General features: G+C 45.3%; 1 protein-coding gene and 1 long non-coding RNA gene across 2 annotated transcripts; both read right to left on the bottom strand.

Annotated features, from left to right (window-relative positions):
* Window positions 1-18,929: 18,929 nt before the first annotated feature.
* On the bottom strand, window positions 18,930-124,350 carry NTN4 (netrin 4). The gene is made up of 10 exons (XM_029601579.1): window positions 123,996-124,350; window positions 115,455-115,984; window positions 78,221-78,499; window positions 57,695-57,821; window positions 54,255-54,443; window positions 40,538-40,751; window positions 34,408-34,517; window positions 31,609-31,677; window positions 24,815-24,985; window positions 18,930-19,825 (listed from the first exon to the last, which is right to left on the bottom strand). Exons 1-10 carry the CDS (start codon window positions 124,042-124,044, stop codon window positions 19,689-19,691), a joined length of 1,875 nt encoding a protein of 624 aa, XP_029457439.1. The 5' UTR covers window positions 124,045-124,350; the 3' UTR covers window positions 18,930-19,688.
* Window positions 102,062-103,362, bottom strand: LOC115091336. Its single transcript, XR_003856676.1, has 2 exons — window positions 103,081-103,362; window positions 102,062-102,931 (listed from the first exon to the last, which is right to left on the bottom strand). It is a non-coding gene; the product is annotated as an uncharacterized LOC115091336 (long non-coding RNA).
* Window positions 124,351-134,243: the final 9,893 nt, after the last annotated feature.

Genomic DNA, 134,243 nt, shown 5'->3' with positions numbered 1-134,243 from the left:
AAAAAACAGTCAGTCGTATTAACAGCCGATATGGAACGCATTTCCCACAATTACATCAGCGTGAAAAAAACCAGCCTGTTTGACCTTTATGTCCTCAACAGGCTGTTTGTTTTGCATGAAAATACTCTACATTAAATAGAAGTCATTAGTGCTAGTGACCTGCAGGCTAATATAGGCAGGATGAATTCTTTTCATTGTTTTGTATTGTTGTATTTCATCAGTTGGGACATTCTGTAGCAAGGGAACTGCATAGTTTCTGCAGCAGACTGCTAATTGCATACCTTCCATCAGTGGCTTCTCGTTAGGCTGTTGAGCAGACATGAGGAAAACAAACCAGCAGGCGCTAAAAAGGTCAAGGGTACAACCTCTGTGCAAGCTTCCAGACAGAAGTGGAATTTTTATGAATTCTTTAAATGCAAATGTCAGAACAATTGTCTGCACCTGTCATACCCCTTGCGGAGTGTGCCAGGTAGAAGAGGATTTTTTTTGTGTGTGTGCCCAGCAGTTTCCTTCTACTTCTTTGGGTTTCCAGTTCAATCAGAACCAGACTCGTTTGGGCTACGGTGCCCATGAGCCACAGAGCGGTGGTTACTATCATAAGAAACTTGCTGGGCAGGCTGGATAGACCATCTGGTCTTTTCCTGCCATCATTGCTCTGTTCCTGTGTTTCACAGCCATCTGGGGATTTTCACCCTCTTTTTATATCCTCCTCCCCCACTCACTCTAGACATTGCAGCGATAGTCCTCGGCTGGGCGGGAGGTGGTGGGGCCACAAACCACAGCTCCCTCCAGAAACTGGCTAATATATATATATATATATATATATATATATTTTGCTGATATGCAGATGGGTAAATGTCTATTACAGATTTGCCAACCTATCTCCATGTCGTCATGGCTTATTAATCCGGTCCTTATTTTCAAATTTAGAATTTAGACTGGACTGTATTGGGATGTCAGACAGAAAGCCAGGACTGGGCACATATTATTATAAGACATGGAGTTAAGCTACCAACAAGACTATTATTTGGTTTTATATAGTGCCTTTCCTCCTGAAAATCACCAACTTATGCCACAGAATGATCGTCAAGGGATAACCACTTTTGATCCCTGCAAACCTGGATCCTCTTTCCGTGCTCTTCTTGATTTAGCTGATATTGTTGCGATCCCCCCTGCTGCTGCGCTACAGGAGGTCTCTTACCTTCCTCCAGAGGCCGCTCTGAAGCCAGGGCCTCGCCTGCGCATCATCCAGGACTTGCTCCAGGGCCTGAGAGGCCTAGCTGCTCCTGAGGCATGCCTGTGGCTTGCAAGCCTCAGCGTTTGGACTTCCTGCTTCCAGCCTCGCCCGTTTCTCTAGGGGCTGGCCCGCAGCTCTCTACCCTAGTTATAGGACCAGCGGTGGGCGGTCCTGGCAAGCTCCTCCCAGGGAGTTGCCTTCTACCTCCAGTATTTAAGGACTGTCTGTTCATTTGCACTGGGCCTTTGGATTGTGCATTACAGTTGTCTGTAACCTTGCCGGTCCAGGTCCTCCATGTTTCCTGATGTCTGCCTAGACGTGTTTCCGGATGTCTGCCTTGACGTGTGCCTAGTTGTTTGTTCCTGTGCCTGCCAGCCGTAAGGACTTCGGATGTGAGTATCCCAGCATCGGAGTTCCTGTTCGCCTGGGTCTTCCCCGCACCCTCCTTCTCAGCGTGGTCCGCGACCAGCCTTCCTGGGTTGTGTAGGGCGCGTCTGGGACAGGGTGGTCCGCGACTCAGTCCCACGGGTGGGCTGAGTAGGGCGCCCTGATGGACAGTGCAATGTTTCCGTCCAGCCTTGTCTACAGTGTCTGCTTCAGTCCTTGCCCGGATGTTTTCCTGTTTCTGCCTTGACCTACATCCTCGTCTGGTTCCTGAGCCTTCTGTCCTGTTGGGCCCTGGAGTGGCCAACAGGAGGGATTCGTCCCACGGGCTCTTGAGCTTCTGCCAGCCGAGGGGGCTTCGGATGTGAGTATCCCAGCATCGGAGTTCCTGCTCGCCTGGACCTTTCCTGTGTCTCGCTTCAGCCCTTGTCCTGATGTCTCCGTCTTGCTTCAGCCTGCTTCTGCCCCGTCTGATGTCTTCTGTTTAAGGACTCTGTCTGCCCTCGCCTCTGTCCGGCCTGCTGCCCATTGCCGTTCCCTGCGGCAGGTCCGAAAGGGCCGGGAACAGTCGGAGGACCGTTCATTAGTCAACTTCCCCGTGTTGGCTACCATGGGCATGCAGGTCCGGCTGAGGGCCGGACTCCCTGTTTCTGTTCGTGCCTGCCTGGCTCACCATGCCTGCTCAGCTCACCTCCCACGGTGTGGCCTTGGGCTCCTCCTGGGGTCCTGCCGTGGCCCAAGGGCTCACCACCCGCCCGAGACGACCGCGCCCGCGCGCGCTCGTAACAGATATGTCCTACTAACATATAAAGCTTTACTAAACCAACTTCTTGACCTGATCTCTAATATCCCTGTCCCCCATACACATATACACACGCACATTCTTTGTCAAATGAAAGTTTACATCAACCTTAATATTTGAGAAATCAAAGTGGAAGGGGGAAATGAAAGACATTTGAGAACATTATGCTTGAAGTTAAAATGTGCATAGCACTGTTTTGAAGCTGCATATGCAGTGGAGTTAGTATAAGAGAAGGAGCTAAGAGGAATCTTTGGCTTAACTGGAATGTATTGGCAATTCCCCAAGATTTGAAAGTAAAGCTGTGACTGAAGGGATTTGAAGTCTGTTGTTAAACAGGGTTGCAACTTGAGGTGTGAATGTGTGTGTGGGGGGTGCTAAGGGCAAACGTGGGTCAGGGTCATGCTGCCGCTAGACTGTTGTGGGTACCCAAGCTAGTAAGTCAATAGAAGCCCCAGAGGCTGAGGTGCCTGGGCAGAAGAGGTTAACCAGGCTCTGTTGCCTCCACCTGAGAGGGAGCTAACTGTTATGCTTCTGCTCCTGAAGAGGGAGGAGTTAGCAATCTGTTACGCTATGGCTCCTACGGAGGGGAGGAGTTAGCCATCTGATATGCTCAGCTCCTGTAGAGGGAGTAGTAAACAATTTGTTAAGGTATAGGCTGCGGAGGTAGCAATCTGATATAAATCTGTAGCTGAAGACTCCTGATGGGAAAGGTGTAGCAATCTGTTATCAGCGGAGTGCTTGGAGAGGACACTCACCTGTGGAGGAATGTAGATAGGTGGATCCTTGGGCCAATGGCAGATGACTGCGCCCCCAGGAGGATATCCTGAGAGGGACCACCGGCTAGGCTTGGATATGGAGACAGCACAGATAGTTCTTTTATTAGACAGGTTAGTAGAACCACCAGAGGAGGCAGTAGTGAGCTGATATGCCCGGCAGGGCTGAAGTCCCTCAGGTACTGGAACAGCGATCCCAGGGTTGCTGAGCTGTAGAGAAACTATAGATAGTGAGTAGACAGGGTATGCGGTGTATATAGCCAGAACTGGATGACAAAACTCACATAAGGTCTTAATGAAGTTCAGTAGCTGGAAAGGGTTAGGCCCTCAAGGAGCGAGTACCTGGATCCAGGGAAAGCTCTGAGAGAGCGAAAGTAACTCACAAATGTCTGTATCTGTGATAGCTTCCAGGCAGTAGAGAATCTTCAGAGTGTTCAGGAATATGGGCCCTCGAGGAGCGAGTACCGGTTCCTATCGGCAATCTGAAATAAAGAAAAGAGAGCGAGGCCCCCGAGGAGCGAGTACCCCTGGTAAGTCCAAGGAGGCAGAGTAGCTTGGACGAATCCTTGCTAACTTGATATGTTAGCGAATACTGAGACCTTTTATATTGGAAGCGGATGACGTCATCCCGGGGACGCCCCCGAGGTTTGCGCCCTTGCTGGTACATCAATCGGAGCGTGCGCACACACGCCCTATATCATCAGGCAACATGGCAGATCCGCAGCGTCGTGCCGGTCCGGGGACGCCGGAGGGAGATGGCAAGAAGACGCCGCGGCAGCTAACCGTCCATCAGACCCAGAGGGAGTCGCCACAGAGGTAAAGAGGGCAGAGTGAGGGCGTCGAGTGGCGACGGACGCAACACTAACCCCCCTAATGGCCACTTTCTTCTTTCCACTAGATGGAGGAGGAAGGTCAAGGTTGGTGGAGGCCAGCCAGCAGATAGGGGCTTAAAAAGGGGCAAGCCAGCTGCTTCATCCCTCTTTCCCCTTTCCCTACTGGCCATGGAGTAACGTAAGTTATGCTTCAGTGCAAGAGACTTGTCCAGTGTGGTGGCCCTCGTAGCCCAGTCCACTTGTTCATCCTTAAGAACATAAGAACATAAGAAAATGCCATACTGGGTCAGACCAAGGGTCCATCAAGCCCAGCATCCCGTTTCCAACAGTGGCCAATCCAGGCCACAAGAACCTGGCAAGTACCCAAAAACTAAGTCTATTCCATGTAACCATTGCTAATGGTAGTGGCTATTCGCTAAGTGAACTTAATAGCAGGTAATGGACTTCTCCTCCAAGAACTTATCCAATCCTTTTTTAAACACAGCTATACTAACTGCACGAACCACATTCTCTGGCAACAAATTCCAGAGTTTAATTGTGCGTTGAGTAAAAAAGAACTTTCTCCGATTAGTTTTAAATGTGCCCCATGCTAACTTCATGGAGTGTCCCCTAGTCTTTCTACTATCCGAAAGAGTAAATAACCGATTCACATCTACCCGTTCTAGACCTCTCATGATTTTAAACACCTCTATCATATCCCCCCTCAGTCGTCTCTTCTCCAAGCTGAAAAGTCCTAACCTCTTTAGTCTTTCCTCATAGGGGAGTTGTTCCATTCCCCTTATCATTTTGGTAGCCCTTCTCTGTACCTTCTCCATCGCAATTATATCTTTTTTGAGATGCGGTGACCAGAATTGTACACAGTATTCAAGGTGCGGTCTCACCATGGAGCGATACAGAGGCATTATGACATTTTCCGTTTTATTCATCATTCCTTTTCTAATAATTCCCAACATTCTGTTTGCTTTTTTGACTGCCGCAGCACACTGAACCGACGATTTCAATGTGTTATCCACTATGACACCTAGATCTCTTTCTTGGGTTGTAGCACCTAATATGGAACCCAACATCGTGTAATTATAGCATGGGTTATTTTTCCCTATATGCATCACCTTGCACTTATCCACATTAAATTTCATCTGCCATTTGGATGCCCAATTTTCCAGTCTCACAAGGTCTTCCTGCAATTTATCACAATCTGCTTGTGATTTAACTACTCTGAACAATTTTGTGTCATCTGCAAATTTGATTATCTCACTCGTCGTATTTCTTTCCAGATCATTTATAAATATATTGAACAGTAAGGGTCCCAATACAGATCCCTGAGGCACTCCACTGTTCACTCCCTTCCACTGAGAAAATTGCCCATTTAATCCTACTCTCTGTTTCCTGTCTTTTAGCCAGTTTGCAATCCATGAAAGGACATCGCCACCTATCCCATGACTTTTTACTTTTCCTAGAAGCCTCTCATGAGGAACTTTGTCAAACGCCTTCTGAAAATCCAAGTATACTATATCTACCGGTTCACCTTTATCCACATGTTTATTAACTCCTTCAAAAAAGTAAAGCAGATTTGTGAAGCAAGACTTGCCCTGGGTAAAGCCATGCTGACTTTGTTCCAATAAACCATGTCTTTCTATATGTTCTGTGATTTTGATGTTTAGAACACTTTCCACTATTTTTCCTGGCACTGAAGTCAGGCTAACCGGTCTGTAGTTTCCCGGATCGCCCCTGGAGCCCTTTTTAAATATTGGAGTTACATTTGCTATCCTCCAGTCTTCAGGTACAATGGATGATTTTAATGATAAGTTACAAATTTTTACTAATAGGTCTGAAATTTCATTTTTTAGTTCCTTCAGAACTCTGGGGTGTATACCATCCGGTCCAGGTGATTTACTACTCTTCAGTTTGTCAATCAGGCCTACCACATCTTCTAGGTTCACCGTGATTTGATTCAGTCCATCTGAATCATTACCCATGAAAACCTTCTCCATTACGGGTACCTCCCCAACATCCTCTTCAGTAAACACCGAAGCAAAGAAATCATTTAATCTTTCTGCGATGGCCTTATCTTCTCTAAGTGCCCCTTTAACCCCTCGATCATCTAACGGTCCAACTGACTCCCTCACAGGCTTTCTGCTTCGGATATATTTAAAAAAGTTTTTACTGTGAGTTTTTGCCTCTACAGCCAACTTCTTTTCAAATTCTCTCTTAGCCTGTCTTATCAATGTCTTACATTTAACTTGCCAATGTTTATGCTTTATCCTATTTTCTTCTGTTGGATCATTCTTCCAATTTTTGAATGAAGATCTTTTGGCTAAAATAGCTTCTTTCACCTCCCCTTTTAACCATGCCGGTAATCGTTTTGCCTTCTTTCCACCTTTCTTAATGTGTGGAATACATCTGGACTGTGCTTCTAGAATGGTATTTTTTAACAATGACCACGCCTCTTGGACATTTTTTACTTTTGTAGCTGCTCCTTTCAGTTTTTTTCTAACAATTTTTCTCATTTTATCAAAGTTTCCCTTTTGAAAGTTTAGCACGAGAGCCTTGGATTTGCAGACTGTTCCTTTTCCAGTCATTAAATCAAATTTGATCATATTATGATCACTATTGCCAAGCGGCCCCACCACTGTTACCTCTCTCACCAAGTCCTGTGCTCCACTGAGAATTAGATCTAAAATTGCTCCCTCTCTCGTCGGTTCCTGAACCAATTGCTCCATAAAGCTATCATTTATTCCATCCAGGAACGTTATCTCTCTAGCGTGACCCGATGATACATTTACCCAGTCTATATTGGGGTAATTGAAGTCTCCCATTATTACTGCACTACCAATTTGGTTAGCTTCCCTAATTTCTCTTAGCATTTCACTGTCCATCTCACCATCTTGACCAGGTGGACGGTAGTATACCCCTATCACTGTAGTCTTCCCTGACACACAAGGGATTTCTACCCATAAAGATTCAATTTTGTATTTAGTCTCATGCAGGATGTTTATCCTGTTGGACTCTATGCCATCCCGGACATAAAGCGCCACACCTCCTCCCGACTGCTCCTCTCTGTCATTGCGATATAATTTGTACCCCGGTATAGCACTGTCCCATTGGTTATCCTCCTTCCACCATGTCTCTGAGATGCCAATTAAGTCTATGTCATTTACTGCTATACATTCTAATTCTCCCATCTTACTTCTTAGACTTCTGGCATTAGCATACAAACATTTCAAAGTTTGTTTTTTGTTTGTATTTTTATTCTGCTTTTTAATTGCTAGGGATAAGTTAGAAATTTTTAGCTCAGGTGAGTTTTTAGTTACAGGCACTTGGACTACTTTTCTAATTATTGGAACCTCACTGTCGGGATGCCCTAATTCTAATGCATCATTAGTATCCTTTAAAGATACATCTCTCCGAACCATGCGCTGCTGAGCGACTGTCGGCTTTCCCCTTTGTTCTAGTTTAAAAGCTGCTCTATCTCATTTTTAAAGGTTAGTGCCAGCAGTCTGGTTCCACCCTGGTTAAGGTGGAGCCCATCCCTTCAGAAGAGACTCCCCCTTCCCCAAAAGGTTCCCCAGTTCCTAACAAAACTGAAACCCTCTTCCTTGCACCATCGTCTCATCCACGCAGTGAGACTCCGGAGCTCTGCCTGCCTCTGGGGACCTGCGCGTGGAACAGGGAGCATTTCAGAGAATGCTACCCTGGAGGTTCTGGATTTAATCTTTCTACCTAAGAGCCTAAATTTGGCTTCCAGAACCTCCCTCCCACATTTTCCTATGTCGTTGGTGCCCACGTGTACCACGACAGCCGGCTCCTCCCCAGCACCGTCTAAAATCCCCTATTTTCACCCTGAAACCTGTGCAGGACCAGGCTAGATGCTTGATCCACCTTAATTTCCCTTGAAAGAGAGAGCTCTGTGGGTAGGGCCCAGTAGGGGAGAAATAAAAACTGGGATCCAGGTGGTGATAGTCAGACCAAGCCCAGGTCTCCAGGAGGAAGACAGCTCCTGTAGAATAATACTGTCCAAATACTGAGCTGTAACAAAGCTCTGAGTACTGAGGGAAGCAGTACAAAACTGTGAGTAATGAGAGTACACTGTTCTGAAGATAAGACCAAATAAAGATAGAAGTGCTTTTAACAGGTTGGATTCAGACTAAGTTTGTGCCTCCAGACCTGAGGGATCGCTGCTCAGCTGCCACATATGGTGGTAGCAGTGGAATTTTTTTTCTAAAGCACAGCACAGAGGAAAAATCCAAAGTCTCCAGAGGGAAGGAAGAAACGTTTTGTGTGTATGTGTGTAGCCTGCTAAAAGTTTGGAGGCTAAGCAGTCTGCAGAAGAGAAACTGTGGTTCTACAACACAGTACAGAACACAGGAGGCCCTTGGCTCTAAAACTAGGTACAGAGCGCAGGAGTGCACAAACATGGTGGGCTCTGAAAGGGTGTGGTTCAGAGAGTGGCACTGAAGAGAAAAAACCCCACAGTTTAAAGGCTTCAGATAGAGAGGAAACTGAGTCACGGGTCTAGTTGCAGGGACAACGAGAAAGTGGTAAGGTTTAAACCGGCTAAAAAGAGAAGCTCTGGTGGAGATAGGGAATAAAAAGTAAGCAAATTAATGCAGGCTTTTTTTTTTTTACTTTTTTCCTTTGGAAAAGAAAAGAGAGTTAAATAGTGGTACAGCAAGGCTATGCTGAGCAGGGTGTGGTCCTAGAAAAGTTGCCAGAGTGGGCTGTGAGTGCTGTGAATGGGAACAGGGCAGGGCCCTCTTCCAGCAAGCAAGCTACTCTGCTGATCAAGGAGTGCAGCCACAAGAAAACCTGGAGTGGAGCAGACAAGGTACTGCAGCAACAGAAGACTTGCCAGGCACTTCTGTGTAGTGGGAGTTCCCCAGTATCAAGAGCCGGGCTGAGATGGAGACTCTGAGGCTGAAGGTATGGTAAATGGAAAAGCCAGCCAGCTCAACGAGCCCAGCAAAGCCACACCCAGAGGCCATAGATGTTCAGAGAAAGAAAGGCAGAATTACATGGCAGCAGCTGGTTGCTCTACTACATGATATTTCTAGAGAGATGGCCCAGCAGGAAACAGATCTTGAGCGGGTCACCCAAGGGAATGCTACATTAGTGAGTAAGTTGAGAGAAGGGCTGCTGGAAGCAGAAGAAGCATATTAGCCATTTGTAATGGAAAGCAGCAATGGGACTACAGCCCAGATGGCCTTCACATTGACTGTCTTACCTGAGATTGGCGCTACAGGAGGTCCTGACAAAGACCCTGCAGGGTGCCCAAACCCTACCGAGAGTACAGAAACTGCTCCCATGAGAAGCCCAAAGATGGTGGCTGTGAAGAGCCCTGAGAGAGGGGTCACAGAGAGCCGTGGGGAGGGCAACATAGACTGCCCAGAAGGAGGCAGTATTGAGAAATCTGAATTTGGCAATAAAAGAGGCCCTGAGGAAGGCCCTATAGGGTGCCTAAATTCTGAAGAGGAATCAGTGGAGTACCTAGAGAGGGGGAGCTCAGAGGAGCCAATGCATATTGCTACAGAGATCCCAGCAAGTAGGGCTGTGGAGGAGTCAGCAAATGGCACAGGCGAGTGGCCAGAGAGTGCTGAGAAGATACCAGAGAAACAACCAATGGAGGCACCACAGCCAATCCAAAAAGATCCACTGAGTGGAATCTGAAGTCGGAGCCAGCAAGAGACTTTTTTTTAAAGGACTGGGGGTGCACACTGCACAGTGAGTGATGACCATAGTGCTGTCTAGGGTAACCCTGGCAGGTGGGAGTGAGCATAATCTTAGAACCCTGACCCCAAATCTAACTGGCAGGAGGCCAGATAAGAGGGGGTGGGGATATGAAGCACTTCCTTGGATGGGATCCAGGGGGAGTGAAAATGCTGGGACCAACAGGTCCAGCTGAGAGGGGGGGGGGGGGGGGAGTATGTGATGGAGTGCCCCAATTTTCCCGCTTAAACCTGTGCAGTACCAGGCTAGATGCCTGGTCCACCTTAATTCCCCTTGAGAGAGAGCTCTGTGGGCGAGGCCCAGCAGGGAAGAAATAAAAGTGGGATCTAGATGGGGATAGTCAGATCAGGCCCAGGTCTCCAGGAAGAAGGCAGCTCCTGTAAAATAATGCTGTCCAAACAGTGAGCTGTAACGAAGTTGTGAGAACTGAGAGAAGCAGTACTAAACTGTGAGTAATGAGAATACACTGTTCTGAAGATAAGACAGTCTACTAATGTTTGTTTGCTGTAATTACCAAATAAAGATAGAAGTGCTTTTAATAGGCTAGAGTCAGACTAAGTTTGTGCCTCTAGGCTTGTGGGATCGCTGCTCGGCTCCCACAAGCCCCCCTCTGTCCTCTGGTTTCCTCTCTTTCCCTGACTCTTTTCTCTGGCCCCTGCCTGGCTTCATTTCATTGAGTGCTCCACTAGTTCCCTGAACTGCTTTGGCTGCTTCATGAGTTGTCACCCCAACACCTTTAGCAGCTTTACCTGTGGTTAGCATGGCAGCTCCACTGCGCTGTGCATGTTCGGTATCACATTCTGGGCTGCGGCCTCAGAACCTTCAGATGAGCAGAGCGGTAATAGGACACATGCAACTGAAAGCAGGTTCTCTCCTGTCCTGATCCGCACATCAGTGCTGGTTCCTCTGCTGGCAATCTTGTCCTTGGCCCCTCCTGTGGGCCCCACTATGAGGAGAATGGCAGCAGCACTCGCTACATTTACAGCTTCTCCTGCTGGCCCAGTCCCAGGGGAGACGACTGCCCCTCTGGTGTCACCATTGCTAGCAGTCTTGGCTCCATTGGCTCCATTGACCTCTTCCCCGGCCCCTCCAGTTTGCTCCACTTTGAGGCTGGGGGATTCTATTGCAGCTGCCAGACAGCAGTAGCAGGCTCCTTCCTGGGTCATCCCAATGTGTTATTGTTTGTAAGGATTTGGGTGGACCCCTGGACTCTGTGGCTGCTGACCACACCCACGGGGGGAAGTCCAGTGAGGGGCCACAGGTCAGGCTCAGCTTTAGGACACACACACACAGTATTGAGGAGCCACCAGAGGTGGCGATAGTGAGCAGGAATGTAGCCTGGCTGGGCTTGTAGTCCCTCAGGCTCTGGAACAGCGATCCCACAATGGCTGTGCTGTAGTGGAGAGAAACTGAGATCGTGAATACAAGCAATATATGCAGGGTTCAGGAATAGAGCCTCGTTGGTAATGTACTCACACAGTGGTCTCTCGGTATGGAGCACAGGAGCTGAAGTAAAGGCAGGCCCTTGAGAAGCGAGTACCTGGTTCCAGGGAACAGCTCTGAGAGAAGTAGATGGTAACTCACTGATGGTATAGGCAGTGGTGTCTTCCAGGCAGAAGAGAAGTCCAGGTAGCAAGTCCAGGAGCATGGGCCCTCGAGGAGCGAGTACCGGTTCCAGACAGCAACCTGAAAGAGAAGAGAGAGAGGTCCCCGAGGAGCGGGTACCCCAAATAGAGTAGTCCAATAGTGGAGGCAGAGTAGCTAGGTACGGAGAGCGAATCCCATCCATTAGGAAACCTTTGCTAACTCGATGGCTAGCAATCGCGTAGGCTATTTGTATCCAGGATGCGTGATGTCATCACAGGGGGACGCCCCTGAGGTTCGCGCCAAAGAAGGTACTTGAAGCAGGGCCGCGCGGTGCGCGCGCCCTAAGGCAACTGGACAGCATGGTGGGAGGCTGCTGCGGCAGCCAAACGTCCGTCAACTGCAGGAGGAGTCGCCAGAGAGGTAAGGAGGGCGGAGTGGAGACGTTGGGCAGCAACAGTCGTAACACAATGTGGATCATGTTGTAAGAGGTTGTGCTGCTAGTGACGGGAAAAAACTGTGGTAGTGTAAATTTGTGGCTATGTTCTCACTAGGAAAAGGGTTTTGTAAAAAGGCAGCAGGTGAAGCATGGCAAGAAGGTGTCATGGGTGCGCAGCAGGAGAGTTGCCCAGAACATAGATAATTGGATCCTGGCCTTTGTAGTGTTTGCCCACACTGTCTGAAGGACCCCCACACTCATATCAGACCTGCTTAACTACGCAGGCATGATCATCAGAGGCTGCCAGGACTGTGGCAGGAGGGGCTGGTTCAACTATGATGACAAGTTCAGGAAGAGAATGGAAGGGAACAAGGCTTTGTCCTGAGGAAAGAAGGACATTGATTTATATGTAAAGGAGATGGAGAGGAAGGGAAAGGGCCATGAGGGAGCACAGTTGTGGTTCTTTCGAGGCCACAACACAAGTGTAGGAGCCTCCATGCAGGGGCAGTCGGCAGTGAGCCCGAAGGACATCTGTTACATGAGTTAACAGTGTGACATGCTCTTACCTGAACCTGATGCTGTCGCCACTAGAGGATTCCAAGAAGTTGCTGGGCAAGTTCAGGCTCATACATAACTTTTCTTACTGAGATGGAGAGTCATTTAATCATTTTGTGCCACCTGAGCTGTGCTTGGTCAAGTATGCCACCTTCAATTGCACAGACAGCCTGGTTAGGAACTGCAGGCTGGGGGGGTGCTGATGGCAAAGGCTGACATTGAGTAGGTCTTTCAGTTGCTACCTGTCATCCAGTTTCCATTTCCTGGGCTTTCAATTCCAGAATCTGTACTATGTGGACAAATGAATTCCCTTGGGTTGCTCCATCTCATGTGCATACTTCAAAAACTTTCAGTCCTTTTGTCCATTAAGTGGTGGAAAATGACAATATCGTGAATTACCTGGATGGCTGGTTGGAACATAAAGGTATGCAAAGTTAATGCAGGCTGTTATAGAGGATTTCAGTATCCTTTTGGCGCAGGATAAAACAGAAGGCGTAGTCACAGCACTGACATTATTGGGGATGGAGATGGAGATGGTGTTGTGCTTGTGCAGTACTAAACTAAAAGAGATGCAGGTCTTGGTGCAGGCAACAGGGACAACCATGAAGGTGACCCTGGGCCAGATGCAGTTCTTGGATATTTTAGCTTTGCATGCAGAATGATCTCTAGGGGTGCAGTGTTTCTGTGCAGGATGATAGCTGCCACAGTGGGAGTATGCCACCACAATTACATACAGGTCACTCAGTACATACAGGAGGATCTGCCTATATGGAGGTTCTTTATAAGGGAATATAACAGCATTTCCATATGGCAGTCTGCACTGGTTTCCAGCAGGGACCTGGAGCTATACTTAGAGGCATCAAGGGGAAGTGGTTTTGGTATTTATTGTCAGGGGGCATAGTGTGTGGCACTATGTCCATCCAGATGGGTGGATGTGTGGGTGACCAGGAACATTCATAGAGTTTGTGATTGTCTTGGCTCTCACAATTTGAGGCCTAAGATTGGAGAGCAGGGAAGTGGTTTTCTGGTGCAACAGTATGGGGCGGATTTTAAGAGCCCTGCGCGCCGGTAAGCCTATTTTACATAGGCCTACCGGCGCGCGCAGACCCCGGGACTCGCGTACGTCCCGGGATTTTCGGAGGGGGGCGTGTCGGGGGGCGGGCCCGGTCGTCGCGGCGTTTCGGGGGCGTGTCGGGAGCGTTTTGGGGGCGGGTACGGGGGCGTGGCTACGGCCCGGGGCGGTCCGGGGGCGTGGTGAGGGGTGAGGGGAGGGCAAAGGAAAGTTCCCTCCGAGGCCGCTCCGATTTCGGAGCGGCCTTGGAGGGAACGGGTTAGGCAGCGCGGCTCGGTGCGCGCCGGCTATACAAAATCAATAGCCTTGCGCGCGCCGATCCAGGGATTTTAGTGGATACGCGCGGCTCCGCGCGTATCTACTAAAATCCAGCGTACTTTTGCTTGAGTCTGATGCGCAAGCAAAAGTAGGCTGATCGCGCTTCTTTTAAAATCTACCCCTATGTGAGGAAGTGATTAATAGGCCGTCAGCTAAGTGTAGATTGGTCATTGCCCTACTCAGGGAATTTGTGTTGCATTGTTTGATCCTCAACATAACTGTTTGGACACACCATGTGCCGGAAGAAAAGCATGGTATTACTGACTCTCTTCTCTTTTCAATTTGATGTCTTTTCAGGCAATTGACTCTGGGAATGGACCAGGAAGGATCACCAGTTCCGGAGGACCTCTGGTGATTTGGGATGATGTATCTTGGAACCTACTAAGCAGAGCAGTATCCCCAGTAACATGGAGGGCATAAAGACAGACCTTTAACCCGTTATGCAGTTTTCTAAGGGGATGGGATAGGAGTAGGGCCCGAAGCTAGAAACCACTTTGGTTGCCTATATTATGCAGGCTAGGAGCCACAGCTTGGCCATGCAGGTCATGACCTAGATTCTTTGCAAAAGTACTGGGTCATGGAAGTTTTGTGGTCAGAAAACTGTTCAAGAGATGAGCGAGGAAGGAGACCTAGGGCAGGATAGCATTTGCCCTGTCATGCATGACATGCGGTGCAAGCTGTGGCAAGCAGTACCCCAAGTATGTAGGTCTGCATTTGAAGCCCTCTGAGATGGCTAACCCTCCCATAGTGACTTCTTTCTGTCCACCAAATGGAGGGGAAAGGTCAAGGTTGGTGGAGACGGGCCATCAGTTAAAGGCTTAAAAGAGAATGAGCCAAGTGACTCGCCCACTTTCTTCTCCAAAGAGGAGGCTAGGTAGGTGGTATGGGATGGGTTATGAAAGGGGGAGTTACACTGCAGTTTCAGGGAGGGCGGATACCCAAGCCAGTAAGCACCTAAAATGTGGGTTAGCAAGAAGGGATTTGGGTATTGACTGGCCTACTGGTTGAAGATGCAGAATCACTTAGTCCACTGGCTGGAGGGAGATGATGGAGTTGGGTGCAGGCTGGATCTGGATGAGTGTGCCAGTCACTACCTTGGCCTAGCTGGCACCAGACTGCAGCCTGAGGGTAGTGGAAGGAGGAAAATGATTTGAAGGATTTAGGACTGGCTAGGGCCTAGGATACCATTTGCATAAATATATAATAAAGCTGTAATCCTGTTGTATGAAAAAATGAAGTATGTTTTGGGTGGAATTTGTATGAGGGGGAGAAGGGAAGGAGATGTAAATTAGGGTGGGGGGGGAGGGGGGAGTGACGAAGGGGAGTTTACGGCTGCTTGAGTCAATCACTGTTTATGCTCAACATTCAGCAGAAATGAGGGAATTTTCCCATGCTGTCAAGACGTGACAGGCCTGAGGTCATTCATAGGGAGCTACTGACTGCTACATAGGTTCCAGGCATGTAACATTATCTGTCTAACATATGCATGTCAGAAAAAAAATGTCACAAGTCTGGAGGCCAACAAGAGAACAAATGGAACTAGCAAAGCAAGACTATGTCAATTCCATAATGAAGCTGTAGGCAGAAGAATCCTATTGCTGTCCCTCAGGCATTAGTTAGGTACTGTAGACAACCGAATGTTCAGCTCTTATCCAATTATAAATTCTTTTTGCTTAAACCTTGATTATTCATTTTATGTTTATTTTTGGAAACACAAACAAAATCCTGGTGATGGTGAGTTCTTCTCCACCATATTAATTTTAATGTGTAGGAAGAAGGCAGTCACTGGCACAGGCAAGAGGTTGACGAGGCACAGACATCCTTTACAACTTAAACATAAAAAGGCTCTTTTGGTTTTTAAAGGATTTTTTGCAGGTTTGAATATAATTAATTGGATCAGCATAAAAATTATCCAAGGACACTGTACACAAATGTTTAAGACCGGCATTAAAGACCATTTATGTGCTATAACCAGTGGTTGAATATTATAGTAATATTTTAAGTTAAATTCATCAGTTTCAAAGTAAAGCAAGATGTGCTAAAAGCTGAAACTGTGTGGGAGCCAAGCCTGAGTCGCTGTGAACCCAGCAGCAAGGTTAGGGTTTGAGACATTTCGGCATGAAAGGGTCATGGAAACCCTGGCGACTGACGCCCTCCACGACTGCTTTTCAGCCTCTTTGCATCCCCTGCTACTTCACCATGGTTAAGATGTTTTTCAGCTTTCTACATCTGATTCTAAACATGCGCTGGCTGGTTGCCTTGCACCTCTCTTGAAATTACTTTTATTAAAAGAAAGTGATGAACACTGTATAGGTGGTCTGAAGCTGCAAGATTTGCAAGTGCTCATAATGCTACACATCCCTATCCTGGACAACGTCCATATTTCAAATCAAAACATACTTTCCTTAAATATGTCTGGTTTTTTTTTCTCTGTCACACTGTTCTCTTCTGACCACTCCCTGGCTTGCATCCTGAAATTTTCAAGGATATTACGGTCCGAGGAAACCTCGGATTGCTCTCTGCATAACAAGGTTGCCCCCACAGGCCCATTCCTCCCTTCCCTACCCCAGGAGAAGGCTCCATCACGTAGCTGATGACATCATTTGGAAACCCAAGAAGAGAAAGTATGACACCTGGGTAAAATGGACCCAGTTAGAGGGGTAGGCATTTAAAACCTTGGGCTTTCTCCAGGCAATGTGAAAGTTACCCAGGCAAACCCCTTTGAACACTGACCTCAATAATGTTCAGTGATTGCATAAGACATGACCCTCAGGTCTGCAGTGTGTCTGAAGGCTTGGAGACTGGAGGCAGTTGAATTTGAAACCTGTTTCCATAGAGACGGAGCACATACTGCCCTAGAATTTCCCAATGAATCATCTTCAGCCATCAACACATTTTGCAGCCTTTTGACATCAGTTTCAAGTGCTTTTAGGAGAAAGTTAAATTTTGACTGTATTAAAATCATACACAAGCTAATTTAGCAACTTTAAAAAAAAAGCCTTTTTGGGTATGCTAAAAGTCTTTAAGGAGTTTATCTCTGCAAGGTCCCATTTTTTAAAGGTCCCCCATCTTCTTTGCTTTATTCATTTTAACTAGGTCTGTTTTTTATTACGTTATCTTTTGTTTCAGGGGAAGAGCAAAATAGGTTTAATTTTGTTAGCAGGTGTTCATGCAGAGGAGCATCAGAATATTTCTCTGGATCATTGCATCAAATCCAGCTTAGGTCAATGGGGATAACAGTTATGAGCATGATCAGCTTGACCCTGTAGCTCGGGCGTAACATCGCATGCCTCCATCACAGCAGCTGGGATCCCAGGGCTCCTCCTCCACGACATGACCTACAAATGTAAAGAAAAGAATACAAAGAGGTGCAGGAGTGCCCCCTTAACTCAGGCTGAGGCACTGTGCTGCAGGAGAACCCGTCTTTGGAGTCTCCCATCCGAGCTGAGCTGGCAGGGCTTGGGTGGGCTGCAGAGAGAGAGAGAGATGGTGGATGCCGTTACCATGGCAATCACAGCTGATACAAGACCGGTGCTAAGGGGCGAAGTGTGGAGCTCATTGCTTCGCCCTTGGCCAATAAGAGAATCACCTGGGCAGACTGAGTAGGTGGCGGGGTATAAACATCAGAAAAAATGGGGAGGAGAGGGAGCGTGCACAGATACATGACCTGAGCACACAACTGAGATACTCATCACCTGAGTACATAACTGTGGCCTCTGCAAGCAGGCCCTGATCACCAAAGCGCAATGCTGCAGAATATGGAGGTGTTGGGAAAATGATACACCCGAGTAAGCTTGCCACAGGACGCCCAAGTGCTTCTTTAACTGCGAGAGAAAATAAATCTGGGGGCGTTCGGCCATTTACATAGCTCAAGGTCCATCTGGAATCCAAGCTAAAAAGCTAAAATTGACAGTGTTTGCTTAGGATGCCCAGCATCCCATAACGGCGGCAAGTTAAATGGCTTCACCAGGGAGAGCTGGAAGGCACGAGTTAGTCTAGAAGTTAACAAAAACAACAAATATTACATTTTACACAGAGGCATAAATAAGTATGGGCTATGATAAGAAAAGTAATTATATAATTGGAAAGGGTAAGTATACACAAGTTATAAAATAAATTGTCAAAAATAATATGTTTGAGTCCATAGGACTCAAGGGAAAATACGTACAGAAGGTAGAGTGGCAGACGCGGGAATCTGCGGGCATAATCTGAATTATTTTTTCTTTCTTAGCTTTTAATGCTCTTTCTTTTCATTTCTTGGGTGTGCATGTACGGCTGTCAGGTTTGGCCCCTTTAAACACTCATTAGCCCTTCAAATCATACAGCAATATCTCAGATGACCATTGGAAAAATCATCAGCATTTCCCGTGGAGTTTCTTTACATTTAATTGCTTGGTAGTCAAAAAAAATTCCTTTGACCAAAATCTGAATTTTTTCCTTTTTTGGGATTGGAGGGGAAAGGGATTTGAGATCAAAATTATGACAGAATTATAAAAACATATTAGAATTTATAAATTATTTTTGGAAACCAACAGTGTCTCAGATAGACATTAGTCAAGTGCTATACTCCATGGCCTATCAATGTTGATAGTTTTCAAGTGTGCACTGGTTTATTTTATTGTTTGCAGCTTCAGCACAGTTAACCACTCTGGAACCCATAGCTGTGACTCCGTATGCACGTGCACACACAAATATACCTAGATCTTCTGAAGCACGATTTCACAAGGCTTCTGTGCCCTACAGAATTTGCTGTACATTTTCTACTTGGGGCTTTCTCTGGATGCAGCTGTCTTCCACATTCCACGGGATTTAAAGCCACTAATTGAAACTCGCTTTTAATGGCTGTTATGACCCATAGTCCTTTGCGATACTGGAGATTCACCACCTGCTCCCTGTTCTCTGCTAGCAAGAAGGTGTCATGTGGCTTGCAGAGGGAAAGAAGGATAAGCTCTCATCATCATCAGCCCATATCCCTAAATTTAGCTTTTTATTAGAACCTAGAGAGGAAGAAATCTCCCACTGAAACAGAAGGATTGTTAGGGGATAGCAAGTGTCACTCTGGTCACCTGGCTGGCAAGCATGTTGAATCTCTCATTCTAAGCAAAACAATTATGGTAGAAATGTGAAGGCCCGATCTAAAAGGCAGTCGCATCCAAGGAGCAAGCTAGAAATTAAAAAGTAAAGCTGATGTTTCAGCAGGTGGTGCGATTTCTGTTTTAAACTGCCTTTATTTCTTACAAAAGGTCAGCAGTTTACTAAAAAATTTTCATCGGCAAACAGTAGGAGAACTCTTTAGGGTATCCGATCAATGCACTTCTTCTTGACAGCCAGAGCCAAAAAGGAATAATTTCTCTTTACTTCTAAACCGCAGTTCTGGCTTCATGGGACTACGTCCAGCTTTCTCTCTCTAGACACCATCCTCTTCCTCTCTTTCAACAAGTTCAACATTTTAATTTCACAATATCATCTGAGCAATAGTAAAGTGCTTTATACAACAAACTATATACACAATGGAATAGAGTCAATCTGAAAGAGGCCAATAACAAATACCTTTGAATACAGGGTCCAGATGACCTTGAGCATAAGTACCTGAATTAGGCTGGCAAGTGCCTTCACTGTGACTCCTTATTTGACGAAGAGTGCCCAAGGCTTCTCTTCCTTCTCATGGCTACAACCTCACAAGTCTACAGAATTCCCTCTTATAGTCCTTTGACTTTACTCCTTGTGGAATCCTTATGAATACCTTCAATACATTAACTGTATTTCTTACTCATCAGAACTTCTTGATAAAATATATGTCCTGAATTCCTCAGAAGCAGGGGCCCGGTGGACAGAGTCTCTGAGCTGCAAACATCTCTCCATGCGGTTTGGCACTCCGAAAATTCTAGCTTTAGAAGTCACTTCTCTTCCATGTGCAATTAGTGCACAAAGAAAACCACCTAGACTCGCTCTACACTTCCTTTCCCATCAGTCACAGACACTTCTTAAGATTTCTGTCACTTTTCTTCCAAGAGCTGCTTTCCAAAGGTGAATGAAACTCTTCATGTTGACAACCAGTCGGCCAGTCCTTACATCCTCATGTCCTGCGACGAGGTATTCCAGACCTGAAAATCCAACAAAACAATCTGTGAACATATGTCCATGTAGATACAAAAATGGACTAAAAACAAGCCAAGAAAAACTCAATTTTGTTGGTGTATTTCCCAACCCATTCTAAGTATCAAATATGTCTACTCAATAGGACTAAAAGATAGGAAACCTTTTGTTTGGTCTAAAGGCTTAGCAGATATAATTTTGGGTCAGTAAGGTCCAGCAACCGCCCTAGGCTATATTGAATCAGAAGAAGAGGGAAAAACTTCATTTAGGCCAGATGACACATAGTAACGGAGAGGTCCATACTGAGTAAGAAGGAGAAAGTTATCCGGGAAAATTAGCCAGATAACTGTACTCAGACTTTCAGCAGAAACTACCCAGTTACACGTTCTGCTGACTATACCTAGATAAAGTCAAAGTTATCTAGATAACTTTACGACAACCCTCCAACATGGAGGGTACGTTGTGGAGAGTGAAATATAGATTGCAGGTGGGTGGTGGACTGGAGAGAGTCTTGTGATTTTCAAGAAAATATGAGGCAATGGTACACCCCCCCCCCCCCCTATATAAGAGGCTGATCTGAGGCCTGACTGCAGAGGCAGCAGCAGCAGCAATAATGGGCTGGAGACTGAATCAGTGCACACTTTGCTCCCATGTCCCATGATGGCCCCACCCCCTCTGTGCTTCCACATGGGAGGCAGGGCCTAGGAGATGAGCACACGCTGTCAACAAGCCACTGCTGCTGCTGCCGGCACCACAATCTGAGCTCACTGCCCCATTTAAAAAAAAGAAAAGGTCCGTGAGGCAGGAAAGGTTGAGGGAAGTGCCATTTACTGTAAAGTGTGCGGGGGGCGGGGGTATACGACTGGGGTTTTGTTTTTTTGGAAAGTTCGCAACTCTACACAGGGCCAGATTTAGGTACAGGCAAAACAGGCAAGTGCCTTGGGCACCAAATTTTGAAGGCCCATAAACTGGGACTTCCTCTGCTCCTGTCTGATTTCTGGGGGCAAAATCTCCCACCTCTGGTCCCCTGCCTATGGGAGCCATAATCTTAAATCTGGCCCTGACCCTACACCCACCATTTCTCTCTCACTGTGCCAGCACCCCCTCACCCAGGAGACACTGGTTCTGGGCAGAGAGGGTGGGGAGAGAGAGAGAGACAGGGATGGATGGATGCTAGACATATTTATCTAACTTCCCTATCTCTTCCCCCCTACCTCCAAAAATGTAAGCAGTCAAATTCCACTTGTGATCTTTCCCAATTAATATCGTCCTTTTCTGAAGTAAACTCTTATGAGTTCTGCTGGTGAAATATGCTGGAAATATACTGTAAGCAGTTCCACAGATCATTTTATCTTTACGGATGGAGCTTAAAAATGTGAAATGACCTGTTTTCTTTTAGCTTGTAATTAGAAGGTCAAAGTTTTATAGATTGCAGGCCTCAAGAGTCTCACAAGAAAAAAAACCATTTGCATATTAAAAAAACAATGTCAGTGGCATTTCAATATGGTGTGTTCCATACATATTCCTGTCATATATGTCCACAGATGTAGATGAGGAACCTTCAAGAAGCCAATTAACTCTAGGACCTCAAGTCAGACAACAGGGCCTATTAGATGAATTGGAATTAGCACCTGGACAAGAGCCAGAGGGCTCAAGTTTTAACCAAAGGTGATTCATGTAGTTTAGTCTCGCCCACAAAAAAATTAGAAAAATGTCAGAAGCGCCCTAGAAGGTGCACCATGACCTCTAGACACGTCTGCAAAGCGTTGAACTCTTGGTGTTGACACATGGTTTTTAGATGAGGCTTCAACTTGTCCACAGAAGATATATTGGAGCAACATTCTCAAAACACAGCACATGATTTTCATGCTTAAAACTGAAGTTTGCCTAGCTACAATGCTTGGTTCTGTGATGGGCCTTTACCTTAAAAGAACTGCCTCTGTATGCAAAGAAATGGCCTATTTTGATCTACCGTACTGGAGCAAGGACATTTTGCTCTGCTTAGTTTGATACGAATCCATTTACTCATCTTGTTTACGTCCCAGCAATGGCTGTCTTTTGTATTGTTAAGGTAAGCTGTTATGCAGTGTATATGAAAAGGGCTACATAAAATGAATTTTTACCTCCCCTATCCTTAAATCAGCTATTCAATAAGAAGATGCCATTTGATGCAATAAAAATATAATCCTAGGGCAGACCTTTCCTTCTCAGAGGCTTGCTTTTACACGGTCATTCTGAAACCATTTCTGTGGGTAAAACAGCACTTTACTTAGAAACCTGCCTGCCATGTGTGTGCGTATAAACTTGTGTGCCCGGTGCCACGACACACTACCTTTACCTGCACTGACAAAAGGTGTTCCCAGGAGCCAGGCTGCACCGGAGCTTGCACTTGCATGCGTACGTTTGGAATTTTCAATACCGTGCTATGGAGAAACTGTCTATGAGTATGTGCTCTCAGTTTGAGGAGGTTCGCAAGGCTTTGCTGAACCATTCCACCATCAGTCTTGAGACCTATGGTAGTGTTTCCCAGCCCTCTCCTGGAGGCAGACCTAACCAGTCTGGTTTTCAGGATTGCCACAATGAATATGCATGAGATAGATTTGCATACCCCCCGAAGAAGAGGGAATCATGGTCATTGCTTAAGGGTGACACCTAGTGGTGGGCTCCAGAAGGAGCTTGATGCCTCCAGCCCAGGGCTATCACAGTAATGACTAGACTAGATCCAGGGGGGAGGCCAGAATAGGGTGAGAAATATTGCTAATGAAGGTTCATGGCACCAGATCCTAGCCCTAGTTCCAACTGAACTGGAAATAGAATGGGTAAACAGAAATACAGTAACTGGATAACATATGAAATCTAAATATAATGCATAACAATTATAACAATAATCATTTCCAAATGCAATGCAGATGGCATGAACCATCCACACACATTCTTCCCTATGCTAAGGATTTTAAATTTAGCAATTCATGCAAGCAAATCCCACGGGGGAAGAAAGATATGCAAGAAATGGCACTGTTTTAAATTAATTACATTTCTTTAATTGCTTTTGTGTGCACAGTATCAGGGCTTACAAAGCTCTGTTGCTACATCTTCCAAAGCTGGCCCACTGCATTATTATCGGGGGTACAAAGTCAGCACTGAAGTCTGCAGAGAATTTCACAGGCATATGTATGTACATTAAAATTCATGATTATATCACAGGTAAAGAGGGAGAATTCTTCTAAGATCTTGGATAGAAAGTCAAAAGAGATCAGTAAAATCTAAATATCCAAAAACACAAGTAAATCAAAATTTTTCTAAGTCAGGTGATGCATAGAAAAATAATGTATAAAACCTTCTGGAAACATACTCCCAGCATAGGGCAATGATTCTCAAACCCAGTCCTCAGAACTACTCTGGCTGGGCTGATATGCAGGGTATCCACAATGAATATACATGGCCCATATTCAGGGGCAGACCAATCTCCAATCCATGTGGACAACCAATCCTCTCAGGTTTTCAGGATCTTCTTAATCAACATACGTGAGGTAGATTTGCATGCCCACTTCTTCAACTGCATGCAAATCTATCTTGTGCATAACTATTAGGAAGATCCTGAGAACTCAAGCAGATTGGAGTCCACAAGGACTGACGGTTGCTTGCCCCTGCATATATCTGCATGCGCTATCAGGGTAATTTTAAAAGGAACGCACGTGCGCCCATAAACTGGAATTTGTTGCCAGAGGATGTGGTTAGTGCAGTTAGTATAGCTGGGTTTAAAAAAGGATTGGATAAGTTCTTGGAGGAGAAGTCCATTACCTGCTATTAAGTTCACTTAGAGAATAGTCACTGCCATTAGCAATGGTAACATGGAATAGACTTAGTTTTTGGGTACTTGCCAGGTTCCTATGACCTGGATTGGCCACTGTTGGAAGCAGGATGCTGGGCTTGATGGACCCTTGGTCTGACCCAGTATGGCATTTTCTTATGATCTTATGTGAGTATTGGAGTGCGAGCGGAGGGACGCTGCAATTTTAAATTGTGCTCGCAAGTAGGCATGTATCCTCCCACGCGTATTTCGGCTAGGGCTTTAGCGGCTTTATCGCGCACATGCGGGCGGATTTTAAAGCAAGCTCGCGCAAGGGGAAAAAAACGGTTTTTCAAAGTAGTCCATCAGTTTCGCCCAGGTCATATCGAGTTCTTCAAGATCCCTCTGATTCTTCATCCTGAAGCCCCCCCCTCCCCCACCTGAACTTGTGCTAAATTCCCTAAAACTCGAGATCTCCAGACTTGCTCCTCATCAGGGCCAGAAGTAAAGTTATGCCGCCAACAAGCCGGCGCGCGCCATGGTCGGCTGTTTTAAAAATGCGGATCTGCATGCCCATGCCCCACCCCCCTTCTTCTTGACTTGCGCACAGGTATGTACGCACACACTTTGTGACTTCTTAAAGTGCGTGGTGCTTGCGAGAGGCCTGCGCACGTGCTTATATGGCCTTTTTTTTTTTTTTGCGCGACCATCGCTTTTAAAACGAACCCTAATGCGTCTCTAATTCATGAAAACACGTCATGCGTATTCGTTATGGAGAGCCTGAAAACCAGGCTGCTGAGGCTATTCCCGAGGATGTGGATGGAAATCATTGGTTACTGTCAGCATGTCACAATTTAGTCCCGGAGATCCACAGCAAACATGCACAGTATAGATTTGCATGTACTGGGAGCCAATTTTATTGAATGAAGGTGAACTAGAAATGTTTGAAAGAAATAAATACAAATATATCTCATGCATATTCAGTGTGGTTACCTAATAAATCAGACAGTTAAAGCTCCAGACCAGGTGGGCTCAGCACTAAGAACTACCAGCGTGTTTGGCTACGTCTAGAAAGTCTTTTTTTTTTTTTACACAGTTAGTATTATGTGCATGCCTCTCCACTCCCCCCCACAAGAGAAAGAACGTATTTTGGAAAACAGAACCCAAATTGTTTAGGCCTTGCTGGTTACATGAGAAGCCACATTACCGGGATTGAGAATGGGGCAGGTGCATCCTCTGTTTGTCCATGACTCCGGGTACAATGTCCGCTTTCCCCTCCGAATCTTCAACTTTGTCATTTTTAATACCTTTTTGACTTTCACATTGACCTCTGCATGGGAGCCTCTGTCGTGTGCCGATAAAATCTTTACCTTGAGCACTGTTCAACAAAGAAACACAGCAAATTTCACACTTGTGAAGGACACAATCCAGCCAGCTGCACATCACAAGCAGTAAGTGGGTCAGTTCTGATTCTTCAACATAATCATTTTCCAAGCTTTTCACACTGAAAACTCCAGAATTCTTTTAAAGAGAGCTTAGAACAAACAAGGCTGGTGTTCTTCCTGTTCCTTAGGATTTGAAGTCAGGCTGTCAGCTTAGGGAAGGCAGAGGCTGCCTCAGATGTCCATGCCTATGCTAGGAAGTGCCATTGGTTCCCGATCCTAAGAAATACATGAATCTGTTATGCTTCTGTTCTTTCAAAGTGTTATGGAGAAGGGGGACAAGATGAAAATAGGGTTGATAAACCAATTGCACCCCCTGGTAAAAGGAGTAGACAGATCAAGGCTAAGCTCATTAACAATCTCATGAAAATGTGAATGCAAGTATCACCATTTCCTCCTGGAAAAATGGCCTCAACATTTTCATGATTAAAAAGACAGTTGTTAAAGATGATTGCCTCTCATGAACCTGATAAAATATTCTGTTGGTTCAATGAATCAGTTTTGACAACCGTTTCTTCAAAGAAAAATCTGAACTTGCAGTACAATCTATTTTGTATCTGCAAGGAATCTGAGGCAGATCTGCTTCACGTTTTCGGTGGATCGGCTTTACATCCTCTCCCAGAACCACTGTAAAAAAAAAATATATATTGACAGATTCCATTCCCACCCCCATCCCTCCAAGCAAATTCGGAGTAAAATCAGAAATTTCCATCCAACCTGAACCAGGCTAAAATTAATCAAACTGTTTGCATGTCGCTAGTAGCCAGGTTTGTGGGGGGAATGTGAAAGATCAAAGGCTTGCAGTGAATCAGTGCAGGGAGCTGCAGATATGAATTTGCTTGACATAATTGCGCGGTTTCAGAGCTTTGATTCTGCAAAAATTACAGATGTGCAAAAAACTAAAACACTGGTTAACATTCAAATGGCATAGAATCAAATACATCCTGACCCAGTCCCCAATTCTTTTTTTTTTTTTTTTTTACAAGAATAAGAAAAAAATGCAGGAGCCCAATATCTACAGATTTTCAGCCCTTTACTTGGCTTTGGAATTTTTGCAGGTCTGGTTTCAGGATTTCAACAATGAATATGCATGAGATATATTTGCATACAATGGAGGCAGTGCATGCATATATACCTCATACATATTCATTGTGGATCTGCTGAAAACCAGCCCTGTTTGTGGTGTTGCCTACATCTGGTCTAGGGACAGAAGCAGGAGTAATAGTACTAGACCTGTAGTTGGGATTTAGGCACAGATAAACATGCTTTCATTTTCGGACCATAAAATATGATTTATGTGCAGAAAAATGTGTTCTGTGCTGAAAGCCATTTTTGTGCGCATAAATCACATTTTACATGCATAAAACAAGCAGAAACCAACTTTTGTGCACATAAACATTTTTTATACACTCAGAACATGATTTGTGCTTGTTTTTTTAAACTTGCATGCATTGTAGAGACTCTCCCGAGTTAAAAACATGCATTCAGGCTATGCAAAAAGCTGAGTGCATATTTTAACTCCTGTTTGTGTGCACATTGCTCAAGTGAGTGTTTTGTTTTTTTTAACTTCCACTGCATTAGCAGACCATTAACTTACTGCACTGGGAGTTAAAACACTTTTTAGCAAGTGCATTAACACACTGAATTTCAATGCATGGTTTTAACACTTCCCTTATTACCTCAGGACCTGGGCTTCTCTCTTTTATTTTTTGGCCTGGAAGTTTCCTCCTGCTCAGTAGGACCAGGGGATAGGATCGGGCTCCCCATGAGCCTTCATGTGTAAGTCCTCGATGTTTTCCCCCTGGTTTTATAGCCTCCCAGTCTAGCTCAGCCATTGCAGTGATGGTCCATGGCCGGGGTCACAGACCGCAGCTCCCACCTGAATCCAGAATGTGCGCAGCTTAGGTTCAGGCAGCAGCTGCCACCGTCGCAAGATAGCTGAAACCCTCCTGTCCCCCCCCCCCTCCAGGTTCTGCCATGGCCAGCCCGGGGAGCAGAAGCCATGCCTGGGAATTGAACCCAGTTCTTCTGCACGGCACCACTGAGCCGCCCCCACTACTGAAACCTAAATCGCTTCTATGCTTTGGCACAGGTAAAACGACCGAGGAGGGAGGGTGGCCATGTAAAATACTCAGCCATGGTAGCTATTTCTCCGAATCTATCCTTTCTTCTTTGGCATCTTTTTGGCTTGTGCCCAACCTTCTTGCTTTTCATTTTGCCACACAGCATTTTATTTTTTGTGCTTTTCGGACGTGAACCACTTTTTGTCTGTAGATGCCATACAATGTTTACATAATTCAGTCAACACAAATAAAATCATTGTGACCGAATTTGTTTTATGTCCCGATTTGCATTTAATTTCAAGGGCGAAAGCAGTAAGGTTTTTGAAAGCTCATTCTTTTTAGTCTCTCCTGCTGTTACGAATCTCTTGATAACCCTTCCTCAGAAACCCAAGAGTGAATCACCCCAGTGCATGGCACAGAGGTGCACTACACAAACCAGGAAAGAGGATTTTTCAAAACGAGAGGGCAGCACAAAAATAAAAGGTGCACACGAAGTGGGAGAAATCCCTTTGAGCAGAGGCTCTCAACCCAGGCCTTGGACTCCTAGCCAATTGGGTTTCCAAGGATATCCACGGTAACATAGGGAGAGATTCACATGCACTGCCTCCCTTAAATGTTAAATATAGCTCATGGCTGAAGGGAAAAGGGGAGAGAGAAAAAAAGGGGGCTGGGGGATCAGCGTGGAGGGAGAGAGGAGTGGAGCCTGGGGTGAGGGTGCACAGCATATTCACTGTGGATCTCTTGAAAACCGGATTGCCCCAGTCAGCCCCCAGGTCCAGGTTGGGAGCCAGTGCCTCAGAGTCTTCTAGCCCAGCTCCTCGCACACTGTGGGGCTTTCTTCATTCAGCTCCGGGTCCTGCCTCCCTGCTCATCGCCCTCCGCCTCTGTCATTGATCGTCCTTCCCTTCACATGGAGAGCTGGGAAGCAGAGCACCTCAGGTAAAATTTACCAAGTTGTTCCCCACCCCACCCCACTGTTGATCTGATCATCTGCTGGATTAAAATTCAGTCACCGCCACAGCCAGGAAGCTAAAGAGAAGGGGGAGTCGCAGGTTTTCAGTGAAGACTGCTCAGGCAGAGCTTTCCTTCCCGAGTTACACTGCGTGCGCTTGGCAGGGCGTGCCTGGTCTCCCAGCGCATCTACGAGTGCAAAACCGCGTGGCAATTTAAAAGAACATGCTTTATAGAACGAGCACGGCTGCGCGCCGTGGCCACGCGCGATTAGAGACCTTTCAGTTTCTAGTGACTACATTGTTCTGGGTTTTTTGTTTTTGTTTTTTAACTTTTTGCCTTTATTCTCCCTACGACCCTCTCTCTGGCCTCACCACTTATTTTCTCCCTAGCCAATTCCACTGTCATGCTCTGAGACTTTCTACACCAGCTCCTACACAATCTCCCTTTCATCCCCCCTGCCCAGCGAATCGTCCATTCATCCCTCAACCCCTTCTCATCTCCCCCAGCTGATCAGCCCTGCCTCTCCTTCCCGCCCCCACAATGACCCCCCTCCATGCTGCTGACTCGAGATGGCAGAAGGAGTAAGAGAGCGGTGGTGCATCGGGTCACATGGGGTCCAGCTGGCACTTTGAACCGCACAGGACACCATACTGCTATGCAGCTGAAAGAGCCAATGGGGCCCAGCAGGAAGAGGAGGATGTGGCCCAGTGCAAGCTCCACTCACCTGCTCCTTCTGCTGTCCCGATCAGCAGTGGTGAGAAAAGTAAAGTATTCATGGGCCTCTCTGGTGGTGGTCTTCATCTCCACCACTTCAGTTTTTGCACTGTGTACCTGTAGCACTAGTCCCAGCCTGTGATGTCATGTGTCACAGACAGACAAACTGAAAATAATTTATAAGCCATTTTAATTTTCATAGAATATGCTATAAGGACTATTGCTTGTACAGCATGAAATATGAAAACATAGAAATGTATAATCTGATAGCAGATAAGGACCTCCGAGCCCATCCAGTCTGCCCAACCTTTCTGTTGTATGCACCAGACCCCAGTTGATCTCAGGCTTCACTTCTTAGTCACTAGGAACCTTCTGTGTTTATCTCATCCTTCTGTGATGTATATGAATTTCTCATTCATATCCCCCTCCCTTTCTCTTCTCTCCTCCATGATATAACCTTAGGGCTGTCCTTAAGTTAGCCAGTTATACATAACGGGCTAACTAGCAGTTGCGCCGCTGAATATACCCAGCTAGCTTAAAGTTAGCCGGTTATACATAACGGGCTAACTAGCAGTCGCGCCGCTGAATATACCCAGCTAGCTTAAAGTTAGCCGGTTATGTATAACCGGCTAACTTTAGGACAGCCCTACGGCCTGACCAGAGTTAACCACAGAAGTTAAGCTTAAGTTAACCGGCTAACTCTGCTCCTCCACAAAACACCTCCTGCCCCCCCTCCCCGAAAGCCCCCATCTTACCCGGCTATATTTAGCCAGATAAAGGCTGAATATATCTGGGTAAGCCATTTAGATGGATAACTATTACATTATCCGACTAAATGACTTTTGAATATGGACCCCAGTAAGACCAGTGGTAGGAGGTTTTAACTGGGTTGGGGCCAGTGGCAGCCTCTACCTTCCACTTTTTTCCCAATGGGGAAAAGAAAGTGAGTTCAAAAAGGTTCTGGGTAGACTACCTGGCTAAAAATCATTATTAAATATAAAACTACCCACCTTTTAGAACAGGACTTCACAAACCTATCTTGGGGACCCACAGCTACTCGGGTTTTCAGGATATCCACGATGAATATGTATGAGATACATTTGCCTATACTGTCTCCATAATATGCAAATTTATGTATAACCGGCTAAATAGCACAGCCGCATGATGACTGAATATGGACCTTATTGAGTTTAAAGCATTGTTTTTTATATCGGAGGTTGACTATTCAACAAATTTTAGTATGTATGTGGACTATAGAACTCGTGCTGCTATATTTATAAACTTTTTATTGATTTTGTTAAAAAATGGAATATGTATAGAATATACTGATATTTTAATAATTGATTGTATAATTTTAAATGAATTTATAATTCAATTGTATTATTTTTATAGTAAATCGCCTCAAGTATTTGAAGAACAGGTTAATCACAGATCTAAGATAATAAAAAATATTAAATTAATGATATCTCATCAACGATCTGTACAGAGGTATTACTGCCTCCCTTCTGCTACTGGTCATGCCTCTCCCTATGCACCCTTGTACTCTATGGGATCCAGCCACTGCCTTGTTGCATTGTCTTGCTACCTGGAGATCATCAGATATGATCACCCCATAGCCTCTGTACTGGTTGGTGGATAACAGCATCTCGCCCCCTATCAGGTACTGCTCGCTTGAATTTAGGCACCCTAAATGCACGACACTGCACTGAATCCTATTAATTGACCACTCCTCAGGCTTAGGGGGTTGCTAACTGTCTCCAGATTTTCAGGACGGGCTGATCCAGTCCTGGTTTTACTCCTCTGGCTACAGATACTTATAGTCTTGCTTTTCTTAGGGAATGCAATAGGAAAATGAGAATAGCTCCCAGCATTTAATGGAGTAAAACTAGGACATGATCAACCTGTCCTGAAAATCTGAAGCCAGTTGGCAACCCTACTCAGGCTTTCCTGGATCTTTCATTTTGTCTGCAGTAAAAGGTCATACATGGTTATTAACCATGTAGATAAACTGGTTAACTTGTGTTTTTATTATTATGGAATTTCTTTTACTGTTTTCCTAACTTGTTGTAAGTTGTTTGTAAGTATTATGGTGCATATTCAAAAGCCATTTAGATGGATAAAGTAAGTTATCCTTTTAAATGGCTTACCCAGCTATATTCAGCATTTATCCAGCCAAATTCTAGATGGCTAATAAGTTACGTAGCTAAAATTAAGCCAGATAAGTTAGAGGCGGTCCAGGGTTGTAATTGGAAGGAGTTGAGTTAACCGGCTAAGTTAACTGGCCAACTCCAATATTCAGTGTTAGCTGGATGACTTAGCCATCTAAGTCTGGTCGAGTCAAAGAACTGTCCTAAATTTAGCTGGCTAACTGATTAAGATAGCTGGCTATGTTCAATAGTGTGGCTGCACTGTTGAATATGCCTTCAAAGTTAGCCAGACAAGTTGGCGGGCAATCAAATCAAATAAGATAAATTGTTTATAAACATTTGATATTCCAAGCTGGTCCCAAGGCGGATCTGCTGGTACTCCCAAGAAGCCATGATTAGTCACCCTCAGAGATGGACTGCTGGGCTCACCAGTCTGACCCAGCATGGCATTTTTCACGTTCTTACGTCCTCTCCCTTAGAGATGTCCATTCTGTTGCAAATGTTATGCCATCTGCAAACAGACAAACCTTTCCTACTAATCTCGGTTCATGAAAATATTGACATGAACCAAGCCCCACATGCCTTTGCTTTTTTCTGGATTATATGACCAGATGATTGCAGGCGTTAAAATATGAAGTCCTGCCCCCTTTCTTACTTCATTGATTTATTTGTCCAACTCACCATATGAATACTTCATGCTGCAAAATACTTTGGGATTTCCTAAAGCCTGTTCCTTACATTCGCATTTACCTGGAAGAAGAAAAGCAAAAAACAGGATAGCACCAACTCTCTCAACCAGCAAATAGCAGCATCTGCAGCAGCTGGGGTTTTAACTTCAGTCCCAGAGGGTTCTGCATCTTCCGGCGCTTACTGAAATTAAACCCCTCGCAAAAAGTACAGGAGCAAAGACGAGCACGCTCAGCACACTTATGATAGATTTACTGTGGCAGTGTTTGACTGTCATTGCATTATGATGCATTGTTAACCAGCAACCCCTGGATGACCTTGCCGGCACAGCATCGGGATTCAAGCGCTGACCTGCAAACTTGCGGAGCATGGTTTGATTTCTATCTCCATTACTCAATGAATCGCCTTCGGCGAGGTCCTTGTCTGTGTTTTGAGGCAGGGGGACACCATACCCCCTCTAAATTGTCTTGTTCGATGCTGTATACACACACATGGTACAAATCACATTGCAAGTCACTTTGCAAACACTTGACCTTCAGGTTGCCTGCCACACTTACGTACGTATATTGAATGGCTGCTGTGCGGAACACATGCATAGGTAATTTGCTGTCTTTACTGGTTACCAACTTGAGTTTTTCTTTGTACGGAATCCAGTGCAGGAAATCATCTCAGCATGGGCAAACCTAAGAGATGACCAAAGACCTGACAAGGCAGCTCTTTTTAAGCAGCAGTGCTAGAAGGTATGAAAATGTTAAACCTCTTCTGCCATTACTAATTCTGATTCTTCTCCATTCCTACCAGCTATAATGCTCCATCTCCGAGTTCTCATTTTTCTTCATCATTCATCTGCTGTTCCACGGAGGCGGCAAAGCTCTAGGACTGAATTTTAGGTCAAACATGCCAAGCTTGCTGTCTGCGATCATTTTTTTTTTTTAAAATCAATTACCCACTGAGATACCGCTTTCAGTCAGTAGTGCTTTCCGAGTTGGCATCAGGAAGTTATCAGTTGAGTTTACCCAACAAAATCAATTGTCTTGTCAGCATGGAGGAGAACATACTCGGAGCTTATCACTCAAAATCTTCTGTGCAGTAGAGGCATAAAAAGTGATTTCAAACTGGGTTAACCCTGTGGCTAGCCTGCAACACTGAGTGTGTAAAACTCAAGTTTCAGTCTCCTGTGTGGGAGCGTCTCCAAATTGGCTAGTTTCATGCATACCACGATGAGTCAAACTCACTCTCAAGCCAGGGGATGTTGGGTTTAAGTCTTCTGTGGAACTTGGACTTGCTTGAACTCTTGCGGGGGTGGGTGAGGGGAGCAGGTGGGAAGGCAGCCACCACCGCCGTGCACAGGCGATGCCAAGGGTTGTGTGGGCATGCCATTTAGCCCCAGGGGAGAGGGGCTGAAAGGGATAGGGTATGTGAAAAGGTCAAGGACAGAAAATGGGAATTTATGGGAAAAAAAAAAGTGACTTCAAGTTGAGCCTGAAGGTGGACCCAATTAAATCATGAGCAATGATGCGGTTAGTCAGGATCTGTTAATTTGTTTTTTTTGGTTCATAATCAGGGGTCAGAATTCTAGGTTCAAAATTTTATCAACATTTTGAACAAAGTCCTTTACCCAGGTATAGGATTTTGTTCAGAGCTGTGATACATTTTAAGTATTAAAAATTATTCTTCAACATAACCACATTCACTACCTTTCCACTCGTGCGTCCAGTCCAACATCGCGTAGACTGACTTTTAAAAGAGCCTTAGCATGCACGCTTAGCAACCCAGTACCTTTCCCTCAGGAAGTCCATTAGGAAACACATTTGAAAACCAGGCCTAGATTTCTTAGTGCTTGCTTTTTCCTTAGAGACCCCTTGCAGTGCTGGAATAATGGCATTTTGTGACCCTCCGGGTTTTGTTTACTAAAGCTTTCAGAAGGCAGGATTTCCATCTCCTCAGCCACGGCTTGATGGAGCACACCCAGCAGCTCTCAGTGCATGTTTTAACTATAATCCATGTTGAGTTTAGACTCTTGCAGCTTCCATTCTGACTCTGGCCATGTTGGAAACATCATTTGTCTCCATCCACTTCTGCAGGTAATTTTTCCTTGTCAAAGCAAATTTAATTGCTTTCCTACAGTCTACATAAGACATGGAGATGCAGATCCTGCTTTTCTTAAGGAAGTCAGAACTACAAGTCCATGCATGGAATGGGGCAAAAACCAGGACTGGATCGGCCTGTTCGGTTGACCTGGGTGATGCAGTCCTTTATGAGGTATATAAGTCATGCGTTTCAATCGTTTTTTCTGAAAATAAAAGCACAGCAGTGAGTCTTTAGATGATAAGATATTTAGATGATAAGCGAGGGTTTCTCCTTTTACCAGGCCAATGGCTGCTATAAAACTACAGGCTCGGCTGTGCTTAGCTGATCACTTAAGCTTCACTTAGAATACCTGACATCTTTATTTTTCTCCCACATATTCTACCTAGATAAATCAAGTAAATAAATACAATTATGCTGGGGTTTTGTGGGGGTTTTTTTTGTTTTAGTATGGAATTGCCAAGCACCATCCAATCATCAGCTTTGTGTGGTCCAAGTCTGGTGGGGCCCTGTGATATGTACCATACAAAACCTACCGAATGTATTAACTAACCTAGTAACCTCCTTCCCCCTAACACTGCAACTGCTGCGAAGGCATCACTCTCACTGCAGCTTCACAAATCACCAGAAAAGTCTTTTCCCTTGCCGATATCTTAGCAAGAGGCAGACAAGACAAGGACTATGCAGTGCCATGTGCATTCTCACCTGAATGTCTGAGAGCAGAGAATCCCTGTTCCTCCTCCCAGTCCCACGTCGGTTTACTCTCATTAAACACGAAATCGGGCATTTCACGGTGCCAGCCTATATCTGCAGTGCTTTAATAAAGGGCAAACTGTGAATGCTCAGCAGAAAAACAAAATATATTCAAGCAGTAAAACAACCTACTGTTTATAAATGTCCTTCCAGATTTTTACCTGGGAGGACATTTATAAACAGTATGCTCCCAGATTTTATAAACAGAATGCTCCCAGATTTTTAAACTGGGAGCATTCTGCCTTGTTAAAGGCATAAATTGGGCTAGGGCGTACAATTTTCCTTTTACATGAGAAGCGGACTTTGCAAATCGTTTTGGCTTTACATGAAGTAAAAGTTACGTGTGTTAATTTTATGCTTTCAAAATATTATGCCCATTATTCAAAATGTATGAGCTACTGCAATGCAAAATCATGCAAAGCAGCTCCATTAACTATATTCGCAATGCTAAAATATGCATAAGACCTTGGGAGGTGCTTTATCACACTTTGTGATGTTTGAGAGAGATAGACTAGCTATAATGCCCTCATACTAGGTAGGTATTTATATCTCTATATGAGGCCCACATAGTTACTTGAGGTGAGGTTTAGGTAGGAGTGTAGGGGTTAGGGGCCACTTTGACATTCAGAGTTAGACGTACGAACAGAACAGTGCTCTCTTGTGAAGATTTGATGACCTTCGGAGTGAGGAAACTCACACAAAGATGAGATTTGTGCAATATTCTCTCAACCTAGCATGATGTTACCCAGGTAGAGAGTCCATCAAGCTAGGTTGAGAGAACATTGCACAAATCTCATCTTTGTGTGCGTTTCCTCACTCCGAAGGTCATCAAATCTTCACAAGAGAGCACTGTTCTGTTCGTACGTCTCATTTTGAATGTCAAAGTGGCCCCTAACCCCTACACTCCTACCTAAACCTCACTTTGAGTAACTATGTGGGCCTCATATAGAGGTATAAATACCTACCTAGTATGAGGGCATTACAGCTAGTTTCTCTCTCTCTCAGTATGCACCTCATAGAGTCCTGGCAGAAAAAAACCCCTACATGTGTAAAATCTAGACTTCTGCATGAAATTTGGCACACTTCAGTATATCAGCCTCTATGTCGTTTGTCAATATATTTTGGAAAAAAAGGGTGACAGGACTGTTAATGACAGTTTATATTTTAAGACTCTGGGAAACACTTTAATATATGATCCAGCAAACATAGAGGGAGCCATTTGGTTTGTTAATGATTCTATCTAGGATCTGTATTATGGGGCATTTCAGTGTAATTACTCCCTAATGAAACATCAGTGCTGCTTCCTTTGAACTGCAAATATGTCACAGACACAGACAGTAATAAAAATAGTAAGGAAAATGTTGCCATTTCAATGAATTTATATTGACTGTAGATGCAAAGGATTTCTTTCTTCCTGTGCCTGTGGAAAATCTCCCTTGAAAATAGGACCTAATATATCCCTGATGATGCCTGCTGCTCAACAAAATGGCTCTGCCAGTGTTCCTTAGATTGTATGTGTAAGATTCGTAGACTCTTGTTGCTGTGGTAGGGTTAACTCAACCTACAGGGAAGGCCCTGTAGGTCCCCACTGACAGCTGGCAGACCTGGACAAGGAAGAAACTGGTCAGGGGGCTTTGCCTATACCAGCAGGTCTTAGGCAAGAGTCTGTAGGAGAAGGCTATAGCACAGGTCCAGAGTCAAGCTAGGGTCAGAGGCAGGCAGCAGACAAGAATGAGGACAGAGGCAGGTGGCAGATGAGAATGAGGTCAGAGGCAGGCAAAAGACAACAGTGGTCAGGGTCCAAGCTAAGGTCAAGTCCAGGAGTCAGTTAAAGGGGTAGACAAAGGAAGTAATGACAGGAACTAGTGGAGCTGAGACAAGCTGGGTAGGAGAGACAAGAGAGGCTGGGCTGGAGAGATGAGGCAGATTGGGTTAGAGAGACGAGACAGGCAGGACTGGAACACAGATGCAGCAACTCACACTACAAGGTAGTCGACTCATTGCTGAGACGAAGAGAGGAAGTTCTGGAAGGCCCTTTATAGGGCTGAAGAAGCGACATCATCAGTGGGCGCCTTGAGCAGTTTCCTGCCACGGGCCCTTTAAGTTGTACGTGGTCCAGCGCGCGCGCCTAAAGGAGCCTGTGGGAGTTGTGGCAATGGCAGTGTCCTGCCGCAAAGAAGGGGACTGGCTGCTTGGGACTTCTGGGGAGTGTGGTGCTGCTCCCAGGGCCTACCCGCAAGTCGCGAAATGTAATAGTATGTTCAAATGTTATACAAAAAATTTAGAAAAATGACACATACTTTAAATTCAATTGCATAGTTATGGTTATCATTTCTTCCACAGCATCCGTTATTCCAGTTTGGCCTTGAGCTTGTAGTGTCAAAAGCATTCCCATTAATAAAACTGCCCTACAGAGCCTAATCATAACAGCTCACTTTCAGTTCACCCGGAAAGGAATAGCATGGATTATTTATTTATTTTTCTATACCGACATTCGATTTGACATATCACATCGGTTTACATATAACAAGATGTCTAAGGCGAACCTTATAATGACAAGATACATTATAACAGCTTAACTGAGTAACTGGCTACGTACATATAACTGTTTTACAAGATAGTATTGCAATAACATGCTTAATAGCATAACTTCTTACAGGACTTGGTGAGAGAGGTAACGGTGGTGGGGCCGCTTGGCAATAGTGATCATAATATGATCAAATTTGATTTAATGACTGGAAAAGGAACAGTGTGCAAATCCAAGGCTCTCGTGCTAAACTTTCAAAAGGGAAACTTTGATAAAATGAGAAAAATTGTTAGAAAAAAACTGAAAGGAACAGCTACAAAAGTAAAAAATGTCCAAGAGGCGTGGTCATTGTTAAAAAATACCATTCTAGAAGCACAGTCCAGATGTATTCCACACATTAAGAAAGGTGGAAAGAAGGCAAAACGATTACCGGCATGGTTAAAAGGGGAGGTGAAAGAAGCTATTTTAGCCAAAAGATCTTCATTCAAAAATTGGAAGAAGGATCCAACAGAAGAAAATAGGATAAAGCATAAACATTGGCAAGTTAAATGTAAGACATTGATAAGACAGGCTAAGAGAGAATTTGAAAAGAAGTTGGCTGTAGAGGCAAAAACTCACAGTAAAAACATTTTAAAATATATCCGAAGCAGAAGCCTGTGAGGGAGTCAGTTGGACCGTTAGATGATCGAGGGGTTAAAGGGGCACTTAGAGAAGATAAGGCCATCGCGGAAAGATTAAATGATTTCTTTGCTTCGGTGTTTACTGAAGAGGATGTTGGGGAGGTACCCGTAATGGAGAAGGTTTTCTTGGGTAATGATTCAGATGGACTGAATCAAATCACGGTGAACCTAGAAGATGTGGTAGGCCTGATTGACAAACTGAAGAGTAGTAAATCACCTGGACCGGATGGTATACACCCCAGAGTACTGAAGGAACTAAACAATGAAATTTCAGACCTATTAGTAAAAATTTGTAACTTATCATTAAAATCATCCATTGTACCTGAAGACTGGAGGATAGCAAATGTAACCCCAATATTTAAAAAGGGCTCCAGGGGCGATCCGGGAAACTACAGACCGGTTAGCCTGACTTCAGTGCCAGGAAAAATAGTGGAAAGTGTTCTAAACATCAAAATCACAGAACATATAAAAAGACATGGTTTAATGGAACAAAGTCAGCATGGCTTTACCCAGGGCAAGTCTTGCCTCACAAATCTGCTTCACTTTTTTGAAGGAGTTAATAAACATGTGGCTAAAGGTGAACCGGTAGATATAGTATACTTGGATTTTCAGAAGGCGTTTGACAAAGTTCCTCATGAGAGGCTTCTAGGAAAAGTAAAAAGTCATGGGATAGGTGGCGATGTCCTTTCGTGGATTGCAAACTGGCTAAAAGACAGGAAACAGAGAGTAGGATTAAATGGGCAATTTTCTCAGTGGAAGGGAGTAGACAGTGGAGTGCCTCAGGGATCTGTTTTGGGACCCTTACTGTTCAATATATTTATAAATGATCTGGAAAGAAATACGACGAGTGAGATAATCAAATTTGCAGATGACACAAAATTGTTCAGAGTAGTTAAATCACAAGCAGATTGTGATAAATTGCAGGAAGACCTTGTGAGACTGGAAAATTGGGCATCCAAATGGCAGATGAAATTTAATGTGGATAAGTGCAAGGTGATGCATATAGGGAAAAATAACCCATGCTATAATTACACAATGTTGGGTTCCATATTAGGTGCTACAACCCAAGAAAGAGATCTAGGTGTCATAGTGGATAACACATTGAAATCGTCGGTTGCAGTGTGCTGCGGCAGTCAAAAAAGCAAACAGAATGTTGGGAATTATTAGAAAAGGAATGATGAATAAAACGGAAAATGTCATAATGCCTCTGTATCGCTCCATGGTGAGACCGCACCTTGAATACTGTGTACAATTCTGGTCGCCGCATCTCAAAAAAGATATAATTGCGATGGAGAAGGTACAGAGAAGGGCTACCAAAATGATAAGGGGAATGGAACAACTCCCCTATGAGGAAAGACTAAAGAGGTTAGGACATTTCAGCTTGGAGAAGAGATGACTGAGGGGGATATGATAGAGGTGTTTAAAATCATGAGAGGTCTAGAACGGGTAGATGTGAATCGGTTATTTACTCTTTCGGATAGTAGAAAGACTAGGGGGCACTCCATGAAGTTAGCATGGGGCACATTTAAAACTAATCGGAGAAAGTTCTTTTTTACTCAACGCACAATTAAACTCTGGAATTTGTTGCCGGAGGATGTGGTTAGTGCAGTTAGTATAGCTGTGTTTAAAAAAGGATTGGATAAGCTCTTGGAGGAGAAGTCCATTACCTGCTATTAAGTTCACTTAGAGAATAGCCACTGCCATTAGCAATGGTAACATGGAATAGACTTAGTTTTTGGGTACTTGCCAGGTTCTTATGGCCTGGATTGGCCACTGTTGGAAACAGGATGCTGGGCTTGATGGACCCTTGGTCTGACCCAGTATGGCATTTTCTTATGTTCTTATGTTCTTAATATATTAAGGGTTAAATTAACTATGTACAGTGGCAGGATTAGGCCAGAAGTGATATGGTTGCTGAGGATATAAAATAAGGAGAGAAACAATGGCCAGGATATCCGCTGTAAACAGTAAAAACACAGACAATCCCATCTCTACCTTCTAAAGTCAAGTTTAATAAAAGGCTCATGGCATCAACATACATCTTACACAGTTTCTTAGTCTTTTATGGACACCAAAAACACCTGCATACTTTGCTCTTGCTCTTTTTATCTGCAGATGGGGTTAAGCAGGGAAAACTATGCATGTATTTTGGAATACCCATATGTAGTTTTCTATTGTAACCCAATGGTAAATTCATTTTGCTATATCGATTTTCAAATAATATTAAAAAAATGGCCTCCTTTCCCTCTCCCCCCCCCCCCCCCCCCAAGAAAGCCTGTATTTAGCACGAAAAATATATCCACTTACTCAATGTGGCTATGTTTAGTTACGGTAGGGGCTGCAATTTTTCACGAAGATCCATCCAGTTAAATTCTTAGTTAGTCAGGTAGATCCCTTGGAAAACTGCACTCTTAGAGGATAGTTTTATAACTGGATAGGGTTAAAGTCTGCACGAAACTTGTACACGCAGACTTTGACCAACATTTACAAAGCCTATACATTTACTTTGAAAGTGCCTGGGTAATAGGCTTGGTTCTCAGACAGATTAACACGCACAAAATTGCACCTCTTCTTTGCAGGGCGTAACTTGTGCAGGTGAATTTATGCACCCGTGCTTTAAAATAAAAAAGTTTGAGCATTAATTCCATCTCTATTCCCCACCCCCCACCCCCCTGGAAAGATGCTGTCCTATTCACATAACAGTATGCATATAACCAGGTTACGTGGGTCTTTTTATGCAAACTGAGCTAGTTTGTAAGAGCCATTTAAGCACAGAAAGCTCAGGTTTATACATACAACCAGCCTTGAAAATTCAGCCCTTAAGAGCATTGTTGAAATCAGTGCCAATGAAGTTAATGTGAAAGTCATCGCTCACCTGCTGATGCAGTTCCCAGTGACGGAGTCGCAGCTTCCAGCGCAATCACATGGTTTGCAGCCATATTCCCCAAAGCCCCAGTATCCCACCATGCACTTGTCACAGTGAGGACCTGCCACACCAGGTTTGCATGCGCAGTCACTGTTGGCTGGGTCACAGGTGGCATTAGTGCTGGAATGAAGGTTGGCTGATCCAACAGGATGACAGGGACAGGCTGAAATATCAAAATATGCATTAATCAGTGGAAGCTGAAAAAGTAAAAATTACATGTTGTTGAAAATTTACTTAGTACTAGTAAACATTATATTGCTGTACATGAAGAATTCTGACAAAAAATGAAAAAAAATCCATTATTAGTTTGATCAAGTATTTCATACTTTTAAAAGTAGGATGCGAGAAGAATGGCATTATTAGTTACAAACGTTAGAGATGGAGTAGGGATTCATGTTTGTATGATAGAGGTTCCACTCAAGTTAATATCCCAGCATTATTTTATCAAAAATTTTTTTTTGGGGGGGGGGGGTGGAATTTATCTTCATTGTTTGCTAAGGCCCAAACAATTTGATATCTTCAATGGGTTCTGATATCAGGGTAGTAACCTCCTATATTTCACAGGGTTTCAGTCTCAGCCAAAGGGCCAAGGATGGATCATCTTCAGCTCATGGTTCAGATCTTAGACTTGGATCTGAGCTTAAAAGAGGCAAAGGAATTGACCTTGGGTTGGATCCCAGAACTAGAAATCATTCTGAAGCATAATAAGAAATTTCTAATATCAATGTTGTATTTTGGACATTGAAGCGTGGGCCCTTGGTCACTGTAAGAGATGGCACCTCCCACAGGGCAGAGCCCTGTGGGGACTTGCAGCGATAGGCTAGCTCAAGGCAGAGATGGACACAGAGAATTAGCTTTATTGTACTGCAACATAGATGGTAACCCGAGGAACGGGTGATGACTCCAGCCAGGAGAGGAGGAACCAGATGGCAATGTTCCATCTGTAGGTTGCAGGGTGGAAAAGGCAGTTCCACAGTCTCACCAGGTCCCAAGAGGGAGATGGGTCTGGTAGTGGTCTGCCGAGAACCCAAGCTGAGATGGAGAAGCCCATAGATCTGGTAGTGGTCCGTGGTAGGCCGAGGATCTATGGAGAGAGAGATGAGACAATGCAAAGAGAACAGGAGCAGCAGTACTCACTCTGACGCTGGTAGTTGTAGTAGAAGGGAACCCCCCCGAGGAGCAGAGGTCCCGGACGAACAAGGCCCCTGAGGAGCAGGTACCTTAGACTTCCCAGTTGGTAGGAGGTAACCCCGGAGGGTAAGGAGGAGCGAGGCAAGACCTCTGTGGAGCGGGTACCTAAGTCGTCCTGGAGCGAGAGTACACAGAGCGGGAGCGTCTGGTAATGTGGACAGATCAGCATGGAGCATTCCTTGCTAACTCGTAAAAGGATCTGTGAGCGGAGATTAAATACCCGAGCTAGTGACATCATGCGGTGGGGACGCCCCCGAGGTTCCCGCCATGACGCACATAAAGGACGGGGCTGCACACACGTACGTGCCCTAGGTGATTACTGGAGAAAGATGGCGAACACAATCGCCCATGCCGGACCGAGGTCGCTGGAGGGTATGGTGAGGAGAAGCAGAGGCAGCCATCTTCCCAAAATGAACTGAGTCGGGTAGAAAAAAGGTGAGCAATAGAGGGCGCAGCCGTCTGCGACCGACGGGCACAATAATCAACATTTCCTTGGGAGATGCTTGCTTTTGCCCCACAGCAGTTTATTCCTAGGTACAATTTATTTTTGCACAAATCCCTTGGTCTTGAGAGTTCAAAATAGGAATACATTATGGTAATCAGATATAAAAGATATTCCGTTCCCTTACTACTTATATTTTCCATGGTTAATTTTAGGGGGAACCTTGGCACTTTTTAGACCTCATCCGGGGTGCTGAGCATGTGTGGTGGTGTGGTTGTAGTTTTGCTTTTGAAGAAGGAGAGAGTGCTTGTAGACTCCTTAGACATCATGGCCTAATCAGTGGGTTAGGGCTTTTCCTTTGCCAGTACCCTCATGGACTTGGAATGGGACTGTCCTTGGAGAAAGAAGAGATTTTGGGAAGAGTTTTTGTCTTTTCTACTGAGTTTTGGAGACCTGTTGCTGATCAAGAGGGGAATTCACCCCAGTTTAAGAAGAGGACAGCATAAGGAGCAGACTTTCCCTACTGCTATTGGAAGGATAGGGTCAGCAGTGACTTGCATCAGAAGAGAGATTGGTTCCCTTTCTGAAGACCAGGTTTCCAGTTGTTGTTTGATGAATCCTTTTGCCACCAAATTCCTACCCAGCTTAGGAGGAGAGGACTTTTCTTTCCTTTCTGGCCCCAGAAAGGGACATTGACTCAAAGTATAGACAGAGCAGAACAAGGCATTGGGATTTTGTTTTCTTGATTCAAGACAATTTTGAGCTTTTGCAATTTGAACTTTGCCAGGATTTTTTCGTTATAGTAAACCATTATTATTTGAACACCACTCCCAAGTGTCCAGCCTGATTCTTTCGAAGCCGAGAGATTTCAAGCAAGACATGAAAGAATGAGTACCATTGGGAGAGCATTGGGGAAAAGCGAGAGACTGTTCAAATCTCCGGAGGCTTGTCCTCTTCCTCACTGGGAGAACCCCGGCACCCTGCTGGTCAAAAGACTGTGCAGATGTGTGGAGAGGGAGTGCGGAGAGCAAGATTGATCCCCAAGGGACCGTCATGTACCCTTCCAAACCTGGAGGTCCACCAAGGCGGGGGGGGGGGGGGGGTTATACAGATGATATCGGGATAGATTTATCTCCAAAGTATTCATGGCCTTGTAGGGCTCCTCTTTCTCCACTGAAACTTGAAAATCTAGTCCAGTTTGGCATGGAATCTGAGCATGCTGGACTCAAGGAAAATGCTCCAGTCTTATTATGAAATTCTACTCCCTGGCAAGATCACTTCACTCAGCAACCAAGTATCTCCTTGATATTCCCTCGCCAAAATTAATATGCCTCGATGAAACACGAGAAAGAGCTCTCTCAGCAGCAGGTCCAATATTTAATTAAGAAATGTAACGACCCCAAGATATTTAAAAAATACCGGAAAAACCCACCTTTTTAGGATCGCCTTCAATGACTAATCTGTCTTTGTTTTAGGGATTATTTTGATTTTATATTTTATGTGCATATATTATGTTAGTAACAATTTGATGTATATTTGTTTTATATTGTGAAATATTATGAGTGTACTTTTGTAATCCACCCTGAATGTAAGAAGGGCGGAACAGAAATATTTTAAAATAAAAAAATATGACTTCCAGCCAACTGCTCATTCCTGCCCTACATGAAATGGGAAAAGAGCATGGTGCCCTTGGAAGATCTGGTGTGTATAGCAATCTACTGAAATAATATATGGATAGAGCAAAATGGTCTTCCCTGACCCATGCCATAGAATATAGACAGTTTTGATGTGATATATTTTCCGTGACAAATTCTTAAGTCTGTGCCCAATGACTTTCATAAACAGATGCACAGAAGGCCCTACTTTTTTAAAATTATTTTTGCAAAAGTGTTGCTGTTGCTGTGCTGATAAAAAAACAAAGCAAAACCCTGTTGATAACAGAAACAGACGTCTTCAGAATCGTTTCTAGGCCTGCACAGTGGCTTTAACAAAACTACAGCGATTGTAGAGACTCTGTGTCACCACTAACTCAGCTGAAGCTTAGAGGCGCAGTACAAACACAACAAGCTATGCTGAACATCGCTGCAGGCATTCTTCTCCAATAACTTTTAACGGCACATTTTTCAACAGTGCACACCGAGGCTTGCCTTGCATACCTGTCTCCTTAAGTCTGTAAAGTATTTTTGCATCTGACATTCTGTACAGACTGTGTGTGCAAATTCCTCATCCCCTTACGAAATGTGCTGCATGTTTACAGCATTCTTCATTGACATCCCTCCCTCCAAAAAAATGAATAATAATGCTCACAGGTTTTTGGCCTTCTGGTTGTTGGAAGGACCACAGAACTGGAATGTTGTGTTTGTTTTTAAGGAAACTTATGTATGTGGAAGACTTTTTTTTTTCTTAACTTTTACATTGCCGATATTGCTGGGTTTGTGATGTGCCTGTCCTCATCACTGGCTGGGCATATACCTCTCAGGACAGGCGCGTTTTGAAGCAGCCTTAAATAAATGGTATCTGTGGTAGTTTGGTATCCAGAAGACATTCCAGGAACACCACACCTGACCCAGTACACGAACAACATTTGGGGTTTTAGCGGTCAGCAAAACATTTCACTCAGAGAACAACGTGCCCTAGTCTCTGTGCCTGAGACGGAATCAGAAACTGTTCTTAAAATCAAGTGGTTGGCCCAAGCAAAGCTTCAAGTTCAAGCCTTTTAACACCTACTCAGTCAATTAACAGAGCTAGCTCCCAGTGAAAGAAAATATAAAACAGCAACATGTACATATCTTTTTTGAGTTTCCATAGATGGTTATTGTAGGTGGTTATCCACATCACACCAAACCAGCGTACAATCTGGAACTAGGGCTGCGCTGTCATTTTTTAAAAAGACAAGAAAACACCAACAATATTTCCTTTTTGGTTTTGTGTCCTTTCTTCTCCAAAACGTCATAAAAAATGAACTAAATATCGTTTGTGTTGTTCTAGCCTGCACTATTTTTTTTTTTTTTTATAAGGTGTGCACTTTGCAAATTGCTTGCACTAAAAATGCTTTTCAGTGCACGTTAAAACACTTAAGTACGCACCGGAACGGGTTAGTGGGCACTAAAGCGTTTTAGTGCATGCTATTTGCAAAGCACCTGGGTTGTGAAAATAAAAATAATGCAGACTTAAATGACACAAACAAATGAAATAAAATTATTCTAATAGAAAAGAAAATGAAATAAAACAAAATACATGAAAAACGAAACCAATTGTTTTCCATGTACATCCCCTATTTGGAACAACTACTTCGCTTGGGGTGTGCCCCATAGCTAGAACTTGTAGCTCATGACTAACACGCATGCTTACTTTTGCTCTGCATATGGTCGGCGCTAACCTAATGCTTTCCTTGCCCTTACTGGAACACAGAAAATTAACTCAAATGTTAAAAAACCATCACTCAACAAGATAACAAGCATGGAAGAGGAAATGAAACCTTTCTTGTGCCGTGATTTCTGACCCTTTTTCAGCATTATTGACAGGGGCAGACTTGCCATGTGGAGGTGGGATGGCCCAGTGCAAACTAGATAAGGCGGCCTTGGAATCCAGAAAAAAAATGTCAATATTACTGTTTCTCGTGAGCTACTGAGGGACCCTAGATGCTAAACAATGAATGTTCACAAACCTGCTTTCACCATTCGAAAAATATGTTTACTGACATTGCTGCAGTCCATGATAAAACTAGAGGCACATGGAATGCATGTTGTATGGGAGAACAGGATGGCACAGATAAAACGTGGACAGTGGGAACAGCAATTATGGTGGAGTCCTCCTGGAACGTCTTATGAACCAGATAAAACAATGTTTTCAAAAGCTGAGCTTTCTTATAACAGAAGCTCTTTCCCTGGGAAGCAGAATCTTGTGATTCCTGAAAGATATTTTCTTTTTGACTGGAATGATTTCAGAAGGGGAGGGTTTATAAGCCCAATCTGTAAGTTTGGTTTTCTAAGATTCCCAGAACACTGAGGTACTTAAAAGGAAAAAAGGACAAAACAAATCTCGAAGCTATTTCTTGTTTTATGCATGTCACAAAAACGTGCCACAGCAAGAAAAAGATAACATGGGTGAGGAGTGAACCATCATTTTCCTGTAGAACATCCTAAAGTAAACATGTAACATCCTGCAGTCTTTCTAATCAACAGCTACCAATTTCTTCTAGGATTAAAGTGAAGAGTTCCAGTATCCTGACTGGTCCTGGAGTAAAGTGGATTCTTTGTAGGTTGTGATAGCTTTTACTGACCAAGAGAAGAACACACATAGGTAACGTAGTAAACGATGGCAGATAAAGACCAAAATGGTCCATCATCATTACTATGTATGTATGTTACTCTGCCCAGCAAGGTTTCTTAGGGTAGTAACTGCCACGCCAACCAGGTTACCCCCAGGTCTTCTGTTAAAGGTAGAATTAGCCAAAGATGCGATTATCCATGAGCAGGTTCTCTCCCACCAGAAGAAGGATACAGTGTGGTCTCAAAAGCTCCTGCGACTCACCATCTTTGAATTATCCTTATACGAGGCCAATAAAAGCAATGGCAGCCTGCACAGAATCCAGCAACAAAGCCAACGTAAATCGGAGTCTGACAGAGATTTACTGAGCTAACAGCCAAAGACAAACAAAAACAACATTACGTGAATGGAAAATAGCCTTCTTTTTATGGACGTACAGCAATCTCTCCCTCCGCTGCACCTAATAATGTGCTTGTCAAAATCCAGCCGTAAACTCCTCAACCACTTAAACTTGATGTCAGTTACGTGGCAGTCCCATGTTCCAGGCTAAGAAAGGAAATAAGCCTACACCTTGTCGTCTCTCCAATTAAACTGGTGATCCACAGAGAGCAACCACAAACAGTGGGGGCAAGCAATCACATCTGCTGTTGCAGAGGTCAACATTTAAAGGAATCCTGACTCCTGCCATTTTTTTTCTCGCTAGGCTCAGAAACGGAAACAGAGTAATGCCTTCTTTATGGGGTCTACGTACGTACACCGAGCTCCTACAGTAAGGAAAATAAACATACGAGCCTTTTTATTTAGGAATTTTATACTGCTGCTTTTCAAAGCACGGTACAGGAACAGGGGAAAGAGAGCCAAAAGGCTGGTCACAAAGGGAAAGTCGTGGCAAACAGATGCATTTTGAGTCACGCTTCCACCAGGATGAGGCCAGGCCGACAAATGAACAAACCTGCGATATTTCCATAAGTTGACAAAGAGAAGGTAGAGAAGGGAATGAGGAGGGACAAGAAAGGCGGCGGAAACGAGGATCCTGAACCCAGAGTCTCCAGCGGGCAACAGCGACAGGTTGACTTTGCTTTGATCATCCCGGGGGTCATTTTGTAAGGGCCTGCATAGTACATCTGTGGGCTGGGCCGATGGTACACCCAGTCTCAAGGTGAACTTGTGCAGAAGTTCACTTTGAGAATTACCCTGGCACAAACTACCCGCACACACAATTACAGCTGCTAGTACGTCTGAGAGTGTACGCGCCCACGTTTTAAAATTTAAAAAAGTATGCATGAAACGCCAGCCCCGGACCGCCTCTGCTGAACACGGGTAGAAGTGCAAATAGTTCTTATGTGCTTAAGCTTTTACCTGCCCGTTGGGTGGGCAGTTTTACAAAAGTCCATTCATCTGGGTAAAGCCTTGCTGTACCCACGGAAACTGCTTTCAGAATTGTCCTCTTAATAACGCGTCACATCTGCAAGTAAACTGTTAACATACATATTTTGTTCTTCTTCCTTTTCTCTCCCCAGCAGTCTCTGTGGCTTCCCCTCGCCACAGACCGAATGGTTGGCCAGCTGGCGGGATCCTCGCCGGTTCCAGGGTGCCTCTTCTGTGGCACACCCTCAACACCAGTGGCAGGCTGTCGTCTCTCCCTCCCCTGGGCCTGGGTGCATCCCATCTCTGCAGCACACCCAGGCCCAACTATAGCCTGAGCCACGGAGCTCGGCCCTAACATTGCGGTTTTCTCAGTCAAAATTTATGTAAACAGCTAAGCATAAACCATTCAAGATTCCAACAGAAGGATCTAAAAATCATGGTTTATGCACCACTGAATATCCACGTAACTTAGCCGGATAAATTATATCTGGCTAAGTTACTTAGCCGTTTAGGGTTTAAATATCTACCTCTTCATATTTTGGGCTAATTGTTTGAGCTCCAGATAATGGTTTAACTGTTCTTTGTTTTCTGTAAGGACATTCAATGCATTTCTGTCAGCAAGCTCTTCTTTGTGAGAATTTTTGAAATATTCTATAAATAAAAAGTTAAAAACTGATAATCCAGTTTACAAAACGGCCAGAATGCTGCTCCCCACATTTTCATTCAGATTTGTCTTTAATATCTGAGCAGATGCTGGTGCTTATAGATTTTAGAATCTCCTCCTGCTTAGCCACTGAATCAAAGGAAATTTGGTGCTTCTGACCTGAGGGGACCCTCGTCAGAGTCCCATGCAGCTGGGCCGGCCCAGTGGCTGCGGCCGCTCTCATGAAGAAAAACCCGGGTTCAATTTCCAGCCTCCGACTGCTCCCCTGGGTTGGCAAGCATTCAGAATCCTTGGAGGAGGGAGCAGGGGAGAAGGAAACTGCTGGGCCACAACAATAAATCAATCAGAATCCCATGCAACTGCTGGGTGGACTTGGGAGGAGATGGCAGCTCTCGCACAGCCCCTCCTACCCAGTTTAAACCACGATCCCTTAATCCTCATGCATGCAATGGTGCAATACCACAGGAAAAGAAAGGGGGATGGGCTCCGTTTCATTCGGCGATGTGCAGACCCCAGGGAAGAGACAGCTGTGAGGGGGGGGGGGGAGATTTTGCATGATAGGAAAGAGCAAGGAAGTCAGATTCTAGAAACCCCCACCAGCCTTCGGCAGCAGTGGCAGGTATCAAGGCGCCCGCTTCTGCACCTTTGTATTCTCAGCAGAGACGGCCGTGAATGAAGTGTGCATGAAGTGAACTTCATGCACACAAGGTTTTATTTTCTTTTATGGATTATAACTGATAAGTTAAACCTTTTTTTTCTCTCTTTAAAAAAATGCCCTAGAGATTGCATGTTCCCAACAGTGAACACAGGGTCAGAACTTCCAGATCTTCTTCACCACTGGACATCTCCGCCTGACTGCACTGAAAGCGTGCTTGTTGGTAATGTATTACTAAGAGCTTCTCATTACTAGGATCCTATCCCATTGGCATTCTCTGTCATCCTGCTTTATCTTTGATCATGGGATTGCATTTTATGGATTCTAGTTTACTCAGTCCTCTTTGTTCACTAGGATGAGATTTCATATGGCTTGTAAAGCTCTAGCAGCTCCGGACAGTTCCCTTTGAAATCAGTGGCACTTCCTGTAGCTGCCATGGCACACACTGCCTATGCCCGGGTCTGGGCAACACGCACAAGTGGCTGGCACAGTCTGTTCTCTACCTTCCTGTAGTACCTGCAAACCAGAAGGCAAAACCCTCATGCCCGCTGAAAACTAATGAAGGTCAATGGTCTTCCTTAGTGCAAACAGTTCACATATTTCGTTCACAAGCTTTCTTAACCCTTCAACTACCAAATTATCTTCTAACCAGCAGGAATTCCAAAATGGCTCAGTCACTGGAATTTATGAAGTTGGCTCTTTGGAGCTGAGATCCTACGGTTTCTGTCAGACAAGCTGACGCGTCTTGCAGCTGCATGAAAAGAAATGCATGGGAAAAGGGGAGATTCCGGGTCAGCGATTTCAAACGGAAATGAAGAAAATTGACATGGGTGTGCTCCAGAGTTTACGGGCCACCATTGTGTCAGCAAAAATATCCATTAATCATGTCATCTGCACACGTCCTTGTCTCGCTGAGACCGTTCAGCTTTCTGGAAAGATTCTTAATTATCCCCTAGGCTAAGGCACGGTGTCAGTCATGATGCCTACCAACTAGTTCAAGTAATTAAATAATGCTGAATTGCTGACGTCTCTTGTATCTTTTCTTTTTATTTAAAAACAACACGATATTGCCAATTTTCCTTGAGAACCCATGCTGCAATGGAATAGTCCACCTACTCAATACTGAAGAGATGTTACAATGTTTAGGGGACATTACGGAAGAACGAGGAGATAGCCGCAGCCCCTGGGAGGGAGGCAGTGCCGGGAGCCACTCTGGCAGCACTACCTCCTGGTGCCTTCTCAAGGGCCGTAGCGAGCATAGCTCTGAAGGGAGCTGCCGCGCTGTCACAATGCTCACAGGGCGGTGTTGCGATCCTGGCTTAATTGAAGGCGATGGAGGGTAAAGGGGGGGGGGGGGGGGGGGGCGGTGTCGGATTTATAGGAGACAAAACCGTCCTTTGGCCATGCAGAATGACATCAAAACTAGTGTTTGCAGCTTCCCACCCCCCTCCCCCCACAAAAAAAGAAGAACATAAGAACTGCCATGCTGGGTCAGAACAAAAGTCCATCAAGCTCAGCATCGTGTCTCTGACAGTGGCAAATCCAGGTCACAAGTAGCCGGTAGGACCCTAAAGAATAAGTCCGATCCTTCTTGCTCATAACCAGGGGCTTTCCCAAGTCTACATGGCAAATAGTGGTTTATGGACTTTTCCTCCATAAACCAATTTTTAGACCCCTGTTCTAATAATAGCTCTTAGCTTTCCATTGCCCCCAAGTGCAGGGGCGGATTGTGGGAAAATAGTGGCCCGGGGGATTTTTCTCCATACTGGCCCATGGGTAACCAATTACATATACAATATAATTTACATGTATAATTTACATATAATTTACATATATATATGTACACACCCCTATATTTCGGTATGGTCCTCCCATATCAACACAGTACTATATGCCAACATTCAAAGAATAACAACCCCACCTATGCAAAAGAATACCACAAATATTACACCAGAATCTAAAATATCAATACACCTCCTATCAGGAAAACAGAACAGGCCAAGCTACTCAGATCCCTACAGAGAAACCACATGCTAAAAGAATGCTTCATCTCAGTCTTTGCATGCAGAACACAAACTCTCACCAAATACAGAATACAAAATGAAGGAGACAAATGACAAAAACTGAAATGGAAACTCCAAGAAGCCAGACTCCGTGTATTAACAATAGAAAAACAGAACCACCATTCCTCATAAAACAAATAAAATCAAGAAACATAAAGCATCAGTTATAATAGTAAAACTATAATAAAAGAATATTTTAAAACTACCGATAAATAGAATTTCTATTAATTAAAATCATATACATTTTTTACAAAGTCCCAAACACTAATAAAATATTTCAAAACAGCACAAATATCAAACAACATTCAATAATTAAAACTAATAAGGATTTTAAAAAGCCCCTGCTGTCCCTTTCTGTGGGAGCTCTTTATTTCCAGTCACCCTGATATTGTCGAGGATTAGGAGGTTATCCTCTCTCTCTCACACATACTCACATGTCCATTCTCTCTCACACATACACTGTCACATACTTAACCTCTCGCTCTCACTAACACTGACACACTCTCAGACTCTAAGACACTCTCCCTCCACACACACACCCCCCACACACACAAACTCTTACTCCCTTTGGATTTTCTCATACACATTCATGCTCTCACACTCACACACACACACACACACACACACACACACACACACACACACACAAACTGACCCCCAGGCAGGCTCCCATTCATTTTCACACCACTCCCTCACCATCCCCCAGGCATGCACACATTCATTCTCACACACATAGACCCCCAGGCAGGCACCTATGCATTCACACACATACACCCCCAGGCAGAGTCCCATTCATACACATGCACACACTAAAGGCAGACCCCCCTCTCTTTCTTTTGCCAACAACCTTGGAACCTCTCTCATTCCTCTGCTGCCACTGTCACTGCTGCCGCATGGCTATTGGGGAGGCGCCGATTGCTGCTGCTGACACTGAAGCCCATTCTGCTGCCTCCTCTGTGCAGGTCCCGTGGACTTCCACTTTCTCCATGCTGATCTCGTACATTGTGAGATTTGCATAGAGAAAGTGCTATTCTTGCTCATTCCCAAAGAGTACATGTGCCAATCACTAAAAAGTAATTTATTTTTTTTTTACCTTTGCTGGCTGATCTTAGTTTCTAATCGGTTGGTCAAAGGCTTTTTTTTCCCACCTTCCCTTTCTTATTTATTTGCCAATTCCTTTTATATTGTCTTTTTTTCTATTTCTTTTCTCTCCATCTTCTTCCCTCAAACACACACTCAGGCTCTCATTCTCACATGCTGTCTCTCATACAATCATTCATACACACAGGCTCTCACTGTCACATGCTCTCTCGCATACAATCATTCATACACCCAGGCTCTCACTGTCACATGCTCTCTCTCATACAATCATTCATACACACAGGCTCTCACTGTCACATGCTGTCTCTCATACAATCATTCATACACCCAGGCTCTCACTGTCACATGCTCTCTCTCATACAATCATTCATACACACAGGCTCTCACTGGCACATGCTCTCTCTCATACAATCATTCATACACACAGGCTCTCACTGGCACATGCTGTCTGACTCTCACACACACAGGCTCTCTCTCACTCCCACATGCTGCCTTACTCAAGCACAGGCTCTCACTGTCACATGCGCTCTCTCATACGATCCTTCATATACACACACCAGGCTCTCACTGTCACATGCTGTCTCTCTCACACACACACAGGCTCTCACATGCTGTCTCTGCAAACATTCAGACACAATTTCTCAACTCATCTCATACACACTCTACAGACCCTCAGCCTCTCTCTCACCTCTGGGTCTCCTCTTCGTGAGTTGCCGCAGGATGGGCTCTGCAGCGGCCCTGATCTTCTCGGGCCGCGGTGGCCCTGCTACTGGGCCTCTTCCTCTTCTCGGGTCACTGCGACTTGGGATTCGCGGCGGCCCGTAAGCGCTGCTCCTCTTCTGCACGCGCTGATGCCCCTCCTCCTTCCTGCCCACGCGGCTCTGGCAACGTTTACTTCCGGGGCCGCACAGGTAGGAAGGAGGAGGAGCATCGGCGTGTTTAAACGTGATCGTTTTCTTCGGGCCGTGGTGATGTGAGCCTCACCACGGCCCTGCTGATCTGCCTATCGCAGCGCCGCATGAGCCTCCCTGCGCCTGGGGGCATTCGCTCCCCTCGGGATACCACTGCTTGCGGTGCCCCCTAATACTTTGGTTGGAAATTTTATAATACAAAAAAAAAAAAAATCACGTGACAGGAGTGACCGGCCCACCGGGGGAAGCCCGATCCCCCGATAGGTCAATCCGCCCCTGGTGGTCAGGCTCACGTCACCACGGCCCGAAGAAAAAGATCGCGTTTAGATCATGCACTGGGAGCATTTTGAGTGTCCCATGATGATATTTGTGCATGAATGTCCCAAGATCCTAAGGCCATGATTGCTACATGGGACACGCTAAAACAGACTGGAAGTGGGGTCTTTTCCGGAAGATGCTTCTTGGATTACTGGGTCTGTTTCCATGGCTGAAAAATACTAAAATGGTCCTGCCAGACAGGACAAGTTGAATCTGGAGAAAGTGGCAGTTTTTTTTATATGTGTGCTCCCACAAGAGGAAGGTTTAGATGCTCAGGGCAATGATGAGAAAGTGTATTCATTTAATATCTCTGTCATGGGATTAGAGGGTTTGAGGTGTGGAATCAAATGGAGATTGTCTCCTTGATGGGATATTTGTGCTAGAGTTTCTGCAAGAGAATATAATGGTCCTGGGAGCACAGGGTTCCCACTGCACTAGTGGATCAAAAAATGTTTCTATGCTGTTTACAGTTTTTCTATGCCTGAACCTTAAATTCCTACTGTATGCATTTAAGCAAGTGAGGACCCCAATGACTACTTTCCACAGACCTCTGAATAAAACACAGAGAGGAAACAGCAAATCTAAGAAGAAGGCCACATGATATTTGGAGAAATACAGTTTGCACTGCTGCTCTAATTATGAATGTGGTATAAAAGAAGAAAAGAGAGACAGGATGACCCTTACCTTTACAAGCATCATGGTCAGAGAAAGGCTTTTGTGGGTCCCAGTAGAAGCCTGGCCTGCACTGCTGACAGTGCTGTCCTTCAGTGTTATGCTGGCAGTTGTCACAAACTCCTCCACTGCGATTCCCCGAAGCCACCCATGCATCCAAGTCAAAGTGGCACATGTCAGCATGCCCATTGCATGTACACTCTGGGAGAGGAAAAAAAAGGTAGCAAAAATTAATTCAATAGACTGTGAAAACCGTACTGGGTGTTTTTGATGATTTTATATTGAATGGTAAAGCTCAGCTTCCATGAGCCATATCATCAAACTTAGCTCTGCAGATTACATTTCTCATTCAGCAGAAGCCAGTACACAGCCCACTGTGAGTCACGGTCACTGGGCAATGATCCTCCTATACAAGAGCTCTAAGATCTTGCAAGGTGTTGCAGATTGGGGCACAGTTCTCTTTGTTGTTGATGTGTAGGAACAATGGTTAATCACTGCTTCTCAAAATGTGAGGTCTACTCTATGCTTTAGCTACCATTACAGCTTAGAAAGCAAGAAGTAGGGTTTTACAATTCTAGAAGTCTCTTGGCATTGCAAGAGAAATGCATATCGTAGCAGAGGCATGCAATATAAGGTTGGAGACTGCACTAGAATTTAAATCTTTACATCCTGTACAAGTGAGAAGCAAAAAGTCAAAAGGTACTATTAATGATATACAGGACATAATAGATCTTTCTAGTCTTTTGTTTCTCTTGCTAGCCTGGATTACTGAGACCTAAATAGATTTCTTAAGCAAAATTTTGTATGGTGCTTTGGTCTAATAATTTCATCCAGGGTGAATTAAAAAACTCTTCTTCATGCTATACTTTGATTGACGGCCATGAACCGGCGCTCAAGTGTAGACTTGGGCCAGTCAGAAAAGTGAGGGCTGTGAAGAGCCCTGGGCCAGGTCACCTACTTGACACATTTGGGGTTGGGTCCGTATTGGAGCGAAGTCTGCAGTTGCTTTTCACTTGCCAAGTTTTAAGAGAAAGTGGCATGCATTTGTTCACCTTGAAACTTGCTGTGGGTACAGAGTTCCCATAGACGTTTGTACTTGCTCTTTGTACAGAAACATTTTCTATGAAGGATAATGCTCTCAGAGTTGCAGCCTCCTCTGAATGGGGTTAAAAGTAAGCATATTATGGAACTTTTAGCCATGTAGAGGGAAGACAATTTCCAACAGCCAATTTCTATGCATAAATTACTCTTTATCCTCGCACATGGCTTCGAAAATAGTCCTCTTGATGGGCTTCTATTAAGCTGGGCAACCACATGGCCTCCTGCATTACAAACATCCTTCACAAATAGGTCCCCTCTATAATTCATTGATATTTTCTTCATTTACAGTCCAGGATCAAGTTAAACAGCAACCAACAGTTTGGAGGAAATGGGGCCATGGAGAACATTTGCCGGTTGCAAGTCTGGCTGGAACACACGCACACAGAGGGGACAGCCTGGAAGGAGCTGTCCCCTCTAGCCCTCCAACAACTAGGGGACTTGCATTGGCTGGGGATAGTGTTTCTGTGGAGAAAGCTTCTGGAAAAATTCAGAATAAAAAACAGCAGGAGAATGTACTGTGCAGCATCAGCTCATAAATGCTGGTTTCTTCTGAGCCGGTGGCTTTATACCTCTTTCTTTGGTCTTCCAGCTCAGTCAGGAGCAGAACTGGGATTTGGCTCCATGAAACTTCCTGCACAACTACCCAGGGATTTTCTCCCCCTAAGAACATAAGAAGTGCCCTGCCTATATTATATCTCCTCCCAACTTTAACTTTGGTCACTGCAGCAACGGTCCTTGCACCAGGGCTCTTTCCGAAACCCTGCAGTCACAGACCCTACATCCAGCCAGTAGGTGTCGCCATTGCACGACGTCTCGGTGTCCCTCCCTCCCTCCCTTCCCCAGGGGCTGTGAATGCTGCCTCCATGGCATCGCCAGACCCCGCCACCTATGGCGCGACAGGTCAAACCCCAGCTCCCCTGCATAGCACTGCAGAAGAGCATGGCCACCGAGCTTTTGTTTTTGTTAAAGACTTTGTGCTGACTTGTAACAAATTAGGAGAATTTGGAGAATGTGATAAGGCGGCACGACTTGTGCCTCTTGAACTTTCCCAGGCTTGCCTTCAATATCTGTAATTGGGATGTTTGAAAAGCAGGCTGCTTCTCTTCTGACGGCACCTATCCAGGGCCTTTTACCTAGCGCTGGCGAAACACAAAGGGAAGTGAAGGGACTAGCGGGAACCCTGTTAGTTAGCCTTATGGCCTTCCTGGAACAAGTCGTGTCATCTACTTTGATAATTACTTTTGTTCTAGATCCCGATAGGCACTGGCCTCTGAAAATGTTTGCTTTTTAAAAGTGAAAGATTTCTCCTTTAGGAATTGCCATATTAAGGATGTTCCCAGATATCTCCAAACCTACCCAAAAGAAAAGAAAGAAGTTCCTTCTCTTGAAGCTGAGAGTGTTACAATTGGAAGGTTTATAATTTGTTTAGGTTTCCATGCAAACGTTTAATTAAATATCAGGGACTTAGATATTTTTTTGGATCCTCCCCATCTGACTGCTTTCCTCAGTAAGAAATCCCTGGGCATTCAGACAGCTGAAGTTTACTCATCTCTGGGCTCCTCTCCTAGGGAGAGGAGAATTGATCTGCTGTTGGGTTTATCTCATGTTTTTTGCTTCTTTATTGTTTGCTACAATTCTCCTTTCATTGCATCTTGGAGCTCTCTGAAGTTGCAGGAAGTGTCAGATGAATATATTGCTTAGTTCCTGCTTTTATTCTTTATGTTACAGAGGGAATTTTACTTTGGCGATCATTTTGCTAGAGCAAATTGTGTTAGTTGTATGTACTATGAAAAGAAAACTGATAATTCAAAAGTTCAAATAACTGGCATCTTTAGCATGTGCTTCCTCCAACTAGCACTAGACTTGCTTTTACTCTTTGTGGTCTCACCAGCAGATTAAACCCACCCTTTATCTTAGCTATCCAGAAAGTTTACATTGATCTTGATAAGCACAAAAAACCCCCCAAAAACAAAACAACTTTGCACAGATCTTCTCTTGGAATTCATGCATCTTAAACAAATATGGCCTAAATAGTTAGAAATGTTATAAAAACAAATCAGAATAGTCGTAATACTGTGTAAGAAACTCTTTCCAAACATCTGCACTACAAAGTTATGAACTGGCAAACAAACAGGGCATGCATGTCAGCAAATTTGCAAATGCAGATGGTAGCAGTGTTTTAAAGCAAACAGTGGCACGGTGGCTCCGACTACCCAGGGCATTCACTGCCCGGCATTGTTTTTGGATCATGCGTCGGCACTTGTCATTTGAGATTAGCTTAGGAAGGTGGACAGACAGGAATTTCTCATACTCGGCAGTAATTGGAGCAGGTGCACCAAACCATCCCTTACTTTTGCATTCATTCGGGGCCCCGCTTTCCCCATTGGCAGCTTGCCAGGGCTTGTCATTGTAGAGGGCTGCGCAGTGGTGACAGTGATGACCAGCCGTGTGGTGCTTGCAGACGCACCTCCCATGGACCTGGAAGGAGAAAACAAAGATTTGAATATGCATTTTTTTCCAGGACATATCGGGGGGCACTTGAGAACTCTGGCATGCATGGGTTGGTTTTTTTTTTTTTTCCAGATCCATGCATATATACTGTATGTGGATGAGCATGTACAACCTGGAAAGTAGGATCTTTATTAGAAAGCTTTTGTTTGCCATGTGTAAGACAGGAACCCAATACTGTTGAGGTTTAATTGTTTGGAAATTTGTAATCCTTTTTCCAATAATGTAGACAGCACTCCAGTAGCAGGATGGGGGCTATCCAGTGTTTTGCACTGAGTAACACAGTGATGACAGCAGATAAAGACCAAATAGTCCATCCAACCTGTCCAGGAATTTGCTTATGATAGTAATTGCCAATCCGTGCAGCAGGATCCGATTTACAATATGGGTGCCCATAGGCAGTAGGAGTAGGATAGGGCAAGGGTCCACTCCCATCCCACCCCTCCATCATCAGAAGAATGGGGAGGGGAGCAAAGGACCCCAGACTGCCCCTGTCCAGATCCTCTCCTTTCCAGTCCTCTTCCTCACCTCCCAGTCACTTGTTACCTAAAGTGGCAGCATCCTGATCAGGGAGCAGCAATAACTTTGCAAAACAAAAAAAAAATTCAGCGCATGGCCTCCAGCCGTCCGTTGCATGCTCAAGGCCCTGCGGAAGCCCCGCCCCTTCCTCCCACACAGGCTTCTTGTTACTTCAGTTGCCCATGCGAGTTTGCCGCAGGGCCTTCTTCATGCAACAGACAGCGGGAGCCTCTGCGCTGAATTTCTTTTTCAAACATGTTGCTGCTATGCACACTTTAGGTAACAAGTGGCTGGGAGACAAGGCCCTGATAGAGGCATGGCAGCGGCAGCAACACTCAGGTACCTATCAAAATTTGGAGCCAGAAGCAGCTGCCCATGTCCAAATGCGGTCCTGGCCATATGTATGATTAGCTTCCTGTTGAGATGCAAAGAGCTCCTAGTGCTGAGGGAGCAAGTCTGATCTCTGGAAGCTGGAGCAGCTGACCCGGAGGACCTGAGGCAGACAGATTATATATATATATATATATATATATATATATATATATATATATATATTATTACCAAGAACTGAGGCAGACAGAGTAGTATATGGTGGAGACGTTTCAGGATATAGTAAAGAAGTCCCTCTTAAGAGCCTCTCTGCTGCTTTGGAGGAACAAAGACACCAGGAAGGAGAACATGTGAAACATGTTTCATAAACAGGTCTCCTCTATGAGTCGCTTATCCTTTTCTTCATTTGCTGATCAAGTTAAGTAGCGGCCAACATTGTGGAAGCAATGTGTTTGGTCCCAGGGCAATGGAGAACATTTGTCCTTTGCAAGGCAAACTCCTGCTGGAGCATAGGTAAACTTCCGAGAACTGCAGCCTGGAAGGAGTCTTCCCTTTCATCCCTACAACAAATAGAAGACTTCATTTCAGTGGCAAGAAGTGTTCCTTTAGCTGCTATCTGCCCTCCAGATGATGTGTTATCCTCTCACACCAAGGATGCATCTTCAAGGCTGTGTATCCAGGAGGGAGGGGATGGGACTGTGTTGATACTGGTTTTTAGATCATTAGGAAGATAGATAGCCAGGTAGCTGGCAGCTAAGAGGATTGCTTAGTAACTTGCCTACTTGGGGCAAAGTTAGCAGACCTCACGCATCATCTAAATAGGTTTTTAGAGAGTGCTGGAGAGGAGCTGGCTGTCAGGGTCCATGTGAATACCAATGACATAGGAAGGTGCAGAAGGAAGGTTCTGGACACTGAATTTAGGTTTCTAGGTAGTAAACTAAAATCCAGAACCTTCAGGGTAGCATTCTAAGAAATATGTCCAGTTCAATGCGCAGGATCCCAGGGTCAGGAGTCTCAATGCATGGGATACATCTATCTCAAGCTAGAACCTTTTGAGGAAGAATAGGAAGGACCAAAAAGGAGGAAGAGTAGCTCTTTATGCCAAACACAATATCCTAATAACTGAAATGCAGGGGCTGTGGGAAAGAAGAAAGAGCTGTGGGCTCTCTTAAAAAAAAAAAAAAAAAATATGATTGCACTTCCATTTGTACTGGTGTGGGCTAGAGGCCTCCAAATCAGACAGAAGAACTGGACAGGGATCTGGCTGAAGACATCCAAAAGGTGGTAAGGAAGGAGGAAGTGTTGCTTGTTGGAGACGTTAATCTGTGGGATGTGGATTGGAGAATCCCTGCGTCAGAATCTGTAAGTAGTAGAGAGATTGTAGAGGCCCTTCAAGGTGTTCTGCTTAGACAAATGATGATGGAACCCATGAGGGGAGGAGCAATACTGGACCTGGTACTTATAAATGGAGACACTATCTCTAATGTCTGGGTAGATGCCCACCTGAGTGCCAACGATTATCAGATAGTATGGTTTGATACAGCACCCAAGTAAGCATTCAAAAATTACAAAGGAACTCAAAAAGAGGAAGACAGGGAAGAAGACCTGGTGAAACTGAAAGACAAGAGAAACGAAATCAGGATAGCAAAGCTTGAGCGGACGAAAGGATTGCCAAACAGGTAAAGCGAGGTGGCAAAACATTTTTCAGGTATATTTTGGAGTACAAAACATATCAAAATAACAGAGCAGACAGAAGTGTTGATGGCGTGGCACTATATGTTAAGGATTTCATAGAATCAAGCAAGATACAGAGACTACAGGAAACTAATAGGGATGGGCATTTGTTTATAATGAATGCATGAATGAATGAAATACAATGAATTAAGCCATTTTTGGTTTGTTCCAAATGGAATGAACTGAAAATAGCCTTCTACAAAATACCTGAAAATGTTCAGGTATATTCGTTGAAATAAAAAAAAAACAAACCCACAAAAAGATCCTCCAAGGCCTGGTCCTGTCACTGAATCCTAGGCCCGACGGCCATACTTCAAAATGGCACTATCCACTCTGGAGCAAAGTGCCATAGTAATGTTACTCCGATACAGGCTCTGAGTGGATGGTATAGTTTTTTGAAGATTATGGACAGAAGAGGACATCAGGAAGCCTGGTCCTAGGCCTTCAGACTGGTCCCTGTCATCAGGCCTAGGCCTCAGTGACGGGATCAAACCTCCAGGCTGGGCCCTGGCATTGGATTTAAGCCTCGGGGATGGAACCAAGTCTCAGCACTGGGGATGGGCCTTGATGCTGGAGCCTGGCCTTGGTTTTTGGTCTGAGGAGGCCCAGTCATGGTTGCCGGAGGCCTGTTTATTTTTTTTTAGCAGTTTGGTGATTTTTTTTGTTTTGGGGTTTTTTTTTTATAGCTTATTTTTGGTTTGACAAAGAATCCAAACCAGTCTTCATTTCTGTGTTCTTGTCTTCGTCTCTTCAGTTCCTGGTCTTCATCCTGTGGTCAGTCTTTAGTTCATCAGTTCGACTTGTGGTCAGCCTTCAGTTCTTTAGTCTCTTCTGTGTCACGTCTGTACACCTGTGCTGTTCCTTGCCTCCCTGCCTGCCTATCCGTCCCGTCCTCCCTTAGATGGATCTCTGGATCTGACTTTGGCCTGATTACTCTTAACATTGCCTGAACTCCGCCTGCCACTGACCACAGCCTGAATTCTGCCTGCCATTAACCTCTGCCTGACCATTGACCACATTTGAATGCTGCCTGTCTCGACCACTGCCTGCCTCTGACTACACTGGTACCAAGCCTGCCTTGAACCCTGGCCTGTGACCAGACAGACAATCTCTGCGGACATCCAGCTTGTCAGTAAAGGCCTCTGCTTAAGACCTGCTGGCTCTGGCACCTGAGGGCTCAACCTAAAGGAACGAGGGCTGGTATAGGTGAAGCTCCAGTTGGGCATCTGCCATAGCCAGCTCCACTAGCCAACAGTGGGGACCTGCAGACTCCTCCCTACAGGTTGCGCAAACTCCACCTTGGCCCAAGTGTCCACGCCCGCAACACCACCTTGTACTTATTTTCCTATCCTGCCTTGTGGCCTCCCTAAGCCTCTTGTCTTGCCTTGCACAGATAAGATACAAGCAAGGAAGGAAACAAGATCTGGGGACCAGCGCATGTGTGCACCTAGGGGGCAGCATGCTGCAAACAGAGGAAGATGCAATGGCGGCATTCTTGCTGTGCCAAAGAGGGTCTTGTGTCAGGGCAAGCCGGCGTCTGGGGTGAACCGGCTCGTGGGGCCATCCTATGAGTCACCAGAGCATAACAGTAACCCCCTCCAAGGTTCCCTCCTCAGTCATCTAGGCTTGGGTTTCCTGGGAAATCTTCTATGGAAGTCACATACTAGCTGGGGGGATGGAAGGTTGGAGGCTGGCTCCCAGGAATTTTCCTCTTGGCCATAGTTTTTCCATGCAGTGAGGTATTGAAGTTTATTTTTTACTCTTCTTGAATCTAAAATTTCTGTCACTTCATACTGGGTATCTGCCTCAAGAAAGATGGCTGAGGGTCATGGTCATAGCCAGGACAGAATTGCACATTTCAGGAAGGACACATGGAACATGTTGCAGATCCAAAGTGTACCTGAAGACTGGAGGGTGGCTAATGTAACCCCAATATTTAAAAAGGGCTCCAGAGGCAATCTGGGAAACTACAGACCAGTTAGCCTGACTTCAGTGCCAGGAAAAATAGTGGAAGTGTTCTAAATATCAAAATCACAGATCATATAGAAAGACATGGTTTAATGGAACAAAGTCAACATGGCTTTCACCAAAGGCAAGTCTTGCCTCACAAATCTGCTTCACTTTTTTGAAGGGATTAATAAAAATGTAGATAAAGGTGAACCGGTAGATGTAGTGTATTTGGATTTTAAGAAGGCATTTGACCAAAGTTCCTCATGAGAGGCTTCTAGGAAAAGTAAAAAGTCATGGGATAGGTGGCGATGTCCTTTCATGGATTACAAACTGGCTAAAAGACAGGAAACAGAGAGTAGAATAAATGGACAATTTTCTCAGTGGAGGGGAGTGGGCAGTGAAGTGCCTCAGGGATCTGTACTGGGACCTGTGCTTTTCAATATATTTATAAATGATTTGAAAGGAATACGACGAGTGAGGTAATCAAATTTGCAGATGATACAAAATTATTCAGAGTAGTTAAATCACAAGCGGATTGTGATAAATTGCAGGAAGACCTTGTGAGACTGGAAAATTGGGCATCCAAATGGCAGATGAAATTTAATGTGGATAAGTGCAAGTTGATGCATATAGGGAAAAATAACCCATGCTATAGTTACACAATGCTAGGTTCCATATTAGGAGCTACCACCCACAGTGGATAACACATTGAAATCGTCAGTTCAGTGTGCTATTGCAGTCAAAAAAGCAAACAGAATGTTGGGAATTATTAGAAAGGGAATGGTGAATAAAACAGGAAATGTCATAATGCCTCTGTATCGCTCCATGGTGAGACCGCACCTTGAATACTGTGTACAATTCTGGTTGCCGCATCTCAAAAAAGATATAGTTGCGATGGAGAAGGTACAGAGAAGGGCGACCAAAATGATAAAGGGAATGGAACAGCTCCCCTAAGAGGAAAGACTAAAGAGGTTAGGACTTTTCAGCCTGGAGAAGAGCGGCTGAGGGTGGATATGATAGAGATGTTTAAAATCATGAGGTCTAACACGGGTAAATGTGAATCGTTTACTCTTTCAGATAATAGAAGTACTAGGGGGCACTCCATGAAGTTAGCATGTGGCACATTTAAAACTAATGGGAGAAAGTTCTTTTTCACTCAACGCACAATTAAAATCTGGAATTTGTTGCCAGGGGATGTGGTTAGTGCAGTTAGTGTAGCTGGGTTTAAAAAAGGATTGGATAAGTTCTTGGAGGTGAAGTCTATTACCTGCTATTAATTAGGTTGATTTAGAAAATAGCCACTGCTATTACTAGCATCAGTAGCATGGGATAGACTTTGTTTTTGGGTACTTGCCAGGTTCTTATGGCCTGGATTGGCCACTGTTGGAAACAGGATGCTGGGCCTTTGGATCCTTGGTCAGACTCAGTATGGCATGTTCTTATGTTCTTAGATAGTAGCTTGACTTTATAAGCCACACTCCCTATCTGGCATACAATAGGAAAAGTTTGAGTTGCACGTGCTTAGCCACACCAACCTTCTTGATCATAACTGTGTTGCAGGATGCCTTTTCTTGTCTGCCTGTTCTTTCGACCAGGCAGCAGCTTGTTCTAAGAGTTGGTGTGTTGACTACCAAAGATTATGTAGTTCCTGGCTCTTGAGATTGGCTGTGGGGCAGGCTACAGAAACTGTAAGGCATGGGTGTTCGGGGATGACATCCATAATCTAGATAGAAGGGGAAGCCCCAGTGGCTCAATTGACGTGGTTGTTATGACAGGCATCTGCCCAGGGGAGCAAGGAAGCCAAATTGCCCTTGTGTTGGTTTACATATGAATGCAGGAAGCTTCTGAGGGATTGATTCAGGTTCTCTGCCTGTCTATTTGAAGATGAGATCCCAAATTTTTTTACGCAGGCTTCTCCAATAACAGGCAGTGAATTGGACTCCCCGGTCCGAGAGGATATGGTGGGGAAGGCCGTATAGACAGAGCACATGTACAAACAAATGGGCCAGTTCCGTGGCCGAGGGTAGTTCTGGTAAGGGATCAAAAAGGGCCATTTTGGAGAACTGCCCTATGATTACCCAGATCGTGGAGTTCCCTCCATTGGGGGGAAGATCTGTAATAAAATCAGATGCATCCAGAGTTCTTTGGGAGCTGGTATGGGCTGAAGTAGGCCCCCAGGGTCATGTTCACAAGCTTTTGTTTGCTAAACAATTGGGGCAAGAGTCCACATAATGCTTGACGTCTTGTTCCCAATAAGGCCACCAATAGTGGCGGGACAGGAGTTCCTTAGTTCGTAGGACCTCTGGGTATCCAGCCAATTGCGAATTGTGGCCCCCATCTCAAACCCATTCTCAAAGACGTTGGGGAATCATTGTCTTCCCTGTGGGCAGCATCGCAGCGGTGGCTACCGGGATCCTGGTCGGGTCAATGATATGGCTTGGCGGGCCTGGAGAATTCTCGGTATCAACGGATTGAGATAGGGCGTCAGCCTGCTCGTTCTTTTCGGTGGGGTGGTAGCATAATTCGAAATTAAATCCATTAAAAAACAGGGACCACCTGGCTTGATGCAGGTTCAGGTGTTGGGTTTGAGATAGATACTCCATGTTTTTTGGTCAGTATACTTTTTTGCATGCAACAAAAAGAGAAACAAAAACCTAAATATTTTAAACCAACAGTTCTGCAGTTAAGAATTATGTGAAAAAAATTTTTTGAAAAAAGATTTAGGTCCTAGCAAATATCAGCAAGCCAGGTCAGTGTGCCCTGCATTGCATGGACCACTTGGTCTTTTCAATCATGTAATGGGATACTAGATCCAAGAAATGTTTGAAGAAAAAATTTTTATAGAGCAAATAAAACCATATAAAAACATGGGATAACAGTCTTAGAAAGACTTCATTGACAGAGCCCAACAAATCTGATGTTACTCACATGCTTCCTCAGGAGCTACTTCTATATTAAACATTAGACATTATAAGTTGTAGATTTCAATAGATAGTTGTCCGTAGAAACAAAGCCATAATAAACAGTCATTACAGCACCATGAATAAAATAAAAATACTTAGCTTAAGCGGACTTGTACCAAAATCTTCCCGAAAACAAAGTCTCACATCATCTTAGTAGAAGTATAAATAGTCACCAAGTGTTTGGCCCCCTCCAGTAGGTGGCGCCACTCCTCCAGGGCTAGTTTGATTGCCAAAAGCTCAAGGTCCCCAATAGTGTAAGTTTTCTCTGCTGAGGAGAATTTTTTGTAAAAATAGGGTCCTGGTAACCTGTGCCTATTATCATCATGTTGCAAGAAGACAGCCCCTACCCAGAGGGTGGAGGCATCTACCTCCAATGAAGGGCGCGGTGGGGTTTGGATGCTGTAAACATGGGATCTGAGTGAACTCCTGTTTCAGTAGGTAAAAGGCCTGCACCGTTTCATCAGTCCAGTTTCGGGGTCAGTGCCTTTCCTAGTAAAGGCTGTGAGTGTTGCTGCCAGGGAAAAGTATTTGTGGATGAACTGGCGGTAGTAGTTGACAAAGCTACAAATCGCTGTAGGTCTTTAAGCCCTAAGGGCTGTGGCCAGTTTCAGATGGTCTTCAATTTGTCAGGATCCATACGTAATCTTGTCTGAGAAATAATATGCCCTAAGAAGGGCAATTCATCCTGATCAAAGGAGCATTTCTCCAGTTTGGTGTAAAACTGGTGCTCCTACAAGTGTTGCAGGACTTGTCTCACATGCTTTCGATGCTGGTCCTATGTCTTGGAGAATATGAGGATGTCGTCAAAGTATACGATGACATGTGAAGAAAGGAGATCACACAATACCTCAGGGGATTTGTTTTATCCTTATTTGTTTGTATTATTGGGTATTAATTGTTGTGTCTGCGGTTTTAAAATAATTTATTGGTGTTTGGGAATTTTTTTTTAATTTTTATGAGTTTTTGGATATTCTTTTCATCAGCTTTTTTGAAATGTTTATTCTTTCAAAGGAGTTACTATTATGATGTTTTATATTTCACAGTTTTTTTGTTTTATGTGGAATGAAGATATTTCTGTTTTTCCATTGTTGCACTGCATACAGCATCTGGCTTCTTGCAGTTTCAAGTTGAGTTTGTCTGCATGTTTAGATTACATTTTATGGTCTCTTCTGTCTGCATTTGTCTGCATTTTGCATCTGTAACCAATATAAGGTAATCTGCTAGTGTGTAGAATTTGTGTAAGGATCTGTAGCAGCTTGGCTTGTTCGATTTTCCTGATAGGAGGTGTACTGGTGTATTAGTGTAATATTATATTTTTTCTGCTTTTTGACACTTCAAAGCAGATTACATTCAGGTATTGCCAGTATTTTCTTATCCCCAAAGATCTTACAATCTAAGGGCCTGATTCAGAATGGAAGAAAAGCCTTAGTGAATTAGGCAGTAAATTTGTACCTGAGGCAATGGAGGGTAAAGTGACTTGCCCAAGGTCACAAGAAGCAGCAGTGGGAGTTGAACACTGGCTTCCCTAGCTCATAGCCCACTGATCTAACCACTAGGCTACTCCCCCAATGTTGTGGTTTCATAGGTAGGATCGTTACTATTTGAATGCTGGCAGTTAAGTGTTTTGGTATGGAAGGTTTACTATACTTTAATTGTAATTCATTTTTTCAGAGGATTCATTGCCAATTTGTTTTCAGGATCAAATTAAAGGCAGCACAGTTTTTAAATCTCTACAATTCTGTAACCCAAAAGCTCAATTTAAGTGTCTCTGTGCTGTGCTGGGTCAGGGTCCCTCAACCAGCAGTGGGAGCATCTTAAGAAGAGACAAGCAAAGGGTATGGATGATTGTTGCACTCATAACATTTCTGAAACATTAGGAAAAGTGAGCAATGCACCCATAAAACACATGTGCGCACACCATTAATGGAATGCATGCATCTAGGCAGATTATGGTCCATCACTCTTATGGTGTTTCAAACAGATTCATGAGTGCATCACTCATCATTGATAGCTCTTTGGGGCTGTTGATTCATTGGTGGATTGTTCATTGCTATTGTCCTGGGGATGCTAGAATAGAAGGAACAGAGGGACAAGAGAGAAGGCAGGTTCAAGATCTGTTTGGTATATTTATAAAAATGTATGCAAATGAGGGGAGGATCAGGTGTCTCTTCTCTCCATCGTCCCCAAGTGTCCAGTTTTGGTCTGTGGAAAAGTTGGCAATCCAGGGGGGGGGGGGGGGGGGGGGCAGGGGGAGAAGAGAAGACGAGTACCTAGCAACGCCCTTGTAACTGGGAGAAGACAGTAATCCTGGCCATTTAGAGACAATCAGTGTAGTTTTCCCCTGTTGCTAATGACATGTTTTGAGGATAAAGAGATGAATAGCATAGAGGGTAATTATCAACCAGCCCCCATAGCAGTAAAGTCTGCCTGGACACTGCGCACACAGACTTTACCAAGGACTTTCAGAAAGAGGCATGTTGAAATTCAATTTGAACACTGTCAGACAATTGGCCGGGTGATGCGCACACAAATTACCTCGCGCAAAAGTGCACCTCCTCCAAGCAGGGCGTAACTTGTGCGAGCTAACTTGTGCACATAGGGGTGGATTTTAAGAGCCCTGCTCGCCGGTGCGCCTATGTTCAATAGGCCAACCGGCGCGCGCAGAGCCCAGGGACTCGCGTAAGTCCCGGGGTTTTCCGAGGGGGGCGTGTCGGGGGCGGGGCCTAGTGGCGCGCCGTTTTCGGGGCGGGGTGCGGCGTTTCGGGGGCGGGCCCGGGGGCGTGGTTTCGGCCTGGGGCGGTCCGGGGGCGTGGCCGCGCCCTCCGGAACCGCCCCCGGGTTGCGTCTAGGCGCGCCAGCGGCCCGCTGGCGCGCAGGGATTTACTTCTCCCTCTGGGAGGCGTAAATCCCCCAACAAAGGTAGTGGGGGTTTAGACAGGGCCGGGGGGGTGGGTTAGGTAGAGGAAGGGAGGGGAAGGTGAGGGGAGGGCGTTAGCGAATTCCCTCCGAGGCCGCTCCGATTTCGGAGCGGCCTCGGAGGGAACGGAGGTAGGCTGCGCGGCTTGGCGCGCGCCGGCTACACGGAATCGGTAGCCTTGCGCGCATGTATCTACTAAAATCCCGCGTACTTTTGTTGGCGCCTGGAGCGCCAACAAAAGTATGCCAACGCGCCGTTTTTGAAAATCTACCCCATAGATTTTTAAAAATAAAAGAATTGCAAGTGCTAACTCTGCCCCTCCCCCCAGAACGCCGCTCTGCGCGGTTATGCACGTGTACTTCACAGAGCCCCAGTCTACGATCACACGCACATGAAACCGGGTTTTACGTGCGGAAACGACTTTGAAAATTACCCCCCATAATGGAATGAAAAATGAAGAAATTCTATTCCAGATCTTTTAAGCTTCTTTTACCTGCAGGTTTACAATGGTTGAAAAAAAAGTAAAAACAAAAAGGTGAATGTAGATCAGTTTAAGGTAGGGAGGAGTCAGACTGTTTCTGGTGATGAGAAGTTGGCTGTGAAAGTTTAAAAACTTAGCTCAGGGGTCTGATCAGTAGCAAATGTCTTTTGAGCAAGTTGCCCCTGAACGTGGGTTAATAAGCGTAGATGAAGGTTTCCATGGTGCTCTCTCGAGTTAAAACACAAAAGGAAAACGTTACATTGAAGTGAGAGAAAGAGGCATAGGATGAAGTAAGAGGTGCATAAATTAGAGTTTGTTATATCCTTGAAATAATATAAAGCAGAGGTGAAAAAAGTTAGAGGGGGTTTATATTCTGGTCGTATTAAAAATTATTTGAATCAACCTAAAGAGTTGTTTGCCGTAGTTAAGTCTTTAACCACACAGTCTCCGGCAGTTGGAGCAATACAGGTAGATTGTAATGTGCTAGTGGGTTGTTTTTTTTTTTAACAAACCTTAGTGAATCTTCAGAATGATTTGTCTGCATCTGATGAGGTGCAGGGTGATAATTTAACTCATTATAGCCAACAGCTGACTGGGTGAGGGGTCCAAGTAAACTGATAACCCAGATATAGACTGGGCAAACTGGTTATTTCCTTCACACGCGCATGTTTTAAAATGTGCTCGCTCGCGCATGTAAAAGCTGACAAGTCCTAAGGAAAGACACGAATAACGTTTCCTCTCGTAACTGCTTAAAATTAGGAGGAGTCTATGTGCGCGAGCTGGGCAGATTTTAAGTAGCCTGGGCACACTTGCACGGGCAATCTAAAATCCCAGCGTACGTGGGCCCGCGACTGCATACCCGTTCATGTGGGCGCACGCGCACTCGGTTGAAAGTTACCATCCCTGGTGATTAAGTGCTTGAATGAGAGCAGAGTTCCCGCAGTGCTAGAGAAAACAGTGCTTACACCATTATTAAAGGGCAGTAATGTTCCTCAATAAAGTTATCGGCCAATTTTGAACTTTCCCTCAGTAGCAAAGATTTTAGAAAAATGGGTGGCAATTCAATTGGAGAAATTATGTAAGCGAGGATGGCATTTTGGACCGTTATCAAATAGGTTTTAGGGCATATTGTGGAACTGAAACACTGCTTGTCTCTTTGATGGTTTATCTGCTGCAAGAAGTTGATAAAGAGCATTCTGTGCTTCTAATTAGCTCAATCTGGCCTTTGATTCAGTTGATCATACTATAATGTTATCTCGTTTCCAGTCCATAGGTCTTTCTTTGGTTGTCTGAGTTTGGTTTGCCTCGTTTTTATCATTTAGGACTCAACGAGATAAATCATGGTCTTGGCAATACCTGTCTTCAGAGGTCCCTCAAGGCACTTCGCTATCAATATTATTTAATATCTATCTGCAACCGATTACCTTGTGATTCAGCTCACTAATGTTGTATATAGAGTTTATGCAGATGATTTACAGTTCTGTCTGCAGTATAATCCAGATGGCTCATTACAAAATGAAAAATTTAATAAGGATTTGGAAGCAGTTCAAAATTGGTTGAAAAAGTTCAAATTGGCTTTGAATATGAAGAAATGGTAGTGTTGTGAATTTCATGGAAAACTCCTAAAGCTGTAGAGAATCAAATAAGGTTTAAAGGACTTTACAACCCTCAATAGTATCACAGAAGCTCAGAATTTCAGGGTTTTATTAAATACTAAGTTATCAATGAAATCTCATATAAGGATGTTAGCTAAGGATGCCTTTTTAATACTAAAACTGAATCATCAGCTAAAGCTTTTACTAACAAAGTCGGATTTTTATACAGCCTTCCAGGCCCTCATGTGCAAAATTGATTATTGTAATGTATTATTTGTGGATTTGCCTACGGTTTTCCTTCATACATTATAGCTTTTCTAGAATAGTGCAACGCAGGTTTTAACTGGGATGAATACTATGGGGTAGATTTTAAAAGGTTGCGCGTAGGCATACATGTGCGCGCAGGTTATAAAATGAGGGGTCGGTGCGCGCAAGGGGGTGCACGCCAAGCCACGCTGCCTTCCCCCGTTCCCTCCCCCTAACCTGACCTTCCCACCCCTTCCCCCTAACCTTCCCCCCTAGCCCTACTCTATCCCCCCCAAAATGTTTATTTTACCTTTTGCGCCTGCCTCTGTGCAGGCGCAAGTTGCGCGCGCCGGCCGGCTGGCAGCGCGCGATCCCTGGCACAGCGGCAAATATGGCCGCTGTGCCGGGAGCCTGACCCCGCCTCTGCCCCTGGACCGCCCTCGCCCCCTCCCCTTTTTGCAAGCCCCGGGACTTATGCGCGTCGCCGGGCCTTTTTAAAATCGGCCTGGCGCGCGTAACCTTTTTAAAATCCGGCCCTATGAGCATGTATCTCCTGTACTGGAAAATCTACATTGGCTACCGGGTTTTAGAGAGAATTTGGTTTAAAGTTATTACTCTGCTTTTAAAAACAATACATGTTGATGGGTACCTGTTGGTAGAGTTGGCTGAAAAATATTCTGTGGGCTGTTTGCTGCATTCAGGTGATCAAAATTTAGTAAGTACTCCTAGTTTTAAAATTTTTTAAAAACACAAGGAAATAGAAATAGGGGGTGCATATCCAGCTAAATTCTAGCCAGGTAACTATTGCACATCTATGCTTCTAGCATTATCACCAGAGTAATACTGGCAGTGGCTGGAACTGCACTGCTCTGCAACCCTGGCAGAAGAACTGGCCCAGTTAAGGTACCAGATGGGTAAGTGGAAGGGAGGGAGGGTGTTGGATGCTGGGGGAGGAGCAGTAGGTGGGGTTTAAGGACTCTATTTAGCAGGCATGGAAGAAGGGAGAGAGCCAGGCCCAGCATCACAGTTTTACAGGATGAAGGGGTTGGGAGAGGGGTCTGGGGTAGCAAATGGTTGATACTCGGGAGGAGGAGTTTGGGCCGGGAGGCTCACAATTTTATTGTATTTACTTTAGTAAAGAGCACTAGTTACCTGGATGGCTTTTGAAGATATCCGGGTAACTAGCCATTTATCCAGCCACGAGGCCAGCCAACTTTAGGCCTAATCATCCATATTTAAACACTGGCTGGTTAGGCCTAAAGTTACCCAGCTATATGTAGCCGGATAATTTATATTTTCATATTCAAGGGGATGTTTATCTATTTGAATATATGGGACAAGTTATTTGCCTAACCTTAGCTGGATATCTTGTCCACTACCCAGCCTAGTGAATATTGGCTTCGAGAGTTTGTTCCATGGTAGGACCCACTTTTTGGAATGTCCTTGAACAACAGCTGAGGGATGAGGATGATTTTAGGCTTTTTAGAAAGAAACTTAAAGCACTGTTTTTTTAAGCAGGTTTTTAAGAAATGAGGTATTCTGAGTATGTGTCATATGTTTCATATTTATTTATGAATGCTGGCTCGTGACGCGCACAGGTCATATTGCATGGACATTGCAGCATATAAATGTAATAATCATAAAGCAGTGGGGAAAAAAACCCCAACTCTTGTCAGTAAGAAAAAAATGATCCTCAGAAGCAATAGTACTGTCAGTCTTTCTCCAGGGAAAAAAGGTGTATCAGAAACATTTAAATATTTGCACAGTTTCCAAGGGGTACAAGAAGGTAGCTTTATCCTTAGAAGAAGACAATCAAGGACAAAGGGCAATGATATGAAACTGAAGGGAGGAAGGCTTAGAAGAAATGTGAGGAAATCCTTCTCTAAGTAGTGAATACCTAGAATCACCTACCATTGTTGATGGTAGCCACCGATACAGTGACAAAATTCAGGCTTACATGGTGGGATAGACAGAGGGAAGTGGTGAGGACAAGGGAGGAAGAAGCTTGAAAGTCCAGTAGGGTTTTTGACAACAGTAGGTAGGGACAACTGGGCAAATCTGCTAACAACTTCTGTTACTATCTTCTTTTGCTTTAAGTAATATAATCCTCTGTCAGTCAGAACCCCCTCCTAAAGAGCCCTGTTCTAATAGCTCTTGATAACAAAATCCCTCCTTTTGAAGGTATCCCTAGGTACAGAGGTGTCTTTTGTTATTTAAGCAATGAACTTTGCCATTTCTAGGATCTCCAATGAGCATTTCATTTGACTTATCATTGCAAAATACCTTGTGTAAACAAAGCCCTTGCATTTGATAATGCTGCTCCTGTCAATTCAAAGTAAGGCTGTCAGTTCTACAGATTATGTTTGCAGACTTGTGCAATTTTGCATTATTCTGGTACTATAGACATGTTCATGGGGGCTCCACAGGGCACGTCGAGGTTCAGTGGATGAAGGGAGAAGACACAACCCTCTCTTGACATTGTTGTTGTCATAGTGACTATAAACTGAACGACCTTGGGTTTATAATTGCCCATAGAAGATGTCGATGGGTTTCTTATGCAAAGGATGACAGCTGTGAGATTTGGAAATATTAACTTATCGTTCATGAGCTAAATGTGAATCATGATATTAGTAAAATGATCAGAGGTCCAGAGCGGCTGACGAAGTGAAGCAGAGAGGTGCTGCAGTCAGAAAGAGGAGAGCTAATAATGGCAGGAGATGGGCAACTACCAGAAATGCTCCCATTCCTTTTGCTAATCTGCCCTACATCATAGTGACTCTTATGTGGAACGGGATTTAAATCTCCAGCTAGATTTTAAAAGCACTGTATTATGGATGCTTAAAGAAAATATGAAACGCGTGTGTAGTAGCATTTACTAGAAGTACTAAATAAGTTATTATGCAACCGCTTCCTTCTGATTTATGGATAGACTGTTCTTTTTTCTTTCTGGAACAGGTATACACAAAGACACATGAATGGGAGCTGTGATTACACTATGGCTTCCAGCTGTGCTCCCGGCTGTAATACTTTTTCCACCTCTCATGCAAGCAGGTCCTACAGCAGCGATCAAACAGCTGTATGTAGAACCCCCAGTTAGAAAATTATGCAAGAGAAACATCTGGATAATGCAGACCATTGCTTCTGTTCTGCTTCATAAAGAATTATCAATCAAACAGCCGCAAGATTTCACATTCATTTTGAAACTTTTGAAGGTTAAGGCAGCCGTACTTGCTAGAAAAAAGTGTTTTAATAATTTAGCTGCCAGTTAAAACAAGCAAAATATTCTAGTGCTCCCTTTCTCACTCCTCCTGCTTAGCCAGTCCCTCTGATATGTATCAAAATAAAACGGGCTATTCTTGTGCTGACGTTTATTAGAACCCCATGCAGGCATCACACTGATTCATGGACAGCTGAAGAATGGTTTGTCATCAGAATCTCATGCAGGAAATACAGATACAATAGGGAAAGAGAATGGACAACTGAAGGGAGGCTAGTTATCAGAATCCCATGCAGGCATCACACTGAAACATGTAAAAGAGGAAAAGAGCATGGAGAACTGAAGGGAGACTAGTCATCAGAATCCCATGCAGGTGATACAGGTAAAAGAGCATGGAGAACTGAAGGGAGGCTAGTCATCAGATTCCCATGCAGGTGATACATGTAAAAGAGCATGGAGAACTGAAGGAAGGCTAGTCATCAGAATCCCATGCAGGTGATACAGGTAAAAGAGCATGGAGAACTGAAGGGAGGCTAGTCATCAGATTCCCATGCTGGTGATACAGGTAAAAGAACATGGAGAACTGAAGGAAGGCTAGTCATCAGAATCCCATGCAGGTGATACATGTAAAAGAGCATGGAGAACTGAAGGAAGGCTAGTCATCAGAATCCCATGCAGGTGATACAGGTAAAAGAGCATGGAGAACTGAAGGGAGGCTAGTCATCAGAATCCCATGCAGGTGATACAGGTAAAAGAGCATGGAGAACTGAAGGGAGGCTAGTCATCAGATTCCCATGCAGGTGATACAGGTAAAAGAGGGAAAGAGCATGGAGAACTGAAGGGAGGCTAGTCATCAGAATCCCATGCAGGTGATACAGGTAAAAGAACATGGAGAACTGAAGGGAGGCTAGTCATCAGATTCCCATGCAGGTGATACAGGTAAAAGAGCATGGAGAACTGAAGGAAGGCTAGTCATCAGAATCCCATGCAGGTGATACAGGTAAAAGAGCATGGAGAACTGAAGGGAGGCTAGTCATCAGAATCCCATGCAGGTGATTCAGGTAAAAGAGCATGGAGAACTGAAGGGAGGCTAGTCATCAGAATCCCATGCAGGTGATACAGGTAAAAGAGCATGGAGAACTGAAGGGAGGCTAGTCATCAGAATCCCATGCAGGTGATACAGGTAAAAGAGCATGGAGAACTGAAGGAAGGCTAGTCATCAGAATCCCATGCAGGTGATACAGGTAAAAGAGCATGGAGAACTGAAGGGAGGCTAGTCATCAGAATCCCATGCAGGTGATACAGGTAAAAGAGCATGGAGAACTGAAGGGAGGCTAGTCATCAGAATCCCATGCAGGTGATTCAGGTAAAAGAGCATGGAGAACTGAAGGGAGGCTAGTCATCAGAATCCCATGCAGGTGATACAGGTAAAAGAGCATGGAGAACTGAAGGGAGGCTAGTCATCAGAATCCCATGCAGGTGATACAGGTAAAAGAGCATGGAGAACTGAAAGAAGGCTAGTCATCAGAATCCCATGCAGGTGATACAGGTAAAAGAACATGGAGAACTGAAGGGAGGCTAGTCATCAGAATCCCATGCAGGTGATTCAGGTAAAAGAGCATGGAGAACTGAAGGGAGGCTAGTCATCAGAATCCCATGCAGGTGATTCAGGTAAAAGAGCATGGAGAACTGAAGGGAGGCTAGTCATCAGAATCCCATGCAGGTGATACAGGTAAAAGAGCATGGAGAACTGAAGGGAGGCTAGTCATCAGATTCCCATGCAGGTGATACAGGTAAAAGAGCATAGAGAACTGAAGGGAGGCTAGTCATCAGAATCCCATGCAGGTGATACAGGTAAAAGAGGGAAAGAGCATGGAGAACTGAAGGGAGGCTAGTCATCAGATTCCCATGCAGGTGATACAGGTAAAAGAGCATGGAGAACTGAAGGGAGGCTAGTCATCAGATTCCCATGCAGGTGAAACAGGTAAAAGAGCATGGAGAACTGAAGGGAGGCTAGTCATCAGAATCCCATGCAGGTGATACAGGTAAAAGAGCATGGAGAACTGAAGGGAGGCTAGTCATCAGAATCCCATGCAGGTAATACAGGTAAAAGAGCATGGAGAACTGAAGGGAGGCTAGTCATCAGAATCCCATGCAGGTAATACAGGTAAAAGAGCATGGAGAACTGAAGGGAGGCTAGTCATCAGATTCCCATGCAGGTAATACAGGTAAAAGAGCATGGAGAACTGAAGGGAGGCTAGTCATCAGAATCCCATGCAGGTGATACAGGTAAAAGAGCATGGAGAACTGAAGGGAGGCTAATCATCAGATTCCCATGCAGGTGATACAGGTAAAAGAGCATGGAGAACTGAAGGGAGGCTAATCATCAGATTCCCATGCAGGTGATACAGGTAAAAGAGGGAAAGAGCATGGAGAACTGAAGGGAGGCTAGTCATCAGATTCCCATGCAGGCGATACAGGTAAAAGAGCATGGAGAACTGAAGGGAGGCTAGTCATCAGATTCCCATGCAGGTGATACAGGTAAAAGAGCATGGAGAACTGAAGGGAGGCTAGTTATCAGATTCCCGTGCAAGTGATACAGGTAAAAGAGCATGGAGAACTGAAGGGAGGCTAGTCATCAGATTCCCGTGCAGGTGATACAGGTAAAAGAGCATGGAGAACTGAAGGGAGGCTAGTCATCAGAATCCCATGCAGGTGATACAGGTAAAAGAGCATGGAGAACTGAAGGGAGGCTAGTCATCAGATTCCCATGCAGGTGATACAGGTAAAAGAGCATGGAGAACTGAAGGGAGGCTAGTCATCAGATTCCCGTGCAGGTGATACAGGTAAAAGAACATGGAGAACTGAAGGGAGGCTAGTCATCAGATTCCCATGCAGGTGATACAGGTAAAAGAGCATGGAGAACTGAAGGGAGGCTAGTCATCAGATTCCCATGCAGGTGATACAGGTAAAAGAGCATGGAGAACTGAAGGGAGGCTAGTCATCAGATTCCCATGCAGGTGATACAGGTAAAAGAGCATGGAGAACTGAAGGGAGGCTAGTCATCAGAATCCCATGCAGGTGATACAGGTAAAAGAGCATGGAGAACTGAAGGGAGGCTAGTCATCAGAATCCCATGCAGGTGATACAGGTAAAAGAGGGAAAGAGCATGGAGAACTGAAGGGAGGCTAGTCATCAGAATCCCATGCAGGTGATACAGGTAAAAGAGCATGGAGAACTGAAGGGAGGCTAGTCATCAGATTCCCATGCAGGTGATACAGGTAAAAGAGCATGGAGAACTGAAGGGAGGCTAGTCATCAGAATCCCATGCAGGTGATACAGGTAAAAGAGCATGGAGAACTGAAGGGAGGCTAGTCATCAGAATCCCATGCAGGTGATACAGGTAAAAGAGCATGGAGAACTGAAGGGAGGCTAGTCATCAGAATCCCATGCAGGTGATACAGGTAAAAGAGCATGGAGAACTGAAGGGAGGCTAGTCATCAGAATCCCATGCAGGTGATACAGGTAAGAGGGAAAGAGCATGGAGAACTGAAGGGAGGCTAGTCATCAGAATCCCATGCAGGTGATACAGGTAAAAGAGCATGGAGAACTGAAGGGAGGCTAATCATCAGATTCGCATGCAGGTGCCACAGTGATATATGCTAAGTATGAACATTGCACAGACAGCTGAAGAGTGGAACTGCATCAAAATCCCATACAGGCAATGCAGTGAAGCATGTAAAGCAGGAAAACGGCATAGATGGCTGAAGAGCGGATCTTCATCAGAACCCCATGGAGGCGTCACACTGAAACATGTAAAGGATGAACACAGCACAGGCAACTGAAACATGAGCTCATACAAAAATATAAGAACTAAAGCAAATTAATGCACTTCAGGCTAAATTAAACCATATTCAGGACTTTGAGAGATTTTCTTTGAAAAAATATTAAATTCCTGTTAACAAATTGCAGTTCAGGGAAGGCCTGCATACCTCAGGAAAATGAAATCAGCTCCCTCTGTGTGGCTTTTCAGACCAGCATCACATCTCATTAAAGTAAGAATTTGGGTGATCTATGCACTCTCAAGGAGACCTTGATAGTACACCTTGGATGAGGAATACATCCCCGCCCCCCTGACAAAGGAGTCCCACTGTGCTAAAGCATCCTACAAATAGCTCCTCTGGAAGAAGGGGTAAAAAAAAAAAATGTACACCCCGTTACATAAAATCCTCCATTTTGAAAGAACTAAAAGAAGAAGCCTTACAGCTCACTCTAAAATGTGAATTTTTTTTTTTCAGCTAGAGCTTGTGATGCTTGGGACACAGGTCACACTGCAGTTGTTCAGTATAGCCACAAGTGACCTCCGCTAACCTCTTTGCTTCCTTTGCACTGAGAATACTGTGTGCAGTGTACGTACCACATGGTGCATGCCCAGATCCCTGACCTGCCTAAACCCTTCAGCAGCGACACAGTGGTCTGCATGGCCATTGCAGAAACAGCTCCCCTTCACGATGAGATCATAGATGGCGTAGTGGGCAAAGTGCTGAGGCTTCCCGCTCCTCTCATGGCCCTGGCAGGGGCAGGGCTGCCACTTCAGCAGCCGAACCCGGAGGTTGGTGATCTTCAGCTGCTCCTGTGCCTCTGTGCTATAGGGATCCTCAGCTGAGTAAGGAGGCGCCATAGCTCGGTAGATCAACTACAAAACAAAAAAAAAGACAAATAAAGCAGAATGAGTTCCTTGAATTCAAATCAGAACTGGAACAAACTACGAAGGGATATTATGAGCCAGATTGCGCTATTCCTAAAGAGTCAGATTTACATCTCAGACCAAAGAATCACAGAAAAATAAAAAGGAGCACAAGCACTGTAACTTTATGTTAGCTTGCACAGTTTGGAAGCAGTACATGATGTGGCCGAGATTTTAAATTTCTACAGCCTCTTGATGAGAAAATAAAAGAAGAATTCACAGAAAAAATTGCACAACCCGCAACTTCAGTCAAAACCTTTTTGGAACTTCTGCTTGAAAGTTCTAAATTTAAGAATTTTTTTTTTAATCCATGCAGAAGCTGCAAGGAATTTAATGCTAGGGGGCGACAGATGTGACCTATCTCTTCCAGCCAGGTGAATGCCAAGCCTACTCTGTCCTACCAAGGATGAGACATGGGTCTTGTTTTGATCTCAACGCTGTATGCATGCTTCAGTGTGGCCTGCACAGAGACAAGGTTCATGAGCTGCCTTGTCTGTAAATATCTAAAATTATCATCTCCACATCTAATGGCCATGTTGTCTGTCTCGCTTGATGCATGCCGGCTGTTTTAATACATCTAAGCAAGCCCTATAGTTGTCTGTGCCAAGATATGTGGAATTCTGTTGCCGCAGAATAATTCTAACGGCCACATTTTTATTCCCCTGCGCGCAAAAAAAACCCCAGGGGTTACGCATGTGGCTGGGCCTTGCGCGCACTGCGCACATCTTCAAAGGGGCCCGGCCACGTGCATAATCCCCGTTTCGCGCCGAAGTGCTGGGCCCAGATAAAGGGGCGGGGCTTGAAATGGCCAGTACAGCGGTCATTTGCCGCTGAGCCGGGGAGGGCGGGGGGGGGGGGGGGCATGCAACTTGCTACAGCTCCTGTTGAGAAGCAAAAGGTAAAAAAAGGGATTAGCTAGGATAGGGATAGGGGGTGGGGAGGAGAGGGGAAGGGGAAGGGGAAGAAAGGTTAGAAAGGAGGGTAAGAAGTTCCCTCCCAGTCCGCTCCTTAATTGGAGCGGACTGGGAGGGAACTGGGAAAGGCTGGGATGCGTCGTTGCATGGGAATTGTATAAATCCTCCCCCCCATGCATATGTGGATTAAAAAATGCAGCGCACATGTGCGCACGATCCAACAATTTTATAACATGCGCTTGCCGGCGTACGCATATTATAAAACTGGCACGTCCATGTATGCCCACCAGGTTGCGCGCACACATGGACGTGCATGCGCTTCTTTAAAAATCTACCCGTAAATGTATAGGCTAACACTTTAATAATGAGAACGCATTGCCCTGGAAAGAAAGTATTTGCTTCACTCCTCAGATTTTTGTGCTGATTTAGATATCTGACTTTGAGAATGGAGAATCTGAATTGGCCCCTTTAAAAACTGGCCACGGGATGAGGACAGAATTCTCACTTTTCAAGGTTTATATGGGCTGAGTGATGCACATTTCTTTGCATATTTACAAATACAACATTATGTCCCTGCCTTGCCACTGACCTCCAGGCAGCCCGCAGTCTTTCATTCTTTAGACGCCCTCTTTCTGTTTGAAAAGTCACAACCCATATCTTGGTCCACTCACTATAAGGGTTTGCATAAGCTTGCCAAGATAGATACATGTTCCACTTTAGTTGAGAGATGGAACAAGGACGGGGTGTTTATGATTACCTCATCTGCTCTTTATTCCTGTTTTAAGCAATCTCCATTAATATGTATTATAGGGAAATGCAGTACAAATTCCTTCGGAGAGCTTTTGTGTCCCCCCCAAGTTGCATATCATTCTCAGTTGACGTCTTCAGCCATGTGCGAGCATTGTTGTACAGCAATTGGTACTTTATCCCACGCCTTTTGGGCATGCCCTTCTGTTAAGCGGTTCTGGGGGCGAATGGCGGGCTATGTTGGAGTCCTGCTAGGTGTTCAAGTTCCCCTTTCTCCGAAGGTATCGTTATTTGACTGCATTCCCCCACTGCTGATTCGGGGCTCTGGACCTCGTTTGTTTTGTGCTGTGGGGAAAAAAAGTGACTCTTAATTTGCAAAGGGAAAGATGCTCCTTCCTTCTGGCTATGGCGTAATCCTCTACACCGTATGACGCAGATGGACAATATGGCGTCACGAATCTCACCCCAACACAGACGACGCTTTTTGTTGATTTGGGTCTCCTCCCTTCAAGCGTTGCCACACCGTTCCAGGAGTTTGATTTTGAATGACTGATCTATAGGCCTACATGTATGGCTTTTATGTTGAATGCGGACACAACACTACATCTGCTTAAGGACTTTAGGGGGAGGGGTGATGGGGACATGAGACATTTAAAACAATTCTATGTTTGTCATCATAAGTTGTTACTTGGGGTTGCATATGAACCCTTCATCCCAGGTCATGTACAGTTTTGTTTTGTTTTTTGTGGTACCTAATAAAACATTTTGAGCTAAAACTGGCCCAGCTGAGTTCCTACTAAATTTAGGCTCTTAATTTCACTAGGTTCCCAAATTTAGGAGCCCAAAGAGTGGGTGGCTACAGGAGCATAGTGGGAGGGAGGAAGTTAAGAGCTTAGCACTGATTTTCAGCACTAGATCCCTAACTTAGGGTCCTAAATCTAGGCAAAGGAATAGGAGGCCTACTTTTAGGATGTTCATTTTTAGATCCTTAAATTTAGGTGAATTTTCAGCTGAAAGCTTAATTTAGGAGTTCAGCTTATTTTGAATCCTGGCTTCCATTATTAAAGTCATTTGTCTATTTATTTATACAGTATATGATGTGAAACATCATAGAACCTCCTTTAAATGTCCCCAATTAATGTGGTAGTTGGAGGAAAGCTGCTCAATATTATTTAAATGTAAACTCCCAAGAAGAACAGACAATCCTGACCTGTCCGCAGTCATCCAGTATTTGTTTCTTGTATACACATATGAAAAAAAGTTTAATTTTAAATTCTATTTTGCCTGTATTGCCTTCATCTACTTCCTTTCGAATACTTCTGGGCATTAATGTTTTCAGACAGTAGTAATACTCACATGCTTATTTAAACTTTCAAAGAATTCTAATAGATTAGTAAGGCTAAATCCATGCTGATTCCTTCCCATTAAGTCATGTTAACCATATGCCCAGTAATTTTGTTCTTTACAATAGCTCCCACCATTTTTACACAGCACCATCAGGCTCACTGGTAGATCTCTTTTAAAAAAAAAAAGTTGCATTACATTAGGTAACCTCTATTCTTCAGGTACAGTGCCCAATTTTAATGATAAATCACAGGCTAATAGCAGCAGGTCTGGAATTGCATATTTGAGTTCCTTTAGAACTCTGAGATGAATACCATCAAGACCTGGTGGTTTGTCACTATTCAGTCTGTCACCTCTCCCAGATGTACACAGTCGACCTACCTGCTTAATTGTGTTTGTTGCAATGCTAAGCTTGCCCTAAGCAGTCAGCCCCCAAGGAATATTTTTCATGGATTTTCTCTCTCTTCACTCCGTTATTAATGCAAACTAGTAGTTTAAAAAAAAAATATGAAAATGATAAATAAGGGACATTCTTCAGCAGGGAGTACATTCTAAACCTGCAGAATCAGAGAAACCTAGGAAGCCTTAATTATATTTGTATTCTAGCATTAATCTACAGTGCCTGAATGTAATCCACTCTGAAAGTGCCTGAACAGCAGAATGTAAATCAAATAAATAAATAAAAATCTTCTCAAAGGGAGAACAATTTTCAAAGAGTGAAAACTGTGCTCCGTCACTGCGGCTCAATCTAGCCACCAAGTTTCAGTAGGCGGCTAGATTAGCCATGGGAAAAAAAGGGCCATCTCGGGGGTGGGTGGGGGGAATACGTGCATAGATGTGATTTTAAGATCTATACATATTTTTTGCTCATATTTGCCCCATAGATATTGCAGAGGCAAGCTCTGTGAAAATTCTTCCCTCCCTCCCTGATCCTTATATTAACCTTAAATATGTGCCCACTCCAAAAAAAAGGAGAAAACTGGGGCTGTTGGTTAACAATAGAAGGTAACTCTGCAAACTGTGCTAACAATAGAATTGTGATTTGATTTACAGTGTTTTCTGGGACACCTGGAAACACCCAGGCAGGGGGGTATGATAGGTATGCAAACCTCTCTCACACCAGGGGAAAGGGGGGGGGGGAGGGAGGCTGAAAACAGGGGCAACTGCCCTGGTCCCCACACCACCATGATAGGCCCAGCACTATCATTTCAGCATTCTAGGGCCCTGCGTTGATTTGCCCTGGGTCCCGCACTCTCCTAAGTTCAGCCTTGCTGTAGCTGCTACCGTAGTAAGATTCACCCTTGTGTCAAATCCACAGCTAATCCTCTCACTGTACAAATCTGGTACAACAAACATTAAAACTAGATAAAATCCCAAACGTATAAGAAGTGACAAATAAAATGCTTAGCAAAACACTTCATTTTAACATTTTTTTCATCACAAAGTGCACGTTCAGTATTTTCTCTTTGGGAAACTATAACATTAATACTACAGCAGGTTTGCAGCACAGTTCTGGTATAGAACAGATTACCATGAATTTTAAATAGGCTTCCTAGAGTTCCTGATAGCTGCAAATGGTTGAAACTGTAATGGATCACTTGTCACCTCCTTTCAAAAAGTAATGTCTGTTTTACGAATCTGGAATGCTCTATTAAATGCATCTCGCCCAGGTAAGACCTTCAGTGGGGTAAATGACAGGAAGAAAGGGGCTGGATAAGGGAGCAGAATAATTGTCCTTGATCTGCACCTGTCCACTCTAACAATTTAACTTATGATTAAGTTTGTTTTTATCATTTAACTCTTGTGTTTATCAACTTTTTGACTTAATATTTCTTTTCTTTTTTTTTTTGCACTATTGTAATATATCTTCATTTTTTATTTTAATTGTATGTTTTATTTCTTGTTTTCTGATTCAAATTGTGTATGTTATTTTGTTCACGGCCTAGGACTTTTAGTGTTAGGCGGTCTATAAATCTTAATAAATGTAAATATAACCTCACCCTCCACCCCCTCCACTCCTGCTGCTTCCTGGGAAGGGATGGGCTGAAGCAGGAACCACAAAGGGTTCTCAGACAAATTTCATTAACCAGTAACCCTTTTCCCCATGGATGCAGGATAATAAAGTTTTTATCATATATTGTATAAAGGATGATTTTATTGATCTTTTGATTAAATTAATTAATTTCTAAGGGAATAGTTCCTAAGGTTTTGAAAAAAAATCTGTGATTTGTTCTGTTAAAAATAAAAGGGGGGAAATTTGTCGAACCATCCAATTTCCAATCTGGTGTCCTGGGGGAAATCTACTTGAGAAGGCTGCTTTTGTTCAATTGAAGGATTTTTTGCAAACTCAAGACTGTTATGCATGAAAATCAATGCAGATTTTGACAAAATCATAGTACCAGTGGCGAATCTAAAGTATTTGGCACTGGGGGTGGATAATTCCTTTGGCACCCCCCCCCCCACCCCAATTTACTTCTCTGTCCCTCCTCCTCCCCCCCTCAATTCTCGATCCTTCCTCCCCTCCCCCCAGTGATCTCTGGTTCCCCTCTCTCTCTTGCACACTCTTTCACACACCCCTGCACACAGGCTCCCTTCATTTCTCTCTCTCACATACAGACCCCTTCACGTAGCTCCCTCTCTCACACAAAGCATGCACTCTCACTCCCATATACACACACACACACAGACTCTCCTAGACACACACACAGCCATGCTCTACCACACAGTCACACACAGACTCTCCTAGACACACACACACAGACTCTTCTAGACACACACAGACATGCTTTCACACACACATAGACACAAACACTGTCTTACTTCCTACCCCGCTCCCCATCAGAAGCACTACAGCAGCTTTCTCTCTCAGCCCCTGCGACAGACGGGGACTCTTCATTTTTCTTGAGGTGGCACGGGAGCCGGTGTGGCTCCATTCCTGCATCTGCGGTGGGAAGGGGAGGGGGGCAGCGCTATTGCTCTCCCTCCTGCTTCAGGCTGAGACTGCATGACCTTTCCTTCTTCCCACCTGCGCGGACCCACCACGTCCTTTTCCGGGCTGCGGGGGAATGGGAAGAAGAAAAGGCTCTGCAGTTGCCGGCTACAGACCTGTGGCACTCCAGTGCTTCCACCGCTCAAAGCCTGGAGGCCTTCCTCTTCTTCTAACATGAGAGGGATCGGCTCCACTCGTCCTGCACCCCCCCCCCCCCCCCCCTTAGTATGCCACTGCATAGTACTGAGATATTATCAGTCTCCATGAATGATTATCTGTTACAAATCCTGGATACAGGTGGGTCTGTTGCAGCTCTTTAGACAATAGTTCTGCCTTTGATTCTGTTAATCATTCTATTTTACTTACTAGAGTAAGGGAGATGAGGACTGGAGGAAAAGTCCTAAAATGGTTTGAATCTTATTTAATTATGCATCAGCAACAGGTTAAGATAAGTTTTTCCAGGTCTGCGTAGTTTTCAGTGGGGGTAGTTCAGGTCTCTCTTCCACACTTTTTAAAATATTTACAACCTCTGTGTACATTATTAGATTCATCTAATATTCATTTTAGATTTTATGCAGATGACATCCAGATGTACTTTCCAGTGCTACCAGATGTAGCAGGTGCTATATCCCAAATATTGCATTGTTTGATTGCTGTAAACAACTGGGTGACTAGTATTGCCCTAATTTTAAATATTGCTAAGACTGAAGCTCTCTGGATTACCAGGAAACCAAAACCTTTGAATTTTCCTGATCTGGTGATCAATGGTGAACAAATAGCTTTTTTTTTCTGAGCATGTGTGCAATTTAGGACTCAGTTTGACTCCAGACTAGATTTTAATCGTCCATTATGTTCTTATTTTACATCACTTACGACCGTTTTTGGATATCTCAGATTTTCATACACTAGTGTAAGCTTCTGATTTAACTACAATAAATTATTGTAATTCCCTATACATGGGACTCCCAAATCTCACATGTGGGCTCTGCAGCTTTAACAATATTCAGCTGTGCGCTTGACCCGGGGAGCCCTGTTGCGGGATCAGGTAACTCCATTATTAAAAATATAGTTTTCACTGGCTTCCAGTTTTACATTTAAAATCTTTATACTGGTTTTTAAAGCATTGTGTGATGATGATCCTGGTTACTTAGCCAAACACTTCAAGGATTATCTTCTGGCAAGAACGTTTTGCTCTGGTAGTCACCATTTTCTTGATGCTCCTAGTGTAAAACTGGCTCATTTGCAAGAAACCAGCAGTCGGGCTCTATCAATTGCAGGACCAGCTTTATGATGAAATTATACTTGCCTGAACATTTTCTTTCCTTGGGTGCTGCTAGTCCAGTCCATTTCACACAGGATAATCCCACGTGCAATAGACTGTTCTAGCAGACAATAAGGAAGGAACCTTTTACCAGATGAGTTTAGAAGTCAACAGGATTTAAAAATATTTTGCAAAAGACTTAAAGGGGGCTCTTATATCAGGAGGCCTATTCAAGTGACTCTGGATGAAACCGCAATGATGGTTTTTAATTGTCTGGTCTTTTTAACATTTTATTTTAAATGCACAACCGGTGCATTTTGTGTTTTACTTTTGCATTTTATGTTAGGACTGTAATCCGCTTAGCATGACATTGTTAATGTCGGCGGAATATAAATATGTTTAAATAAATAAATAAATTGCTGACATTTGGTTCCACTATATATTTCTTCCTCTCCCACTTCAGTTGCCTATGGAAAAACTGAATTTCTAAGAAACTTGGGATAACCTCTAATCCAATGTGAGTATTTCAGCAGATCAAAGGCACCGCCATGGGGGCCACGATGACCTCTGATGTGGCAAGCCTGTAGGTAGGACAATTTGAAGAGAGGTGGTTGGCCTCTTGTCCTGTCAGTCTGGATGGGGGGGTGGGGGCAGCTTTACCACCAGCCTTTTTGGAATGGCTCAGTGGCTGTGCTGGTAATCTACAGTTTACGGCTTCAGTGACTGAAACTAGTTTGCCCTTTTTAGACACTACAAACAAGGTTGAAAAACAGATCTGTTCCCATCTATCTATAAAAAAAACCCCCTATGGACAGAAACACTGTTAGCTTATTCCAGCTGCCATCCACAGAAACTGAGACACAACCTTCCTTTTGGACAGTTTCTCAGACTGCGATGTCTGTGCTCCACAGTAACAGAGTACAAGATGAGAGCTGCTGAAATGCAAGTTAGATATGTGAAGCAGGTATCCTGCATCTGTCATATAAGAGGGCACATTGGGTGAACGGCAATTATTATTGGTCCCCCAACCGCCAATTTCCGACTCACATTTGGTGTGTGCTTTTCCGTACTCAACACAAATTGATCAAGTGCAGAGAAGCATTAAGAAGCACCAGGCAGTGTGACGACTTCATGCAGTGCTTCAGTCATTGCCCTTGCTTGCACTAAGGAGAGGGCACAACACACGTGACTTGGTAATTCATTCAGTTTATAATGAAGGCAGATCCACCAAGTTGAACATTGACAAGCCGGCTGGACATTATGCTCATGGACACTGTGTTCAGTGTGTCCCCGGGCATTTGAAGGTGACAAGTTACCTTTGAATAGTGTCACATGCTTTGAGACTTATATTTCATGTGTTACTAAAGGGGCTGCATATTTTTTAATGGTGCCCCTGCAATTTGATTTATGTGGGTAGAACCAAAAGACTTTTAAAAACACGCATGATAGAGCACCACATGCTATTCGCCAACAAGCAGCAGAAGCCTCCTTAGTTGCACGCTGTTTAATTGCTCATCACGCTTTCAAAGACTTGTGATTTTCAGCTTTAGAAGAACCCAGTAGAATGTTTGTGGAGATGATTATACTTGGTATTATTGCAGCATGAACAATGATGGATTTACAAGCTTAACATCATGAAGCCAAATGGTTTGAATAAGATAATAGATTGGTCTATATTTATTTAATGGCATCATAGAAACATATAGAAACATAGAAATGACGGCAGAAGAAGACCAAATGGCCCATCCAGTCTGCCCAGCAAGCTTCCCTCATTTTTTCTCTCATACTTATCTGTTTCTTTTAGCTCTTGGTTCTAATTCCCTTCCACCCCCGCCATTAATGTAGAGAGCGGTGATGTAGCTGCATCCAAGTGAAATATCTAGCTTGATTAGTTAGAGGTAGTAGGGGTAGTAACCGCCGCAATAAGCAAGCTACAACCATGCTTATTTGTTTTTACCCAGATTATGTTATACAGCCCTTATTGGTTGTTTATCTTCTCCCCTGCCGTTGAAGCAGGGAGCTATGCTGGATATGCTGGATATGTTTTTACTCTCCCTGTTTTAATGTAACTTCTCTTTTCCACTTATACGTTAATTGATTTTTCCCCTTGTTCTAATGTAAACCGGTACGATAAGACCTGGTCTTGAGTGTCGGTATAGTAAAAGAAGTTAAATAAAATAAATAAATAAATAAATATGCGTGAGGTATCAGTTTTTTTCTTCTCCCCTGCCGTTGAAGCAGAGAGCTATGCTGGATATGCATCGAAAGTGAAGTATCAGGCACATTTGGTTTGGGTAGTAACCGCCGTAACAAGCCAGCTACTCCCCGCTTTGTGAGTGTGAATACTTTTTTCTTCTCCCCTGCCGTTGAAGTTATGCTGGATATGCGTGAAGTATCAGTTTTTCTTCTCCCCTGCTGTTGAAGCAGAGAGCTCTGCTGGATGTGTGAAGTAACAGTTTTTCTTCTCCCCTGCTGTTGAAGCAGAGAACTATGCTGGATATGCATTGAAAGTGAAGTATAAGAATGGAGTGATCAAGCTAGTTGAAAGGCATCAGGAATAGAGGAAGGTGGAGGTAGTAATTTGGATATTTGGTTTGGACAGTGCAGTGTTTGGACAGTGCAGTGTTTTATTAAGGAATGTGTGTTGCGTCCGGTCTCAGACGGCTTCGACCTCTGTGCCTCACCTTTCTCTCTGCTAGCCTTGGGAAGAAGGCTACCGCAAAGTCCATCCCCGGAACGGCAATGGCAAGGCAATCCGCCATGTTTCTCCTGAGGGCCTCCTAGGGTGCGCGCGCACACACCACCCACGTCATGGCAGGAACCTCGGGGGCGGCCCCCTCGAGTGAAGTCACGCCATCCGGTATTTAGCCTGCCCTTTGTTTGCTAACAAATCGAGTTAGCAAGGATTGGACTTGTCCGGTCTAAGCTACTCTGCCGCTTTCTTGCTGCTGCTGGAAGCTCTCTCTGCCCTTCGGGGCATTTCTCTAACCTGGGTACCCACTCCTCCGGGGCCCTTTGCTTTCAGGAGCCTATCAGGGATCAGGTACTCGCACCTCGAGGGCCTGCTCTCCCTGCCTTGGTGCCTGTATTCAACTACTTCTGCCTCCTGGGATCCCCATCTATACAGCTACCAACTTAGTGAGTAATCTAACATTGTCAGTCTGTCTCATCTACAGATCAGCACTGGGAACCTGCATCCTGCACTCCCTATACTATTATTGCGAGACGGGTCTCCTCTGCTGAGGGCCCCTGGACTGCTACCTCTGGATCACCTCACTACTGCCACCTCTGGTGGTATCATTCTGCTGTATAATAAAAGACAAATCTGTGTTTGCGTGTCTAGAGTCGAGTCTAGCCTAGTACTGTGGTTCCTCACGGGGCTCCTCCCCATGGGAGTGGTCATCACCACAATACCCAAGAATCCACTCCAACACCTCAAAACCAAAACAATGTGGTGTCGTTTACAATTATTGTTGTGAGAATCTAGTGATCTTACTTCCAGAATCATGGCTATGTTTGCAATGGAATGCATTCAGGCCCGGCACAAGAGGGTGTGCATTCCATGCATTTGCACGGGGCGGCACACCTGGGGAGGTGTTGGCAGCAGGAGAGACTGCAGAGCTGCCGGCCTAAGAAGAGACACTGTGGGCCGCCAGCGGAGCTCATCCTGCAGGCAGCTGGAAATAAGGAGAGGCCACGGAGGCATCCCTCTAATCTGCGCACATAGCTTCCCCTCTCTTTCCCAGCACAGGAAGATTAGTGGGGCCATGGTGGAGCTCATCCCACCACAGCCCAAAGAGAACGGAAGACCTTCGGAGCTGTGGTGGAGCTCATCCCATCACAGCCCGAAGTGAAGAGGAGGCCGTGTGTATCTGTGAGAGCCTATGTGCTTATGTGTGTGTGAGTGTCTGTTTGCATGTGTATGTGTGCCTGTGAAAGCCTGTGTGTCTGTGAGGGAAAGAGCACCTGTATATGAGAGAGAGTGCGAGTGTGTGTGTGAGACCATAGGCATGTACATGAAAGAGAGAGTGAATGTGTTAGTCTGCATGTGTATATGTGCGTGTGTAAGAGAAAGTGAAAGATAAGGTTTGTACGGCCCTGCCTCCCCCAATCCACGATAATCTCCGGGTGACTGGAAATCAAAAAATCCCAGGTATGGAAAGCAGGAGATTTTAAAATCCTTATTAGTTGTAATTATGGGGTGTAATTTGATGTTTCTGCTGTTTTGAAATATTTTGTATTTTGGGAAATATTAATACATTTTCTAATAATTAGATTTTGTATCCATTAGATGTTTTGAAATATTTTATTTTGGATATTCTATTTGTTAACTGGTTTGAAATATTTTATTTTTATGAATATGATTTTACTATTATGATTGATGTTTTATATTTCTTGATTTTATTATTTAATGTTTTAAGAAGAATGGTAATGCTTCTGTTTATTCATTGTTGCTCTGCATATAGAGGCTGGCTTATTGTGATTTCAATTCTTTTCTGCACATTTCTATTTATAATTTCTGGTCTCTTTATTCTGTATTTAGTCAGGGTCTGTCTTTGTTCAGCATGTGTGACCAAAGTGAGGTGTTTTGCTGGCTTGTATTTTCTGTGTAAGGATCTATAAACAGTCTGATTTGTTTATAGGAGGTGTAATGGTGTTCTAGGGTCTTGTGTAATATGTGCAGAGTTGCCTTTACATAGATAAGGTTGTTACTGTTTGAGTGCTCATAGTTAGGGTTATTATGGTATGGGATGTTTATTATATTGTAATGTTCATTTTATTTATTCATGGCTTTCTGAGGGCTAAGCCAACACCCATCACACATAGGGAGGAGGAATAGCCTAGTGGTTAGAGCAGTGGGATATGAACCAGGAGACCAGTGTTTGAGTCCTGCTGTCACTCCTTGTGACCTTGGGCAAGTCACTTTACCCTCCATTGCCTCAGGTACAAAACTTAGATTGTAAGCCCTCTGGGGATAGGGAAATACCTACAGTACCTGAATATAAACCAATGTGATATCTCAGATGACTGTCGGTATATAAAAAAAAATTATAAAAAGTCTAGCGTAAATACTCATGTATAAGTTGATCTCATGTATAAATTGAGGGTATTCATTTGGGCCCCCAAATTAAGAAATTTCTGTGACCCGGGAGCTTATGAGGATGATGACAAACTTGCAGTATCTCAGGCACATCCTCTCTCCTTCCCTGCGGGGTCCCAATGATGTGTTTTGAACCATGTGGCTCTAAATGTGCCAATCAGACCCTGGCTTGGGACATCAATGATGACATCAGCATGTAGGCCCAGCCATCCTTGCTGCAGTGTCGGGGCTTCCTCAAGATCCCGACACTAATGTCTCCATTTTTTATTTTATTTATTTTTAATTGGTCAGCAGCAGTAAGATTGGGGACTTACCCAATCGCAGGTCGAAGGGGGAGTCGGCAGTGGCAGGACGTCGGGCCGTCCAGCTATCAGTGGAGGCAGGAGCGGTAAGATCAGGCCCAGAAGTAGTAAGCAGTGTGACGTGGGAGGAAGACGCCGCTGGCAGCAATGGTGATCGCTAATACCACCTCCCGCTGCCAGCTGGCTGATTCCTCCCGCGATCTCTCTCCTTCAGTCCCAGGTCTCCCCTCGGCAATGAGCAGCGAGGAGACTTCAGAGGCAGCGATGCCAGCGAGGCTGCAATGCCGCTCTTCCACATCTCACCCCTCCTCCTTGACGGCATGTACCTTCCTTTCCTTTGGCACCTCTCTACTTTCCTGCAACTTCCCTTTTTACAGGGAAGAGTGGTAGACGAGACAGAAGCAGCATCTTCAATTACTGGCAGTAAAATAAATGTGGATTGACCCGTCAATAAGGCGACTGTGATTTTTAAGGATTGATTTTTTGACCAAAATCTTTCGACTTATACATGAGTATATGCGGTAATTCCACAGGAGTTCCAAGTGACTTTTTTGCAGGATTTTCTGGTTGGCAGCACAGCAGTGCATGTAAATATAATATGCATGTTGTAATTTATATTTTTGCCTCAGAAGAATGTACTATTGAATGTTCCTTATTATGTACAATCTATTATAAATGCATAATTTGTATGAGTGTGTGGCTATTCAGAGTATGTATGTGTGTGTATGTGTGTGCGTGCATAAAGCTGTAAGGTTTGCCCAGGATACCTAATACCCTTCCCCTGACCATGGGTTCTGTGGGGACAAGGTAGCGGGCAAATGTCAATTTTTAAAAACATAGATTGCTGGAGGGAGCTGGGTTTTTATTGATGGGCCCAGGACAGAGACTGAATGAATCGGGGGGATGCAGGATGGCAGTATAGTAATTGTCCGTATAGGGCAACAAAACAGCCAGCACCGGCCCTGAATGTATTTGTTGGAATGAAAAGTTCCAGACTGAACACAACTTTTAGCATATATTTATTGGCAAAGTGCACCAAAGGATTCTTTACGCCTGTGATTGATGAAAGGGTTGACTGATGTCACTTTTAATGGTACGCTTAGCTCCGATAATGTTTGACAGAGAGTGGGTGTGTTTATCATTGTGGGCGTGTCCTTCTTGATAGGTGGGGTTTCCCATTGGCTTGTTTGTTAAATGCCACTGGCTTACATAGTTGAGGATAAGCAGGCGCCTTTGACAGCACACTGCCATTTTAAGTATGTGAGCTGTTCAGTCTGTGTTGAGGTACGTTAATTTTTGCTGTTAGAGAAGATGAAGTATTTGTTACTTTTTAACAAGCTGTTAACTATTCTTCTGGAAAAGAGAGCAGGTATTGGCCCCTGATGAAAGCAATAATTGTTGAAACACTGGCAGTATCAGGTAAGAAGCAGGAGCGAAGTTTATCAAGAAGGCTTTAAGGGCAGATACGTATTTTTTTTTAACTTTTGGTTCAACATTCACATAAGTAAGTCGTGTACTTTGAATGTAGAAGTTAAATGGTTCCAAAAAAAGGTGGTAGCTGATTTGAAACTTGGTGCTCTGTATGATGCTACCTATAGCCCACTGCGGGTAAAAGGTTGCAGAGCATGCCTGTCAGCAATTTATAATTTCCGATGCCAGTTTTCAAATGCGTATAGAATTTTTGCCCTGAGCCAATGATTGGAGTTCAAATGGCAGTGCTCTTCAGTCACCAGAAGCAGCAGAGCAGCAGCATTAGTAGTGGAAGGAAGCATGGAACCTGCGAGCCAGCACCCAACTCAAGGGCCCTGCTGTGGCTCTGCCCTCAGGCGAGTGTCTGTGGTAACAGGAAGCCCTGCGTGAGGAGGGATCGGGTCTGCTGCAGGACCTATGGGCTTACTCTGGCTCACGGGCCCCATGTTGACTTTCATTACTAATGCTGCTGCCACTTGCAGATCACCATCAGGCTTGGGACCAGCTATGAAGGAAGGGGAGGGTGGAGTGTGCACAGACATGGCTCCTTTCTCCTCACCCACCACTGACCCTACCCAAGAGAAAAATGTTGCCTCTGTCATCAGCCTGCCCTCTCATCAGTTGTCATTCACCTTTGGCCCACAGGAAAAATGTTGCCATTGGCCCGGGCTCTGGTCTAGGGGGATGTTTCGAGAAAAGGCCATTTGAAGGGAGGGATCAGATGCAGAAGGGGTCTGAGGGTTGTTTCAGCTGGAGAGGGACTGGTTCTGGAGGGTGAGAGAGAGGGAGAATAAAAGAAGATTGACTGGAGGATGTAGAGAGGAGCTGGGAGTGAGGGTATCAGCTGGAGGCTGAGAGAGATGGGTTGGAGAGGAGGAGGTAAGGCTAGGAGGTTATAAAGGGGTATTGGGGATGATAGAAGATCATTTAGGACTTTTAAGAAGAGCTTGAGGTTGAGAGAGGATCAGCCTTTGTGATGGGGGGATGAGTAAAGGACTGAAGGGGTGAGAGAGAGGGGCTGGGCTGAAGAGGTGAGAGAAGCTGGGGTATGTAACAGAGGATCACCTGGAGGGGCAGAGGTTGAGAGGGGGGGGGGGTCTGCTGGAGGGGAAGAGGTTAAGAAAGGAGGTTCTCTGGAGAGGTGGAGGCTGAGAGGATCATCTGGAGAGTGGTGAGGGTGAGAATGAACTGATTGTTGGAGGGGGACTTTATCTCTACTTTCTTTTGATCATCTGGGAATCATATGAATTTTCAAGCACTAAAACAGGGTCGCATTGGCTAAAAGCTTGGGAAGTCCTGCTCTACTTTTCAGGAGGAAGACAGGAACTAGCTTCGGTAACTCTTTCCCCACTATGAGAAAGCTCAGAGCTATTCTCTAAAGCAGTGGTCCCCATTCCTGTCCTGGGGGCCCACCAGCCAGTCGGGTTTTCAGGATATCCATTATCCACAATGAATGAGCATGAGAGAAAATGTGCATGCACTGCCTCCATAACATGCACATTCTCGCTCATGCACATTCATTGTGGATATCCTGAAAACCCGACTGGCTGGTGGGCCCCCAGGACAGGGTTGGGGACCACTGCTCTAAAGATTCTACACCACCACCTACCGGCAGAACACCACACCACGACGATGTCCTCTCTGTACAGTACTGGAACATTCTTGGTACCTCACCAAAAAAAGCAAGTTACTCTATAGTAAGGACAAGAGATCCCTGCAGAAAAATATGCACTATCCAAATTCCCAGTACTCGCAAGACATTGAGGATGAAAGTTTTAGCCCTTTCTTGTGCTATGAGATACACAATCGTGCTTTTCCAAGATGGCTACAATTTACAATTTATTATTATTATTTTTTTTTTTACCACATATGTTTTCTCTGCTCTATCAGCATAAGCTACACTTATGAAAATATTTGACCAGGTTATAGTTTATTTTTTCATAGATGCAGTTTGAAATATGTTAAAATGTTAATACTGATTGGTGGTGGTTGAATGTTTGAATTATTTTATTAATACAAACTAGATTTAAGTAAATCCGTTTCTGTTGAATTCCTTAATACTTCTCTCGGGCGCCTTCAACAAAAGTTACATGGCGAATTATTTGGAAATGCATCTTCAAAGACATATGAAATATGCTAATTAAATGCATGGATGCATAAATGCATTCAATGGTAGGGAATGGTGCAAACTAGTCGGAGTCAAACTCAAAGCAGAAGGATTTCAGTCTGGTCTGAATTCAATAAAATCTACAGAACTAAGACCTGAGGCAGCAAAGTGAAAGGAAATCCAAAGCAGAGTCTGCATCAATCCGTGATGGATTCCTTGAATTTGCTGTGAAACTGGCCAGCAGCTGGTGGCTCTCATTTTTTTTATTTTTTAAAGAAAAGGTTTGCCGGCCAATTTGATGAGCTTGTGGCAGGGGTGTGGTTTGCACCCGGCACACAGGGCCTGTGCTCAGAGTCCAAACCTCAGAGCTCCAGCTAAGGAGGAGGCTGCAATACAGCTAGGTCAGCCAGCCCCAGACAGCCGGAGGAGGCGGCAGCAGCTTCTGTTTTGGCCAGAGAGACAGCACGAGCTTGCACGTGTGGGAGAGACAGAGCAGGAGTGTGTGTGAGCATGTGTACGTATGTGTGTGAGGGAGATGCTGTGCGAGTCCAAGGAGGAGATTGCTCTTGTCTCTGGGAGTGTGTGTGTCCAAAGGAATGAACTTTTTAAAAGGACTGGTGGTGCTAAACTCTGCACAATGTACTCCTCCCTGAAGGCATTTGCTCAATATTGCGGGTGCTTGAGCACCCACAGAGTTGGCACCTCTGAATTAATCATAAATTAGAAACACCGTCCGCAAAAAAAAAAAAAAAGTTATTCTGAACCATGCAGTATTGGAGTCTGTCACCCCGATGTTGACAGAACTGTAAGTAGCCCTGTGACACTAAAGTCAGCAATAAAGAACTCATTCAAAGAAGAGACGGATTTACTGCTACCAGGCACAATGATGGACAAGGAAAGGTCAGAGAGGTCAGAGGTCCCTTTCAGAGGCTGAGAAGAGTTAAAGGAAGAGAGAGTCTGAAGCTGAGTAACTGAGCATGAGTGCCTAGCAGAGGGAAGGGGATTTTTGGATGCAGTATCTGGAGCTATATGTATGGGTCCTATGGTAGACGTCCTAGACCCTGAAGGGAGTCTTCCCTCCCGCAGGGATGTAAGCAAACAGTGCATTGTTGTACAATATATACAGTAACACGGTTACATTTAGGGCACGGGAGAACGTCAGGTCAGCTGCCGGCATCTGATGCCTCAGAGCGAGTGAGGCAGGAGCAATTGGGGGATCTTCCCTGCCACTACTGATTTTGGCTGGCATTGGAATGAGGTGGGGATGGAGCAGCCCTGGCAGGGATGAGGGACAGCAGGGTTTGGAGCACCCTTCATTTGCCTGGGGAATGTAGAAAGGGGGCATTCAGGGTTCAGAGCCCTTCAACAACCCGAAGTGGGGGTGATGGTGGGGTTTGGGGGGGGGGGGGGGGGGGGGAGGGAATTGGACTGGCAGTGATGTGCTGGTAAATTTTCAAAGTTTCCATTATACATGAGTCATAGATGTTTGTTTTTTTTATGCCCTAATATTAAAAAAAAATTGTTCCAATTCCCCTGAGGAACAAGGAACAAAAACCCCACAATTCAATGAAAGGAGACAACATCTCATGTGCAGAACTTTCAACCCCCGGACACCGATGTGGACCTCCCCTCTCTAGTGGCCAATGCTGCTCTCCACTATGAACCAGACAGACAGCATTAGAGCAGCAGGTCAACACAGTAAAGGCCAAAGGCAAACAGGCTGAAACGCTGTACAGGAGGTGTAAAGCACTATAACACAGTGTTACACACTTTGTCAGTGAGCAAACTGCTTTATGAGCTGCCCGGATACCGGATCGGGTCTGTGAGTGCAATGGCGCACAATGGTATAATCAGTCCATTTCTTCATAAGAGGCTCATGTTGAAAATGTGTTTAACAAAATGTAACTTATAGACACCAGTAAGAGAAACAGAGACCATTCGCTCCTCTAACTGAAAGCAAAGTGCTAAACAGTGTAACGAATACATTTCATCCTTTTCTTACGCATTTCTATATTTCTGCTTTACATGCTGGAGTGGCTCTGTTTCTGCTGGGCGGCCTTTCATTCCTAAAGCTTTGCAGGACATTTTACAGCACCGTCCGGGAAAACCACTAAGCCTAACTCCAACCAACAATGCAAAACTTTCAGTCCTGTTGGCAGGAAATGCAATTATTTAAAGATACTTGCTGGAGGGCCAGGGCAGTTTCCCATCCCCTCCAAGAAAAGAAAGTGTATGCTTGTGGGACTGGCTTACCCGAGATGCCTGCTCTGTTATCTGCCTGTGAATGAGAAATACAATGCTCAGAGCTTGACGTGCTGAGGGATGTGCAGGAGCTTGTCCAGGAGCAGAGCCTCCTGAAAACCAAAACCTCAAAGCAACCCCTGTGCACAGCTGGAAGGGCATTCTGCACGAGAGCTGACACTATACGTACAACCAAGCGGTTGCTGCATGAAAGATACAGCCGCAAGCCAACACCACTTCCAATGGGTCACTGAGTGACGATTCCAGAAAATATCTGTCTGACACAAGAATCCGCGCTCTCTTCCAGCTCCCCCAGGTCAAACGTAGCGACGTCCTACAGAGAAACTGAGCATAAGGAGGGCAGTTTTCCACAGCACTTGTGGGCAACGCAGTGTTTTGCCCGTCCTCTTTGCACACAAGTTTTCCCAGACCCAGTGGAGTACGTGCATTGTGGTAACGTGGGCCAGTTGTGGCTTAGGAACAAGGAGGCAGACTGTTTCCTCAGGTGCAAATTTATTTACAGTGTAAAACAAAACAGAAAGAAAGCTGCTCACTTTGCAGTGCTGGTCTTTGCATTCGTTGGCCTCCTGCCTGCTTTCCGGGGCCTCTCTAACCCTTCTGGGCCCTGACGCCTTATTGTATGGTGAATAGAGCCTACCTTCACCCAGAATCCCTTGTGGGGCTCATCCTTAGGGAGGACTGGGTGGGGATAGCTGTGACTGGTTCCTTTTGGTGGTTTGAGGGAGTTTCCTGTACACTTCCTCATCTCTTCCTTATTTGGACAAGCACCTGCCTGTACCAGGACACTTCTCTGGACAGGAAATCCACATTGATGGTTTTTTTCCTGCCCTATTTCATATTTTATAGTTGAAGGGCTTTAGGGCCAGTAATGATCTCATCACCCTCAGTTCTATTTATCCATAGGAGCGTTTGGTGGTCCCTTATGAACTGCCGTCCCAGCAGGTAGTAGCGCAAGGCAACTCTTGACTGCCAATGCCTCTGTCTTGACTGTTGGGTAATGCTTCTCCCGAGGCATTAGCTTTTTGCTAATGTAATCCACAGAATGTTTTTGGCCATCCTTCTCTTGAACTAAAACTGCTCCCAAACCTTCTTCTGAGGCATCTGTCTGCACTGTGAAAGGTTCAGTGAAGACCAGATTTATTAGGACCAGTTCTGAGTAAATCACCTCTTTCAGAGCCCGGAAAGTCTTCTCTGTTTCAGCTGACCACTGGACTTTCTCGGTTGCTTTCTTCAACAATAGCCTTATGAGAAGCCCTGCCTTCTTCGAGTAATTGGGGATAAATCTTCTGTAGTACCCCGTGAGGCCTAGAATACTCTCACTTTCACTTGTGTTTGTGGGACTGGCACCCTGTGATTGCTTAAATCTTCTAGGTCTAAGGCTGGACCTTGCTCTTCCCCAAGGTGTAGCCAAGATACTGGACTTGTTGCCCTCCTAGCAAGCACTTCTTTGGGTTGGCCGGCAGTCCTGCTTGCCTGACTGGTTAGCACAGCCTGAAATTAGCTTAAGTATGTCTTCCAATCTGGGCTGTACATCCAAGTAGGCGGCTGAGTACCCTTGATGTGGGTGGAGGAAATGGTCAACCAAACACTGAAACATTGCGGGGAGATAAAAGGGTTGACAGTGAACTGGAAAGGTCCTCCTAGTGTCGAAAACTCAGCCTTCTCCTTCACTGCTGGCGTGAGAGGCACCTGCCAATACCCTTTTGTAAACTCTAGGGTAGAGATGAATTGGGCTGATTCCAGATGCTCAGTCAGCTCATCCACTCCAGGCATTGGGTATGCGATGAGTTTTGAAACCTTGTTGACCTTTTTAAAGTCAATGCAGAATCATATACTCCTATCTGGCTTTGGCACCAACACTGTGGGTGAGGACAAATAACTGTTAGACACCTCTAACTGAGCAGGATCTCCTCCTTCACTTCAGCCTCAGTGATGCGGCATCTGGTCTTGGGAATCCAATAGTGTCATTGCCGTACCACAACTCTAGGTGGCGTAATGATGTCATGTTGTACCAGTTAGATATGACCCGGTAGATTCGAGAAGATTTCCTTATTTTGCTCCATGAGCTGCTTTAAGTCAGCTGCCTGCTGTATATAGCTGCTTTCTGAAAGGAATCTGGGTTCGGTCTGACTTCTGGACCAAACTCTCTTCCTTGCATCACTTTGCACTACTGTGCCACCCACTATTTTAAAAGGATTATGTGGTAGATTTGAGTTCTCTTTCATTTATCTGATTGGACTATTTTGTAATCCACAGGCCCTGTGTTCTCCAAAACTTCATAGGGTCCTTGCCAATGGGCTAACAGCTTACTTTACAAGGTTGAGAAGAGGACTAGAATGTGGTCCCCTGGCTGGAATACTCTTTGAACCACGGGGCAACTGTAACCTCAGGCTTGGGTAGTCTGAGCCTTCTCTAGGCATAGGTGGACGCTTTTCCCAGCCTTTTTAAGGCAATCCTGCACTCAGAATATGTAGTCAGTGAGGTTCTGCCTAGGGTTCCCTTCATCTTCCCAAGTCTAACGAACTATGTCCAAGATTCCACTCGATCTCCTTCCATACAGTAACTCAAAAGGGAAAAACCCATCAAGCTCTGTAGCACTTCATGGAGTGCAAACAGCTTGTAGGGTAGCAATGCGTCCCAGTTCCTGCCATCTTCATCTACAAATTTCCTCAACATTTGTTTGAGTGGCTGTTTGAAGCGCTCAACGAGCACATCGGTCTGTGGGCAATACACCAAGGTACGCAGAGATTTTACCTTCAGCAAGGAATAGAGTTGTTTCATTACCTTGGACATGAACGGATTCCCTGATCCATCAGGATCTCCTTGGGTGGGCCAAGTCATGAAAAAACCTCCATTAGGGCAGTCGCCACCATTGGGGTCTTCATGCTCCATAGTGGTACTGCCTCCAGATATCTTGAAGCATAGTCCAGAAGGTTGAGAATGTACTTATTTCCTCAAGTAGATCTCTCTAGTGGCCCCACAAAGTCCATGCCCACCCTTTCAAAAGGGGTCTCGATTATGGGCATTGGTATGAGAAGAGCCGCCAATGCCAGCAGGCTTTGTGAGTTGGCAGGTAGGGCAGGACTGGCAATACAACTGGACCTGTTTATGTAGGCCTGGCCAATAAAATTGTGCCAATATTTTCTCTTGGGTCCCCTTTCTTTACAAAATAAGGAGGAATAGGATCTCTAACCTACGCTCCAGGGACTAGCTTTCCGTCCATTCTCTGTATATGCTCCCGGACCCACTTAAAAGACTCATCTTCCCTCTGGGTCCATCTGAAGCTCCCTGAGTCACCTGCTTTTCCCACTCAAAGGGGCCAGGTATGACATTTTAGGTGGGTTGCTGCTTTTCCCCTGACTCCCCGGTTGCCTCTAAATTTGCAACATAACTATTTGTCCTGTCAGCGTTGCTTCTGGAAATTAGGAGTCTTAGAGTCTTTATGAAACAGGGCTGGATCTTCTAGGGGAAAGTGATATGTAAACTCAAGTCATCATTGTTGTGGCTGGACAAACCCACTGTGAGTTGATTCCACAGGCTCTTAAAGTTTATACAGTCCTGTCCTATTAATATGGGTAGGATAGCCAAGAAAGAATTCCCAACTCTATTTTTTTTTGGCTGACTGAGGTCTTCAGTTGTGTCTGACTTCCTGGATAATGACATTGACTATGACAGAGTAGTGACCCTGGCATGGGGATCAATCTGGACCTGCTTTACTACCGCTCTTCCTGGCTTGGAATGCCATCTAGTTCAACCACAATCACAAAAGTAGAGACTCCCTGGTTGGGGACATCCATGAAATTACAAAAGTGTAGGACCATGGTATTAACATCTATTGGCTCAACTTTCCTGCAGGGACAGTCTCTGGCAAAATGGCCCCTTTCTCCACATGATGGTCTGGCTGAGGTTTGTGGGCGAGATGAAAAGTCCTGCTGGATCTGCGCTACTGGTTGTTGAGACCTCTGACTCTTAGGACTCTGCCATCCTCTACCTGGGTCGAGTGGCTTCTCTGGAAACCGTGAAGACTCAGGTATGGTCTGGGCCTAGTAATAGGCCTCTGCTACTTTCAGCACCTTTTCAAGTATAAGGTTTGGGTGTCAGCAGACCCACTGCTGCATAGGGTGTTTTAGGCTAAGAATTGTCCCAACAGAACCACTTTGGCTATCTCCACCCCGGACTTCCCTTCTGGGTGCAGCCACTTCCAAGTGACATCTTTAAGTCTATGCAATAGGTTCCTTGGGTTTTCTCCAGCCTGCAGAACTCCCCATCAAAACCGCTGTCAATAGGCTTCTGGGGTGAGTCCCACTCTCTCTAGAATGGTGGCTTTAATTTCTGGATTATTAGTTTGGAAGGCATCTTGACTACTCCCGGTGAGTAGATTTTCCAGATAGGTAGTCCACCTATCTTCTGGCCAACCTGTCACCTGAGCTGTACATTCAAAGTTTTTCAGGAAACAGTCGATGTCTTATCCTGGGGTCATTTTAAGTAGTACTGGTGACAAAGGAGGTGGCATGGTCACAGTGGTCTGTATGGCCAGTGCTACCTGAGTTAGCATGGTATTTTGCTGCATAACTTGTTCTCACAGCACCTGCTGCTGGTCAATTTGTGTTTGTAAGGCAGTCTGCAGTTGCTGCTACTCTGTAGCGAGAATCTGGATCACTAGCTCCATCTTCTCTGCTTTTCCAGCTGTCTCCAAACTATGTATCTCTCCGGGGGAAGGAGAGAGAAAACAAAAAACAACAACAAAAAAAAACCCTGCTGGCTTGCCCAGCCCTTACTCACTGCTTGAAACCTGACTACACAGGCAAAGCTAACCCCCTTAGCCTGTTGTGCATAGGCTGCGTGAGTGGAACCATGAGGTCCCAGGAAAAGAGGGGTTTTTTTTTCTGCTGCAGCTGTGCGGCTTCCACCTGTGCTTCCTCCTCAGGCAAGAAGATCCCACTGCTGTCACCATATGTGGTAACATGGACCAGTCGTGGCTTAGAAAACAGCTAAGAGGAATAAGGAGGCAGACTGACTGTTTCCTTTGGTGCAAATTTATTTTCAGTGCAAAACAAAACTGAAAGAAAACTATTTACCTTGCAGTGCTGGGTCCAAACTCAAATGTAGTTTGTCTTTGCATTCGCTGGCTTCCTGCCTGCTTCTCAGAGCCTCTCTAACCCTTCTGGGCCCTGGCTCCTTCTACAGGGTGGCCCATGGAAAAGTAGCCCGCCTCCAGTACCAGTGCCACGCAGGCAGGCTACTTTTCCATGGGCCACCCTGTAGTGTGGTGAAGGACGCCTCCTTTCCACCAGAATCCCTCACGGGGCTGATCCTTAAGGAGACTGGGTGGGATAGCTGTCGCCAGTCCTTAAGGTGGTTTGAGGGAGTTTCCTGTACACTCCCTCATACGCATATTGAAAACTGGTGCAACTTAATGTGTGTAATTTCTGGCTAACTTATGTGCAATATTACATAATGCCCCCCTTTAAAGTTATCATGCCAGTGCATCATCTATCTGCATCTCCCCTGGTAGGTGTGCCTCCCTCCCCCAATAACCTTTGAACCCTGCATACAAATACATTCACCTTTCTACTACAGAGAGTAGACCCCCCCGGCTCACATTTTTCATGCATTCCCCCACCCCCTTTGCCCTCAAACACGCACATATAGACTTTTTACATTAGGGGGTTTTTTTGTTTCTTTTTTTATTTGGTCTTAGTCTAGTTCAGTCCAGGAGGTCAGAACACACGTTTTAAAGACTCTCTGTCACTAGGCGACATCAAGCATTTGGAAAGCTTCCCTGCCGTTGCTTAGTCATCTTCACCATTTGCAAATCTCTGTACTAGAGAAGGAAACGAGGCATCTTCAAATATTCACACATCTCCTGGCATGAAAACTTTGGCTACAAAACAAAACAAAAAAAGTTCTTAAATTGCTGTTTTAATTATCTGTATAATATGCTACCCTCCCCCCTCCTCTCAGAGGACCCGATAGTGGCTCTTAAAACAGAGAAGAAACCATATAATTTACTGCTAAACTAAGCTGTCCTACCTTTCAGTTAATACCTTGCTAAAGCCCATCCTGCTGCTGTTTCAATTTGAGGCTGGAGAGCTGTTTCCAAGCGCAATGCAAAAGTCAGTCTTTGAAGGCTGATGGAGGTTGTCCTACTCTGAGTGTAAATCCAGCCTATGGAGCAGTAACATGTGGGTGCCTCGGTCTTGAAAGTCTACAAATGCATCAATATATATGCTTGCCAAATATGATGAAGGTAAAAAAGCTGGAAAGAACTGTAATGTGTAAGATCCTAAAAGGGAGCCTAGCTTCTTGGTAGGACATCCCTATCAACTGATGAAAGGCTAAAGACAGGGTATTAACATATTCAATATGCTGCAGCAGAGTTGAGTAAATCAAAAGCCTTTCATCTTCATATCAGCTCATTAGGCAGAGATAATTGTAAGATCAGCACCATGATTAAGAAGTACTAATGTGCCCTGGGAGTGTGTAATCAAAGGAGAAATAGCTTCTGCATTGCTTGAGATTATGGCAATGAAGAAAGAAAAAAAAAACAAAAACAAAACAACTCAGTTTTTGTCTGCCTTTGACTTTCTGCCAGGGAGCACAGAAGTAAGCACCAGGATTATCTGTTCACCTGCTGCGGGGCTTGGGCAGGTGATTATGCTACTTGTTCTCTGTTAAATCTGTTGGACCAGGAGAGGCAGAGGAAGACAAATTCGCAAGCCAGGTCTCAGAGGGTCTGACAGCAGCCCCTCACCTTCATCTAGGGCATACATAGGACCAGGTCGCAGAGGCATGGGGGTGATAAAAGGACTTAGGGTCCATGAGAGAGGGGAAGTCTCCAACTCGTGTCCCAGGACTACTACTAAATGGAAATCCAACGCTCTAACCACCGCAGCAGTCATTCACTGGACCAGATTTGTTGAAGGAATAGTGAGGTCTATATTCCAAACCTATTTAGATGGATATCTTTCACTTCAGCACTGCCTATTGGATGCAGCACTGGAGTCGCCAGGAGCAGTTAAGTCAGACCCTCAAGGCAGGGATGATTTTTTTTGTCACAGGGGGAGGGTGGTTGCAATAGAAATTTTTAAAGACAAAACAGGCAAAGGGTGTGTGTGTGGTGGGAGGAGACAGATGATGGTAATATATTTAAGCAGCGCTGGGCCAGACATTACAATTTAAATAATTTACCTGAGGATGGATCCACAGGCCCTTTAATTTTTTTCCTCGTTTTAATACCGATACAGTGCTATTTACCTGGATCTCTCTTTATCTTTTAAAGATATCCAGATAAGTTGCAAGTTATTTGGCCACACAAGGCCAAAAACCTTTAAAACCTAACTACTATATTCAAACTTGTAGCCGTATAAGTTTAGGCAAGTATATTCAGTGGGATGTTTATACCGCTGAACATAAGGGGCAAGTTATCCGGCTAACTTGTCCACTAAACGGCCTCCTGAATATGGGCCTCATTTTCTAAAGCAGGCTGAACACTGGAAAAGACACAGGCTGAAGGAGAACAAGATGGGTCAATCCCACCTGTCCAGTAATACCGCTTCGCTCTTGACCTGGAGATCAATTCAGTGGCCCATCCTTACTGTTAATCAGGCGCTTGATCTCCCTGTTCCTTTCTTGTCCCTTTTTACCAGGCCCTAGGCCTCTAATTCAATGCTGGTTCAAAAGCAATTGTCCCATCCAGTCTGCTCATCCCAGTTATTCCAGTCTACTCCACACTGCTAAGAATATATCCCAGTTACCAGCTGTAGAAGCCTGAGCATGTAGAGGATATCGCTCCTTATGCATGTCAGCTTTTGTCTTCTTCTTCTTCTTTGGTTCTCTACCATCCTGGCTAGATAAGCACGCAAGTTCTCTAACAATCCAACATCCAGCCACCCCATGCCTTACTACCCTTACAAGGCTGTTGCCCAAACATGGGGGGCCTCCTAGGTCCCCATGACCTTACTGGTAGCAGCCCAGCTATGCCACGGCCTACTATGTTCCCAGAGAGACAAAAATCGGGAAAACCTTTTAGTCAGTGGTAACTTTCTAAAATAAAAAGGATACTGGGTCAGGTCCTGTAGGACCAGCAGCAGCCTCAACCCTCCCAACTGAGAAAAAGAAGCAAATTCAAAAAGGTTCAGGGTTGGTGACCTGGCAGAAAATTGTCACTGCTTTTAATACATCAGGCCCTTAGTGGTATTTTCTTTATCTGCTCCTTGGTTTTAACGTATGACCTTGCTGGACAGAATTCATCCACCACCAACCTGCTGGCATCAACTCAGCTACCCCACAGGCTGCAGTAGGTCATGCTTCCTTTGTTTTCTCCTAATCGCCTCGATCCTTGCCTCTGCTCTCATAGGAAAGTGAAGGGTGGGTTGTTTTCCCAGTGAACTAAAGTTATGATGCAGAACACAGCAGCGTTTCCACAGTCACATAGATACGTATTCAGCAGCTAAGGTCTCCCCACTCTTACTGTAAGATCCAATTAGTACAAGGAACCTCCCCTACTTACCCCCTCCCTCCCCAGACTCAAATACAAGTCTATGTGACCCCTGCATAACCCCAGTCCTCTGGGCCCATAGACCCTCCCCTATCTCCAACCTCTCAAACAAGACAAGGACCTCTAGACTCTTCACCCACCCCAACTCTCCTCACCCATCCCCAAACCATCCCAAAATCTTCCTAATGTTCACTGGCAAGAGGGAGTCTGTTTCCCTACTGCCGGCTGCAAAACAACATCTCTGGCAATCTGATTTGAACACCAATGCATGCTGGTGCATGGGAAGGTGGGATCAGTGAATCTGAAGTTCTTTAACTATTTTGGGGGTGTCACATACCCCCTCAGCACTACCCTTAACTCCCACTCAGGGTAATTCTGTGGTCACTTGGAGAGTCCTGCCAAGCACTGCCCCGGCCCATCTGCACATGTGTTCCTACACTGGCAACCTTCTACCTGCCAACTGTGTTCCTAGTTACCTCTGGGCAAGTTCCCCACCCACAAGCTATGCCCTGATGGTTTCTAGGGACACTGTGATTCCTCACAACCAAGGGTCACACAGCTCCTAGAAATACAAAGACCACACACTACACCGGGATCGCTAATCAGACCAAGACAGGCAGAGCTAACAAACTAAGGCCTGGATTTTCTAAGGTCGCAGACCTTAGAAAATCGGCGGTAACGGGGGGCGGGCCTGCGAAAGGACCTGGAGTCATTTGTCTGGGTCAGAGGGGGTTTGGGGGTCAAAAGGCCCAGTGGCCCGCATCTGGTTAAGGAAGGTAGTGGATGAAGGATATGAAGGACCCAAAGGCTCTTTTCTGTTTCGAGATGGTGGAGGGGTTGGCCCATATCTGTACTGCATCCGTTGATCTCAGACGGCGTCGACCTCTGTGCCTCACCTTTCTTCCTTCTCTCTCCACAAACCTTGGGAAGATGGCTGCTGCCGCGTCATCATGCCGCTCTCTCTGGCGTCCCCGGAATGGCTACAGCGACAGTGTTCGCCATGTTTCTCCTGAGGGCACTCCTAGGGTGTGCACGCCACCCACGTCTTTATCCACATCATGGCGGGAACCTCGGGGGTGGCCCCTCCGAGTGACGTCACGCAATCCGGGTATTTAGCCCTCCCTTCGTTTGCTAACAAACTGAGTTAGCAAGGATTGGATTTGCCTCCGGTCTAAGCTACTCTGCCGCTTCCTTGCTGCCGCTGAAAGTTCTCTCTGCCCTCCGGGGCCATTCACCTCTAACCTGGGTACCCACTCCTCGGGGACCCTATGCTTTCTTTCAGGTGCCTATCTGGGATACTGGGTACTCGCTCCTCGAGAGCCTGCTCTCCCTTCCTTGGTGCCTGCAAACCAACTACTTCTGCCTGCCAGGATCTTCAACAAATACAGCTATCTACTTCAGTGAGTAAACTAACCTTGTCAGCTTGTCTCACCTCCAGCTTCAGCACTGCGAGTCTACATCTGGAATTCTCTCTTCTACCCAGCGCAGCCTACCATCATTGGAGTGTGAGATGGGTCTCCTCTGCCGAGGACCCCTGGACTACTCTACTGGGTTACCTCACGACTGCCACCCCCTGGGCAGTACCACCAAGCTGTATAATAAACACGAATTCTCTGTGTCTGCCTGTATAGAGTCTAGCCTAGTACTTCGGTTCCTCACAGGGCTCCTCCCAGTGGGAGTGGCCATCTCCGCAGTACCCAAGAATCCACTCAAACACCTGGAAACCATAACAATCTGGTTGCAGGGAGGGATGGTTTTCAGACCCTTAAGACCTGAGGTAACATGGCTTATTAAGGTCACTAAACTTTACACCCCCTCCTACTCCCGATTTGTAGTAAACCTCTCCAGCTTTAGTAGGCTTTTAGAGGTAATTTAAGTCTATATCATTTTTTTTTTAACTTTCGGGTATTTGCATTACCGCCAGGAAAGCAAAAGTAATGCTAATGTGCACACAAATGACATGGATTAATGTTTAGGGCGGGAGTGTCAATACTTATGCCCATTAGTGCGCAGGCCCCCTAATACATCAGATCTTGCAATTCACAGGGAAGTTGGTAAAAGGGACCTGAAGGGAGAGCACCGATCGCTGGCAGCACAAACAGAGTAATGACTTCCTGGGCGAAGGAAGGAGCCTCTGTGCCCCCAGAGGAAAGGGTACAGCCAAGGGAGGCAACATCAGAGTCTCAGAGAAAGTCGGACCTGCTGTGGAAAATCGAATACCATAAACAGATATTTCATTCCAAGTAACAATACATTGCACACACTCTTACTGACCTGCTGTGCATAGTAATAAAGACCTCCTATATCAAGGCGGCAATGCTAACACACTGCTCTCGCCTTTGTAGCACTTCATGGTATAAACAAACATCTAATGGCATTCTCTTTAGCATCAATTTCTGATCCTTGTTTTTTTGAAGGTTTTTCACGGGAACCTGTCGAAACAGGCATGCGATTGACTGCTCCAGGTCCCGTGCTGAATATATTTCTTTAATGGCGTCCGACAGCAGCGGTGTCTCAGGCCTCAGACACCACGGGACGAGTGCGGTCTGCATAAGACACATCTGAAGATTTTTGGCAATTTGTAAGTTTAATGTATTGGGTCTGACAGGCAGTAAGCAGGGTTTTTTTTCTTAGATTACTCCTGAGTCTACCCCCTTTCACCTTCATCCTTTGATCCCTTATGCTAGAACCTTCTTTCCATTGCATGGAAACCTTGAAGGTATTTAAGATGTTTCTATCTTATCTCCCCTCTCTCTTTAAGTCTGCCTCCATATTCTTTAGAATGAAGAATGCTGACCATTTTAGTAGCCGCCCTCTGGAGTGACTCCATCCTGCTTACATCCCTTTGAAGATGTGGTCTCCAGAGTTGTACACAGTATTCCAAGTGAGGTCTCACCAGGGACTTATACAGGGGCAATATCACCTTTTTTCCACTGACCATTCTTCTCCCTATGGAGTCACGCATATTTCTGGCTTTTGCTGTCACCTTATCCATCTGTTTGACCACTTTAAGATTATAAGATATGATCACCCCTAGATCCTGCTCTTCTATCGTGCTTAGAAGAATTTCATCTCTTATACAGTGTTGAAGTTTTGGAGTCCAAATGCATGACTGTATTTTTTAGCATTAAATCTTAGCTGTCAGATAATAGACAATTCCTTGAGTTTTGCTAGATCCCTCCTATTTTCTAGACTATTCCTTGAGTTTTTCTAGATCCCTCCTATTTTCTAGATTATTCCTTGAGCTTTGCTTGATCCCTCCTCATATTTTCCTGTCTGCTCTGTTACGGGTTTTGGTATCATCAGCAAAAAGACAAACCTTTCCCAACAATCCTTGAAAATAAATCGGTCCAAGGATCAATTCCTGTGGCACACAATTAGTAATGCTCCTCTCCTCAGAGTGAACTCCATTTATCCTTACCCTTTGTCGCCTCCCACTCAACCAGTTTCTAACCCAGTCAGTCACTGTGAGCCCATACCAAGGGTGCTCAATTTGTGTTTCAAAGGCCTTATTGAAATTCAAATACACTACATTAGTACCCTCCCCAGAACCAACTCTCTAGTCAGATTCATCTGACAAGACCTAACTCTGGTAGTATCATGCTGCCTCCGATCTTGCAATCCATTGGATTGCAGAAACTGCACTATTCTCTGTTTTTAACAGTGGTTCCATTAATTTGCTCAACACACAGGTCAGATAAACTGGCCTGTAATGCCCAGCCTCCCCTTATACTACCATCCAGTACTCCTGATGACTTAGTGACATAATAGAACCTTCCATCTTACATTCTGCCGTCCCAGACTCCCTTTATACCCACACAATGAAACCTTCCAAACCCCATCACCACCCACACATTCATCTAGAAATTCCTATGATTTCTCTCTATAATCAAACTTTCTACCTTCTCACGCTGCCATTCTAGATGCACTGTGACTTACTTTCTACAGTGTGTGTGTGTGTGTGTGTGTGTGTGTGTGTGTGTGTGTGTTGGGGGAGGGGGGTTTGGCATTCTGTCTATTTCCAAAAGGGACACCAGATAAGGTTGATCCCCACTGTGGAATTTCTTTACTTTTGAAATGGTAGACTTTCTCCTAACATTATTCTTGTTTTAATGTAAATTTTGAATGATTTATATTGGACATACAAAGCTAGATAAACTACCTGCAATGTGGCAAACCCCAAGTGTATTCTTTATCTGTGGTGTTTGCTACAATAATCAGAGCAAAACTACAAGGCTACTTTTGTTTTCGTTATTACTCCTTCAAAGGTACCCACACAAATTTTCACCTGCATTTGGGGTGGGTACGTTTTAGGCACAACTATGCACCTTGTTGTCTCCCCAACCTAATTGTGCCCCAGCAACACCTACAAAACCCTACAGGTAAAAGTACATGCCTTGCTGACATATGCCCTTACGTTCACCTATGTAGAGGGCACTGTTCCCTCTAAGCTGCGTGCATGTGCAGCCGTGCACAACTTTTTCCGTAGCTGTGTACAGCTTTTAGCCCCCCCACGAAAGGATCAGATAGGAATAAATCAAACCCCTGCCTGATCTGTGTCATCACACCTCTCTACCCCTCCTCCCGGGCAGCAGGAGTTGCGTTTATCGCAATGTCATCTCCTGCTGTTGCGGGGCCAGTCACAGCTTTTACTGCAAGATCAGCCCCATGGCAGCAGGAGATGACATTTGGATAAATGCGACTCCTGCTGTCACCCACCCCACAACTCAGCAGGCCATTGCAGAGCCTATACCATGGCTGCTGAAGAGAGCAAGCAAGAGAAGATGCGGAGGCCACCAGTGCACCCCATAGCACTGGCTGAAGATGAGGTCTAGGCCTTGTGTGTATGTGTGTGGCTGGGTGAGAGTCTAGGTGATGGGGAGGTGACAGCCTTTGTGTGTGTGTGTGTGTGTGTGTGTGTGTGTATGAGTATCTGGGTGTGAGAGCTAGACTTGGGGGGGGGGGGGTAGATGAGTACCTGGGTGGGTGAGATGCTATGGATGTGTATATGTGAGAGAGGCTTTATGTATGTAGGGGTTAAGAACCTGTGTGTGGATGGGTGAGATCCTGTGGGTGGGGGTGTACGTTTGACTGCCTGCTTCTGTGTGTGGGAACAAGGGTATAAGCCTGTGGTTGGGTGAGAGGCTATGTGTGTGGAGGTGGGGTTTGAGAGCCTGTGTATGTGTGGGAGTGGGTGGTTGGGTTAAAGCCTGGGTGTGTGTGTGTAGATGGAAGGAGGAAGGGAAGAAGACAGGTGGAGAAAGTAAAAAACGAGAAGGGAACGTGTGAAAAAAAAAAAATCTGGGACCAACCGATTAAAAAATAAGAACAGACAAAGGTAAAAAATAAGAACAGACAAATGTAAAAATTAATTTATTTTTGAATTTTTAGTGACGGGCATATGTGAATGTGAATTTCATATTTGCATTTTGTTCTTTTTTTTTGAATATTTCACTGTTCAGAGTCTGTTTCTCAGGATTTCCATTTTTTTTTCCAAATCTTTTTATTAATATTTTATCAGGGAGTACAAGAACAATGCCCTTGTCCGCAAACAATCAATGAACAAGTAAGGAGAGAGAAAGAGATCATTAAAAAACAAATAATTGAATACAGCAATACAAAATGTGTTAAACCCCTGTTTCCCCACCACCTTCCCCTTCCCCCATTATCCCATCCTAGAAATTACTTTGCTATGTACGTTTATGAGGATAACGGCATCTGGTCAGATATCTACAGCTAGAAATTATAACAATGAATGTTATCCATAAATTGTATAAACTAAAAGGGGCGCCTTCAAGAGAGGGTCATGGAGAAGGATAGTGTAATGTAATTGGGACTCTGCTTACAAATTTAGAATTGTATTCTCAATCACTGAGGGTATTGTATCTAGGACTGGATGCCAGACTTCAAACATAGCTTCTCTCCTAGATTCAGAAAGTGATTTTGCGGTAAGGCATTCAAAAGTAAGTAACTTTAACATCCGCTTTTCCCAAAAAGTTAGTCATGGGCAATCTTGTCCAATCCAACTTGCCGATATTGTCTTTTTCGCAATGACCCCCACCTTATCTAAGAACAATTTCCGTGGTTGGTAAGTTCGGGAGAAACAGTGGTATAAATACCAAACAGCCAGATATGAAGGTTATCAGATAAGGGAGAGTCCACTATGGTGGAACATCTTGTATCCACATCCTTCCAAAAAGGAGTACATTTTTGGACATTGCCAGAAACCATGAATACAATCATTACCCTCTACTCCACATCTGGCACAGCTAGGACAGTAACAAATCTTAGCTCTGAATGCTCTGGTTTGTGAAAAGTAAACCTGCCAAATACATTTAAATTGTGTCTCCCTTAGTATCACATTCTCTGAGATCTCTGGGATACGCTTAAAATAATATTGGAGAGATCATTGGTCATCAGCCATATTTCTGGCCATCGAGACTAATGGGCTAAAATATCATGGAAATCCCGTTGGTCATCTAAATGGTGTAAAGCCTTAGAATAATTTAGCACACGAGGGTTTCCTCAAAAGTATCCTCCAGAAGAACTAAATCTAATATACCCCCATTCCTAAACTTGGATTTTTAGTGAATAGGTTTGAGATGTAATGACAGAGTTGTAAATAGGCAAAAAAATCTTTATGTGGACGTTGGTATTTAATTTGTAACTCTTGAAAGCTATACTTAGTACTGGATTTATCCATAAAAAATTGTCAGATGTGATTAAACCCTTTCCTTTCCGAGTCTTTAAACACTCCCTGCTCCTTTCCAGGGGGGAAATGAGGATTTCTGCAGATAGGCAAATGAACTGACAAGTTCTCCTGTTGTCTGGACAGCTTGCAGAGAAAGGCCCAAGCTTGTCCACACAATGTTACTACCATGAAAGACTTAAGGTCATTCAAGGGCTCCAATTATGGCAGACCCTCGATGAAAACATTTGCCTTTTGCAGGTCATTGAAAACCTGCATATTATTCAGATGCCATTTCCGAAGCCTGGCAAGAAACAGAAGAGTGAATTTTATCTGTTTCTTTGCTAAAGCCGCACAAAGCGGATTAAATTCTTTCCATTGAAGAGACACTTTTGTCGAATAATCCTGAAAAATACAGATTTGTGCTTCCTGATATTTTAAGTCTCGTTTTTATGGTAAGTTTGCATTATCTGTTGTTTGTGAGCCCAATTCATAACTTTAGCGATAATAACTCACAGTCTCATTTCTCCATCTCGTCTGCCTCCCAATCTGTGAGCCCATTCAATTTTAAATGTATCGAACAAGCCCGGGAGTGCTGGAGCTTCCCGCAGCCATTTTTCAAGGAACCCAGCCAGGTTTTTGTCCTCAATAGATTCAGGAAGTCCGATCAATTGAATATTATTCCTACCGGACCTGTTTTTTCCAGGTCCTCTAAATTTATCTTCTTGAACTCCCAATTGTTTTTCCAAGTTGGAAATCTTGACTGACATTTCGGTCGAGTCATCCTCTAAACATGCAAGTCTCCCCTCCACCATTTCTAGCCATGGGGTCATTTCAGCAAGGGGACTTTTCAGTTCAGTTTAATGTCAGGGGAAGCGACCACTGCGTTGGTTCCCTTCAGAGTTACTGTGTCTATGCCTTGCAGGCAGGGTTCAGCGGAGAATCAGGTTGTTCTTCCATCTCAGTGGCCATTTTCCCAGGGAGAGATTTTGGCTTCGCTTTGTCTTTCTTTCCCCCTTTTCAAGGGCATAGTCCCCAGTGATTTATGTATATATTTGTCTATGGACATAAGCCCTTCTCTCTGAACAGAAAACCAATTGTATTGGGTCACAAATGTCATAGATTTCTTCTAATATTAGGGGATGGTGCTGGGAGCCCAGGAAAGTACATCCACCTAGGCTCACCACATCATGTGACTTTAGGATTTCCATTGCATTTTTGTCTGCATGTTTCTGTTTCTAATTTGTCGTCCCTTATTCTGTATTAGGTAAGAGCTTGTCTGTGTTCTGCATATGTAACCGAGGTGCAGTATTTCTGCTGGCATGTGGTTTTTCTGTAGGGCTTTGCAGCAGTCTGGTTTGTTCTGTAGGTGGTGTCTTAGTGTTCTAGGGCGTGGTATAATATTTGCATTCCTGCTATGTGATAGATAAGGCTACTGCTGTTTGAGTCCTAAGGGGTTTGCGTTACTTCTCAAAGTGTTTAGCAGTGAAGGATTTGCAGTTATTGAAATGACTGTGTGTAGAAGATGAGGAAAATTGAGTGAGTGTGCATGTGAGTCTGGGTAATGAATGAGAGGCTTGTTTGTGTTTGTGTGTGTGTGTGTGTGTGTTTGTGTTACGGCCCCGGGCCGTGCCCCGGGTCCTCCACTTACTTCGAGGCCGGCCCGGGCTGCCGAGACGCCAACAAGGCCTGTCCTGGCCTCGGCGCTCCCTCCTCGAGGGAGACCCCGGCGATCCCCCGCGTCTGGCCCTGCCCCCTAGGCATGCGCGCGGGGGCTCTGAACTTTAAGGGGCCAGCGCGGGAAACTACTAGGACTGCCTCCCGATGATGTCAGACGCTGCAGGCCTACTTAAACCCTGAAGCTAGGCTCCTTCCATGCCTTGCGACGAGGTTCGCTCTTTCTGAGTTGCTAGTTGCTGCTCCAGGACTCCTGTCTATCTTCGGCTTCAGACTTCTGACCCTGCTCCATCTATTGACTCTGACATCAGCTTCCACCCCTGGTTTTGGCTTTGGACTTCTGACTTCTGGCATCTGATCCTGCTTCGTCCATTGACTTCAGCTCCAGTTCTCTCCTTGTCTGCAGGTATCCGGTTCTTCCCTTGCCCGGAGGATTCTCCTAAGTCCCAGCGGCTCGGGCCCTCACGGGCTCTTCCAGGGAGGGCTGCGGGCTTCCAAGGGTGAAGTCTCTTTTGGCCTCCTGGGCTCAACCGCTCCCATCGACTACCTCTTCGGCTGCTTCTCTGGTCCTTGGTTGCATAGGGTCACACTTAAGTCCAAGAGGCCCAGGTCCCTACGGGCTCCTCCTGGGGGGACCTCGGGCTTCCAGTGGTGAAGCCTTCTTCAGAACATCTCTTCAGCGCCGCCTCCCGGCGGCAACGCCCACTGTGGGTCCCCACAGTGCAATACCATCAGTCTCAGCCTGCCCAAGGATCCACTCCCACAACAGTTTGTGAGAATGAGCATATATGCATGTGAAAGAGTATGAGAATGAATATGGAAGTGTGTATGTAAGAAAGTCTATGTGCATGCTGCTACCAATATTCCCTCTAAGGATTGGGTTGCTATGAGCATAAACTTGATAGGCTTTTTACAAAAAAAAAGTAGTGCTCACAGGGTAAAGAAACCCAGTCCTTAAGAGAGAACATTGATCATTTCCCACCCTCTACCAATCAGCCCATTTCCAGCATTTTACCTACCAAAATGTCTTTTATTATTGCCCTTCCCAGCATAAGTAAATCCTATCTAGCATTATATCAAGGGCAACAAGCCTGGTACATTCTTTAAGATACAATCTAGAAGTCTACACAGCTTCCTCTTGCTACAGGGGTCAAGAGGACCTTTTATGATAAAATCTTGTATTTGGTCCTGTAGTCACCTTAGCTTAGCCTTGCAGCTGAAAGTAAGCTCCACATTCTGTTAAGTGTTGCAAACGGTGTACAATGGGCTTTGCCCAGCGTATTCAAAAGCAACAACAGAGACCAAAACATGGCTTCATCAAGAGCAGGGTCACAGCCAGTCACAGAAGAGAACCCGGAAGTAAAACACCTTTAACACAGAGCCTCACTAAATGAGATTTACCATTTGGTCTGATCTCTGAGAAGTCTAGAGCCAATATGAAGAAACTGGTAAAGCAGTTGAGAAAACCGTTCTAGAGAATTTGAAGCGAGGGAAAGTGACTTACAAAATCAGAGCTTCGCTCTTCCAATCAGGTGCACTTACCTCTCCTCCACTGCAGGGAAAAGCATGGGAGTATCGGGAGGTGCAGAGCGCCCCTTTCTCTGTCACGTCATCCTGGAGGGCAAAAGTTGCGGAGCAGTTTGTGGAAAAGTACTTGTAAGGGCTCCAGGTGGCCCCCAGATCCCGAGACCTCTCCAGGATCATGGCTGCTGGCCTCGGCGACTTGAAGACCACGATCAGGTGAGTGAAGTAAAACTCGGTTTCCAAATCCAGCTGGATGAGCTCTCCGGACACGCCCTGGGAAGACTGCCACCAGGTGCGCGGGCGCAGGAAGGAGGAGTCGGCCATCGCCAAGGCTGGGTGTGCGAGCCGCGGGTTGGCGGCGTGACACCTGGCACACGTGGGCCGCCCGCAGCTCTGGGCTGGAGCGGCGCGGTACGTGCAGTATAGCTCGCTGGAGTTCCGGCCACACGTGGTGTCTGTCCACAGTCTCCTTCCGATGGCGAGGTTTCCCATTGGGGGGTTGCATGCCTTTTCACAGCGGGATCCCACGCTAACTACAGCACTTATTCCTACAGGGGAAGAAAAATATGTGATTATTATTCCTGCTGTTCCTAACTTGGTTTATTTTGCAAACCTCTTCAATCCACTTTACATTTCTTTTTTTTTTTTTTCCACTTTTTGTCAGCCTTTTCTGCAGAGTAGATACAAAATTGCAAAACAGGAAACCTCTAATCTCACCCTCATCCTGAGATGAGCTACCACCCTCACGGCCAATACCCTTCTTCCAAAGACTTCATTGACTCTCCCTCATTAATGTCACATGCACTTCATTTTAAGTCTAGGTTGGTGGAGCTGAAAGGTGTGAAACAGACCACGAGCTTTGGTTACATACAGTAGCTGAAACGCTCAGGGGAACTGTGGTCTGTTACTCATTGTGCATTTCTGTTCTTGTTTAACCAGCCACCTTTATGGCTGCAAAACCAAAAAACGGGTGCATCCGTTCACCTATTTTGCAAGCCTGTGGTTGGCTCCACGAGATGAAATGAATTAAGAATGATCATTCTTGGATCTGGGAGTCAAGCCCAGAGTTTGTTTTTTTTTTTATGGGCCGAATGTGGCATAATAATATGTAGAGACTGGATTAATTTTTGCTTGATTTATTAACACCAGCTTTGACCTCTATCTCACTGCACACGAGCCTCGACCTGTATAATCTATGCCACATTATACCTTTCATTGTGCTATATCTGTAGGTACTGCAGCTTACGTCCTGCCTATGAGCATTCTGCCTTTCAGTACTTTAAGTATGTGCTACCCCTCTACTCTATAAATCCTGCCCCCATCTGGGTTGGGTTTTTTTTTCACCTTACTTGCTCTAACACTACTCGTCCATCCTTTATCCTCAAGTCCCACCAGAGCTCACTATCAAATGGATGTAACTCAGGCTGAGTATTATGGTAGGAGAACGAGAATTAAACCCCTTCAACCATCACTGACTCTCAACCTTCCACCTCTCCCTAATCCCTCCCCCCTTCACTCCCCTCTCCCCCTCCCCCCCCCCTCACTCACCACACCCCTCTCCTTCTCCCACTGGACTTACCATGTTAACAATCGCCTAGGATAAATCTCTGTTTATGTATCTTTAACATATAGTTTTTTGTTGTTTATATTTATCTCTCTCCAGTTGTTTTAGTTTAAATTCTGTCCTGTCTTCCATCTCCCATGTTTTTTAAGCTCCCTGTTTAATGTAACTTTACTTTCTAACCAGATGTTAATTGGTTTCCCCTCAGTTACATGGTAAACCGGTACGATAAGACCTGGTCTTGAGCATCGGTATAATAAAAGAAATTAAATAAATAAATAAAATAAAAATTGTAATAAATAGGTGCCTGGCTGTAATACATGGTAGCTGTTCCGAGAGTATACTTCTATACCTAGCTAACGCTTTCTCACGATTAAAAACAACGAGTTAGAACGCCGCTAATGATTTAATTCTGGATGTGATTGTTTCTGCCCGTGCAGTGCTAGTACTTTTGGATTCAGTGCTGAAAGGGGACCAGCCCCTGGCTCAGACCAGAATCGTGCGGCATGAGAGAGGCAGTGCGGTAAAGCAGCTGCAGGCAATCCCCAAAGCTTTTTTATGTAACACTTCGGGGGGGGGGCGGGGCGATGTTTTTAAACCCAAGCCAGGGAGCCTGCAAGCTCCCCTTCCAAAGGAAATCTCCTCGCTGAGTTTCTGTTTGTGGAGGGGGGGGGGGGGGGGGCGCGGTGGGTACCGCGGACCAGCAGCCTGGACATTCGTTCCGAAGCCCGCGGAAAGCAGCGCACAGACTTTCCGCTCCCCCGAGGCCCTGACCTAACCCTGCCCATTTCACTGCCAGTTTAAAAAAAAAAAGAAACACGTGGGGAGGGGGAGCAGGGGTAAATCTTCAAATGGCCCTTTTATCCGGGTAAATCGTTTACCTATATAAAACGTTTTGAAAATTGCCCTCCCCACCTGCGAGAGACATTTTGCATACTGGTGATGTCACCGGTGACATAGCTTATGCCTCACCTTAGCTTTTCATTGCCTAATTGCTTTTCAGGTTGCTTTATTTGTGCTGTAAACATGTCACAAACATAGGCTGCAGTTATTGCACCAGGGCCATTATCGGTGACATCGCTAGCAAAGAGCATGGCGCGCTCCTTCTCCGCTGGGCTGAACGTTAAAGGGTTAATGCCATTGGGAGGCTGAAGCAGTGTTTACAGAACTGGCCTTCGATTTGGATTCAGTTACAAGCCTTTCCAAGTCCCAGTTCAAGGCCAGCCTGCCCAAGAGGGTTTCCAATCTAAAAGTTTGTAGGTCAGGCAACAAAGGGTGAAGGGTCTTGCTCAAGGTCACAAGGAGCATCATTAGTGGGGAAAAGTGAGATTTGAATCCTGGTCTCCCTGGCTCACAGGCTGCTATTCCAGCTACTAGGCTGTTTCCCCCCACTTTGCTAGGCGAGATTGAGTGACCTCCGCTGTGGAATTTAAGTTAAACGTGAATAGATTGTACACCCGTGTGTATGAGCCTCCTTAGTGGGCAAAGCCAATGACTGGTTCAGTGAGGAAACCCCCCCCAAAAAAACCAGGTGCACTAATCCTGTGCCTAGAGTGGCAAAATTCTGGGGGCAGCAAAATTCCTGCTCCCTGCTACCCTCCAATCCCCTCTTTCACTTTCTCCCTGCCTGCCCTGCAATCTGACTGAAATCCCTCCCTTTCCCTCCAGCTCAGCATCTTGATTCTTTTGCGCCGTGCGCAGGGACTGGGACGGTAGCTTTCAAAGGGGCGTGCAGGCGCGCCTTGACGCATGTGGCTATTTTATATCGCATGCGCATGTACGCACGCATGTCATAAAATAGCCTAGGCGCACATCGTGTGCACCCTATTTTGCAACTGGGGGTGGGTGCACTGTCGCACATATCCGGGTATGACCCGCACAAGGGGGGGGTGGGATTTTATAACAGGCATGTGTCCACGCCATAACCAGTTTCTCCACTAATTTGTCCAGTGTAAGGCTAGATCCTCCTTACTCCGTAAACCACTCAGGGATGCCTAGTTTTTTGGAGTTGTTTTTTTTTTTCAAACTTACACCTCCTCCATAGCAGAAGTAAAGTTTTGCAGCACTGGACATGTGCCCAGGTGTGCAAGTACTTGTGCGCACTTCTCTTGGCCCCTTCCCAGAATGCCCATGTCCAGGGCACACCACGCCTGCACCATGCCCCTTTTTCATTCCAAGTGAGATATCCATCCACATATCGGGAGATGTACACACATGTAGACACGCGCATGTCCTACATGTGCACACATCTTTTGATTTTGGCGTGCACCCGACTTTCACAATTCACCTTTAAGTGAGCCTGCGATCCAGCACTCTCAGACTCTGCCTCGCATTTGGAAGTCTGCAGTGGCGGGCACACTGCACTTCCTCTGAGCACTGGACCACGGACTTGTTTAGTCCCCGTACAGGCTGCATGCTGTCTTGTCAGGAGAGCAGCTCCTCTATCGGAGCCATAGTTTTAAGGTTTGTGGGGTGAGTGGGCAGCAAGAGGAAAAGAAGAGAGAGCCCAGCTAGAGGGGGGTGGGAACTGAATTAGTTGGCACAGGAGTGGGAGGAGGAACACAGAGGTCTCCTGGAAAGGCAACACTACTGCTTCTGCATTGATAATGCTTAGGGGCAGCAGAAAACAAAATCCTGTGCATAAGATCAGATGTGAGAATCCTAAACCAAGAAAAAGCATCTCAGCTTGGAATATCATAGTGTCTGAGGCATGCTTGGTAGCACTTAGTGTTTCAGAGGTGGCATGAAGGGTCTCAGACTGACCAGCTGCGGGGTGGCTTCTGCAGCATAAAATATTTTGTGCCAAAGTTACTAATGCTAGAAGAACTAACCTCTGGATTATGAAATGTAGTCCATTTTTATTAATATTAAATATTGCATCTTTTTTGGGGCAGGAAAAGCACTAACATTTCCCAGGGGTTAGAGTGCTGCCTGGGAAATAGGTCTGATTTTGGCACTGGTTTTTTTCACAGGCTGGCTGTTTGTGTGCATGGTTCTCTTATACAGTCACTGGGTTACCTGTAAACACCTATAATTGCTTACTAAAAAGAATAACTTTATGCATCCTGTTTTACACAGTCACCAAAAGTTTCATGGGCCAACAAAAGATTCATTTTTCAGCAAACAAAAATTCTAAAACACATTTTTTAAAATTGATGCTGTTAACTTATTAACGTTTTTATTAGTACTGGTGAAAAGATATTAGGTGCAGATGATAGATTTTGCTGACTATATTTTTATTTTTTTATGCTGGATTGGGACTCCACAGATCAGTTGTGCTCTTTTGGGTCTTTTAGCTTAAATATAACTTGGACTCATCAAAAAACAACAAAATATTTCTTTAGCCCAATTCCTGTTCATTGAACCAGCCAGTGTATACAAAACCATCTCATGCATATTCATTGTAGCTATCCAGACTGGTGAGGTGTGCCTCCAGGCCAGGCTTGGGACACACTACTCTAGATCATAAATTATGATCACTGGTGGCCTACTTTGAGACAATTTGCTGGTTTCAGCCCTATTCAGTTACAAGGCACTGTACCTTTCATAAAGCTGGACCTTTTCTGTGCCCTACAGAGCAGGGAGTGGAGGGTGGTACTGGTGGCTGGGGTAATATGAGAGCTGGGGCAGGGAAAGCTAAAGTTGTTACTGATATTTATTCTGTAATTTTATGATGTTTTATAGATTGTATGATGTATTTTTATGATGTTATATATTGTATTATTTTCATGTTTCTTAGCCTGCTTTGGGTTGTGCTATTGTCCAATGAAGGTGGTATGAAAATATAATGCAAAATAACCTAACAAGCAGAAATTTTATAGCTGTTTGAATGAGCATGGAGACTGACTTTTTACCTGCAGGGGGGTGGGGAGGAAGGATCCGGCACTTTAGTGGGAGGGGGGGGGGGGGGGAAGCATCGGGGCTGGATGTAAGATGACATTGAGGATGCCTATAGGTAGAGGACTTAAGGTAAAGGTTTTCCTGAATTCTCTCCCCTAGAAAGCAAAGAGCAGCAGGGGTAGTCCCCCAGAATTTGGTAGGCAAGGCCCTGGGAAGCATGCAGTAGAATAGGCAGCAATGCAAATGACTAGTAGTGGACTTATTAAGGGAATAATAAAATAAGACACCTGCAATAGAACAGGATAAGCTTAATGAGTCAGAAATGATTTACTAGCCCAGGGAGCTCTGAATTTCACCCAGTGCAGGAAACAGGTCGAGACAATAATTATCCAGGACTGCTTGGGTAGCCATGTACATTTAGTGAAAATCAGTTGCTGTGTTTTTAAGGTTGTAATGACTTTTAAAAAAGAAAATCAAATTATTTAATTTCTTGGTTTTACCATCTCAGACCAGAAATACAAGTAACACACAGAGCAAGGTTGTGTCTGTGCATAGGGGGTAATTTTCAAAAGGAGTTATGCGCATAAATGTAACTACTATTGTAGCAATTTTCAAACGCTATTTACTCACGTAAAGTGCATTTATGTGAGTAAATCCTATGGACAATTCAATGGCATATATTGTAGCAATTTTCAAAAACCCACTTACTCGAGTAAAGTGCATTTACTCGAATAAAGCCCAGTTTTACTCAAGTAAATGCTTTTAAAAATCAGGCCCACAGTGAAGAGGTCTAGTGGCTGTTTTTACCTGGGGATAAATGGGATTCTTTGCCAGCAGGAACTGAAGATCTCACGACCACCTCTTTGGATAATTTTTACCCTGCCTGGGGTTTGAATCCCAATTTGGGATCCAAATTGAGCAGACTTAACCTAGCGTTCACTGCACGTTCGTCCAAATCACAGTAGCATCACACATTTTAGCAAAATTCAGCACAACTGACTGGTATCTTTTTTATATCATGTCAACTAGCCATTAGATCTTGTAGGACCCTTAGTCCTAGAGTCAGTATTAAAAGCAGAATCTCAAATGGTATAGGGTCACTTTATTTAATTCCACTATATTTTGTTCATTTTTTGTTCATTTTTTGTATCTTTTCGTTCAAATAAAACCAATCTCTTGGACTTGCTGAAGAACTACAGATTATGAGAAACTCATGCCAACTAACGTAATACGTTCTGAAGCAGTGCTAAAATATCAAGTCACGATCACAGATACATTTAAACCATGATAAACTGGAATATACACAGAAATCTAGTCAGAAGAGCATTGGCCAAGGCAGTGGGAAAAATCTATAATGCCTATCCATCTGAGGCCGGGCTCTAACCGAAGGTATTCCTCTCTCCCATGAACATTAGGGAGTATTCCTCACTTTGTGAAATATCACGATAGCATTTATTACACCATTAAAGTCCAGCTATTTCAGTAACCTACAATAAACTGGTCTTAGTCCTGTCCCTCTCTGTTGTCTTTAAGGGGGACACCCTATTTTTCTTTACATAGAATCACAAAGCAATACATACATGCAGAAACAAATATTATAATTTCGTCTTTAATATTGAAAAGTTCAGTTGCATCCTGCGATGCTGAATTTTAAATAAACCATTGGCGTACAAAAATTTAATCCAGTTCTGTCTATAAAACTGTTCGCTCAGCAAAATCTTTAGGCATTATGTGCACCATGCAGGTCTACTCTAGATCACTTTTACCCCCTAATGTATGAAGTGTGTGTGTGTGTGTCCGCGCTTGTATCCCTAATGACTATTTTGTTTGCTGTTCTATGCCTGCAAATGCTCGGTGGGAGTATAAAGGACTCTGACACATTTTTTTGGGGGGGGGGGGTCAATTCCATATGTGTGTTTGATAGGACTGTGCGGGGTGATATTTTTCATTTTTTTTTCCAGTTTCATTTCAGCACAGGCTAGTTCAAAATATCACAAATTAAAAACGAAATCGCGTGCGCTAAAATGAAATCGCGTAAACGAAAGATTTAAGTGCACGCGATTTCATTTTAGCGTGCGCTATTTCAAAACAGCGCATGCTAAACGCAATAGAAACTGACTGTAAGGAAAACGCACATCCTAATGCGGACCGCAGACGAGCGCTGGCATCTGTGTCCCGCTAAGTAGGCTCCGGTAGCTGTTGGTGGGATTTTTGTTTTTGTATTAATAGAGTAAAACACTCTAGGGTGCTCCTCAAGGGATGGATGCACTTCCTAGGTGCTTCTGACCTCTTGGTACATCCATTCCGATGCTCCGCACACACTGTGGTGTAGCGCTGATTAGCTAATCCCTATAGCTGAATTTGCTTTTAAAAGAATCTTTGTATCAGGCTTCCGCATGGAAAGAACTAATTTCACTTGTCCCCTGCTCAACCAGAATTCAAACCCACTGGGAGTAGTGACAGTCAAGCTGGAATAGCAGATTATGCATGTGAAACTTCGCGATGCCCTGGGCCACGCGGAGGACTCCCTAGGACCCGGACATCGATGTTTTTGACGAGTGGGATTTGTAAGAACACGGCCTCCACGCCCAGCAGTCAATCAGCCGCTGCCTCGCCATTCTTTCAATTCTTAGCCCTTCTGCTCCACGATCTGCCCCGCTCGGTTCGCGCTTGCCAGGGGACGCCGTTTCCCACTGTGAGCTCTCTAAAATCTGGCCGATTGGGGCTACAAGACCCCTACGTGCTGCCAAGGTTTCTCACTCTTTCGTTATTATTCCGAACCTTCTCTTTCGTTTACGTGGTAGCTTCTGTTTTCTGCCTCCTTCTCGGTTTCGGTACTTGCCTAACCTCAAACGTAAGAAGAGCTCAGCCTGGAGCATCCTTTAATCCCGGGGGCTCCTTGCCACCAGTGATCCTTTTTATTTTTTTTATAAGAAGCATCTGCTAGCAATGCTTGTGTTCAGGTGGGGGATGACAGCAGCCAAAGCCCTCCTGACCCAGTCGGTCTGCCCCTTTCCTGTCACCTTTTCTACGCGCAAAGCCGCGGAATCTCCAGCTCCAGGAACCCCCCCCCCCCCCCCCCCCCGGGACTGCCCTGCAAAAAGCCCCTTTGCCCGGCAGCAGGAAAACCGCAACGGAAAGAAGTGAAGGCCACCAACCTGCGGCGGAACATCCCAGGAGCAAGCAGAGCCAGCCCAGGCTCGCCATGGCCCGAGCTGCGGGGAGCCCCGCGCGGTCGCCGGCACCGGGAAGCGACGCCTCTTCAGGAGCCCGGCTCGCCCCTCCCCCCCGGCATTTCCCCCGCGGCTCCCGGGAAGCCTGGGCGATCGGGCCGCCTTCAGCGCCACCCGCCGGGGCACGGGCAGAGCCGGCGGCCCCGGCGGCTCCCCGCTCGCCTCCCCCGCCGGCGCATCTTAGCCCGCCCGCTGCTGTTATCCTCCTTTGGGAGCTGCAATCCTGGGACAGCGGCGAGCGGAGGGGGGAGCGGGACTTGAGTTAGGAGGAGGAGGAGGAGGACCTCCCCCGCCGGGGACGAGTCTAAGACGCACTGCCCCCCCCCCCCCCCCCCCCCCCAGCTCAGCAGCATTCCTGTAAATCACTGACTCACCGGCTGTCAGATCGAGACATGCAAAACCGCGCCAATCCCCCTCCTTCCCTCCCCCTCCCCTCCCCTCATACACTCACCCAGCGGCCGGCAAAGCTTCTCTCCACTCCTTCCTCCCCCCCCCCCCTCCCCCTCCCCGCCTCCACAAGCACTGACAGCTGCTGGTGCCCAGACCCAACCACAGCTGCCAAGTGACCCAGTTTCTGAAGGGAGACTTTTTTTTTTTGGCCCTTCCTAGATGTTAAATGTCCCGGGAAGTCAGCAATGCACTTACCAAGCACGGAAGCTGGGACTTGCCTGAAGTGGCCGATGTGCGGAAGAGGGTCCTGGCCTGGAAACCTCCTGTTCAATTATTTCATGAAAACAAAGTCTCTCCCAGACAAACAGAGCACCTCTTTCTTTCTTAAGAAACCACAGGGCCAGGAGCCCGGGCTGGGTCGGACCGAGGAGCCCATCCGGCGCAGCATCCTGTCTCCCACAGTGGCCAGTCGGCATCTCCAAAGAGGAGAGCCATTTCTTGATGCCCTCTCCCAGGGATAACTGGTGGCGTTCCCCCAAATACCTACAGCCTGAATGTTATCCACTTTGAAGTGCCTGAAAAGCAGAATATAAATCAAAGAAAGAAAGAAAGAAATCTAACTGGCTAATAATGTTTAAGGACTTGTCCAAACCACTTTTAAAACCCGCTATGCCAGATGCCTTGACCGGCATCCTCCAGCAATGAATTCCACAGCTTAATTGTGCATTAAGTGAAAGAATACTTTCGTCAGTTTGTTTTATATCTGCTACTAGTTAGTTTTGTGTAGGGTCCCTTACTCCTTGCGCTGTCTGATAAATAACCATTCTCTGATCTTTCACCCCATCATACTTTTATACATCTCCATCATATCTCCCCTCAGTCTGTCTTCTCCAAGTTGAAGGGCCCTAACCTGCTTAGTCTTTCTTTCTAACGGGCCGATACAGTAAAATTGCGGGAGAGCGGGCGAGCGGCCGCTCTCCCAGCACGTGCACAGGCCACTCTCCTGTGCGCGCGATACAGTATTTTAATTTATTTAAATTAGGCCCGGCGGTAAAAAGAGGCACTAGGGACACTACCGCGTCCCTAGCGCCTCTTTTTTTGACGGAAGCGGCGGCTGTCAGCGGGTTTGACAGCCGACGTTCAATTTTGCCAGCGTCGGTTCTCGAGCCCGCTGACAGCCACGGGTTCGGAAACCGGACACCGGCAAAATTGAGCGTCCGGTTTTCGACCCGCTCCATCGGAGCGCACTGTACTGTATCAGCCCGTAAGTGAGATGTTTCATACCCTTAATCGTGTTTTGTTGCTCTTCTCTGTATGAAGGTCCAGTTGTGTTGACCATGGTGCCTGAGCTAGTAAGCTGTCTGCAAGCCTTTCAGGGCAGGTTCCTGGGTCCAGACAGCCTACCTGGCTTATACTGTCAGAATAATAGAGAGACTATGTAAAAATGAACAGTGTAGCGCGCTGGTTTTCATTGTTGGCCTTGGATACCGATGGATGATAGCTTCATGGTCTCATGCCATGTTATACTGGTGTTGCAATGACCACCAATAAACACCAGCTTGTGACAACAGAAATCTTTCAAACTGACAAGAACTAGCCCTGTACATTTTAGCACTGAACCACCCCTTCAGCTTAACGGGGTGGATCTCAGTTGTGAGGGAGTCTTCACTGCATGACATTCATCTTGCCAAGGAGACCATGAGGTGGAGATGGGACCAGGATGGGTGCAGTAGCCCTGGCCTTTGTTGGGGTCTATCAGAGAGCGGCTCACGGTCTTCCCCATGGGCTCAGAATGGGGATGTGTGCAGCAGCACTGGGAAATGAGCAGCTCAGATCCCAGCTAAGAGAAAAACTGAGAGTGGCAAGAGTGCTGAGGCAGAAGGAAAAAAAAAAAGCAGTTGCACATCTGGACTGCAGATGATATAGAGACATTCCCTAATAGGGTGACTAACAATTACAGGCAAATCCAGTCCTGGTTTTACCCTACTGCATGCACGGAAGAGGCGGTGCCATTTTCCCAGTGCCAGCTTTTGGACAGAGAGAGCCGGGCTCTTGCCTGGGGTCTTGTGAGAGCAGGGGCATTGCCAGTCTGAAGTCACCACCTACTGTTCCCCGTGGTGTGCATGCGTGTGGCTGACCAGGGCTCCTGGGTCTGCACGCTGAGAGCGTGCAGACCCAGGCGCAGCCTGGCCAGGAGTGTGGGAGGAGACGGCTGGGGTCTGTGCTGCCACCATTTCTCCTTCACATCTAGGCCCTTCGGGAGAGTAGGTGCCCGGCTTAATTTGTGGGGGGAACGATCTGGAAGGCAGCTGCAGCACTTCTTATCAGACCTAAGGGGCAGCTTCAGCCCTTCCCCTTCAGGCAGCCTCGCAGGGAAGAGGAGGGGCTTTAGCCTGGAGTAGGGAACTGCCACTCTGTTCTCTAAACCCGCCCCTTCCCCTCCCCTTCTATAGGGAGGGGAAGGGGTGATACTGAAGCAGACACTGCAGAGCAAAGAACAAGTACTAAAGAGGGTGGATTAGCACAGGTCTGAAATTTAGGAGCAGCTGATTTTATGATACACTTACAAGGAAAATGTAAGCAAAATATCCCACCAATTTTATTTTAATTTGTTGGAACTCCAGGTCTTAACATAAGAAATTGTTTCTTACTGAGCTGAGTAGCCCTGGCTATATCCGGGAACATGGCAGCTTATAAAATTGTGAAATAAAGCATTCCTCTTAGGAAAGTATAACCTCAAGATATAATCTCTGTCTGAGTCTGCCAAAAAAGTAACAATCCGAGGAGATTTCTCAAGGATGGCAGTCACATTCGAAAAGTCCAAAGAAGATCAACCCCATCTCAGTTTTTATAAGGTGGCACGCAATACGTTTTTGAAACTGACGGAATTCAATTCTTTGGTATTTTCAAAGTTTCCAAGAGATACGTCTTAATCATTTCAGGAGGAGTTGCACATTTCTGCTTGGGGGAAATTAATACAATGAAGATTTTTTTGTCTGAGAGTATTTTCAAGCGCTTCAGCCTTAAACTGAATTTGAGAGTGACCTTTAACCAATCAGTTTCCCAAATCTTGTACTGGAACTTCCAGGAACTTCCACTTTTTGTTGCACAATAATTATCTTCCACTTCTCCAGAGAGAGACTGAAATTGAGAAAGAAAAAGAGACATTTGAGTGGAAATACCATTTATAGCACCCCAAATACCTTCTAGGATTACCAACCTAGGTCTTGGTGGGGGGGAGGGGGTTGGACAAAAATCCAGGATCGAATGACCCAGAGAGCCCAGCATCAAATCATCACCCCCTGCCGTTTGATTCGCAGGAACAATTAAAACACCGTCAGTCACCAACGGGCCGATACAGAAAGAAGCACGGGAGAGCCGGCGAGCGCCTACTCTCCCGACACGCGCACGATTCAGTATCGGCCCGCATGCAAATGAGGGCCCGCGGTAAAAGGAGGCGCTAGGGACACTAGTGTGTCCCTAGCGCCTCCTTTTTGACAGAAGCAGCGGCTGACAACGGGTTTGACAGCCGACACTCAATTTTACCCGTTGACAGCCACGGGTTCAGAAAACGGACGCCGGCAAAATTGAGCATCTGTCTTCCAACCCACGGGCTGCGGGCAGTTTTTTATTTTTTTAAATTTTTTATTTTTTTTTCAATTTTTGGGGCTTCCAACTTAATATCGCTGTGATATTAAGTCAGAGGGTGTTCAGAAAAGGAGTTTTTTCTGCTTTTCTGTACACTTCCCCGGTGCCAGCCGAAATTAGCGCCTGCCTTTGGGCAGGCATTAATTTCTGAAAGTAAAATGGGCTCTTGAAGCTCCAGTGAGAATGGAATCTCAGCATCTGGGGAGGACGTGGGGGGGGGGGGGGAACCCAATGAAGGCAGCGCGTCAGAGCCCGTGTCGGGGGGCTCCGTCTGCTGCACTAGGTTATCCATGGGGCCGACCGGAGAAGAAACAGGATCCACTACGGGGAACACTCTGGCCTTCCCCTTCCTCATTCCCATTATCGAAGAATCAGCAAAGGTTTAAGCGCGTGCCGGAGCTCAGCGACATGCGGCCATCTTAACTCCACCCTCCTACAAGTAAAGGGGAACTGGGTTCAGACAGCAACCAGCGAGGGCCAAGACTTTTAAGGTTTGGGGAAGAAATAAACATGGGGGTAACTAGCTGATGCGGTGCTTGATACTTTTGATGCAACTCCAACATTGCTCTCCACTTTCACGGCAAGGGTTAAGGGAAATTGCATTCAAACAGCGTCCGAGGGCCCTGACGTTTACGGTCTGGGAAACTGATAAGCACGGGGATAACCTGCACAGTGCAGCGGATACTGGCATAAGCTTGCTGGGCAGACTGGGTGGATCATTTGGTCCTTTTCTGCCCTCATTTCTATGTTTCTATGGTAACAGTTTGTCATACGGTGCAGTTCCAAGGTCAGGAATCTGTGCGCATCCACAGCAGTCAATCAGCAAGGATTTCTTAAAAACTCTCTCTATGCTGATAAATCCCACTGGCCCTGAGTAAGGGAATTCCTTATACCCCCTTCAGATACCCTCCCTTGTACCTGCAAATCCCGACCTTCCAGCTCTCTAGGCAAGGCTCCTGTCCTTCTGTTTAGTCCCTTTCGGCACCGCTCCTTGCCTCTCACTCTTAGGATCACAGCAGACCGCTCTCAGATATACCACAGCTCTTTCTGGCTCCCCCCTCCCCCCCTGAAGATTCCCTAAGCTGCAGCTTTCTTTCACCTCTTTGGGAAAACCTTGACTCTCTGATCCTTCAATTTAGGACTCTCCAAAATACTTTTAGGAGGAGAGCTCCTACTCTCACCTCCTCCTCCTGGAGTCTTTCTAGGACTCCTGGGCAAGGTCTTTTCCTTTCTATGGCAGAGATCCTGCTCCTTCCTCTCAGGTCGATACTGTAACGTGCGGTTGAGGATTTCCCGTCTGTAACGAGCTGGGAGCGCACAATTCGACGCGTAAGGCGATCCCAGCGATACAGTCTCCAGTTTTCACGCGTCCTTAGCGCTTCTTAAAACAGACGCATAACCCTTTCCGCAAGCAGCAGTATATGATATGTAAATGAACGAATTAGCTGTATAATGAAGGAATTAGCTATTCCCTTCCAATACTGTGACGTGCGCTCAGATTATCTCCTTTGTAACCCGCTATTTTGCCGCGTCCTTAACCTGTTAGTTTACCGCCTACCCTCTACTTGGTGTTAGTGTGGTGTTAGAAAATTAAAACGGGAATAAAGTGTAAAAAATGGGGGCGATTTCGGCGCTCAAGGCCCCGTCCGGTCTCCGGTGCAGCCCCAGTCCTGTCCCCTCCTCCCGAAGCAAAAAAAAAACAAAAAAACCGAAAAAGTAGCAAGGCTCGGGCCTGCTACGGTAGTCCCTTCTCCCTTCTTCCCGATTTCGGTGCTCAAGGCGGCCGGGTGGGCGTGCATTCATCCAGGCAGAGGGAGCCGGCGGCGAAAGCAGCCTCCGGCTCCCTCAGCCTGGATGAATGCATGGCCCCCGCCGGCAGTGAATGAATGCCCGTGCGATTTCCGGTCTCCGGTGCAGCCGCAGTCCTGTCCCCTCCTCCCGAAGCAAAAAAAAACCCGAAAAAGTAGCAAGGCTCGGGCCTGCTACGGTAGTCCCTTCTCCCTTCTTCCCTCCTCCCGATTTTGGTGCTCAAGGCGGCCGGGTGGGCGTGCATTCATCCAGGCAGAGGGAGCCGGCGGCAAAAGCGGCCTCGGCTTCCTCTGCTGGATGAATGCACGGCCCCCGCCGGCAGTAATGAATGCCTGTGCGATTTCGGCGCTCACCAAAATCACCATGCTGTTCCGGAGTCTTTTCTCCAGCAAACGGATTATTTCAAACTTCCTGAGCTGGCAATCCTTTGGGCCAGGTGTCCTAAAGGATTTCCCCTATCCTATTTTGCATCTAAGGGAAAATTGCTTAGGACATCTGGCTCTTAAGTCATATGGAAACCAATGTGATGTTCCTAATGAATGCCAGTATATAAAAATGTTAAATAAATAAAATGTAAGACTAGATTGTAAGCTCCACTCAGAAGGAACTGTCTCTCATGTGTATCTGTGTAGCACTGTGTACGTCGTGTAGGGCTAAAGGGCTGATAGTGTTAAATAAAGCCACATTTTATTATGTTGGTTTGCTAAAATGTATGTGTCATGGACTGATGTTTGTACTAAGCATAGTAACACACGGGCCAATTCAGTAAAGTCCATGGGAAAGCGGACGAACGCCCGCTCTCCCGGCGCGCGCACAGGCCACTCGCCTGTGCGCGCGATTCTGTATTTAAATTAGGTGGTGCGGTAGAAACGGGCAAAAGGAGGCGCTAGGGACACTAGTGCGTCCCTAGCGCCTCCTTTTGACCCGGAGCGGCGGCTGTCAGCGGGTTTGACAGCTGACGCTCAATTTTGCCGGTATTGGTTCTCGAGCCCGCTGACAGCCACGGGCTCGGAAACCGGACGCCGGCAAAATTGAGCGTCCGGTTTTAGGCACGACAGCCGTCGGCCCATTTAAAATTTTTTTTTCTTTTTTTTTCACTTGTTTTACTCTTCGGGACCTCCGACTTAATATCGCCATGATATTAAGTCGGAGGGTGCACAGAAAAGCAGTTTTTACTGCTTTTCTGTGCACTTTCCCGGTGCCTGCAGAAACTAGCGCCTACCTTTGGGTTGGCGCTAATTTCTTAAAGTAAAATGTGCGGCTTGGCTGCACATTTTACTTTCTGTATCGCGTGGGCACACCTAATAGGGCCATCAACATACATTTTCATGTTGAGGGCGCTATTAGGTGCCGCGGGTTGGACGCGCGTTTTCCGCCCCTTACTGAATAAGGGGTAAGGGAAAACACGCGTCCAAGGGCAGGTTAAAGTGTGCTCCGTCGGAGCGCACTGTACTGTATCGGCCTGAAAGTAATTTAGCAATGATGGCAGAAAAAGACCAAATGGACCATCCACTCTGCCCAGCAAGTTCCTTAGGGTAGTAACTGCCACTCTGTGCAGGTTACCATCATGTTTCTGTTAAGGGTAGTAGCTGCTGCTCCAAGTCTTATGTTAAGGGCAGTAATATTAATAATCAAAACTTAGCAACTATCAAACCCATAACAAAATTACTGCTAGCAACATTTTTACAGGCTGGGCAGCCTTCTTGATAGTTCAGACAATGCTGCTTGAACGTTCTTTGCTTTTGAACTTGGCCGTACAAGAAGTCCTGTGCTTTATCCCTAATGTCTGCACATCAGTACACCCAACTGGAAAAGTCAGAGCCCAGTGTTAGCTGTCTCTGAATCCAATTCCCTTTTTTTGCCCTTGCCATCGAAGTGGAGAGCAATGTTGCAGTTGCATTAAAAGCATCAAGGCTTATTGGTTAAGGGTAGTAATCCCCATGCCTTCTGTTAAGTGTTAGTAACTGCAGCTCCATACAGATTATCCCCATGCGCATTTTTTCTTTATTTCCAACCTCCAGCCTTTAGGGATCCAAAATTTTTATCCCATGCCCTTTTGAATTTATTTACTGTTTTATCCACACCACCTCTTCTGGAAGGGCGTTCCAGGCATCCAGCACCCTCTCTGTGAAAAATATTTCCTGATTTTGGTTCTGAGTCATTCCCCTTGAAGTTTCATTTCATGACCCCTAGTTCCACAGTTTCCTTTCCAATGGAAAAAGTTTCAAGTTTCAGCGTTCAAGTGAAGGCTTTCATGGATGAATCATGAGAGGAAGCAATTTTGCCGAGTGTTGTGCAGTCAACTACGTATGCCTTCGGACACTTGCTAGTATCTCCAGCCTCCCTCACGGATAGCTCTTAGGATGAGATATCGGCTGTGCTGAAAGCAAGTTTCTCACCCAGACCCTCGGAAATCTTCCAGAGATTCCAGGTCCACAAGAAGAAGCTGCACCCCAATGAAAATGGTGCGGTTTTCCGTGGCTGAATTTCACTGGGTGATAGATCCCTGATTTCATCACAGGCTGGAGTTCTTTTTGGTCCTTTTACTGAGTTTTCTGCTAGTTTCTTCCTAATGAGTAGGTTGAGAAGGTTGGGGCATGTTTCGGGGCTATGATAGGTTTATAGTAAGTCCATAGTAAGCATAGACTGAAGCTCCTTGACCAGCAAACATATGCACACAAACTTCCATCCACGGAGTGTATCACAAACCCCTAAAAGTTCACGGATCATTCCTCTTTAAATCCAGTAATGCCCCATCAAGTGATGTGTGTGAGTCTCTGACCAACAAGGATAAACTACCATTGATACATGATATCTGACCCCCACTTCAGTCCTTGAAGGCCACATTCAAAATATACAGGTAAGAGGAGCATGGGAACTGAAATACAGGCCCGGTCAGCCCAATCATGTGGTCGCAGTGGTCCATGCCTGCAGAGCCGCTGCAATCAAAACCAGGTCCCCAGCAGTTATTCTTAAATAGCGGGATCCTTCCCCCCCGGCTCTCCGTTTCTTCCTGCCCGCTTCTTTCCCATGGTGGCAGTATCTCTCACGTTCCTGACATCCCCCTTTCAGCAGCAGCTTCTGTCACAGCGCCGCCGCCCCCCCCCCCCCCCTTCAGTGGCACCTCTCATATGGCCCATGTCATCAGTGGCAGCTCTTCTTCTCACGCACTCCCTCCAACAGCAGCAGCAGTTCATGTCCCCACCCTTTAGCGGCAGCAGGAAAACACTTGGATCGCCTTCATTCACTGGCTTTGCTTGCTTTTGTTTTCTTTGCCTCCCGCTCCCCTCTTCCTCCGGCCATGACAACAATAATAATTTAAAAAACCTAGCCTCTGGGCCTTGCAGCCTGTCCCTTCCCCCCGGGCCAAGGAACTCCTCCCAGAGCATCATCAGGCCTCCCCCAGAGGCGTCATTAGCACCAGACACTTGGGGCTCATGCCCCGATTCTCAAGCTCAGTGCCCCGAGTCTGAGCAGCCGACCGCGATGGGACATATGGGGAGGCTTGCATGTCACGCCCAGGCCACGCGGCACAAGAGAGAAAGTTGGTGAGTGGGTCTGGGCAGTGCGGACAAAGGGAGAAGATTAATGCCCAGGCAGCATGACTGCGTAATGCGTCAGGCCCAGACAATGTGACTGCAAAGAGCAGGTTACTGCGTTGGGCCCGGGGCCGTGCTGCCAGAGAGAAGGCTGCCACGTTGGCCCAAAGAGAGAAGGCTGCCAGTTCCAGTCCACAGTGGAAAAGAGGAAGTTGTGTGTTGGCTGGGGCAAAAAGAGTTAGTTATTGCTGCCCCCACCCTGCATAGTCCAGGGAGAGAGGAGAAGGAGAGATTGTGACGAGTTATGTGTGTGAGCAGTAAGCATGTGTGAGAGTTGTGTGTGTGTGTGTGGGTAGTAACATGTGCAAGGGCTTGTGTGTGTGTGTATATATGAGAAATAGCATGTGTGAGAATTTGTGTGTGAGCAATAGCATGTATGAAATCTTGTGTGAGCTTGTGTGTGTCAGCAATAATATGTGAGAGAACTTGTGTATGTGGGGAATAGTGTGAGCGTGTGTATGTGAGCAATAGCATGTGTGAGAGCTTGTGTGTGTGTGTGTGTATGACAGCTTGGGCCCAAGGTGGAGACTGCTGTTTCTTGCACGTTCCAGGAAGATAGAGAGAACTTGTGTATGTGGGAGAGAGAGCATGTGAAACATTTGGGAGAGAGAACATGTGAGAGAATTTATGTGTGAGCATGTCTATGTGTGATAGAGTACATGTGTGTAAGAGAGACGCCACCCAAGCCCAAGGAGGAGGTTTGCTGCTGCCTGCACATTTATGGTGA

This window comes from Rhinatrema bivittatum, chromosome 4 (genome assembly GCF_901001135.1).
Source record: "Rhinatrema bivittatum chromosome 4, aRhiBiv1.1, whole genome shotgun sequence".
NCBI classification, from domain to species: domain Eukaryota; kingdom Metazoa; phylum Chordata; class Amphibia; order Gymnophiona; family Rhinatrematidae; genus Rhinatrema; species Rhinatrema bivittatum.
Note: the sequence above shows the minus strand (reverse complement) of the source record. Positions and strands in the feature narration are given on the sequence as shown.

Coding starts and splice junctions, on each gene's coding strand:
- NTN4 (XM_029601579.1), bottom strand. CDS start 124,044: ATGGCGAGCCTGGGCTGGCTCTGCTTGCTCCTGGGATGTTCCGCCGCA. Junction 54,444..57,694: donor GGCCCCGAATGAATGCAAAA/GTAAGGGATGGT, acceptor TTCCTCTCCCAG/AGTGTACATGCAATGGGCAT. Junction 34,518..40,537: donor ACTGGGAACTGCATCAGCAG/GTGAGCGATGAC, acceptor CCTTTATTAAAG/CACTGCAGATATAGGCTGGC.